Here is a 144,179-nt window from a genome sequence, read left to right on the forward strand (position 1 = left end):
TCTCTCTCTCTCTCACTCTGGTTGAGTCTCCATCTGGAGCGCGGAACCCACCATGCTTACTAATTATGCCTGGGCTTCTAAGATCCGACCGGGGAGGCCTCAGTGTCTCCTCTCCTTCGGGAGAACGGAAGGACGCCTGCGGCCTACGTAAGTGGTGCAAGCTTCTTGTCTTGAAGTTTTATTGGTCCCCCGCGTAAACCAAGCTACTCAGCCTCTTTTCTCCACTGAATTTTCCTACTGAGCTATCCTTATTCTATTCCTTAATTAACGTTTAATTAAGCAGTTGTTTCCTGACCCTCGCCTATGCCGTCTCTCCTTCGAATACCCTGGATCAGCTGGGGCTGGACCCCGGCAGAGCAGGAATAAAAAACGTTATACCAGACAAAAAGAAAGTTGATTATTTCAAGATAACTTTCTTTTAGAAGATAGCAGGAATCTTTCAGCAAATGACCTATCTAGTGCTGATCAGGCAATTCCTGATTGACTGGTTTAAAATTTCTTTCCTGAAAAGCCAAAATAGTAATTGTTAGGTCTTGGTTTGGTGATGTGGAGTTTAGTGACTCCATTTCAGGCTTGTTCTCATTTTCAACAACATCCATTCATTGCTCCAGTTAAATCTTCCTAAAAGATTTTCTTGATCATGACACTTACTGTTAAAAAAAATTAAAACAAGAAAAACAAACAAAATCTCCCCACTATGCACTAAACAAAACTTAAAACCCAGACTTTCACTTTGGCTTTACGAAATCCTCATGAATCATCACCTGTCATCACTTCCTGCAACATCAGAATTCTAGCCTGACAGCTCCCTGCCAATCAACAAGCACAGCTGAGCTCTACTTCTGTGTTTTTGACATGCAACATCCCTTCCACTCAGAGTGCCTCTCTTCTCCTTTTCTTTTTCCATTTTTCTGCCTATAATAGCTCACATTTATTGAGTGCTAACTTATACTAGCAAACACAGTAAAACTTTTACTGCATAGTCTCATTTTTGATTCTCACAATGACTCTCTCAAACTGGCCCATTTTACTAATAAGTAAACAGATGTAGAGAGGTTAAATAAGTTTTCCAAGGTCAAGCAGACAATATACTTGTAAAATGGAGAAACAAGAACAAAACCTGTGTTATAATTTGAATGAGTACATAAACTTCAACAGGAGACCAAAATAAAAGTCATCAGGTTGGCTTCCAGGATAATAGTAATAAGATCTACTTTAAAAATAATTTAAATTTTACAAAGAAATTTTATAAATTCTATCCTTTTTTTTTTTTAATTCATTGTCAACAGAAGCTTGGTTTGAGGGGGAAATTTGTAATGGACTTAAAAGAACACCATTTGAAAACTTAATAATTATTTTTCAATTTGAACACAAAGCTTAAAAATGAAATGATTATTTCATATTATATTTTGGTAGCAATAAAAATATTAAAGCATATTTTTAAAAGACTGTAAAGAATTTTATTAGAACATTGCTTTCCTTAAAGAAAATATGGAAATCTTGATGTTTAAAATTTTTAAACAAAATCATAAGTTTAGTTGAATGTAATAAATCCCTTCTCCTCAACCCAAGGCCTGCCTAATTGAAGGGTGAGTTTGGTGTTATTAAGCTTATACATTTATATGTTTTGTTGTTTTTAAATTTTTTGCCTTCAACCAATTGACTAGAGTAGGCTTTCAAAAGACTTAAGAGGCCTTTGTTTGTTGAACAAATACTTTATATTCACCACTGGAAAATAGGTTAAGCCTGCTGTGTCAATTAGCTTAATTGATGAGAACTTCAATTGGTCCTGGGGTGTGTTAATTTCCTGAGGTGAACCTGTTGAGAGAACTACTTAGAGAGACTTTCACAGTTGGGAAAGCTTTCAAATACACTTGACTTAATCTAAGATCTAGGTACCATAATTTCACATATATCAAATGCCTCCAAATCCTCCTTGCTTCAACATCTTTGATGTCAAGACAATCTTTGCCTCCCTCTTCCTACAGTTTCTTTATCAGCATCCCACTTAGACAAGAAGGACAGGATTTGTCTGGATCCCTCCAAGGGGTAAAATTAAGACCAATAGCTTGACTAGTACTATGTAAGAACATTCTCAAGGTTGTCTGTACAATAGCGCGTGTAGTTTAGGGCTGGGTTATGAATATATATATATATATATATATATATATATATATATATATATGCTTGGGTGGGGGTGCATCCACACAACTGTGTACATCTTTTTCGGATATAATGTCACACTATCCTAGCAGACCTATAAAATACTTATCCATCTTATAAATGGAATAAGTTTATCCAAGATTGCATAGCAGATCCAGGATTTAATTCCAACATCAGAAACTGATCTCTTTTCTTTATATTGCACTATCTTATGAAAGGTGTGGCTTCCCTGATGGCTCTATGGGTTAAGAATCTGCCTGCAATGTGGGAGACACAGGATAGGTGGGTTCAATCCCTGGGTTGGGAAGATCCCCCAGAGGAGGAAATGGGCACCTACTCCAGTATTCTTGCCTGAGAAATCCCATGGACAGAAGAGCCTGGTGGGCTACAGTCCAAAGGGTCTCAAAGAGTCAGACATGACTAAGTAAGCATGCATGCAAGGTAGACAGGCAATATATACTAAAAAATATTCAAGCATTTGTTAGAGAGATGTTGGGCTAATGTCTTGAACATATCTTAGAGTGATTTGACAGCTCAGTCTTTTTCTGAAGCGTCTGAAAATTATGAGATCTCTAAATATTTTTAGAGGCTCTTCTCTTCTTTTCTCTTCCTCTTTCCTCTTCTCTCTCTCTCTCCCTCTCTCTCTCTCTCTTAGCATGAGGGTCCATGCACACAAAGTGATGAAGACAATAACAAGCAAAATGTAGGCCCCTGTAACCTAATCCTTTTTGGCTTTGCAGATGATTGCCAGGTTTCCTCCCAGCCACCCTTACCCTCCCTGAATCATGAAACTGTAGATTCATCTAACACCTCAAAAACATTCACTTCTACTGAACTTTTACATTAATTTCACTTAAACAATCACACCTTATTACACTCTCTTTTTGTCTCTTCAAGTGCCTGAAATTCTATGACTTTCAAATTTCTGTCTTTATTGTGGACCGGCGTCTTTTTGAATATATCTATTTCCTCAATGGATCCCACTAGCTGGATTTATACTTCTTCCAATCTAAGATTGCCAAAGTATACAGCATAATCTTTATGTTTATGCCACTTTCTTCTTTGATTCTACTAAATCATAGCCCCTGGTGTCTTTGAATTTATCTTTGCCTTCTACTCTTTTCTAATCAAAGATCCAGTTGGTCACAATCAGGTTAATTTAATGGGACTTTTACCACTTAATCAATATTGTCTCATCACCCTTTCTCCTTTTGTTCTGAGACATGGCTCTCTACCCTTTCTGGCCTGATTGAGAGTAGTCACCCTTCTTCAAGAATTACGATTATAGAATAGATCTGATAATGTCTCTTCCAAGCTAAATTAATGTAAAATAAATGTTTATATGCATTATTTTTCCTTTTTTAACTTGCAGAAAATATGCGTGTCTTATCAAAGTTCACACAGCCAATTAGTTGCAGAATTGAATATCAATCTTTCCTTACTATAGCCTCTTTATATTACCCCAGCTAGGCCATCATAATCAACAAAAGAATCCAAAATGCAGTACTTGGATGCAATCTCAAAAACAGCAGAATGGTCTCTGTTTGTTTCCAAGGCAAACCATTCAACATCACGGTAATCCAAGTCTATTCCCTGACCAGTAATGCTGAAGAAGCTGAAGTTGAATGTTTCTATGAAGACCTACAAGGCCTTTTAGAACTAACACCAAAAAAAAAAAAAAAAAAAAAAGATGTCCTTTTCATTATAGGGGAGTGGAATGCAAAAGTCAAGAAACACCTGGAGTACTCCAAGGCAAATTTGACCTTGGAGTACAGAATGAAGCAGGGCAAAGGCAAGAGAACGCACTGGTCATAGAAAACACCCTCTTCCAACAACACAAGAGACGACTCTACACAAGGACATCACCAGATGGCCAACACAGAAATCAGATTGTTTATATTCTTTGCAGCCAAAGATGGAGAAGCTCTATACAGTCAGCAAAAGCAAGACCAAGAGCTGACTGTGGCTCAGATAATGAACTCCTTATTGCCAAATTTGCTGGATCATCAAAAAAGCAAGAGAGTTCCAGAAAAATATCTATTTCTGCTTTATTGACTATGCCAAAGACTTTGCCTGTGTGGATCACAATAAACTGTGGAAAATTCTTCAAGAGATGGGAATACCAGACCAGCTGATCTGCCTCTTGAGAAACCTGTAAGCAGGTCAGGAAGGAACAGTTAGAACGGCATGGAACAAGACATGGGTTCCAAATAGGGAAAGGAGTTCATCAAGGCTGTATATTGTCACCCTGATTATTTAACTTATATGCAGAGGACATCATGAGAAACTCTGGGCTGGAGGAAGCACAAGCTGGAATCAAGATTGCTGGGAGAAATATCAATAACCTCAGATATGCAGATGACACCACCCTTATGGCAGAAAGTGAAGAACTGAAGAGCCTTTTGATGAAAGTGAAAGAGGAAAGTTAAAAAGTTGGCTTAAAGCTCAATGTTCAAAAAATGAAGATCATGGCATCTGGTCCCATGACTGTGGCAGATAGATGGGGAAACAGTGGAAACAGTGGCTGACTTTATTTATTTGACTCCAAAATCACTGCAGATGATGACTGCAGCCATGAAATTAAAAGAGGCTTACTCCTTGGAAGGAAAGTTATGACCAACCTAGATAGCATATTAAAAAGCAGAGACATTACTTTGCAAACAAAGGTCCATCTAGTCAAGGTTATGGTCTTTCTAGTAGTCATGTATAGATGTGAGAGTTGGACGATAAAGAAAGCTGAGTGCAGAAGACTTGATGCTTTTGAACTGTGATGTTAGAGAAGACTCTTGAGTCCCTTGGTCTGCAAGGAGATCCAACCAGTCCATCCTAAATGAGATCAGTCCTGAGTGTTCATTGGAAACCCTGATGCTAAAGCTGAAACTCCAATACTTTGGCCACCTGAGCAAACAGTTGACTCATTTGAAAAGACCCTGATGCTGGGAAAGATTGAGAAGAGGAGAAGGGGACGACAGAGGATGAGATGGTTGGATGGCATCACCCACTCAATGGACATGGGTTTGGGTAAACTCCCGTAGTTGGTAATGGACAAAGAGGCCTGGTGTGTCCATGGGGTCACAAAAGGTCAGACACAACTGAGCGACTGAACTGAACTGAGGTCCATAAAAGACTCCTCTTTATGTAAAAAATAAACTTATGGTTACCTTAGGGATAAGGAGTAGTGGGATAAATTGGAAGAACAGGATTGATATATGCACACTCTGTTCATGGGACTCTCCAGGCAGGGATATTGGAGTGGGTTGTCATATCCTCCCTACAGGGGATCTTCCCCACCCAGGGATCGAATCCACGTCTCCTAAGTCTCCTGCATTGGCGGGTAGGTTCTTTACCGTTACTGCCACCTGGGAAGCCCATATACACACAACAATACATAAAATAGATAACTAATAAGGACCTGTTGTATAGCTCAGGGAACTCTACTCAATACTCTCTAATAGCCTATATGGGAAAAGAAGCTTAAAAAGAGTAGATATATGTACATGGAAAACAAATTTACTTTATTGTACACCTGAAACTAATTCAAGATTGTAAATTATACCTCCAACAAAATTTTTTAAAAAGACTCCTTTTTATATGTAGGCTGAAGCTCAAATCCCTTTAAAGTTGTCCACCTTTAAAATTTCACCTTTTTTACTCCCACACACTTAGCTTATGCTTGTTTTCAAATTACTTGTCATTTCTCTGAATAAGCAGATCTTCATAAATTCATACATGCTCCACTGATTGTCATTAGAGAGGTTGTGCATGTCCAGTCATTAATGATCAAACTTCCCTGTAGGACTTGGATTTTCCATGAGCAGGTTTCCAGGGGTACCCCAGAATTATGCAACCCCAAAACTTGAGATTATCAAGAATGATCACACTATCATGCTCTTTATTTATTCCTTTTCATGTTGTTACTATAGAAACCCTAGTCTTCTACATTAATACTCATCACTTAGAACTTTGATTCCTTTACATTCTGTAATTACCTTCTGACCTCAACTCCCACTCCTCTTCTGCTAAAGGGAAATTTAGATTCCCTATATCTCTGAATCTTTTATCACTAATCTGTCAACACCTCTCTCTCTTGGAGTCAATTATCACTTCCTAGAATCAATATTCTTCCTCTTTTGATGTCAGGGCTGGATTCCCTATAGTATTCTCCAGCAATACTGCTCTCATAACTCTCAGATTTTGCCATCCACGAAGATCCTTCCAATATTCAGATCGCTCAGTAGGTTGATCTCTTTTACATTATCATAGCCACACATTCTCATGGTTATATCCTAGTGCTTATGACCATAACAACCTCCTGTCCAAAATTTCAACATCAAACCTCCCACTTTTTCTATTTCTGGCTCTCTCCCTCTAGTACTCCAACTCTAACAGTTCTCCAAACATAAGAACATATTTGATTTTCTGACTTCTCAAAAATCTGTTAGCTCCTTAAATTCTCACTTCCCTCCTTGTTTAGATTAAATTTCCTAGTCAGTTATTATAATGGTTCTGCTCCCTTTCATACACACTCAACCTCCTTGCCCTCCATGCAAATGAATATGTCTGAGGGAAACAGTCATGCTGACTGTACACTCTTTATAATTATGATCATTAACCTCAAGTGGTTTCTTAATGCTACCCAGTAATCATATTTCATTGTACTATTACTATTCACACTTCCACTCAGCCGTAACATCTCTTTCTGCAAACTTCCAAAATCTCCTCTCTCATCATCATTCTTAGCTGATCATGTGCTTGCTGTTTCAGAGCCAGCCACATAATTTGCAGGAGGGAATATGAAATAAAAAATGCAGAGCCTCTTATTTAAAAAATAGGAAACAAAATGACAGTAAAAGTACTGAGATATAAAATTTTTTTCTTTCATCATCTCTCTCTCTCACAATATCATGGCAGTTTTTTTACTTTGTATTTAATCTTGTCGTAAGTAAAGAAAAATTTTAAAAGTTTAATTTATTATCATGGATTTTACCATTAATCTTTATATTATACAATGTCAGTTTTCAATGCAAATATAAGAAAACTTGTATGCAGAACCAGCAAAATTACAAAACTTACATTTTGTGTTTCATATATGCATATGTATTTTGTTTTTGGCAGAATAGAGGAAATGTACAAAACTAACCAAACATTTTCTTTTTCCTTCTTTATTCATGAACATTCTATTTAAACTCTCTACCTCAGCTTACTGCTGAGTGAGGAAAAACTGAAATAAAAAGAAGTCTAGGTTGCCCTGTGTTTCCCTTTCATGTCATCATTTTCAGTATAAGAAGTGAGCTACTACAGGGAAGTATTATAACTTGAATAAGAAAAGATATAACAAATTCTGGAGCTTTTTTGTGCTTCTTGGATCACTATTGCCTTTTTTTCTGAGTTGCAAGCAAGTTCTTGTACAACTGATAGTGTGGCTTCTTAGGCTGTCAGCGTCCCAGGCATTCGTAGTTATAGGCTTGTCTACCTTGTGCTTGCTCTGAGTCTTGCTGAATTCCCATGCCTAGCATATCCATTGGAGTTCTGTGTTCACAGGGCATCATTAATGTCATATGTGAAAGTGATAGTAAGAAAGAGAAGATACATCAATTGTGTATATCTCCTCTGCTCACACTCATGTTACTTTGTCTCATTGGACTTTACAGAAGTTCAAACATAAATCTTTTAAGAATTATATAACATCAACAACAGAGATTCAAAATTTATGGGACCCTTCTGAGTACTGGGTCCTGTGCAGTTGTATGGGTTGTACACCATAAAGCTTGCCCTGTCCTTTTTCATTAGAAATAGAAAGAGAACTTTCATAAGCACCTATTACTAAACTCTCATCATAACTTACCTCTCTGCCCATACCTTCAACTTCCCATCTGTATGATTAACAGTCCACACTCCTGTTTAAATTCAACCCCTCCATGTCTCTGTGGGAGCTTTACCATTCCAACTATTCAAAATGTTGCATTTCTCTTTTTTCTTCTTCATTCTCTCGGCTAGATTACTATCTTTAGCAAATATATTGCTACTTATCCCATATTTAAAAAGTAAAATCTTCTCTTGACTCCATCACAGAAGCTACCATGTCATTTTTCTCCCCATCTGTAAAGTAAAAATTTCCTCAAACAATTGTTTATTCTTACTGCATCCAATATCTCTCTTCACATTCTCATTTGGATTTGCTCCAATCAGGTACCACCATCCAAACCATATGTAATAATTGAATTCAGTTCAGTTCAGTTGCTCAGTTGTGTCTGACTCTTTGCAACCCCATGAAGTGAAGCATGCCAGGCCTCCCAGTCCATCACCAATTCCCAGAGTTTACCCAAACTCATGTCCACTGAGTCGGTGATGCCATCCAACCATCTCATCCTCTGTTGTCCCCTTCTCCTCCTACCCTCAATCTTTCCCAGCATCAGAGTTGACAAAGTAATGTCTCTGCTTTTTAATATGCTGTTTAGATTGGTCATAACTTTCCTTCCAAGGAGTAAGCATCTTTTAATTTCATGGCTGCAATCACCATCTGCAGTGATTCTGTAATCATTAGTGGCATTGTTTGCTAATTCCGATGGTCAATTTATAGCCAAATTCTTATCTTTTTTTTTTCTATTTCCGCATTCTCTTGGCTTTGATATCCTCTTTTTTAGTTAGCTTTAGTGATGGATAGTTTTGTGTCAATTTGGCTGTACTATGATCTCTAATTATTTGGTTAAACACCAGTTTCGATGTCACCATAAAGATATAATTTTAGGTAAGACTACCTAAACTAATGGACTTGAAGTAAACTATGTTACCCTTCATAGTATGGGTGGGCCTCATCCAAATAGTTAAAGGCCTTCGAGAAAAAATGATTAATGTTCCCCTAAAAAGAGAGAATTCTGCCTCTAGGCTGCCTTTGGACTCAAGCTGCTGTTCTCTGGGTCTCCAATCTGCTGTCCTATCCTGCAAGTTTTGGATTCGCCAGCCTCCATAATTTTGTGAGCAATTGCATGGATAGATATAAATATAGAAATAGATATAGGTATTTCTTATTGGTTCTGTTTCTCTGAAAATTCTAATAAGCTGTTAAGATTTCAAAGTTTTCCATCTAATTTTGATCTTACCTCTCAACCTAGTTCAGCTGAGCCTTTTTTTTTTTTTTTTTTTCATTCCCCCCCCCCCCCCTCCATTTTCCCTTATCTCTAAACTTTGGGATACTGGAACACTTTTCCTTAGCATTATTCTCTTTGCTATTTACACTCATTCTCTTGGTAATCTCATCCAAATATATATTTTCCCATATTGACTTTATCATTTCCTCTATGTTTATATTGGGGGGGAGGAGTATATTTAATTTTTTGTACTATTTTACAGTAATTCACATACCTTATTCCCACTTTCTCAAAACACTTCAGTGTGTATTTCCTAAAATCAAGGTTTTCTCTTATATAACAATAATATAATTATAAAAATTAAGATTGATATATAATAATACCATTATTTAATGTAATAACTTCTTTAACATTTCATCAAATGTCCTCCAAATGTCCTTTACCACAACAGGATCACATATCATATTTACTTTTCAAGTCTTTTGAGTTACTTTTAATATAGAACAATTCCTCAGTCCTTCTTTGTCTTTTGTGATATTGATATTTGAAAAGTACAGGGAATTAGTTCAATAAAATGTCTCTCAATTTGGGTTTGTCCAATGTGTCCACATGATTATACTCAGATTATATATTTTCAGCAGGAGCACCATGAAGGACTACTTTCTGATTTTTAGCCTAAGCTTTTTTCTTTTCAGGAAAGTCATTTTGTTCTGTGAGAATGATATCATATTGGAGTAGTGTGGACCCTAATCCAATATGAGTGGTGTCCTTATAAGAAGGTGGATTTTGGACACAGAGGAGAATGCCATGTGAAGATGAAAGCAGATATCAGGGTGATGCTGCTACAAGCCAAAGATGGCCAGAAATCCACCAGAAGCCATGACAGAAACATAGAACAGATTCTAATTCTTAACTCTCAGAAGAAACCAATCCTGTTGACAAAATTAGTTGACGTCATTGATCTCCAACTTCTAGAACAGTAAGGCATACATTTTGTATTTAAGACATGCACTTTGTGTTACTTTATTATAGCAGCCCTAGAAAAATAACAATCAACCCATTCATTCCACTCTTAGGTATTTACCCAGGAGAAATGAAAGTTTATATCCAGCAAAGAATTCTACATGGATGTTCACCATAGGTTTATTTATAATTGCCCCAAACCAGAAGTAACTTAAATATTCATCAGGTTAATAGGTAAATAAAATAAATTTTAGCATATTTTTATAATGAAATATGTAGTAGTTAAAAGAACAAACTACTGATAGACTCTACATGAATAAAATACATAATTAAAAAAAACTGCTGGATGAAAGAAGTCAGGAACAAAAAATACATCCTATTATGATTCTTGTTGAATGAAATTCTAGGAAATGCAAAACTAATTTATATAGTCATAAATCTCATAATTTGGGAGGACAGAGCTTGAGGGATTGGTTGGGAAAAGGGACCAAGGGACTTTTTGTGGTGATGAGACTATACTTTAATTGTACTGGTGCTTATATTTGTGAAAACTTACTGAATACTACACTTAAAAATGGCAATTTTTATTTTGGAAATTATACCTCAGTAAATTTGATTTTTAAAACTGTATGGTTAGTAAAAATATGGTTAAAAATACTTAGGATGGAAATAATACATATAGAAACAACACCAATTCCTTCTTTGATTTTAATTCTTAACATTATGGTGTTCATTTTCATAAACAGTGTAATAAAACATCTAGCTATAGAGTCATTATTTTTTAATGGACATACTCAGGATTTTTGGCATTGTCTCAAAGCTGTCACTGAGAAGGTTGTTGGGTGTTTTGATAGTAAGCTAGAAAACTGGAAATTAGGTTGGAAATGAACTCAAGTATAATTGAAAAACACATTGCAGGGATTTGGATTATTGATAAGGGTTGCTTTTCACATGGAATTTAACAACAATGCACAGTATTTGCTATTTTTATGAAGTATTTTACCTATCTAGATTTATGCTTAAAATGGTAAGTTTAGGTGTGGCCTCTTACTTTCAAATTTCCATCCCCTTGGCTCTGTATATTTTTAGGAAAGTTGGATGAGGTAGATTATCTAAGAGCAACAGGGAAATTAACAGGGTTGAAAACCATTAAAAACTTAATTAGGATTATATTCAGGTGCTGTCTGTTAAAACGCTTTAGTATTCCCCAACTTGGTTACACATGCAATCACCTTAAAAATACCTACACCTGAATCTCATACTTACTTGTTTTTAATTGTCCATGAAGTAAAATTTTAAAAATAGTTCCAGTTGATTCACATGTGAAACCAATGTCCCTAAATGATTGGGTAACTTTCCATGCTTGCCATATGACTATATATGTATGTATGTATGAATGTGTGTGTGATCAGTTGTGCCCAACTCATGTGACCCCATGGACTATAGCTCATCAGGCTCCTCTGCCCAGGTTCGAACCTGAGTCTCCTGCATTGGCAGGCAGATTCCTTACCACTAGCACCACCTGGGAAGCCTGACCTATAATTGATAATCTGTAATAAATTGGGAAATCATGGTTTCATGGCTCTGGTTGACTCTAGCCTTTACCTATGAATCAATTGGTTTCTGTGGATGGACACCTTGGGTTTTTTACTATTCTAATTACCATCTTTACAACACTTTATCTGAAGTTTCTACTTTGAAGTTATAGAGATGTGGAAATGGTTACTTTAGAGATAAAGCATTATCAGTTAAAAATGTTTAAAAAGAAAAAGTATTCCAGTACTGTGAATTTCTAAACTACATTCTTGTTTAGTATAAAAGCCTCCAGTTCAATTTATCATAAAGGATTTAGAAGTATGTAATAGAATTCATAGTTTCAAAAGTTTTAGTTGTATGTTATCCTTAACTAATCACTTTCTAGATTAGTTTTGTTATGGACTGGATTGTGTCCTTGCCAAATTCACATATTGACATCTTAAAAACCCAGTACCTTAGAACATAACTCTATTTGGAGGTAGACCCTTCTTCTTAATTGGCTATGTGGAGTCTTATTTGCAGCTCCCGGGGTCTTTCTTGTGTGAGTTCTTTTGTTGTGTCACATGGGCTCCAGAACACGCAGGCTCAGTAGTTACTGAGCAGGTTTAGTTGCTCTGCATCTTGTGGGATCTTAGTTCCCCAACTAGGGATGGAACTTGAGTTTTATGCATTATAAGGTGATTTCTTTACCACTGGACATCAGGGAAGGTCCTGAAGTGAGGTTGCTAGCATGGGCCCTGATCTAGCATGAGTGATCTTCTTATAAGAAGAGATAAGGACAGAGATGCACAAAGAGAAGACCAGGTGAGGGTATGGGGAGAAGATGATTAGCTACAAGCCAAGGAGAGAAACCTCGGAAAAAACCGATCTGCTGACACCTTGATCTCAGACTTCTAAGGGTAAGTATTTTGAGAACACACATTTTTGTTAAAGACATCTAGTCTGTGGTACTTTTTTATGGGAGCCCTAGGAAACTAACACAGTCCTTTTCAACATCCAGCTGATCAGCAGGACCACCTGTAGCTACAGGAAAAATTAAAAAATGATGTGCATACCAATTAACTTATAGTTAGAGGGGGAAAAATGTAGGGTGAATGAACATAGATTTTTTTTCTTTTTTTTTTTTTTCAGTAAGGCCTCCATGTGATTTTTTTGGTCATTGAGGACAGGTTTACATTTAATTAAGTTCTTTCAATAACAATCTGCTGCAAAGCTGCTTAGTAAGACTAACTTGAAACCTGATAAACAAGTCATACATTTTTTACAATCTACCCAGGTTCTATTTGTTATTTTGACAAGTATGTTCCTTAAATTATTTAGTATTTGTTCCTTGTGAGATATAAAACAAAAGTAAATGGGTTTAAATTTTTGTTATCTGTTATTAAAATTCCTTCTTGTGTGGCTTATGCAGAAAGATGTTATTTATTCTATTGTAATATTTCCCTTAAGATTCAGATCTCAATATGTTCTTGTTTTCTCTATGTGATATCATAGCCCCATAGAAAATATAAATGCCAAGATTTTAAGCCATTGCATGAGTATTTCGAGGATTAATTATTAAATTACAGCTTCCAGAATTCTTTGGTTTTATTTCTTCAGAGAGAATATGCTTTATCACGGGTAAAGAAAGGGAGAAAAATTTCTGAAACTGAAAAGAATACAAATAAGAAAACTGCAGGAAATAACCATTGAAGAAACTGTTCAGAAATGCCAATTTAAATTTAGTTCTTTCCAGACTCTTTCCAAACAAGTTCTGTTGCTTACTAAGCTAAAAATAGTTACCACATAATAATTACCTGCACATGGGAATTTTCCAGGACCTGACCTCTATAATTTGGGATAAAAATCACCTGGAGACCTCTGGTTGCTTCTGATAATCAGTTCTGACACAAAGTCAGAATTTAAGATTAAAAAAGTAAATGCTAGAATACATGGTCTGTACTCAAATCCTAGCTTTTCTCTTTCTTGGCTTTGTAACCTTGGGTAATTTTTTTTTTTAATCTCTGTTTGGCTTATTTTACCACAGAGATTTTTTGTATGTGTGTGTCCATTTATTTAAGGCAGTAGTTAACAATGTTAATTTATATCAGAAATCTATTACAATTATGTACAAATCCTTGCATCCTTCTCTATCTTCCTTTATACTTCAGTAGTTGATGAATATTTTTCTTTTCTGTCTTATTTCTCTCTTCTCACTGTCTTTTACACTGGTAATTTATGTTCTATTTGTTGCTATTCTGTATCAACCACACAGCAGTATGATTCTATCTTAGTCTTCATGAGAAATTACTTCATTGGTAATATCTTGAAAAGAAGCTCTTGCTATTGTCAATCACACTTATCTTACTTGTCATCCCCAAGATCACCTTACAAGGAAAAGATAACTCTGAGATGATTGGTTGTTAAGGTAAAAGAGGAAAATTGAAGATGGTAGTGTCAAAATATCTCAATAAATCAGAGCAAAAAGTCTCCGCTTATTAAAGAAACTTCCTCTTTACCAACTTTACCCACTCAGGAAGTTCACCCTAATAAGCCTTCGGTTTTTTCCATTAGGTCATCACCTGATTCATCATCTTATGAAGCAGGGACACTAAAACCCTACCCTAGACCAACACCAATGTCAGCTGCTTAATTGCTATAAATCATAATCTCTCTTAGTTTTTAGCTCCTTTTACTATCTTGTTATTCGTACTTGCTTCTGAACTTTAATATTCCTGACTTTCAAATATCCTTTTTAAAATCTGTAACATGCTTAACACTTGAGTATCTTACATGTGGAACATAATGTTATATAATCATTTGTCTTGCACACAGCTGTTGCAGTTATGTCTTTTATTTCTCAGTTTGTGTACCCATGAGGAAGAGACTGTATTTTTTTATATATCATTAAAAGTCTTTTAGGAATATTAAAACCATTAGTTGAAAGACACTAGAGAGCAGAGCATCCCTATAGTGTTCATAAAACAATTGACCCTTGAATAATGTGGGGGTTAGGGGGCACCACTGTCCCTTCAGCAGAAAGTCCTCACATAACTTGACAGTCAGCCCTCCACATAAGCAGTTCCTCCATGAATGTGGTTTCAATTCTGTGGATTCAATCAACCACATATCATGTAGTATTGTAACAGTACCTATTTAATGACAAAAGTCTCTGTGTAAGTTGATCTGAACTGTTCAACCCCTGTTGTTCAAGGATCCATTCTAATTGAATGGGCAAAAAAAACACATACTTTTACCATTAACAATTTTGGGAGGTTTCCACCTTAAATGATCAAAATCAACATTTGAAATAATGGAGCAATATGATATTGGGACGTCATTTTGTACCACCTGATTTGATCCAGAATGAAGTGTACAGCATCACATAGTATTACTGGAAAGAAATGTATGAATTTCTTCAAGGAGATAGGTGTAATTTCCAATTTACAGGAAATGTATGAGCTAGAGGAAATCATTAAATGATGCCACAAGGAAACATTCAACCAAGTGCAGAGTGTGACATTTTATAAAAAATACTGACCTAATCTTTTCAAAAATCCAGTATCATGGGAGAAAATAAGGTAGGAGGATTGTCCTACACTAAGACTACAGACACATATTTAAAAGTAAGGCATACATTTAGGCTACTTTATGATTTTGAAAGTAACAAGTATTTAAGCAGAATTGGAAAAATCTGATTATAATCTGGATGATATATTAAGAAATTGTTAATTTTATTTGAGGTGTGTGTTATTATTGCAATATACATAAATGTCCTTATTCTAAGGATCTGTCCTCTAAAGGATTTAGGAATAAAGCATCATGTTGTCTGTAACTTTAATTGTTTATTAAATATTATTTTTATTTCTGTGTTTATATATATAATAAGGAGAGAATGCATATTTGAAAAATGCTAACATTTATACAATTTTTGAATATGTCTTCACTGTATTATACTTTCAAACTTTTGTTATAATTTTTATAATAAAATTTGGAGAAATGTATAGTTTTGTGAAAAGGCAATTGCAGCTGTAAAGATGGTACAGTTTTTTATTTCAATCAATCTTTATTCATTAAACACTTATAAGCATCAGACAGATTCCAGCATTCAAAATATAGTCAGCTATTGTACACTGTTAGTGGTAATGTAAATTGGTGCACCACTGTGGGAAAACAGTATGATGGTTTGTTGAAAAACTAAAAACAGAATTCCAATATAACCCAGCAATTCCGTTTCTGGGTTTTCATCTGAAAGAAAAAAAATAAAACCTAAAAACACTAAATTGAAAAGATGCGTGCACCCAAATAGTCATAGCAGCAGTATTTACAATTGCCAAGATATTGAATAAACCCTAAGTGTCCATCAACAAATGAATGGATAAAGAAAATGTGGTACATGCATACACAATGGAATATTACTCAGCCATAAAAAGGAACAATATTTTGCCATTTACAGCAAAATGTATGTACTTGGAGGGTATTGTGCTTATGGAGTAAGTCAGACAGAAAAAAAACAAATATAGTATGATTTCACTTGTACATGGAATGTGAAAAATATAGCAAACTCATGGATATAACAAAAAAGAAGCAGACTCACAGATAGAACACATTAGTGGTTATTACCAGTGATGGGTATGTAGTACAGGAATGGAGACATGGAAGGCCCAAACTACTGGGTGTAAGATAGGATCATGGAGGTATTATACAATATGGGGAATCTAACCAAAATTTTCTAATATCTGCAAGTGGAAAGCAACCTTTAAAATTGTATAAAAATATTTTTGAAAGTTTTTGCAATCAATTTTTTTAAGTTTGGTTAAATCCATGAAAACTGCATTAAAACAAATTACATCTCAGAGGAATAAAGAAAGTAATAAAATATACATCTATAAAATAATACAGATTTCAAAGGAATACAAGATTATTTACCTTTAAGATGCAAATTTAAGGAAATCTTTCTATAGCAAGTAAGATCAATCTAAACACAGGAAAAATTAAAAGTCTTTCAAGGTCACTAGAAATTCTATTTAAATAATAAAGAATATTTGACAATTAAGCAACTCCTAGAAGTGCTTCCTGTTTAGATATTGTTTTAGGCAGCCAGTACACTCTATAGTTTTTGTACAGCATAAAATTTATGGTCTTGTTAAAGGGAAAAGAGGTGACATAAGAGCAGTAACTTGTAGTCAAAGGGATCTAGGCCATTTAACTTTTAGTAGTGGCAATTCCTTTCATTTTTATAGTGCTTTAGTTTTTTTCAAAAGGGCTTTGCCCTGCATTGTCTCAATTTTTGTTTCACAATACTCCTGTGGGTTAAAGTTGTGAATATCATGATTCTCTATACTATGCAAAGGGCTTCTCAGATGGCAGTAGTGGTAAACAACCTGCCTGCCAATGCAGGAGATAGAAGTTTGATCCCTGGCTCAGGAAGATTCCCTGGAGGAGGGCCTGGCAATCGACTCCAACATTCTTGCCTGGAGAATCCCATTGACAGAGGAGCCTGGCAGGTTACAGTGCATAGGGTCACAAAGAGTCGGACAAGACCGAAGCTACTTAGCACACAGACACATACTAGCAAAAATCAAACAACTGAGAGATCTTTAGGTTGTGCCTTGCAGAAATATTGACTTCCTTTATGTAATGGGAATACTAAGAATAGTGCCTATCACATGGTAGATAATCAATAGATTTCTAAATAAATGAATCAATAGGAAAATGAATAAGTAAATTCTTGAACATTTGAGTTAGTTGGGGAAAAATGTAGGAACTCTGTTCCACAAATCTCTCCACTTGTCTGCCCTTAAGTAGTGGTTTATTTTCTATGTAGGTCAAGAGGGTTTTATGAATGAGTGAAATATTTATGCTCTGGAAAGACAAGTGGCCATGTAATTGTTTTTATTTAATTGTACATAGAAGGAAAGATTCAAATTTAAGTAAAAATTTCCCAACAATGCTTTCAGACCATAGGCCAGTAGTCTAAAATAGTGCTGAAATATTTTAAAATTTAAATTGAGTAGCGACATTATCTAAAGACTAAAGAAGAAGTAAAAACTGGTAAGCTTCTGTTTATGCAGGAAATCCTTCCAGTGTAATCACCTTAGAAAATTTATTTCATCAAAAGACACCTTTACAAACACATTTTAATGCAATGGTTATATTTATTTTTGAATGGGGCTCAGAATTAATTTTAATTCTTTGCTATTTAACGGCTCATTTCCCAGCTTGCTTATAAAAATATAGTTTTTAGGTAGGTGCAAATGCAAAAGTATTGTTATAGAATCTGTCATGAATCACATCACTAAATGAAATACACATTGAAGGATTATTGCTGTGTTTTTTTAATGGTCTTTCCCATTAACAACCCACTAAAATTCTTTGGCACCTTGAATTCTGTTATCCTCAGAAATTTGTTTTCAAGAAATATAGCTACATTATTCTCAACTCAGTTATTCTGGTACCTCAGAAAAAACTAAGAAGTTCTCTTCTTCTTTTAATTTGCTTATATCCACAATATAAGCAACTATAAATTTATGAAAAGATTTTTAATTAAAGGAAGAAATGAAGCATATATAGTGGAAAGTTCATAAATGTCCTATATACCCCCAGCTTCACACATCATAGTCTCCATCATAATCAACATCCCCCACCAGAGTGATACATGTATTTGTCTACTTCAACACATTGTTATTACCCAAAACCCATAGGCTTTGGATTTTGGAAACATAGCCTAGTATTTGCCATTATGGTACCATGCAGAATAGTTTTACTGCCCTAAAAAATTCCTCTGTGCTCTACCTATTTATCATTCTCACTTCCCGAACCCATAGCAATAACTAAGCTTTATGCTATCTTCATAGTTTTTATTTTTTCAGAATACCATATAGTTGGAATCATACAGTATGTAGCCTTTTAAGACTGGTGTCTTTCAGGCAATAATATGTATTGAAGATGCCTCCTTAGCAATCAATAATATTCAATTGTCTGGATGTATCACAGTTTGTTTGTCCATTCACCTATTGAAGGACATCTTGGTTGCTTCTAAGTTTTGGCAGTTATAAGTAAAGCTGGAGTGAAGTCACTCAGTCATGTCTGACTCCTTGCGACCCCATGGACTGTAGCCTACAAGGCTCCTCTGTCCATGGAATTTTCCAGGCAAGAGTACTGGAGTGGGTTGCCATTTCCTTCTCCAGCAGATCTTCCCCAACCAGAGATCGAACCCGGGTCTCTCGCATTGCAGGCAAACGTTTTACCATCTGAGCCACCAGGGAAGACAAGTAAACATGCTGTAATCATATATGTTCACATTTTTGTGTGGATATAATATTCAGGCATGTGTATTCAGTTGCTCAGTTGTGTTCGACTCTTTGTGATCCCATAGACTGTAGCAGGTCAAGTACCTCTGTCCATGGGATTTTCCAGGTAAGAAGCTGGAGTTACTTGCCATTTCCCTCTCCAGGGGGTCTTCCCGATCCAGGGATCGAACCCATATCTGCTGAATTGGCACGTGGATTCTTTACCACTGAGCCATCTAAGAAGCCCATAATTTTTCAACTCATGGGTAAATACCAAGGAACAAATTACAAGATCATATGATCAGAGTAAATATAGTTTTGTAAGAAAGAGTCAAGCTGTCTTTCAAAGTAGCTCTATTGTTTTGTTTCCCTGGTGGCTCAGATGGTAAAGCATCTGCCCGCGATGCGTGAGACCCGGGTTCGATTCCTGGGTCGGGAAGATCCCTTGGAGAAGGAAATGGCAATCCACTCCAGCATTCTTGCCTGGAAAATCCCATGGACGGAGGAGCCTGATGGGCTGCCATCTCTTGGGTCACACAGAGTCGGACACGACTGAAGTGACTTAGCAGCAGCAGCAGCAATGAATAGGTGTTCCTGTTACTTCACATCCTTGCTATTAATGGCACCTGGTGTTGTTTTGGATATTGAACATTCTAATAAGCATGTGGTAGTAACTCATTGTTCTAATTTGCATTTCCCTGGTGATATGTGGTGTGGAGCATCTTTTCCTATGCCTATTTGACATTTATCTTCTTTCATGAGGTATCTCTTAAGGTCTTTGGTCCATTTCTCAGTTGGTTGGTTGTTTACTTATTAATGACTTTTAAGAGTTTGTTGTATATTTTGGATAACAATACTTTCAAACACTACTTTCAAAACAATACTTTTCAAATGATTCTTCTGCAAGCATTTTCTTCCAGTCTCTGGTTTGTCTTTTTATCCCCTTGACAGTGTCTTTCCCAGAGCAGAAAATTTCATTTTTATAACATCCAGCTTATCAATTCTTCTTTTCATGGATTATGCCCTTGGTGTTCTATCTAGCAAGTCATCACAATACCCAAGATCACCTAGATTTTCTCCTATATTATCTTATAGGAGTTTTACACTCTTGCAATTTATGTTTAGGTCTGTCATTCATTTTAAGTTAATTTGTGTGAAAGGAGTAGGGTCTGTATCTGGGTTCACTTTTTTACATGTCAATATCCATTTCTCTAGCATCATTTATTAAAAACACTGTCTTTGTTCCATTGTACTGCCTTACCTCCTTTATTGAAGATCAATTGACTGTATCTATGTGGATCTATTTCTGGACTCTCTATTCTGTTCCTTTAATATATTTTCTGTTCTTTCTTCAACACAACAATGTCTTGGTTATTGTGCTTTATAGTAAGATTTAAAATTGGGGATTATAAATCCTCCAACTTTGCTCTTCAATATTCTGTTGGCTATTCTGAGTCTCTTGCCTGTCCATATGAATTTTAGAATCAGTTTGTCATTATCCATGAAATAATATTAGGATTTTGATTGTGATTGCATTGAATATATAAGCAAGTTGCAAAGAATTAACATCTTGGCAATTCTGAGCCTTCCTATGCTTTGACATGAAATATCTCTGCATTTGTTTTGTCCTTTTTTGTATTTTGTTCATTGGAGTTTTCTAGCTTTCTTCTTATAGACTATGTACACATTTTAAATTCATATCTATTTAATTTTACTGAATAAAGTATAATCAATATTGATTTTGAATTCACTTATTTATTTCTTACGCATAGAAAAGCAATTGACTTTTGTATATTAACCTTGTATCTTGCAACCTTGCTATAATCACTTAGTTTCAGGAATTTTTGTCAATTCTTTTCAGATTTTTTACATAGGTAACCATGTCATCTGTGAACAAAACCAGTTTTATTTCTTCTTAATTTGTATATCTTTCATATACTTTTCTTGTCCCATTCATTAGCTAGCACTTCTGGTACAAGTTTACAAGCATTTGTGACAGGGTTTTTTTTTTTTTTTTTCCCCCTGATATTAGCAGGAAGGCTTTGAATTTCTCATTATTAAATATGATGCTAGCTGTAGGTTTTTTGGTATTCTTTATTAATTGGATGAGGTTCCTATTTATTCCTAGTTTACTGAGTGTCTTTATGAGACACTCAGTAAACTAGGGTATTGGGTATTGGATTTTATCAAATGGGTTTTTTGCATTTATTAATATGATTATTGATTTTTTCTCTTTTGTTTGTTGATGTGATGAATTACATTGATTGTTTTTCAAATATTGAACTAGTCTTTTATACCTTGAATAAACTCTTTTTGGCCATAGTATATAATGTTTTTCACACTGTCAGATTTGATTTGCTGACATTTTGTTGATAACTTTTGCATCTGTGTTAATGAAAGATAGCGGTCTATAGTTTTCTTGTCATATTTGTATGTGCTTTGGTTTTAGGCTAATACTGGGCTCAGAGTTAGGAAGTATTCCATTTGCTTCTCTATTCTAAAAGAGACTATAAACAATTCATATAATTTCTTCCTTAAATATTTAGTAGAATTCACCAGTGAACACTTATGGCCTGCTGTTTTCTGTTGTATTCATTAATGATTCAATTTCTTTCATATATATAAGCCTATGCAGATTTTCTATTTCATTTTGTGTAATTTGGGGAAGACTGTATCTCTCAGGGACTTGATCTTTTGCATATACATTATCAAATTTGTGGGAACAAGGTTGTTAATCATATTTTTTAAATAAAACTTTAATGTTCAAGGGATCTGCTGTGATAATCTGATTTTATTTCTGATCTTAGCAATTTATGCCCTTTCTCTTTTTTTTTTCCTTAGTTAGCTTAGCTGGAGTCTTATTATTAGTTTTGCTAATCTTTTAAAAGAAACAGCTTTTGCATTCACTAATTTTCTCTATTGATTTCTGCTCTAATTCTTGTTTTTTTTCTTTTGTTTACCTTGAATTTGTTCTTTATATATATATTTTTTCCTAAGGTGGACACTTAGATGATTGATTTTAAGTCTGTTTTCTAATATATGCATTCAATGCTATAAATTCCCCTCAAAGTGCTTCCTTTTCTGCATCCCATAAATTTTAGGCTGTGCTTTTATTTCCATTGAGTTCAAAATATATTTTAACTTCTCTTAAGATTTCTTCTTTGAGTATTATTTAGAATGTGTTTAATCTCCAAATATTTTAGACTTTTCAGCTTTCTGTTATTGATTTCTAGTTTAATTCCACTGTTGTATGAGAGGAGAGTCATAAGAATTCTCATCAAACATTTGCTTGTTTGACGGTGCAGAATGTGGTGTATCTTGGGGAGTAATCTATTGCACTGTTGTTGGATGAAGTAGTTTGTAGTTATCTATTATATCCCATTGATTGATGCAATTACTGAGTCAACTATGTGCTTACTGCTTTTCTGTCAGCTGACTCTCTCAATTTCTGATAGAGGAGTGTTAAAATCTCCAGCTGCAATAGTGGATTCATTTATGTCTTTTTGTGGTCTTTCCACTTATTGTTTCTCACAGTGTATGCTGTGTTCAGCACACCACACACTGAGAATTGTCATGTCTTCTATGAGGGTTGACTCCTTTATTATTATGTAATATCCTTCATTAGTCCTGATAACTTTCCTTGCTCCAAAGTTGACTACTTTGGAAATTAATATAGCTGCTCATGTGTTCTTTGATTAGTATTAGCATGGTATATCTCAATCTATTTACTTTTAATCTATATTACATTTAGACCATTAACATTTAACCTAATTGTGGATATAATTTGTATTGATATATACTATATTTGTTGCTGTTTTCTACTTGTCTTGTTCTTTGTTCCAATTTTCATATTCCAATCGTTTCCTGCATTTTGTGTTTTTAATTGAGCATTTTATATGATTCCATTCTCTTTTTTGTAGCATATCAGTTACATTTCATTTAAAATGTGTTTTAGTTACTGCTGTGGAGATTGCAATATACCTTTACAACTAATACAAGTAGACATTCAAATAGCACTATATCATTTCATGGATACCACCTTATTATTACAAAATAATTCTGATTCCTCCCTCTAACATGTTTATTTTGCTGTTATTCATTTTACTTGTCTGTAAGTGTGTATATATATATATGTGTGTGTGTGTGTGTGTATGTATATTTAAATACACATTACTCTTTTATTTTGAAGAAAGTATTCTGTTAGATCAAATAGAATAAGAAAAATAAATTTTTATCTTCACTTATTTCTTCTTTGATGCTCTTACTTCCTGCATCTTATCTATGTTGTTTTCCTCCTCTCTAAAAATCTTCAAGCATTTATTGCAAGACAGGTCTACTGGCAATACATTTTCTCAATTTTTATTTTCCTTAGGAAGTCTTTCACTTTTGAAAGATAATTTTATAGGGTGCAGAATTCTAGTTTTTTCTCTCTCTGCACTTTAAACATTTCAGTACACTCATTGTTTTGTTTTTTGTTTTTTTTTTTTTTTTTTTTTTTTTTTGGCATGGATTCTGAGAAGTTACAAATATTTCTTAGCTTTTTTCTTGCATATGTAAGGTTTTTTTTTTTTTTTCCTTTTGGCTTCTTTCAGGACCTTTTCAGTATCTTTTATTTCCTTTAGTCTGAAAATGATATGCCCAAGTTTAATATTTTAGCATTTAACCAGCATGGTGTTCTCTTGGCTTCCTGGATTTGTAGTTCGGTGTCTGACATTAGTTTGGGAAACTTCTCAGTCTTTTGGACGGAGCTGTGTGCTTAGTCATTCAGTATTGTCTGACCCTTTGTGATCCCATGTCCAGGCTCCTCTTTTCATGGGATTTTCCCAGCAAAAATACTAGAGTGGGTTGCCATTTCCTTCTCCAGGGGATCTTCCTGACCCAGGGATCGAACCCACATCTCCTGCATTGGCAGATGGATTCTTTACCATTGAGCCGCCTGGGAATGCCAGGGGGCTTTACACTTTGTTGTAATTTTTTCCTGATATCTGTACATGAAGAATTGGGTAAAAGAAACTGCTGTAAATAGACCTTTAGTAATGTGGCAGTATGCTGTGGGGGCAGGCAGGCATTGTATAATCCTGTGTTTAGGTGTGCCTCTGCACTGTGAACTTCACAGGTACTTCTCAGTACCCCCCTTTAAAATGGGCTGGAGTTGTGTGTTTTTGTTCTTTTTCATGGAAGCTGGAGGAGACTGGTATTTCTCATTTTCTTTTCTCCATGCAGGAGGCAAGAGCCAACTGGAGTAGGCTATTTCCCTTTCCCAGGTTCAGTTCAGTTCAGTTCAGTCTCTCAGTCGTGTCTGACTCTTTGCGACCCCATGAATCGCAGCACGCCAGGCCTCCCTGTCCATCACCAACTCCCGGAGTTCACTCAGACTCAGGTCCATCGAGTCAGTGATGCCATCCAGGTTACTTAGCCTCTAATAACATCCCACCTGGTTAGGCTCTAGTTAATGAGTTTCCACTGAGAGCAGATCTTATTAAGAATCATGGATTGCTCTACTGTATTTCAAAATGGCTGTTTTCCTCTGCTCATGTGGAAAGCACAGGGTAGTTTTCTCTGGGATTCACTGTGAGAAGCTAGTTAAGCTCCTGGGGTGAAGTTCACAAAATATGGGGACCTCCCTGTGAGTTGTTCACCCTGAAGATTTTACTTCTCAGGCTTTCCACCCTGAGCCTCCAACAATTCTTCAGCTAGAATTAAGATTTTCTTACCCCACACTATTTTCCATGGAGGTTTCAGCTCATGGTTTTCTGTTCTGGTAAGTTGTGATTTCCTTTTTCTTTTTAAAAAGTCTTTGTTTATCTGTTTGTCTTCACTGGGTCTTAGTTGTGGCACATGGGATCTTCAGTCTTCCATGCAGCATGCGGGCTCCTTAGTTGTCTGCAATATATAGGTAAGAAAGTTTCCCCAGAGTACTGAAGTGAGTATACCAATCAGTACCTATCTGCAAGAATGAGAACTAGGAATTGACTGTGGAGGGAAAATACACGTAAACAAAAATGGGACAACCTAAGGGGAAGGGATTATACAGACCTGACCCAATAAGAAGAAGAGAGAGGGAGTGGGGAATCTTTTGTTGTGCTAAAATTTTGGACTAAGGTTAAAATAAATCCACATATGCAAATGTAGGTTTAAAACTAATAAAATAGAAAAAACTTAATCTCCACAGTTACTTATGATTTTTTCACAATTCCCAGGGCAAACAGGCAGTTGTGAATACAACTCACATCATATAAGAAATTAAACCATTGGGATGGGATTGGAAAGCATTGACCTCTAAACATAATCAGTATTTGTGATTTCAATTCAGTTATAACACTACATGGATCACTATAAAAATTTGTATAAAGCTGGGAAATCTATTCCCAGGAGTTTCATATATAGTTAATATAACAACTACCTTGAGCCTAAAGGATTAAAGTAATTCAAAGTATATTAATCCCTCCTGAGCCATGCAAAGCTGTGTTTGGTTTACCCCAGAATCGCCAGAGTTTTCTTGAGCTTTCAGAAAATTCATTGGTAGTTGAATTTAGTTAGTTCCTCATCTTTTTTCTTTTGGGGGGCATCCAAGATTTTATAAAACATTGAAATTAAAAGATTACCATCATATTTACTATTTATTCTATAATTCTAAAATATTATTATTTTAAAAGCTTAGCAATTCTGTTAGAAATAATTCTCCTTCCCCCACTTCTATGTCTCCCCCAAACACGGTGTGTACCACCATAGCTTCAAAATAAAAGAAATGAAGCAAAACAGAAATAAATCTCTTAACAAGTATAATAATATGCAAAATAAATCATTTTATAAACATCAGAGCCGCATGTTCTTAACTCAGATGTAAATTTTTTTTAATGAAACCTGATAGTCTTGGTACAAAAGATTTGATTAGAGAGTAATTCAAAATGGAAAATATTGATAAAATGACTTTTAAAATATATGTCTCTACATCAAAAACAAGAATATATTTGGTTTAGTACTTGAAATTCTGTAATTTTTGCTTTTTGAGCCCATGGCTATGTTCTTACACATTAAACTTTCCAGAAAAATAAAAGATCACGCTTATTGGCAATTTCTAATTCCTCTTGAACTGTTGTGTTGTATGAAAACTATCATACATATCTGCTCATACCCTGAAGAGAAAGAATATTATTGATATATCAAGCTGTTAGAAACCTTTAACTGCGGCCCTCAGGATATAAAGTTTTAATGAAATGTCAGAAAATGATACGTTAACAAAATATTTTAATAGGTGTTTTTGGGGGGGAATATCTTTTTTTTTCTTTTTTTAAACTGTTTGGGTTTGATAAGGCCAACAGGCCAGAAGATAACTGCCATTGAATAGATAGTTTGTACTCTCAGATTCAAGAGAGGGAGAACACATCACATCATGAGGGGCTACACTAGGAATCACCTGTGGTCAACTGAAGGGCAGACCATTAGCAAGAGCCTATATTGTGGTTTCCAAGGGAAAGCAGGCAAGACAGGGCAAACAGGCTTAGAACTGGCCAAGTTTGAATAATTTTAGTGGCTTTAAAGAGTAGGGTCTGTCCATGGTTGCTTAGTACCTGGCCCTGGGTTAATTAAGGTAGGTGGATATTGGTCCAGGATATAAGAGTCCGATAGGTAAGGTAGTGGTGGGTATGGACTAAATAGGCTGCTCAAGAAAGCAGCTTGAGCAGACTCTTGCCAGGGATTCAATACTGGGTCAAACAGTATTATAAAAGTGAAAGTCACTCAGTAATGTCCAACTCTTTGTGACCCTATGGTCTATACAGTCCATGGAATTCTCCAGGCCAGAATACTGGAGTGGGTAGCCTTTCCCTTCTCCAGGGGATCTTCCCAACCCAGGGTCTGAGCCCAGGTCATCTGCATCGCAGGTGGATTCTTTACCAGGTGAGCCACAAAAACTGTTACAATTGTTTCCTCGATGTCTTAACACTAGTTTGAACTTGATTTTTTGGGTGTTTCAGTGGCCTGAATAGTAGGAGACACAAAAGAGTAGGACATAGTTGGCCTAAACAGCATAGAAAACATTATGAGAGAAAAAGGAAAGAAACAAATAGAAGTATAAGGGGTCCTTATAGGCTGCTCATAACTTCAGTTTCTCATTAGGTGATATTAGCCAAGAAAACATCTGAAATTTCTGTGGTATCTGGTACTATCTCCATGGTATTATAGTGTGATAAAAGTATTGAACCTATGCCCCATAGAGTTAAAAAACATATTTTGAAACCAAACCCCAAAGGGTGAACAAAAACTGATGACTAATAGAAATCCTTGAGCTTGTCCTATTGTTTGTTAAAACCCCCTTCACCTTGGCATATCTTTACTGAGCAAGCTCACCTTAATTATTTTATTGCAAATTGCATACCCTCCAAGCTTCACATAACCCACACAGTAAGGTGTTTGCCACATGTGTTTCCCAGGAACTTGAATCAGCTGTGTCTAGTTCAAGCTTGAGCAGGCTGAGGCTGGCTGGGACCACCAACATTAAAACTGTACCTATGCAGATAATCATGATGGTGTGATCACTGACCTAGAGCCAGACATCCTGGAATGTGAAGTCAAGTGGGCCTTAGAAAGCATCACTATAAACAAAGCTAGTGGAGGTGACGGAATTCCAGTTGAGCTATTTCAAATCCTGAAAGATGATGCTGTGAAAGTGCTGCACTCAATATGCCAGCAAGTTTGGAACACTCAGCAGTGGCCACAGGACTGGAAAAGGTCAGTTTTCATTCCAATCCCAAAGAAAGGCAATGCCAAAGAATGCTCAAACTACCGCACAATTGCACTCATCTCACATGCTAGTAAGGTAATGCTCAAAATTCTCCAAGCCAGGCTTCAGCAATACGTGAACCGTGAACTTCCCAATGTTCAATCTGGTTTTAGAAAAGGCAGAGGAACCAGAGACCAAATTTCCAACATCGGCTGGAAAATCGAAAAAGCAAGAGAGTTCCAGAAAAATATCTATTTCTGCTTTATTGACTATGCCAAAGCCTTTGACTGTGTGGATCACAATAAACTGTGGAAAATTCTGAAAGAGGTGGGAATACCAAACCACCTGACCTGCCTCTTGAGAAATCTGTATGCAGGTCAGGAAGCAACCGTTAGACTGGACATGGAACAACATACTGGTTCCAAATAGGAAAAGGAGTACATCAAGACTGTATATTATCACCCTGCTTATTTAACTTATATGCAGAGTACATCAAGGGAAAGGCTGGACTGGAAGAAACACCAGCTGGAATCAAGATTGCTGGGAGGAATATCAATAACCTCAGATATGCAGATGACACCACCCTTATGGCAGAAAGTGAAGAGGAACTCAAAAGCCTCTTGATGAAAGTGAAAGTGGAGAGTGTCAAAGTTGGCTTAAAGCTCAACATTCAGAAAACAAAGATCATGGTATCCGTTCCCATCACTTCATGGCAAATAGATGGGGAAACAGTGGAAACAGTGTCAGACTTTATTTTTGGGGGCTCCAAAATCACTGCAGATGGTGACTGCAGCCATGAAATTAAAAGACGCTTATTCCTTGGAAGCAAAGTTATGACTAACCTAGATAGCATATTCAAAAGCAGAGACATTACTTTGCCAACAAAGGTCCATCTAGTCAAGGCTATGGTTTTTCCTGTGGTCATGTATGGATGTGAGAATTGGACTGTGAAGAAGGCTGAGCACCAAAGAATTGATGCTTTTGAACTGTGGTGTTGGAGAAGACTCTTGAGAGTCCCTTGGACTGCAAGGAGATCCAACCAGTCCATTCTGAAGGAGATCAGCCCTGGGATTTCTTTGGAGGGAATGATGCTGAAGCTGAAACTCCAGTACTTTGAACACCTCATGCGAAGAGTTGACTCATTGGAAAAGACTCTGATGCTGGGAGGGATTGGGGGCAGGAGAATAAGGGGATGACAGAGGATGAGATGGCTGGATGGCATCACTGACTCGATGGACGTGAGTCTGAGTGAACTCCGGGAGTTGGTGATGGACAGGGAGGCCTGGTGTGCTGCGATTCATGGGGTTACAAAGAGTCGGACACGACTGAGTGACTGAACTGAACTGAACTGATGCAGATTCCAATAAATAAACTTTTGACATTAGAGGGCCCCAAACTCTCCCCTCAGATCATGCTAAACCCCACCATTTTAGAACACACATCCCCATACAGAAGCAGTGTAACTGAGACTTCACAGAATACTGATTACTTCACCTTTTCTCTGCCTCCAATTGTCTTTCCCCATGCCTAAGACCACCTGCTTCTGTATCCCTTAAATAGCTCAAGCCCCTCACCTTCAGGGAGGAAGATCTGAGACTGGCTTTCTCATCTCCTTGCTTAGCTGCCTTGTGAATAAACCCTTTCTTTGCTGCAAATCTTGGTGTCTCTGTTTTGGCTTGCTGCTGCTGCTGCTGCTTCTGCTGCTGCTAAGTTGCTTCAGTCGTGTCCGACTCTGTGTGACCCCATAGACAGCAGCCCACCGGGCTCCTCTGTCCCTGGTATTCTCCAGGCAAGAACACTGGAGTGGGTTGCCATTGCCTTCTCCATTGTGTGAAAGTGAAAAGTGAAAGTGAAGTTGCTCAGTCATGTCTGACTCTTAGCGACACCATGGACTGCAGCCTACCAGGCTCCTCCGACCATGGGATTTTCCAGGCAAGAGTACTGGAGTGGGTTCTCCTTGGCTTGCTGCACATCAAGCAAATGAACCTGGTTCAGTAATAGTGTGCATTAGGCATTTTTTGATGATATTTTGGTGTATCCCCCTATGGAAACAGTGACTGACTTTATTTTTTTGGTCTCCATAATCACTGCAGACGGTGACTGCAGCCATGAAATTAAAAGACACTTGTTCCTTGGAAGAAAAGCTATGACCAACCTAGACAGAATATTAAAAAGCAGAGACGTTATTTTGCCAAAAAACGTCCATCTAGTCAAAGCTAGGTTTTTTCCAGTAGTCATGTACAGATGTGAGAGTTGGACTCTAGAGAAAGCTGAGTGCTGAAGAATTGATGCTTTTGATCTGTGGTGTTGGAGAAGACGCTTGAGAGTCCCTTGGACTGCAAGAAGATCCAACCAGTCCATCCTAAAGTAGATCAGTCCTGAGCGTTCATTGGAAGAACTGATGCTGAAGCTGAAACTTCAATACTTAGGCAACTTGATGCAAATAACTGACTCATTTGAAAAGACCCTGATGCTGGGAAAGATTGAAGGCTGGAGGAGAAGGGGACAACAGAGGATGAGATGGTTGGATGGCATCACTGACTCAATGGACATGAGTTTGAATAAACTCTGGGAGTTGGTGATGGACAGGGAGGCCTTGCATGCTGCAGTCCATGGGGTCGCAAAGAGTCGGACACTACTGAGCGACAGAACTGAACTGGGGTATCCCTCAGGGCAAGGTGGCAGGCACAGCAGCTATGTTTGTTGAAGGGTATGAACTGATAGATCAGTCAAGTGTACTCCCTTAGGTAGGGGTACATGAGATGGCAAGGAATATACCAGAAACATGGATTAAATGGACAGCAAACCCCCAAAATATAATAAAAGCTCTAATAACAAACTGCCCCCTGGTAGCTCAAACCGTAAAGAAACTTCTGGCAATGCAGGAGATCTGGGTTCAATCCCTGGGTCGGGAAAATCCCCTAGAGAAGAGCATGGCAATACACTCCAGTATTCCTGCCTGAAGAATTCCATGGATAGAGGAGCCTGGCAGGCTACAGTCTGTGGAATCACAAAGAGTCGGACAGGACTGAGCAACTAACATTTTAACTTTCTTTCTAATAAAAAAGGAAGAATAGAAATAAATGTTTCATGTCCAATTTATCAGCCTCTTTGGAGAGGTAGCCTCTGGTAGCTAGAGGCTAGAGGTAGCCTCTAACCATCTCATCCAACCATCTCATCTGGGTATCTGTGTTACAGAGGTTTAGTCTCTGGGCAAGTCGTTGCAGGGAACAATGTCATCTCCAGTGGTAAACTCCTGAGCCTGGTGATATTGTCTAGGATGAGGGACTGAGGATCCTATTAAGAGGATATCCACCAAAGTTGAAGTATGTCTGGTGTTTGTGACTCTGACTTATAGGCAGTCCATAACATGTATGTTAATACATTTTTAGGTGTATATTGTTTTACTGATTAAAAGACCAAACCATTTTTAGTGTAGCAGGTAAATTAGACTAGAAATTGACAAAGTTGTTGATAAACATTTCCCTAAGTGAGATTTAAAAGAAAATTTTAATGAATTGTAGACTGAATAAAAGTTTGGTTTCTGGTAGAAATTTTTTAGCCTTAGTCTTTGCCAGTTGGGGTGCCAAACGTAGACTTTTAAGAAATATAATATCACTTAGAAGATACAAAAATATTGTGAAGATACAAAAAATATTGATGAATTATTAATAAGACTTTGTTTAGAATCGTGTACCTAGATTTTCTGCCTTTAGGTACCCAAAGTGATAGAATGTATAGTTTGGGACTTCAGTGAGGTTTGCCATGTTGATGAGGGTAGGTTGAAATATCTTTATTCATGAAACTGTGATGCAAAATTTTCAGACAAAAATCAAATACATGATAGAAGGTGTGCTATGTGCTGTGCTTAGTTGCAGCCATTCTGACTCTTTGCAACCCCATGGACTGTAGCCCACCAGATAGAATGGTAGACTATTCATAATACTTAGAAAAACTTAAAGCAAAATAAAATATTACAGACAGCCCTTAAGTTGGAAAAAGCTTGATGGATATTGATATTTACCTATGGCAATCTATAAGAAGAAACAGGTAGATAGAAGATAGGTATCTTTTAATTTTTTATTGTTGTGGTGGTTTTGTTTTTATCTGATTAAAACTAAGCTTGTGCAGGGATGTAGCAGACAGAGTTCAGATACATAGAGTGAGAGACCAGCTTTATGTTCTAGGTTGCTCAGATTTCCTGTATAGCTGCTCAGAACAAAAAGAGTTTGGATCACTAATGCATCAAAGGGAGGATGAAGAAAACTATTCAGAAAGCCACTGACACTCAGGCACACATCCAGCTTGCAAATGTGAGCTTGCAGACTATTCACTGAGTGCCTGCTGGACACTTACTTACCATATGCCTAGACCTACTTTTTTAAATGGAAGTATAGTTGAATTATAGTATTATGTTAATTTCAGGTGTACAATAAAATGATTCAGAAGCATATGCATATATATTTCAGACTATTATCCATTATAGGTTATTATGAGATATTGAATAGTTCCCTGTGCTATACATAAATCCTTATTGCTTATTTATTTTATGTATAGTAGTTTATATCTGTTAATTCCTAATTTATCCATCCTCCTTCTAATGGTTACTCCTTGGTAACCATTAGTTTGTTTTCTGTGTTTATGGATTTTCTGTTTTATACACAGATTCACTTGTATTAGTTTTTAGATTCCATGTGCAAGTGAAATCATATGGTATTTGTCTTTCTCTGACATACTGTGGTGTTGGAGAAGACTCTTGAGAGTCCCTTGGACTGCAAGGAGATCCAACCAGTCCATTCTGAAGGAGATCAGTCCTGGGTGTTATTTGGAAGGAACGATGCTAAAACTGAAACTCCAGTACTTTGGCCACCTCATGCGAAGAGTTAGCTCATTGGAAAGGACTCTGATGCTGGGAGGGATTGGGGGCAGGAGGAGAAGGGGAAGACAGAGGATGAGATGGCTGGATGGCATCACTGACTCGATGGATGTGAGTTTGAGTGAGCTCTGGGAGTTGGTGATGGACAGGGAGGCCTGGCGTGCTGCAATTCATGGGGTCGCAAAGAGTTGGACACAACTGAGCGACTGAACTGACATACTTGACCATGTATAATATTCTCTGGGTTCATCTATGTGCTGCAGATGGCAGTGTTTCATTTTTTATGTCTAAGTAATATTTGATTATGTTTATATATACACCACATCTTAATTTGGTCATCTGTTGGTGGGCACTTGGGTTGTTTATATGGCTTAGCTATTATAAATAGCATTGCTATGATCATTGGAGGTGCATGTATCTTTTTGAATTAGAGTTTTAATCATTTCTGGATATATGCCCAGAAGTGGGATTGGTGGATCATCTGGTAGTACTATTTTTATTTTTTTAAGGAACCTCCATACTGTTTTCCATAGTTGCTACACCAAATTTCATTCTTACGAACAGTGTGGATTCCCTTTTCTCTCCAGTATTTATCTCTTGACTTTTTTGGTGATGGCCATTCTGATCAGTGTGAGGTGATACCTCATTGTAGTTATTATTTGTTTTTCTCTAGTAATTAGTGATGTGGAACATCTTTTGGCCATCTGCATGTCTTATTTTGGAGAAGAAAATGGCAACTCACTCCAGTACTCTTGCCTGGAGAATTCCATGGTCAGAGAGCCTGATGGGCTACAGTCCTTGCAGTCACAAAGAATTGGAGTTGACTGAGTGACGAACACACACACTATGTCTTCTTTGGAGAAATGTCTAATTTGGGTCTTCCTCTCATTTTTGATTACATTGTTTGTGTTTTCAGTATTGAGTTATATGATTTGCCACATATTTTGGAAATTAACCCCATCTCAGTTGCATTATTTGCAAATATTTTCAATCATTCTGTAGGTCTTTTCATTTTGTTGATGGTTTCTTTTGCTGTGCAAAAGCTTTTAAGTTTGATTAGATTCCTTTGTTTATTTTTGCTTTATTTTCTATTGCCTTGGGAGACTGATCTAAGAAAATATTGCTATAATTTATGTCCAAGAATGTTTTGCCTGTGTTTTCTTCTGTGAGTGTTATGGTGTCATGTCTTATATTTATGTCTATAAGTCATTTTGAGTTTATTTTTGTGTATGGTGTGAAGAAGTGCTCTAATTTCATTGGCTTATATATAGCTGTCTGGCTTTCCTAACACCAGTTTTTTATTTTCTTTTTAATTATTATTATTTGTCTTATTTTATGAGTTCAGCTATTTTGCTTTTTTAAGAGACTGTTTTTCTACATTGTATATTGCCTCCTTTGTCATAGATTAATTGATTATAGGTGTCTGGGTTTATTTCTGGGCTCTCTATTCTGTTTATTGATCTATATGTCCTATGTCAATACCACACTATTTTGATTACTATAGCTTTGTAGTATTTGTCTGAAGTCTTAAAGGTTTATGCCTCAAGTTTTGTTCTTTTTCTTTGGAATTGCTTCAGCAATTTTGGATCTTTTGTGGTTTCATATAAATTTTAGTATAATTTGTTCTAGTTCTGTGAAAAATGTTATGGATATTCAATAGGGATTACATTAAATCTGTATATTACTTTGGGTAGTATGGCCATTTGAACAATATTAATTGTTTCAACTCAAGAGCATGGGCTATCTTTCTATTTCTTTGAGCTGTCTTCAGTTTCATCAATGTTTTACAGTTTTCAACATATAGGTCTTTCACCTCCCTGGTTAAGTTTATTCCTAGGTATTTTTTAAATGCAATTTAAATGCAATTTACTTTTTTTTGCTTTATCTTTCTGATATTTCATTTCATTTTCAGTGTAAAGACATACAAAAATTTCTGTATATTTATCTTGTATTCTTTTACCTTGCTGGCTTCATTTATTCAAATAGCTTTGGTGTGGAGACTAAAGGGTTCTCTTTAGAGAGTATCTGGTCATCTACAAACAGTTTCGTCTCTTCCTTCTGATTTGGATACCTTTTATTTCTTTTTCTTGCTGCATTGCTCTGGCTAGGACTTCAAATAGTATGTTGAATAGACATGATGAGAGTGAGCATACTCATCTTCTTCCTAGTGGAAAGTCTTTTGTCTTTTCACTGTTAAATATTACGCTACTTGTAGGCTAGTAATAAGTGGCTTTTATTATGTGGAAATAATTTTCCTTCTATACCCACTTTGCCTAGAGTTTTTAACCAATAATTGATGTTGAATTTTATAAAATGCTTTTTATGCAACCATTGAGATGATTATGTGACTTTTGTCTTGTCTTTTGTTGTGGTGTATCATAATGATTGAATTGCATATGTTGATCCAGCATGACAAACTTGGAATGAATCCAACTTGACTGTGGCATATGATCCTCCTTATGTATTGTTGGATTTGGCTTCCTAATATCTTGTTGAGGATTTTTGCATCTGTATTCATGAAAGCTATTGGTCTATAATTTTCCTTTTCAGACCCACTTTTAATAATGATCTTCCACTTGAACATATTATTATCACTTAGATCCCAAGATATTGAAAATAATGTTTTATCCTAAGCCTAAACTTACCTTGAAAATAGCTATTAGGCCTAATCCAGGCTCTCTCACTTAGAGATCCTGGGCTGCTTTCCTTCTTTTCTAGCTATTTATCATCTGTGCAAATGAAAAATACAAATCAGACCAGATAGACTTAAATGATGAAATATTATTCCTTAAAGGAAACCTGAAAACATTTACATTGACTTCTTTATTTTATAACTCAAGTTACAGGCCAACTCGACTCACTCTTGGAAGTATAGGACTCTGACTGAAGTCATACCACTTGACAGTGGGGACTAAGCAGAGATTGGAACTTAATTCTCTGGATCCTAATCTAGCCTTTCTTTTCTTAATCCAAATTCTTTTAACCAGTCTCCCGGGCTGTAGTGGCTAGATATCCACCGCATGATTCTGCTTGTGCACGCACTGCTGTAAAGAAAACAATATTTTGTTTCAGATCTGAAAAGCTGTTCAAATGAGATAAATGAAAGAGAGTTAGTGAATTTACCTAAATGCAGCTGAATATAATAGAAAATGAAAAACCAATTCATAATCACAGACATGGTTTGTAAGTTGCAAAAGAAATTACCCTGAGCCTTCACTGTACCTTCACTGTACCCATGGGAGAAGTATTGTACTATACTGACTGCCGTGCTGTGCTCACTTGCTTCAGTAGTGTCTGACTCTGTGATCCCGTGGACCATTGTATGCCAGGCCCCTCTGCGCATGGGATTTTTCCCAGAAAGAATACTAGAGTGGGTTGCTATGCCCTCCTCTGGAGATCTTCCAGACTCAGGGGGTCAAACCCATGTGTACTGCAGGAGGATTCTTTACAGCTGAGCTGCCAAGGAAGCCCACAATACTGGCTGAACACATATTTTACAATGGGTACTATTCAGTCTATAAAACTAATCATTATCTCCATGTACCAACAATTTGTCTCATCTCCCTAAATTAATTACAGGTGCAGATTAAACTGCTAACCTTGTCAGGTTCCTGCAGAGCACAAATTTTTTGAACTATGTTTTCATGGTTGAACATCAAGATCCAGATAAACTTAGATCTAGACTGAATTTTGTTTATTAATAAATGAGAAACTTTCCAAGATCATCTCTGAGAGTGACAGATTCCATTAACACCTAAGAAGGAACTTATTTTCTCTAATCAACTCTTAAGCATGCATAAGCTTCCACTTGAACCATAGTAACCCAATCTAAAGTCTTTAGTTCTTCTTAAGCATACGCTTTGGGCATTAGGATCATTAATCGAATTTATCTTCCTTTTCACAAATACTGACAAATTAGAGTAAAATGAGAATAATAGTATTACTTCAATTTTGCAGTTTTTACTAAAAGCCTATATGTGAAGTAAAATTCTTATTATTCTTTGAGTAAGCCAGTCTCTGCATCTAGGCTGCCATCTGCTCACCCACTTCAATCACGACTTTATTTAGGTAGAAATACTTTTAAGCACAGTCTACTTGAAAATATCTGAGTATATACATAGGCATAAAGTTTATGAATTCAGCATGCAGCCCAGGCGTGCACATTGTAAGAAGTTGTTCTTGAATTTCTTAAAATCTATTTTCCACTTGCTTCTTAAGTATTGTAGGTCTTATCATTCTTGGCCAGATGCTAATTTTCCAGATCAGTGGACCTGAGGTCAATACCAGAAATACAAGTAGACCTAGTCTTCAATTTAGTTTTTATTATTTCTGATAGGATTTCTCTAAGAATGTCAAATATTACATTAAATGTTTCACTTTTCGTAGCAGTTAGCATGTGCTTAAGCCCTTTCCTATTATTCAGAGCCTCTTTAAAACTTGCAAAACTGGTGAGAAGGAACACAGGTTAAAAAAGTTTCTAACTCACTCTTTGTTTGAATTAAACATTAACATTGAAAGTTGAAGGTATAGTACCAACTTCTTTATTTATATCAGATATTTAAAAAGTTGCTGATGAGTCAAATGAAAGAAAAATTGAAGGTTAATCTTCTCAAAGAAATTTCTTTTTGTTTGTTTTAAAATTTTCTTTTTTTTAAATTTTATTTTATTTTTAAACTTTACAATATTGTATTAGTTTTGCCAAATATCGAAATGAATCCACCACAAAGAAATTTAATGTGGAAAAGATATACATTTCAAAGTTTGCGTCTACTTCTACATATTGAACATTGGAAGGTATGATTTTTAATGAATATTTTTACTGAATATAACTTTTATTAAGATTAACGTAGATAGCAGACAGCAAAGTTAGTAGGAAAACACATAAAATTTAGGAGCCCTGGCAGACTCATGAGTGCGGATGTGTATAATTTTCTAAAGAAAGATTTCACTCAAAGAAGAGCTTAACTTGAGTATGACCTTCAGAAAGTGTCATATCCAGTTCCTCCATTTGAAAAGCCATAGGGATTCAGACTGAGGGAAACTACATCCTGAATGATGTGAAGATAAAGCAGACTTGATAGATTCATTGTTTTCAACATAAATACTCCATGGCTTTGAAGTTGGGAATTCTTCTAAACTTTACTCATTCATTTGGTATCTAACTGAGATAAATTTAAGAACTATAGGTTTGTTTTTGTACATAATACCCTCTATGCTGCTGCTGCTGCTAAGTCACTTCAGTCGTGTCCAACTCTGTGTGACCCCATATATGGCAGCCCCCCAGGCTCCCACACACCTGGGATTCTCCAGGCAAGAACACTGGAGTGGGTTGCCATTTCCTTCTCCAATACCCTCTATAAAACATGTTTAAAATGATTTTTATTTGATCTCACTTGGTGAAGATGCATATGCATACAGATATACACATACACAGATAATACACAGATTTTAAAGAGAAGACAACTTTTTGTTATGCAGAAAATATAATAAATTCTTATACCCTACTTAATATAATGTAGGCATCATCCTAAGTTTTTTTAAAATTGTCCAACTCATTAACGATTGTGAAAATCAATTTGGAGATGTATAGTGAGTTCTTATCTTTCAAGAATCATACACATATGACATATATATTTAAAGTTTCCTTTTTGTATATTTACATATGCTAGAATAATTACTTATATAAGAAGCCAGGGAAGGACCTGGGAGAATAAGAACCATGGACTACTAACTTTTAAAATAACAAATCATAACTATTTACTTCAGTCTTACAAACAGTGACATTTCTGTTAGAGTTATGATGTATATTTTAAAAAATGTTGAAAAGCATTCCTCTTCAATAGCCATTTGCAACTTCCAAGCTTTCCACAACATAGAAACATCAGCCCTGTCTTAGACTTGAATCATCAGCAGGCTTCTCTCCTCATATTGTTCTTACTGATTTGAAAATATCTCCTTGAGCCCATTAGCTTTCTCCTTTAGAGAAAGCCTTACTATGAAGCCATTTTACAGACATTTGGAGAAGGCAATGGCCACCCACTCCAGTACTCTTGCCTGGAAAATCCCATGGACAGAGGAGCCTGGTGGGCTGTAGTCCATGGGGTCGCTAAGGGTAGGACATGACTAAGCGACTTCACTTTGACTTTTCACTTTCATGCATTGGAGAAGGAAATGGCAACCCACTGCAGTGTTCTTGCCTGGAGAATCCCAAGGACGAGGGAGCCTGGTGGGCTGCCGTCTGTGGGATCGCACAGAGTCGGACATGACTGATGCGACTTAGCAGCAGCAGCCACTCAACTCAAGAATGACTATCATCAGAATGAATACAAGTAACAAATGTTGGCAAGGATGTGGAGAAAGTGAACCCTTGTACACTATTGGTAGGAGTGTAAGTTGGTGCAGCCACTATGGAAAAGAGTATGGATGTTTCTTGAAAAATTAAAAATAGAACTATCATATGACATAGCAATTCTACTCCTGAGTACATATCTAAAAAAAAACCAACCCAAAACACTAATTTGAAAAGGTACATGCTCCAATGTTCACAGTAGCATTATTTCCCATTGCCAAGACACAAAGCTACCTAAGTGTAGGTAGGTTTATCAACAGATAAATGGATAAAGCAGCTGTGGCAGAAGAAGACAAATATTACATTATATCACTTATATTTAGAATCTAAAAATATGGCAAACTGGTGAATGTAACAAAAAAGAAACAGACTCAAGGCATAGAGAACAAACCACCAGTGGGAAGAGGGAAGGAAGGAGGGACAAGATAAAGGTAGGGGATTAATAATTAAAAACTATTATATATAAAATAATCTATAAGGATATATTATACAACATGAAATGTGAAGTGAAGTGAAAGCACTCAGTCATGTCCAACTCTAGTATTTTATAATAACTATCAGGATCAAAGGGCTTTGCTGTTGGCTCAGACAGTAAAGAATCTGCCAGCAATGTGGAATACCCAGGTTCATTCCCTGGGTTGGGAAGATCCTTGGCAAAAGTAATGGCTATCCACTCCAGTATTCTTGCCTGGAGGGTTCAATGGACAGAGGAGCCTGGCAGGCTACAGTCCATGGGGCTGCAAAGAGTTGGACACAACTGAGCGACTAACACACACACACACACACACACACACACACACACACAGATCAAACCCTGGTTTCCTGTACTGCAAGCAGATTCTTTACCATCTAAACCGCAAGGGGAGTCCTTTTATCACTTTCATCTATTTACCCATCTCTTTGAAAAGTACTAGTAGATCAGTAAATTCTGATTCGCATCTAGTATAAATCAAAGATTAGAGTTTGAAGATGATGTGTTACATAAGATACCTGGTAGTGCTTAGGATTCAAAGGATTATTTTATATATATATAAATATCTCCAGTTGCTAACAGAAGTAAAATGCTTAGAGTCAATTCAAGTTTATGAACCTCTTCAAACTACCATAGACTCTGAGTTTATATATTTTGTGATTTCATGTGGGTGGTTGATCTTTTCTAATGAGGTGAAGTCCACAGTGAAACATCTGCATTTTAAATCCAGACAGGAATTTAAAGCACTATCTGACAATAAGCCAAGTGCAGATTTTATCCTTTTTTGCATGGCATAATATCATATAATCCACATACTTGACAATGTCTCCATCTATTAGATTTCTTTAAAAATGAATCACTTAATCATGAGTAAAAGTGACTGCTTACACTGCTATTATATTATCACTTCCTAATTTTATTATTTATAAGCCACTGACCACAATTATCTTTTCAAGCATGAATTGTGTTCATTGATGTTCCTTTTCAATATTTCTCTTAATAAGTTTGTGTACACATTAAAGCAAAATCTTTTGGAAAAAGTGAAATATTTATATTTGAGAATGAATAGCAATGGCAATAATTTATTCCCAGATTTTATTTCCTTTTGCAATAATGTTTACCACTGTTCATTGGAATTCATCTGTAAAATTACAATGAATACCAGAAAAAGAACCTTACAGATTTTTGGTGTTGAAGTGTAAATAAACTGTTATTTAAAGTTTAATATGACAATGGAGAAACTTAAGGTCATCTAGAAATTACTTTCTGGAATTATCCAGAATGATTAGGTATGGTGTCACAACTTCATTGACATTATCCTCCTCTTTTCTTGGGTTAAAGAAGAGTTTCTCTGCAATGTGATATCCAATATTTATGGACTTAAAACATATACACGCACTCACACATCACTCAGTAGACTTAATAACCTCCCAACTTCATGTTTCAAGATATTCCCACATATACTGAATTCTTTTTAATTAATTGCATAATGATCATAGCCCTTTCAAATTCTAGATTTGAACTTCAAAGTAATTGTAGGCATAAACAAAATGATGAAAGTACTAGAAATATATACTGTTTCTTCAAATGGTGAAAGCTGGAATAGTTTAATTTGAAGAAAAAAAATGCTGTGATATGAAGAACTGAACAACTGAAGCAGGGGAAAGGAATGCACACATGGTGATGCCATTGGATGAAGAGACAGTTCTCATTTTAAGCTTATGCTCATTTGCCAAAATCACAATAATGAGGCCTTAGAACCCTGAGCTTTCTGTGTACTCACCTGGAGGTCTGGCAATGTACATAACTTAAAGTGATATGGAGAAATGACTAATCCCATAATGTTTTGCTTTCCATACTGTATTTGCCAATATGAATATTTTAGAGCCCACAACACCATTCTGTTGTTCCACTAGATAGTAGCTTAAAATTTGGAGACAGAGACCAGAAGGCTGATAAATTATCTCAATGGCGGCATCAAAATGACTCTTCACTTTACCCAAAATAGTCTAGGAATTTATTACTTTTTAAAATATCTTGATACTAACATAAAGATTACACTTTGATCTTATTTTGCCTCCATCAAGTTGTGTGATGTATGATATTTTTGAAAAGTTGCTGATTCACTGAAGACTAAACAAGTGGAATGAATTATAGATAAGGTAGGTAATTTTTTAAACTAAAAGGCCCAAGACAAATAGTTCAGACATATTAAATGTACAGATTTTTTAGGGTCTCTTAGACTTTCTTGTCTCCTTCTTTAACTCTCACATTAATGAAGCATATTTTTACTTCCTCTTCTAGTAAATAAATAAAAATCTAAGAGTTAATTACATCCTGCTGATTGATGGTAATACTAGAAACAACAGACAGCTGAAAAATCCCCACAACACGGAGATTAAACAACATACTTTTAAATAGTACATGGGTCAAAGAAATCTCAAGTTAAAATATATTTTGAAATCAAAGAAAATAAAAACGTAAAATCAAAAATTGTGGAATTCAGCAAAAGTCAGGCTTAGAAGAAAGTTTATAGCATTGAATGTGAGACCTAGCAAAGAAGAAAGACCTCAAACTAATTATATAAACTTCTACATTAGGAAACTATAAAAACAAGATCAAATTAATCCAAGGTAAGCAGAAGAAAATAAATATTAATCAGAGCAGAAATCAATACAATTGAAAACAGGAAATCAATAGAGAAAATCAATGAAGCCAAAGCTGGTTCTTTGAAAAGAGCAACAAATTCAGTGAGCTAAGAAAAAAAGAGGACACAAATTACTGTTAGAAATAAAAAGAGGGTTATCAGGGTAGATCCCATAAATATTAAAGGAAAACTGAACAATTCTATGCCCATTAACTTGATGAAATGGACTGATCCCTTGATTGACAATATGCCAAAATTCACACAAGAAGAAATGGACAATCTGAATAGGCTGATAACTAATAAAGAACTTGAATCAATAATTAATATTCAAAACAGCACCAGGCATACAGTGATTCACTATTGAATTCTACCAAATTTTTAAGGAATAGATTATACAATTCTCTACAATGTCTTCAAAAAGAGAGAAGCAGAGAGAATACTTTCTAACTAATTTTATGAGCCCAGTTTTACCCTTTAGGATGGACTGGTTGGATCTCCTTATAGTCCAAGGGATTCTCAAGAGTCTTCTCCAACACCACAGCTCAAAAGCATCAATTCTTCGGTGTTCAGCTTTTTTTATAGTTCAGCTCCCACATCCATACATGACTACTGGAAAAACCATAGCCTTGGCTAGACAGACCTTTGTTGGCAAAGTAATGTCTCTGCTTTTCAATATGCTGTCTTAGTTGGTCATAACTTTTCTTCCAAGGAACAGGTGTCTTTCAATTTCATGGCTGCAGTCACCATCTGCAGTGATTTGGTAGCCCCCCAAAATAAAGTCAGTCACTGTTTCCCCATCTATTTGCCATGAAGTGATGGCACCAGATGCCATGATCTTAATTTTCTTAATGTTGAGTTTTAAGCCAACTTTTTCACTCTCCTCTTTCACTTTCATCAAGAGGCTATTTAGTTCTTCGCTTTCTTTCATAAGGACGGTGTCATCTGCATATCTGAGGTTATCGATGTTTCTCCCAGCAATCTTGATTCCTGCTTGTGCTTCTTCCAGCCCGGCATTTTGCATGATGTACTCTGCATATAAGTTAAATAAGCAGGCTGACAATATACAGCCTTGACGTACTCCTTTCCCTATTTGGAACCAATCTGTTGTTTCATGTCCAGTTCTAACTGTTGCTTCCTGACCTGCATACAGATTTCTCAAGAGGTAGGTCAGGTGGTCTGGTAATTCCCATCCCAAGAATTTTCGAGTTTGTTGTGGCCCACACAGTCAAAGGCTTTGGCATAGTCAATAAGTAGATGTTTTTCTGGAACTCTCTTGCTTTGTCGATAATCCAGCTGCTGTTGGCAATTTGATCTCTGGTTCCCCTGCCTTTTCTAAATCCAGCTTGAATATCTGGAAGTTCATGGTTCACGTACTGTTGAAGACTGGCTTGGAGAATTTTGAGCATTACTTTATTAGCATGTGAGATGAGTGCAATAGTGTTAGCTTGAGCATTCTTTGGTATTGCCTTTCTTTGGGATTGGAATGAAAACTGACCTTTTCCAGTCCTGTGACTACTGCTGAGTTTTCTAAATCTTCTGGCATATTGAGTGCAGCACTTTCACAGCATCATCTTTTAGGACTTGAAATAGCTCAACTGGAATTCCATCACCTCCACTAGCTTTGTTCATAGTGATGCTTCCTAAAGCCATACCATACATTATTTAAACAACATGCTACTAAGAAAACGTTGTGATTAAAAAAAAAATCCTCTTGTACTTACATTTCAATGTGTTATTTCTGATTTTTTAAGGTTGAATACTAAAATTGGGTTTAAAAAAAAACAAGAATTATTTGAGGACTTTGAATATTACAGTTCTGTCCATGAAAGCCTTACCATGTTGCATATTTAGCTGTCCAACATTAGTATGAGACTGCCTGGTCACCATGCCAGTGGTTCACAACCTGGCAGCTCATTAGCATTGCTGGAAAGCAAAAAGGTGAAAGTTTAACTCATGACCTGAAAATCAGGGGCTGGAATTAATTGGGAAGTGTTCCTTTCTCTTCTTTTTTCTCAGTTTGTGTAGCTTTGGTATCATTTCTTCCTTCAGAGTTTGGTAAAATTCACTAGTGAAACTATCTGATCCTGGTGTTTTCTTAGTTGGAAGGTTTTAACTAAAATTTTCAGTTTCTTTAATACATATAGAACTGTTTAGATTTCTGATTATTCTTTCTTGAGATTTGATGATTTGTGTCTTTCAAGAAATTAGTCCATTTTACTGAAGTTGCTGAGTATATGGCATCACCTTGTTTACAATATTTCCATGTTATGTTTTTGATATCTACAAGTCTATACTGACACTCTATTAATTTCTAATATATATTTTAAAATTAATGTCATTTATATTTTTTCTTGATGAAAGTGAAAGTGAAGTAGCTCACTCATGTCCAACTCTTTCCAACCCCTTGGACTGTAGCCTAGCAGGCTCCTCTGTCCATGGGATTTTCCAGGCAATAGTACTGGAGTGGATTGCCATTTCCTTCTCCAGGGGATCTTCCCAACCCAGGGATTGAACCCAGGTCTCCCACATTGTAGACAGATGCTTTACCATCTGAGCCACCAGGGAAGTCCTTTTTCTTGATAAGTCTGCTTAATTTCCTCTACTTCAGTTCAGTTCAGTTCAGTCGTGTCCGACTCTTTGCAACCCCATGAATTGCAGCACGCAAGGCCTCTCTGTCCATCACCAACTCCCAGAGTTCACACAGACTTATGTCCATCGAGTCAGTGATGCCATCCAGCCATCTCATCCTCTGTCGTCCCCTTCTCCTCATGCCCCCAATCCCTCCCAGCATCAGAGTCTTTTCCAATGAGTCAACTCTTCGCATGAGGTGGCCAAAGTACTGGAGTTTCAGCTTTAGCATCATTCCTTCCAAAGAAATCCCAGGGCTGATCTCCTTCATAATGGACTGGTGGGATCTCCTTGCACTCCAAGGGACTCGCAAGAGTCTTCTCCAACACCACAGTTCAAAAGCATCAATTCTTCAGCGCTCAGCCTTCTTTACAGTCCAACTCTCACATCCATACATGACCACAGGAAAAACCATAGCCTTAACTAGATGGACCTTTGTTGGCAAAGTAATATCTCTGTTTTTGAATATGCTATCTAGGTTGGACATAACTTTCCTTCCAAGGAGTAAGCGTCTTTGAATTTCGTGGCTGCAGTCACCTTCTGCAGTGATTTTGGAGCCCCCAAAACTAAAGTCTGACACTGTTTCCACATCTATTTCCCATGAAGTGATGGGACCAGATGCCATGATCTTCGTTTTCTGAATGTTCCATGGTTATTACTCTATTTCTGTGTGGTTTTTATTCTACTTTCTAGGCTAACAATTTATCAGTTGATTTATATATTCTGTTTCCATGTTATTCTCTGATGCATCTATTATTTCCATCATTTGCTTTTTCTTTTTTAAAATTCCTTTTTGGTCTTTTATATTTAATTTTTCCTCTAAAGAACCTGCTTGTTAATTCATTATTTCTAAATGTTTTCCTTATTCACTAATACATGCTTTTACTTTCTTTTTCTCTCCAAGTTTCTCTCTTTATTAAGTCTACCCCAGACAGGGAAGGGAGACAAACCATGGTTACTGTGACGCCCTCTACCCTTGCCCCAGGATATAAGGAATCTCTTCTGTCTTTTCCCTACCTCTTCCCCCGGCCCAATAAATAAAAGCAGACAAGGAAATACTGGGTAACGGAGGTATGCTTTTCTTTGCTAATTATTTTGTTACCAAACCAAATTTGGTCAGCTCATCCAGTGGACAACAAAGCCAAATTATTGACACCAAGCTGTGGTGAAGGAAAGTATAGAGTTTATTGAAGGCACTCAGTGTCAGGACAGACAAGGTGACTGGGGCCAGTGTTGTTCAGTGTTCCATGTGAGCTTGAAAATTTTGTGTATTCTGTGGCTGTTGGGTGAAGTAATCTACAGATGTTAATTATATCCTGCTGATTGATGGTATTGTTGAGTTCAACTCTGTCCTTTCTGAATTTTTTTCCCTGCTGAATCTCTCCATTTTTGATGGAAGAGTGATGAAGTCCCAATTGTAAAGTGAGTTCATTTATTTCTCCTTGGAGTTCTACCAGTTTTTGCTTCATAGAATTTGACACTCTTTTGTATACAAAAAGTGCGTACACAATGAGAATTATGTCTTCTAGGAGAACTGACCCCTTTATCATTGTGCAAATGCCCCTCCTCATCCCTGATATTTTTTTATTCTGAAGGGTGCATGATTCAGAATCCAATATAGCTAGCTACCCTCACATTTTTTGAAAATCTGTTATACCTTTCTTCATCCTATTACCTTTAATCTATAAGTGTTCTTGATATTTAAAGTATAGGGAATATATAGTTGTGTCTTTTTGATCCATCTGACATCTGTCTTTTGGGCTATTTAAATTATTGATATTCAAAGTGATTATTAATATATTAATTAACAATATATTTAACATATAATATATTTGTGCTATTAATATAGGTAATATATTTGCAATGTGCACTTACAACTGATGCGAGTATACTTTAAAATAACCTGTACCACTTCACAGTTAGTGCAAGTACCTCACAATAACAAAATGATCTTAATTCCTCCAATTTACCTCTTGTACATTGATGTTCTTCATGTTGCTTATTCACATTAATTTTTGTTATTTTTATTTTGAACAAATTGTTATGTGTTATGTGTACAATCTAGAAAAATGAAGATTTTTATTTTATCTTCACTTATTCCTTCTCTGTACCCACTCCAGTATTCGTGGGCTTCCCTAGTGTCTCAGATGGTAAAGAATCCGCCTGCAATGCGGGAGACCTGAGTTGGGAAGATCCCCTGGAGAAGGAAATGGCAACCCACTCCAGTATTCTTGCCTGGAGAATCCCCATGGATGGAGGAGAATGGTGGACTACAGTCCATGGAGTAGCAAAGAGTCGGACATGACTGAGCGTCTAAGCACAGCACAACATCCCTTCTCTGATACTCTTCTTTTATGTAGGTCCAAGTTTCATACCTATGTAATTTCCTTCTTACTAAAGAACTTTCAACATCTCTTGCAAGGCAGTCTACTAGTAACAAATTCCCTCAATTTGTGTTTTTCTGGCAATCTTTATCTTTCATTTCTGCAAGATATTTTTGCAAGGTACAGAATTCTAAGGTGGTGGGGTATTTTTCCTCAACATTTTCAATATTTTCTCCTTGGTAATCATCTTTGCATGTTTTCTAAGAAGTGAGATATAATTACTTCTATGGAAGTATCCATTTCTCAAGCTTCTTTCCTTTCAGGATTTTTTTCCTTTGTCCTTTATTTTTCTGTAATTTAAATATAACATGTATAGGTGAACTTTTCTGGCATTTACCTTGCTTGTTGCTCTCAAAGCTTCCTGGACGTGTGGTTTGGTGTTTGGGATAATTATCAGTCATTACTGTTTCAAATATTGTTTCTAATCCTTTCTTTCTTGTTTTTCCTTCTATTATTTCTATTGCCATATGTCATATATTCTGTAGTTGTCCCGCAGCTCTTGGATATTTTGTTTTTTATTCCCCTGAGGCTTTTTGCTGTTTTCTTTTTGCAGTTTAGGAGATTACTAGTTAGATATCCTCAAGTTCAGAAATTCTTTCCTCAGCTGTGTCCTATTTGCTAATAAGCTCATCAAAGATATTCTTTTACAGAGTTTTTGATCTTAAGCATTTCTTTCTGGGTCCTTCTTACAAGTTTCATCTCTAATATCACCCATGTGTTTATGCATGCTATCTACTTTTTCTACTGGATCCCTGAGCCTACAAATCCTAGTTGTTTTAAATTCCTGGTCTGATAATTCCAACATCATTGCCATTTTGGGGTCTGGTTCTGATGCATTCTCTGTCTCATGCATGTTTTGTCTTTTATCTATGTTTTTGTCTTTGAATATGTCTTGGTTTTGTGTTTGGTAGTTGGACAAGATATACTGGATAAAAGTAACTTCTGTAAGTAGGCTTGGAGTACTGTAGTGGTGAGTTGTGGAGGGAGAGAAAGCTGTAGGATAGTGCTATGGTTAGATCTGTTTTTCAGTCTGCCCATGCCTCTGGACTGTGACCTGCACACAGTGCTTCTCATCCCCAGCCTCCCTTAGGAGGGCAGAAGAGCTAAAGTGAACTGGCGTTGGGTCTTTTTGTCTCTCCAAGGAGAAAATTAGAGCCAGCAGCGCTGCATATTTCTTTTCCCCCAGATTAATTAGGTTCTGATCATCCCCAGCAGTTCAGAATCTGGTTAACTAGTTTCCTCTGAGTGCAGGCCTTATGAAGAAAAACAAAATGCATTGGCGCATTTTAAAATGGCTCCTCTTCCTTTTTGCCTGCCTGAAGCCCAAGTGGAATTTTCTCTGGTATTCACTGTGAGAACTTGGTCAGGTTCCTGGAGGTAAATCTCACCAAATTGTGGAGGCTCCTCTCTGACTAGGTTTTTTGGAGGTTTTAACTCTCAAATTTGCCCACAGTGGGCTTCTAGAAATGCATCAATAATAGTTCAGGCTTTCCTATTTCAGCTAGTTGTTGTGGAAGTTTCAGTTTATGGTTTTCTGCTCAGGTAGGTTGTAATTCTCTGTATTTACCCGTGAATAGCTCTAATTTGGGAACAATAATTTGTCCTTTGGTGCCACCACTACCCCTGAGGGATCTTAGAAGAGTTGTTGCTGTTTTTGGTTATTCAGTGTTTTGTTCCCCCCCACCCCACCCCCATTGTTAGGATGGAGTGCTAGCTTCTAAACTTCTAACAGGCTGAACAAGAAACTGGAAGTCTTATCCATAATAATTCCTGTTTCAGTGACCCCTTGCCAGTTACAGATTCAGCAATTCAGAAATTTAAGAACCATTTTTTTTTCTTAGATTTCTGAAGTGTGTTTTCCCATTTATTTTTCCTTTTTTTGTACCAGAGCTATGTAAGCTTTTAAGTGGAACTGTAGTTAATTTACAATATTAGTTTAAGGTGTGCAGCAAAGGTATTCAGTATTTTTACAGATTATACACCATTAAAAGTTATTACAAGGTAATGACTACAATCCCCTGTGCTATACAATATATCCTTGTTTATCATTTGTTTTACACATAGTAGTTTGAATCTCCTAATCCCATATTTCTAATTTACTCCTCCCAGATTTTCTATCGCCTTGGTAATCATAAGTTTGTTTCCTATATCTGTGAATCTCCATTTTGCATATACACTGATTTGATTATTTTTAGCTTCCATATATAAGTGATATTCTACAGTGTTTGTTTTTCAGTGTCTGAGTTATTTTACTAAGCATAATATTTCTAAGGTCTATCCATGTTGCTGCAAATGCAGGAATTTCCAGGACCCTGTTTTAATAAACTACCCTCCCCTGCCCTCCCTATCCACTCCAGTGTTCTTGCCTGGAGAATTCCAGGGACAGGGGAGCCTGGTGGGCTGCCATCTATGGGGTCGCACAGAGTCGGACACGACTGAAGCAACTTAGCAGCAGCAGCAGCCCTCCCTAACCCTCTTCCTTGCTTTAGTTTTTCTATAGCATTTGCCACATTTCAATATACTGTAGGATTTAACTACTCATTTTGTTTGTCATCTATCTTCCATGAGTTAAAAAACTCAAAAGTATCCTGAGCAGGTACTCTTGAACCATTCTTATGACCCTGCTTTAAACTGGTAGTCATTAACATTCACACACACTCTAAAAGATATGCATTGTTTACTCCCCTTTTCCATTTTGTGTTATGGATGTCATATCTTATATCATCATACTTATCTCTTCATTATTTATTGTAGTTATACTTGCTTTTATACTATTTTGTCTTTTAATCTACCTTCTGGCTTATTTATCTCTAATCTTTACTATAGATTTTCCTTTCCAAGTGGAATTTTTCCTTTTCTATATATTCTATTTTCCATTTAGAGAAGACCCTACAGCATTTATCTTAGGGTAGGTATAATATTGATAAATTGCTGTATATTTTGCTTGTCTAGAAGTTCTTTATCTCTTCTTGTATACTAAACAATAATCTTGCTACCTATAATATGCTAAGTGGAGGTTTTTCCCTTTCAGCACTATTCCCTTCTGGTGTGTACTTTCTGCAGAAGTAGCAGCTAATAGTCTTAATGGTAATTCCTTTTTATATGATTCTTTGTATTTCTCTAGGTGCCTTTGGAATTTTCTCTTTAATTTCTGTTATTTTTAATTTTTATATTACTTGATGTGGATCTTTGGGAGGTTCACCTTATTATGATCTTCTGTGATTCTTATGAAAGTAAAAATCACTCAGTCATGTCCCACTCTTTGTGACCCCATGGACTGTATAGTTCATGGAATTCTCCAGGCCAGAATACTGGAGTGGATAGCCTTTCCCTTCTCCAGGGGATCTTCCCAACTCAGGGATAATATCCAGGTCTCCTGCATTGCAGGTGGAGTCTTTACCAACTGAGCTATCAGGGAAGCCAATCTATTTCCTCCTTCAAGTGTGGGGCATTTCCAGCTATAATTTCTTCATATTTGATTTTACATTTTTCACATTTTTGATTCCTTACTTGCTCTCTTGCACTTCTGTAGCACTTATAATGCAAATGTTGGAATGTTTAATCCTAGCCATCTCTTAAGTTGCTTTCATTTTTTAAATTGTTTTTCTTTCTGTCATCCTGATTGGATGATTTCCATTATTCTATCGCCTAGATGACATATGTGTTCTACATCACTTAGTGTCCTATTCATTTCTTCTAGTGTGTGTGCATTGTTGTTTTTTAAATTTCAGTTATTGAATTATTAATTTTTGACTGGGTCTTTTCTATATTTTATAGTTCCTTGTTAAAATGTTAAATATTTAGATTATTTTCCCTAATTTAATTAACAGTCTATTACCAATGTTTTTAATTCTTTATCTTGTAAGTGTTTTGTTTAAATTAGGTTTCATTATTTTGTCAGGGGTTTTCTCTTGCTCTTTCAACCGGATGTAGTTCTTCTGCCTTAAGATTTTAACTTTCTCTTCCTCTATGAATTTAGGTAAAACATTTACCTATTGTGCTTTTGAAGGTGTACGCTATTGTGGGAGTGACCCAGTGCAAACTGCATGTGCCCAAGGCTTTTGCTGGAATGGCTGGATGTGAAGTGGATGCCAGTCACATCTTTCCTCAGGTTGTGCTGGCAGTTGCCACCTTGGTAGCACACTGGGCTGGAGATGGAGGAGTTGGCACCATGATAGAGGTGGAACTTCTTCTCTTCTCAGTGGCCATCACTACCCTGTGATGCGTAGGGTCTGATTCCAATTTGCTGGAGCAGAAGCCCTGAGGTTCAGGCTGCAGCTGACTTTGTTCTCTTCTCTGTGTGTTTTTCCTCTACCTGCACCATGTTCTTTGCCCCAGAGGAGGGGCGTGATTAAATAAGTACGGCTTGTGCATATGTAGAGGTCCAGTGCACTGCTGCTGCTAAGTCACTTCAGTCGTGTCCGACTCTGTGCGACCCCATAGACGGCAGCCCACCAGACTCCCCCGTCCCTGGGATTCTCCAGGCAAGAACATTGGAGTGGGTTGCCATTTCCTTCTCCAATGGATGAAAAGTGAAAAGTGAAAGTGAAGTCGCTCAGTCATGTCCGACTCTTAGCGACCCCATGGACTGCAGCTTACCAGGCTCCTCCATCCATGGGATTTTCCAGGCAAGAGTATTGGAGTGGGGTGCCATTGCCTTCTCCCAGAGGTCATTTTACATACATGTAATTCTATGTATGCCTTCTCCGGTCCGGTGCACTGCCTGTGTGGATATCTTCATCTCCACTCAGGTGTCTCCACAGTTGAGTCTTGTCTCTGGTCTTGGCCACCCCAGACTGTCTGTGATGTGGATTGAGTGGAGCCAGAGCATTTGCTTGGTCTGGGCTGGGGCACATGGTGAGATGCTCTTAGGACACCTGGCATTCACTAGAGCAGACTTTTCTCCACTCGGCCTTGGGGCCAAGTCGCCTTTGTCTCTCTGACCTCAGCCTCTCCTACTTTCCTTCTGTGTTAAACTGCCCTGCAGGGGAGAATGAGGGCCGTGTTTTTTCTCTGCAAGTATCCAGTGTGGGCTGTATCAGAGTTGCTGCCATCAGAAATCTGGGCTGTTTCTGGGACACCACTTGAGTAAGTGCCAAGAATTGCTATCACCACCCAACCTGGGCTTCTCCTGGGACTGGGACCCCTCTGTGGGTTGAGGTCAGCTTTTTTCCCTGGCTCTGTTCGATCCAGATCCAGTGATTTACTGTGATGTGGAGTGAATGGGGCTGGAGCATTCACTCATCTTGGGCTGGGGCATGCAGCAAGAGTGTCCTGGGAAGCCCTGTAGCTGCCTTGCCTTGGGGGCAGCTTGTGTGTGTGTGTATATGTGTGTGTGTATACTTCTCATGATCAGTGTTCAGTCTTTTTTGGCCTTTCTATTTGTTATTGAGGTCCTCCAACCAGCCAACGGTGCTTGTCTCTTCCTCACAAGACCCCAGTACAGGGACTCCTAGTCCATGCCTTGATTAGCTCACTGCCCAGAATGGGTGCCACCCCTGCAAACTCCCTTTTCCTCTAATCCCCTGCCAGTCTCACAGGTCAGAACTGGATCTCTTTTCCTCTCTTCCTAACCAATTAAATGTATATCTTATAGCCTTTGTTGTACAGGAGTCCTTCAGCTAGTTTCCAGTGAGAATATATCCACGTGTATATGCATTTTTTACATTTTCATGAAGGGATGTGAGCTCCAGGTCCTTGTACTCTGCCATCTTGATGTCTTTGTCTCCGCTTATTCTGTTCTGTTCCTAAGCATCTGTTTCATATTTTATTTTTCTGTCTTCCTGGTTTCTCTATGTCTTTTGAAAAATTTTCATTTATTTTCCTTTTCTCAATATTCAGAAATACCTCCCAAATATCCTCCCAAAATAATGATTTTTTCATGAAATTTTAATCCCATAGTTTGTTTTAATGCCTTCAGTTATATGCTTTCTGACTTTAAAAATAATAGCAGGTCATTTTTCTTCTCAGGTGTAATTTTTCTCATCTTTCCTCTTGTTTTGCACTATGTTCCTTTTCCCCTTCAGATTATAAATCCTCTGGTGTCTAGCAATTATTTCAATTTTATACATTAAATCTCCTAAAGTATGTTCTTTATCTCTTATTGGTTATTTTTTTCACCCATTGAAGAATATTTACATAGCATCCATATTATTTTTTTATTTGTGTTTGAATGAATGCAAAATATTCAAGACTCCTACTTTCCCCTTTACTCCATCTGAAAACTAAGTGAAGTTTTTCCCCTACATTTTTACATCTCTGTTTGACTGGGTACTTCTACTAGAATCTTTTAAAAAATTATTTTGTTTACTCAACCTCTGAAGAGGTATTGTTGAAATAAATTAGCATCAGACATGCAGAAAGATTAAGGAAGAGGAAAAAAGAGACAAGGAGTCTTAATAGATTAACACAACTGCAGAAGTGTGCTTTTTGAATGAATTTGTTGAGCCTGCTTTCTCTTCCAAGAAAATAATATTGCTGTGCCCAATACCTTTCATGGGATATCTGCCAAAAATTGGCAGAATACACATTTCTTATTTAGGAAGGGAATCATTTTATTTTAGGGAAATTCACGTATCCTCTTTGAACCAACCACACAGTGATACAGTATGACAGAGAGTGATTTTTGCTGGATTTGCTGTATGTATGCTGAAATATCTAACTGCTATTGAGTATACATTCAATGATATGTATACCTAACTATCCTTCTAAGGCTGGCTTTTTTCTAAATTCCACAAATTTTGATAAATTATATTTTTGTTTTCATTGACTTCAAAATACAATTTAACTTCTTTTGAGTTTTTTTTTCTTTGACCCAGGTATTATATAAAAGTGTTTTGTTTAATCTCCATGTATTGGGGATTTTTCTGCTGTTATTGATTTCTAGTTTAATTCTGTTTTTGAATGAGAGCAGATGTATCAAAGTCATTCTTTTAAATTTATGTTTTTATGTCCCAGAATAGGATCTACCTTGGTCAGTGTTCCATGTGAGCTTGAAAATGACATGTATTCTACTCTTGCTGGATGAAGTAATCTATAGATGTCAATTCTATCCTGTTGATTGATGGTGTTGTTGAGTTCAAATCTGTACTTGCTGGTTTTCTGCCTGCTGGAACTCCCCATTTTTGATAGGGCAGTGATGAAGTCCCATATCTAAACGGGGTTCATTTCTCCTTGGAATTCTATTAGATTTTGCCTCGTAAATTTGACACTCTCCTGTTAGGTGCATAAGCAATGAGAATTGTTATGTCTTATAGGAGAATTGACCCCTTTATCATAGAAAATGCCCCTCTTTACTCTTGCCACTTTCTTACTCTGAATTGTGCTCTGTGCAAAGACTAATATAGCTACCCTCACGTTTTTTTGAAAGCCTGTTACAAATTTCTTCATCCTTATACTTTTAATCTGTAAATGTCTTAATATTTAAAAAAATAAGGAACATATAGTTGTCTCTCATTTTTGATCCATTCTGACATCTGTCTTTTAATTAAAGCATTTAGACTATTGATATTCAAAGTGATTATTGATATAGTTGTGTTAATATCTACCATGTGTGTTAGTACTTTCTATCTCTTGCTTTTGATCTTTGTTCCTACTTTTATCTTCCACTATTTCTGACTTTTGTGGTTTTAACTGAGCACGTTATGATTCCATTTTCCCTGCTCTCTTATTATTTCAATTTTATGTATTTTTCCACTTTTTTACATGACCGTCCTAGAGTTTGCAATGTACACCTACGTCTAGTCCAAGTATACTTTCAAATAACATTATACCCCTTCACTGGTGGAGGGAATACCTTACAATAACAAAATGATCCTCTATTTAGCCCCTTGTATCACTGTTATTTATGTTGTTTATTCATATGTGTTGTTGCTTTTACTATTTTTAATAATCTGTTATGTGTTAGCATAGTCCATAAAAATTAAAAATTTTCTTTTACCTTCAATTATCCATTTTGTGGTACTCCTTCTTTGTGTAGACCCAAGTTTTATACCTACCTAAATTTCTCCTTGCTAAAAGGACTTCTTTTAAGATCTCTTGCAAGGCAGTCAACTAATAACAAATTTCCTCAATTTTTGTTTGGGAAAGGCTTTACCTTTCACTTCTGAAAGATAATTTTGCAAGGTAACAGAATTCTGGTGTGGCAGGTTTTTTCCTCAGTAATTTCTGTATTTTACTCCACTATTGTCTTCTTTGCATGTTGTTCTAAAGAGAAATCAGTTATAATTGCTATAATTATCTCTATGATAATGGTAAGTACTTCCTTCCCAGCTTTTTTCCTTTGGGATTCTTTAAATTTTTCTGTTTTCTATAATTTGAAAATAATGTGTCTAGGTGAGGTGTTTTTTTTTTTTTTTTTTTTTCCCCGCATTTATCTTTCTTGTTGTCTCCAAGCTTCCTGGTAATGTGGTTTGGTGTTTGGAGTAATTATCAGTCATTATTGTTTCAAATATTGCTTGCACCCCTTTCTCTCTTGCTTTACCTTCTGGTATTCCTGTCATATGTCACATCTTTACAGTTTTCCCACAGCTCCCTGATAGCTCAGATGGTAAAGAATCTGCCTGCAATGCAGGACACTGGGGTTTGATCCTTGGTTCGGGAAGATCCTCAGGAGGAGAAAATGGCTACCCATTCCAGTATTCTTGCCTGGAGAATCCCCATGGACAGAGGAGCCTGGAAGGTTACATTTTATGGGGTCCCAAAGAGTTGGACATGACTGAGCAACTATCACTTAATCCATGCAACTCTTGGATATTTTTTCTGTTTTTTTTTTTTTTTTTTTCTCATAGTTTAATTGATGTTTGCCTTTTGCACTTTGAGAGATTACTATTTAGATATCCTCGAGCTCAAATATTCTTTCCCCAGCTGCATCCAGCCTGCTAATAATTAGCTTGTCAAAGGTATTCTTCATTTCTCTTATAGTGCTTTCGATCGCTAGTGTTTTTTTTGCGGGGAGAGTGTCACTCAGAATTTTCACCTCTATTCTTATACCACCCATCTGCTTATGCATGATATCTTCTTCAGTCATTAGAACTCTAAGGTAGTTATCCTCAGTTCAGTTCAGTCGCTCAGTTGTGTCCGACTCTTTGTGACCCCATGGACTGCAGCACGCCAGGCCTCCCTGTCCATCACCAATTCCCGGAGATTACCCAAACTCATGTCCATTGAGTCAGTGATGCCATCCAACCATCTCATCCTCTGTCGTCCCCTTCTCCTCCTGCCTTCAGTCTTTCCCAGAATCAGGGTCTTTTCAAATGAGTCAGTTCTTCACATCAGATGGTCAGAGTATTGGAGTTTCAGCTTCAACATCAGTCCTTCCAATGAACATTCAGGACTGATTTCCTTTAGGATGGACTGGTTGGATCTCCTTGCAGTCCAAGGGACTCTCAAGACTCCAATACTACAGCTCAAAAGCATCAATTCTTTGGCACTCAGCTTTCTTTAGAGTCCAACTCTCACATCCACACATGACTACTGGAAAAACCATAGCCTTGACTAGATAGACCTTTGTTGGCAAAGTAATGTATCTGCTTTTTAATATGCTGTCTAGGTCAGTCATAACTTTCCTTCCAAGGAGCAAGCGTCTTTTAACTTCATGGCTGAAATCACCATCTGCAGTGATTTTGGAGCCCCCAAAAATAAAGTCTGACACTGTTTCCACTGTTTCCCCATCTATTTCCCATGAAGTGATGGGGCCAGATGCCATGATCTTCATTTTCTGAATGTTGAGCTTTAAGCCAACTTTTTCACTCTCCTCTTACTTTCATCAAGAGGCTTTTTAGTTCTTCTTCACTTTCTGCCATAAGGGTGGTGTCATCTGCATATCTGAGGTTATTGATATTTCTCTGAGCAATCCAGCAATAGTTATCCTAGCTGTTTTATATTCTTGGTCTGATAATTCCAACATCCTTGCCATTTTGGGGTCTGGTACTGATCCATGCATCATGTTTGATGCATGTTTTGTCTTGATTCTTTGTTTTGCCTCTGAATATGTCTTGTTTTTGTTTGGTAGCTGAATACAATGTACTGGATAAAAGAAACATCTGTAAGTAGGCTTGGAATATAGTAGTGGTAAGTTATGGAGGGAGAGGAAGCTCTAAGACAGTGTTATAGTTAGATCTCAGTATTTCAGTCTGCCTATGCCTTTGGACTATGAGCTGCACAGTGCTTCTCATCCTCACCCTCTTTTAGGTGAGACAGAATACCTAAAGTGGGCATTGAGTATTTTCTTCTCTTCAAGTAAAAAGAAAAATACAGACAGTGGGTTTCATGTTTCTATTTTCCCAGGTCAATTAGACTCTTAATAAAACTTAGCAACTTAGACTCTGGTTAACTAGTTTCCCCTGAGGGCAGGCCTTGTTAAGAACACATGCTCTGGTGCATTTTAAAATGGCTTCAATTTCTATTTCCTTTCTGGAAGGCTGAGTGGGGTCTTTTCTGGTATTTACTGTGAACACTCACTCAAGATCCTGGAGTAAATCTAACCAAATTGTGGAAGCTCATCTCTGACTGGGTTTCCTAGAGTATTAATGCAAAAGGTTGTCCACAGTGGACTTTCAGTAATGCAACAAAGTCAATTCAGGCTTTATTACTGCATGGCTAGTTCTTATGGAAGTTTCATCTTGTGGTTTTCTGCTCTGGTAAGTTGTGAAGTGAAGTGAAAGTTATTCAGTCGTGTCTGACTCTTTGTGACCCCAAGAATTCTCCAGGCCAGAATACTGGAGTGGGTAGCCTTTCCCTTCTCCAGGGAATCTTCCTAACCCAGGGATCAAACCCTGGTCTCCTACATTGCAGGAGGGTTCTTTACCAGCTGAGCCACCAGGGAAGCCCTGGTAAGCTGTAATTCTCTGTATTTACTTGTTAATATCTACAGTGCAAGAACACATGGTTTCTCCGGTACTCCTGCTCCCAGCCCTCCTTTCAGAGATCTAAGCTTTGCTTTTTCAGGTTGTTCATCATTTTGATTGTTGTAAGGATGGAGTGGCAGCTTCTAAGAGGCTGAAAAGCAAAGTGGATGTCCTGTTTTAACTTTTTCATAAGAATCCCTGCCTTAGTGAGCTCCTACCAATTAGAGATTCAGGGTTTAGTCATCTTTTTTTTCTTAGATTTTTGAAATATGTTTTTTCCACTTAATCTTTTTTTTTAGTATCAAAGATTTTTTTTTTTCTGTTAAGGTACAGTTAATTTACAATATTATATTAGTTTCAGGTGTTTAGCATACTGATTTTTGTATTTTTACAGATTACACTTCATTAAAAATTATTATAAGGTAATGACTATAATTCCCTGTGCTGTATAATATAACCTTGCTGATCATCTGTTGTATACATAGTACTTTGTATCTCTTAATTCCTCCATACCCCTAGTTTGTACTCCACCACTTCCCTTCCCTTTGGTAACACTAATTTTGTTTCCTATATATTTGAGTCTGTTTTTGTATATACACTCATCTGTATTACTTTTTAGGTTCCACATATAAGTGATGTTCTACAGTATTTGTCTTTCTCTGTCTGGTTTATTTCACTAAGCATAATATTCCCTAGGTCTATCCATGTTGCTGCAAATGCAGAAATTTCCAGGCCCTTGTTTTAATAAATTGCCATCCCCTGCCCTCCCAACCTGCTTCCCTATTTTATTTTTCCTATAGTATTTGTCACATCTCAGTATGCTGTTGGACAAAGCAATGGCAACCCACTCCAGTACTCTTGCCTGAAAAATCCCATGGACAGAGGAGCCTGGTAGGCTACAGTCCATGGGGTCGCGAAGAGTCAGACACGACTGAGCGACTTCACTTCCAGTTTTCACTTTCATGCATTGGAGAAGGAAATGGCAACCACTCCAGTATTCTTGCCTGGAGAATCCCAGGGACGGAGGAGCCTGGTGGGCTGCCTTTTATCGGGTCACACAGAGTCGGACACGACTAATGCGATTTAGCAGCAGCAGCAGCAGTGTCCTGTAGGATTTAACTATGCATTTTGTTTGTTATCTGTCTTCCCTGAGTTAAAAAGTAAACATGCTGAGCACATATTTCTTTGGTTGAACCAGCCTGTGACCCTTTTTTAAAACTAGTAGTCATTTATGTTCAAACACATTCTAAAAGATCTGTATTTTTTTTTTTAAACTCCCATTCCTCACAGTTTGTGTTTTGGATTACACCTTCCTACTTATCCCTCAACTGTTTGTTGTAGTCATAGATGATTTTTACATTACTTTGTCTTTTAATCTACCTACTGGCTTATTTAAGTGATCTTTAATCTTTATACAGATTTGTCTTTCCTAGTGGTATTTTTCATTTTTTATATATTTATATAAAATACATGTATAAATGTATATAAAGTATTTATATACAATATTAAAATATATTTTATATATTTTGTACATTTCTTTTTTTCTTTTCCATTTAGAGAGGATCCTGCAATATTTCTCTGAGGGTATGTTTAATATTGATTAATTCTTTAGTTTTTTCTTGTCTGTGAGGTTCTTTATCTCTCCTCTATACTAAAAAATAATCTTGCTGGAAAGAGAATTCTAGGTGCAGGTTTTCCACTTTCAGCCTTCTGAGTATATCATGGTATTCCCTTCTTCTTCAGGGGTTTTACAGAAATATCAGGTGATAATCTTATGGTAATTCCTTTGTATATTACTCTTTGTATTTCTCACTACTTTTAGAATTATCTTTTTTTTTTCTTTCAATTTTGATACATCTTGATGTGGATTTTTTTTTTTTTTAGTGGAGGGAGGAGTTCATCTAAATCTCAGGTTGCCTTGACCTGCAGCAGCTGAAGCAGTATTTAGGTTCCCATTCAGAGACTGAGGTAGGGTCTTGGTAGTGAGAGCTGAATCCTAGCCACTAGACTACTGATCAGTGACAAGGCCCTAACCCTTTGGCTTTGCAGAAAAATTTCCCACCAAGATGGAAGGCAGTCAAACGAGTAAAGTGTTCATTAGCAGGAAAAAAAAGAAAAAAAAAGAGTACAGTGCTTATGAATAGACACAAGGGTGGGCTCTGAGATAGAGCTGCACCCGTGTGGTAGCCTGAATCACTTTTATGGGGCATTTATTCCAGGTTTCCTTTGGCCAGTCATCTTGCTTTGCCTGGTTCTGAATCTGTATTTGGTAAATCTCAGTGTCCTCTCATGTTTGAGCATGCATTCTTAGCCAAGATGGATTCTAGCAAAAAGGCCTATGGTATGTTGATATCATTTACTATGAGGTGACACTCCCTCTCTTTTGACCTCCAAGGAGCCTTTATGCACATGTGGCAGAGAGGAGCTACCCCACATCTGAGGTCAGGGGCAGAAGCGAGGAGGAACCCCATGACCGAAGGGTGGCAGCCAAGAGGAGTTAACCCTCGTCCGAGGTCAGGGGCAGCGGCTGAGAGTGCCAGGCTGCGACAGCGCAGGAACGGCTGAGAGGAGATACCCCGCGTCTGAGGTCGGGGTGGGGGGCAGCCGAGAGGAGCTACCCCAAGTCTGAGGTCAGGGGCAGCGATGAGAGGAGTTACCCAGCATCCGAGGTCAGGGGTGGTGGCTGGGAAGAGCAACCCCCACATCCAAGGAGCCGTGGCTGCATGGGTACAGGAGGGCCTAGAGGAGTTATCCCACGTTGAAGGTCAGGAAGGGCAGTGGTGAGGAGATACCCCTCATCCAAGGTAAGGAGCAGTGGCTGCGCTTTGCTGGAGTAGACGTGAAGAGATACCCCATGCCCAAGGTAAGAGAAACCCAAGTAAGACGGTAGGTGCTGCAAGAGGGCATCAGAGGGCAGACACACTGAAACCATACTCATAGAAAACTAGTCAATCTAATCACACTAGGACCACAGCCTTGTCTAACTCAATGAAACTAAGCCATGCCCGTGAGGCAACCCAAGACGGGCGGGTCACAGTGGAGAGATCTGACAGAATGTGGTCCACTGGAGAAGGAAATGGCAAACCACTTCAGTATTCCTGCCTTGGGAACCCGATGAACAGTAGGAAAAGGCAAAATGATAGGATACTGAAAGAGGAACTCCCCAGGTGCCCAATATGCTACTGGAGATCAGTAGGTGCCCAATATGCTACTGAGGATCAGTGGAGAAATAACTCCAGAAAGAATGAAGGGATGGAGCTAAAGCAAAACCAATACCCAGCTGTGGATGTGACTGGTGATAGAAGCAAGGTCCGATGCTGTAAAGAGCAATATTGCATAGGAACCTGGAATGTCAGGTCCATGAATCAAGGCAAATTGGAAGTGGCAAGAGTGAATGTCAACATTCTAGGAATTAGCGAACTCAAGTGGACTGGAATGGGTGAATTTAACTCAGATGACCATTATATCCACTACTGTGGGCAGGAATCCCTCTGAAGAAATGGAGTAGCCATTTTGTTGGCCATCATGACCAACAAAAGAGTCCGAAATGCAGTAGTTGGATGAAATCTCAAAAATGACAGAATGATCTCTGTTTGTTTCCAAGGCAAACCATTCAATATCACAGTAATCCAAGTCTGTGCCCCAACCAGTAACGCTGAAGAAGCTGAACAGTTCTATGAAGACCTACAAAACCTTTTAGAACTAACACCCAAAAAAGATGTCCTTTTCATTATAGGGGACTGGAATGCAAAAGTAGGAAGTCAAGAAACACCTCGGGTAAGAGGCAAATTTGGCCTTGGAATACGGAATGAAGCAGGGCAAAGACTAATAGAGTTTTGCCAAGAAAATGCACTGATCATAACAAATACCCTCTTCCAACAACACAAGAGAAGACTCTACACATGGACATCACCAGATGGTCAACACCAAAATCAGACTGATTATATTCTTTGCGGCCAAAGATGGACAAGATCTATACAGTCAGCAAAAACAAGACCGGGAGCTGACTGTGGCTCAGATCGTGAACTCCTTATTGCCAAATTCAGACTTAAATTGAAGAAAGTAGGGAAAACCACTAGACCATTCAGGTATGACCTAAATCAAATCCCTTATGATTATACAGTGGAAGTGAGAAATAGATTTAAGGACCTAGATATGATAGATAGGGTGCCTGATGAACTATGGAATGAGGTTCATGACATTGTACAGGAGACAGGGATCAAGACCATCCCCGTGGAAAAGAAATGCAAAAAAGAAAAATGGCTGTCTGGGGAGGCCTTACAAATAGCTATGAAAAGAAGAGAAGCTAAAAGCAAAGGAGCAAAGGCAAGATATAAGCATCTGTTATGTAAAGTTTAAAAATAAAATTAAAAAAATAAAATAAAATAAAAAAAAGAGGAGATAAGAAAGCCTTCCTCAGTGATCAATGCAAAGAAATAGAGGAAAACTATAGAATAGGAAAGACTAGAGATCTCTTCAAGAAAATTAGAGATACCAAGGGAATATTTCACGCAAAGATGGGCTCAATAAAGGACAGAAATGGTATGGACCTAACAGAAGCAGAAGATATTAAGATGAGATGGCAAGAATACACAGAACTGTACAAAAAAGATCTTCACGACCCAGATAATCACGATGGTGTGATCACTGACATAGAGCCAGACATCCTGGAATGTGAAGTCAAGTGGGCCTTAGAAAGCATCACTACCAACAAAGCTAGTGGAGGTGATGGAATTTCAGTGGAGCTCTTTCAAATCCTGAAAGACGATGCTGTGAAAGTGCTGCACTCAATATGCCAGCAAATTTGGAAAACTCAGCAGTGGCCACAGGACTGCAAAAGGTCAGTTTTCATTCCAATCCCAAAGAAAGGCAATGCCAAAGAATGCTCAAACTACCACACAATTGCACTCATCTCACACGCTAGTAAGGTAATGCTCAAAATTCTCCAAGCCAGGCTTCAGCAATATGTGAACCGTGAACTTCCTGATGTTCAAGCTGGTTTTAGAAAAGGCAGAGGAACCAGAGACCAAATTGCCAACATCCGCTGGATCATGGAAAAAGCAAGAGAGTTCCAGAAAAACATCTATTTCTGCTTTATTGACTATGCCAAAGCCTTTGACTTTGTGGATCACAATAAACTGTGGAAAATTCTGAAAGAGATGGCAATACCAGACCACCTGATCTGCCTCTTGAGAAATTTGTATGCAGGTCAGAAAGCAACAGTTCGAACTGGACATGGAACAACAGACTGGTTCCAAATAGGAAAAGGAGTTCGTCAAGGCTGTATATTGTCACCCTGTTTATTTAACTTATATGCAGAGTACATCATGAGAAATGCTGGACTGGAAGAAGCACAAGCTGGAATCAACATTGCCGGGAGAAATATCAATAACCTCAGATATGCAGATGACACCACCCTCATGGCAGAAAGTGAAGAGGAACTGAAAAGCCTCTTGATGAAAGTGAAAGTGGAGAGTGAAAAAGTTGGCTTAAAGCTCAACATTCAGAAAATGAAGATCATGGCATCTGGTCCCATCACTTCGTGGGAAATAGATGGGGAAACAGTGGAAACAGTGTCAGACTTTATTTTTTTGGGCTCCAAAATCACTGCAGATGGTGACTGCAGCCATGAAATTAAAAGATGCTTACTCCTTGGAAGGAAAGTTATGACCAACCTAGATAGCATATTCAAAAGCAGAGACATTACTTTGCCAACAAAGTTTCGTCTAGTCAAGGCTATGGTTTTTCCTGTGGTTATGTATGGATGTGAGAGTTGGACTGTAAAGAAGGCTGAGCGCCGAAGAATTGATGCTTTTGAACTTTGGTGTTGGAGGAGACTCTTGAGAGTCCCTTGGACTGCAAGGAGATCCAACCAGTCCATTCTGAAGGAGATCAGCCGTGGGATTTCTTTGGAAGGAATGATGCTAAAGCTGGAACTCCAGTACTTTGGCCACCTTATGTGAAGAGTTGACTCCTTGGAAAAGACTCTGATGCTGGGAGGGATTGGGGGCATGAGGAGAAGGGGACGACAGAGGATGAGATGGCTGGATGGCATCACTGACTTGGTGGATGTGAGTCTGAGTGAACTCCGGGAGTTGGTGATGGACAGGGAGGCCTGGCGTGCTGCGATTCACGGGGTCGCAAAGAGTCGGACACGACTGAGAGACTGGACTGAACTGATAAAGTTGAAAGGTTTTCTTGATTTTAAGAATGAAAAATATGTGGGTTCTGTGTTTTATCTGGGCAGGGCTCAGCTCATCTCTCCTGCTATTTTGGAGTATCTGTCCCCAGCAGAGAATCAGCTGTACACTCTGAGGTCCATCTAGCTCCTGCTTCAATCTTATTTTGAAGTTCTGTGATTCCTGTACCGAGATATATTTCCTTCTTCAGGTGTGGGACATTTTCAACTATAATTTCTTCAAATACATTTTTGATCCCCTTCTTTCTCTTTTCCCCTCTGGAACATTTATTAAGTAAATGTTAGAATACTTTAAGTTATCCTAGCCATCTCTTAAGTTGCTTCATTTTTTTAATTGTTCTTTTTTCTGCTTCTGCTGATTGGGTGATTTCCATTATTCTATCTTCCAGATCACATATTGTATTCTTCTGTGTCACTTAGTGTGCTGTCCATTTGTTCTAGTGTATGTGTATTTTTGTCTTTTAAATTTCAGGTTTTGAATTATTTATTTTTATTGGGACTTTTTATATTTTCTAGTTCCTTGTTAAAACGTTAAGTATTCTCTTCCTCTATGAATTTAGGTAAAAGAGTTACCTGTTGTGCTCTTCAAGGTGTGCTTTAATGTGGGAGTGTCTCAATGCAAACCACATATGCCCACTTCCTTTGATGGGATGGCTGGATTTGAGGTGGTTGCCAGTCATGTCTTTCCTCAGGTTGTGCTGACAATTGTCACATTGGTTGGGCATTGGACTGGAGATGGAGGAGCTAGCGCCATGACTGAGGGGGAACTTCCTCTCTATTCAGTGGCCATCACTGCCCTGTCATGCATAGCGTCTGATCCCAATTTGCTGAGGCAGAAGCCCTGAAAACAGGCTGGAGATGGCTCTGTTCCCTTTATGTGTGGGTTTTCCCTCTCCTCACAGCAGGTTCTTTGCCTTAGAGGGAAGGTGTGCTTGAGCAAATGGGGCCTGTGCACATGCAGAGGTCCAGTGTGCTGCCTGTGTAGGCATCTTCAGCTTCACTCAGACATAGCCCATGGTTGAGTCTTGTCTCTGGTCCTGGACACCTCAGGCTGACTATGATGTGGACTGAGTGGAGCCGGATCATTTGCTTGGCCTGGGCTGGGGTACATGGTGAGGTGCTGGCATTCTGAATAACACCTGGCATTCAGTAGAGCAGACCTTTTCCAGTCTGCCTCAGGGCCAAGGCACCTTTGTCTCTCATAGCTCATTGATGACCCCAGCCTCTGTGGCTCTCACTCTGTGTGAAACTGCCCTGTGGGGGAGTGTGAGACCCATGTGATTTCTCTGCAAGTATCCAGGGTGGGCTGTGATAGAGCTTGTGCCATCAGAAATCTGGGCTGTTTCTGGGACACCACTTGAGTAAGTGCCAAGAATTGCTGTCACTGTTCTCCCTGGGCTGCCCCGGGACTGGGTCCCTTCTGTGTCCCTAGGTCGACTCTTTTCCCTGCCCTGTTTGACCCAGGCCCAGTGATTTACTGTGTTGTGGGGTGAGTGGGCTTGGAGCATTCACTCATCTTGGGCTGGACCATGCAGCAAAAGGGTCCTGGGAAGCCTTGTTGCTGCTACACTTGACCTTCTCTGCCTTGCCTTGGGGGCAGCTCGTGTCTGTGTGTTCTTCTGTGAACAGAGTTCAGTGTTTCTTAGATTTTCTATCTGTTCCGGAGGCCCTGGGTGCTTCTCTCCTCCACATAGGATCCTTGGCTCACTCCCTTAGGGTGGGTTTTCATGAAGCCCTATGACCTCCCTTTACCTTTGTGTCTCCTCCAAGATGCACAATTCCTGACTAAGTATCTTTTCTTCATTTTCTAACTAATACTTCTGTATCTTTCTTACAGTCTTCACTGTACAGGAGTCCTTCTGCTAGATTCAAGTAAGAATTGTTCCATATATAGATGTATTTTGATATTTTCTTGAAGGGATGTGAGCTCCATGTCCTCCTAGTTGGCAATCTTGATCTCCTCTCTACTTATTCTCTTCTTTTCTGAGGTATGTGTGTTTTAATCTTCCTGTTGTCTTCCTTAAGTCTCTCAGTTTCTTGAACAATTCATTTTCCTTTTTTTAATATTCAGAAATAGCCTCTCAAATATTTCATCAAAATGATTTATTTTTGAAATTTTAATTTCATTGTTTTGTTTGTTTCTAATAGCTTCAATTATATGGCTTCTGACTTTAACAAATAACGTCAGCTCATTTTTCATCTCAGATATAATTTTATCTCATCTTTTCTCTTTTTTGTTCTGTTTAATTTTCCTTCATATTTTAAACAACCTGGTACCTAACAACTGTTTCTATTTTATATAGTAAATCTTCTTTTATTTTATTTTTTAACTTTACAATATTGTGTTGGTTTTGCCATATATCAAAATGAATCCACCACAGGTATACATGTGTTCCCCATCCTGACCCCTCCTCCCTCCTCCCTCCCCATACCATCCCTCTGGGTTGTCCCAGTGTACCAGCCCCAAACATCCAGTATTGTGCATCAAACCTGGACTGGCAACTCGTTTCATACATGATATTATACATGTTTCAATGCCATTCTCCCAAATCATCCCATCCTCTCCCTCTCCCACAGAGTCCAAAAGACTGTTCTATACATCAGTGTCTCTTTTGCTGTCTCGTATACAGGGTTATTGTTACCATCTTTCTAAATTCCATATATATGCATTAGTATACTGTATTGGTGTTTTTCTTTCTGGCTTCACTCTGTATAATAGGCTCCAGTTTCATCCACCTCATTAGAACTGATTCAAATGTATTCTTTTTAATTGCTGAGTAATACTCCATTGTGTATATGTACCACAGCTGTCTTATCCATTCATCTGCTGATGGACATCTAGGTTGCTTCCATGTCCTGGCTATTATAAACAGTGATGCGATGAACATTGGGGTACACGTGTCTCTTTCAATTCTGGTTTCTTCAGTGTGTATGCCCAGCAGTGGGATTGCTGGATCATAAGGCAGTTCTATTTCCAGTTTTTAAAGGAATCTCCACACTGTTCTCCATAGTGGCTATACTAGTTTGCATTCCCACCAACAGTGTAAGAGGGTTCCCTTTTCTCCACACCCTCTCCAGCATTTATTGCTTGTAGACTTTTGGATGGCAGCCATTCTGACTGGCATGAAATGGTACCTCATCGTGGTTTTGATTTGCATTTCTCTGATAATGAGTGATGTTGAACCAAAGAACTAAATAGACATTTCTCCAAAGAAGACATACAGATGGCTAACACACACAGTAAATCTTCTAAAGTGTGTTCCTTATTTATCTCTTATGGTTTTCTTCTTATACGTTACAGAATATTTACATAGCATCCATATTTTTTTTTTTCTATTTGTGTTTGAATGGATGTTCTCCACCTAAAAATAAGTGGATTTTCCCTTTCCTTTTTGCACCTCCCTTTGATTGGGCACTTCTATCAGAATTTTTTTTTAATTATTTTTAATACTAAACCTGGAAGAGATATTGTTGATGTGATTTAGCATCATATATATCCAGAAAGATTAAAATAAAAGAGAAAGAGCTGAGACTAGAAGAAGTCTTAATAGATTAATACCTGTAAGAATGTGCTTTTTGAATGAATTTATTGAGCATACTTTCTTTTCAAAGAAAATAATTTTTCTGTGCTCAATACCTTTCATGTGACATCTGAATGAAAAATTGGCAGAATACATCTTTCTCACTTAGGCAGAGAATCATTTTATTTTAAGGAAATTCTTTTATCCTCCTTGAGCCAGCCACACAGCAATAAGTTGTGTCAGAGATTGATTTTTGCTGGATTTGCTGTGTGTATGCTGAAATATGTAATTACTATTGGTTTCACAGTACAAGTAGCTTAAAGCAGTCATCTCTTTTATAGAAAGCTTTCATATCTTCTCTCATTTCTCTAAATTTAGGTACAGTTATTCTCCTATCTTTGAAAATGTTCTCCACATTGGAAATGACTCATGATTCTTTGGAAATCTACACAAACCCTGATGTATCCAAGTGGTGAGTTTTTCCAAATTTACTCGAATACTATTTGCTGAAGATGCCAAATGGCATTTCTAAATCATTGAGCCTACTTAATCTCATATTGTGGTCCCTTGTAAACTTTGATAAGAGGATGTTGCAATTTACTGCATTTATTTCTTTTAAAAATGAAACTTTCTTTAGAGCTGTGATTTAATTATTGATGACTATAAAATCCATTTCCTTTGTAATATTCTAGCAGTTATGGTATTTGTTTGCTATTGCATGATATTTGGTTTAACATCCGACAATGTAAAATAGTCAGGGTTCAGTTTCAGAGAAGGTAGACTCTTACATTGTAGAAAGCATCACATTTAACTGGGAACCATTTTTAAGTGTATACTTCAGTATGTTAAGTATATTTACATCGTTGGGCAACAGATCTCTAGAGCTTTTTCTTCTTGAAAAAGTGAAATTCTGTACCCACTAGAGACCAATTCTCCCTTCCCCTCCCACTGCCCCTTCACAATTACTTTTCTATCTTGTTTTTATAATTTTGATCAATCAGATATACTTTCTATGAGTAGAATCATATAGTGTTTGTTTTTTTGTGACTGACTTACCTTGCTCAGAATATTGACCTTGAGGTGTATCCATGTTTTAACATTGACAAGATTTCATTTTAAGACTATGTAATTTTCCATTATATGTATATGTTACATTTTATTTATTCATATGTTGATGGATATTTGGGTAGCTTTTACCTTTTGGCTCTTACGAATGATGCTGCAATGAATAGGAGAGTTCACATATCTCTTTGAGATACTGCTTTGATCTGTTAGATATACACCCAGAAGTAAAATTGCCAGATCATATGGCAGTTCTATTTTTAATTATTTGAGGAACCTCTGTATAATTTTGCATAAGGGTTACACCATTATATTTCCACCAACAATCCACAAGATTCCAATTCCTCTACATCCTTGTGAGTACTCATTTCCTATTCTTTTGATAGTGGCCATCCTAATAGATTCACAATGCTATTTCATTGTGATTTTGATTTGCATTTCTCTTATTATTAGTGATGTTGAGCACCTTTTCCTATTCTTGTTGGCCATTCATATATCTTCTTTCTAAAATTATCTATGTGCATCATTTGTCCATTTTTTAGAACAAAGTATCTGGTTTGTCTTGTTTAGTGGGAGTTTATTTTGGATGAATAGGATATTTAGATATTTTAAGCACAGGAAGATATGTTGCCGTGTATTTAATGGCTTTAAAAGTCATTGATTACGCTTAAGAAATATATTTTAGGTTAAGCTTTCAAAAGGACTTCAGTGAAGAACAGAGTCACAATGGGAAGTAATATTCTTTGACTAAGAAAATTAGAAAGCTGTCACTGCATATCCCAGCTCTAGAGTCATGCTGTGCCATATAACCAAATAAGGAGGCCACAGCAAGACTGGAAAATTTAGTCAAAAAGCCATTCTCAGAAAATCCTCATGATCAGGGAGGCACTGTTACAACTGCAGCTTCCAAAACACCTGCAAAAAGTCACCAGGAAATTGAATACCCTACACAACTCTTATAATTAATACTCATGGATCAAGTGACCACACATTAATATTTTTGTTAATGCTGCAAAAGAAAACCAGACACCCTGTGATGGTCTTTGCAAGTAGAAATGGGGAAAAAAAAAAAGCATAAGTAGCCTCTACATCACATTAATCATGCTAATGTCATGACAATGTATCTGATTGGCAGAGCCAAAATCATATACAGAACTGTAGTTGCAAGAATTTGTAGAAAAATGCAGAATTGTAGCCTCTGAAATATGAAACCATTCCAGAAATATATTAAGATGGCTATCGGGCTCCAATCCATCATATCTACCTCTAATTAAAGTAATGGAATTTACTTCTCTTTGTTTTCCTCTTATTATGGTAAGAGTGAAAGAGGTTGGGTTTAGAAGTTTTCATTTATTAAAATCATCCTGGTATGATTTTCCTAAAATTCAAGTCTGATTATGTCATTCTTTTGCTTAGACCATGACATGTTAGTACAAAATATTAATTATTTATTATAATTGTGTTTGTTTGTTCTTTTTTGATACTTCAAAAAGATATACTCACTTACTGGCTTCCATACTGGCTCTTTTGGCAGTGAAAGATGGTTGACCTTTGTGACTATATTCTAAATTAGATTAGCATGTGTGTATGCCAACTGTAGGCAACTCTACTTTTATTTATGAGCCATGATAAAGTTAATCCCAGTCACAGGTGTTATTCTGGATAATGGATGAGAATAAACTGATAGAAATGAGAATTATTTATAATATATAAGAAAGAAGAAATGAAAGTTAGAAGTCATCTGGCTTCTAAGAATATTGAACTGTCCAATAAAATTAAAGCTGCTATATACATGAAGAGGTAGAATAGCTTTTTAATTGTCCAGAAATCAAATATGCAAAACCTGTTTTAGCCTGTATTTAATATGTAGACATTTGTTAGAAAAATGATCTTTTTCAGAAGGAAATATAATGGAATTTATATGTTTCTTATAAGTCAAAATGTTACACATTATTGAAAATGTCATTCCAACTTAATCCTAAAATTACTACTCTATTTTGTTCCAAGTAATTTACAATCAGATTTAAAGACAGAAATATTAATGGAGTAAGTTTAGGAACCAAGTTTTCATTTTCAATAAAATGACAATTTCTAAGGAATTATAATCCTTGAACAGAAATGTTAGAGATAATGTCTTCTAAAATAGCTCATGATAGGAATATTGAGATTATTACATTTTGATTATAAAGCTGATATGGGATGCTATTATAGATTAAAATCTAAGAGAAAAAGTTTTCAAGAGGAATTTTGGTATGTTCCAATGTCCTTAGGAATTATAAAACTATATCCACATAAGAAGCATATCACAATTTTCTTCTTATAGAACTATGGGATTTTCATCAACCCCCAGTTATCAGTGAAGGTTATTCATTCACTGATTCAAATATATTTACTTAATGCCTACTGTGTTTCAGGCATATAGCTAAGAGGTCATAAAAAGGAATAGAGAAAACATCTTTCCAGTGATGCTTGTATTCTAGTACAGATAGACAATAAACAAAATAAATAAGCATAATAAAGTAATAAATCAGGTATTAACAAATGCCATGGAGAAAAATGAAGCAACAAATAAGGAGATGAAAGTCTTATGAAATTGAAAACTGGGTCAAGACCCAAAGTTGGTGAAATACAGCATTGTTTATAAGAAGAGTACTCAAGGTAAAATCAGGGTTTTGTGCAAAATCTTTAGGTCAAAGCTTGCCCAGAATGTTTGAGGAATAGTAAAGGAGGTCACTGTGCATGGAGGAAATAATGGGGAGATGTGATTGGAGAGAAAAGGAAAAATAAAATCAGTAGAGCCTCATAGGCTATCATAATGATTTGGTTATTCTTTTAAGTCATTGGACGGCTTAAAGAAAAAAAAGTAATTGGTCAAGGAGATTATAAGGAATAAATATGGAGCAGAGGGACAAATTTAGAGACGGCTAAAATAATCTAAGCAAGAAATTGTTATGGCTTGTGGATTATGGTACCAGAGCATGGAGGTGCAAAGAAGTAAAGGAATGATAAAAGCCATATTTTAAAAATATTCACTAGGGGAAAAGAATTAATGCACTTGATTTTAGCTAGAGGTGTAGATATTTTGTCTCTAGTAAAAAAAGAGATGGAATATATATTATTAAGTGATACGGAGACTTACTGATGTTCTATTCCTAGAATTTTTTTCTCAGTTTGTAGCAGACTCACCAACTATGAGGGAATAAAGTGAACATATCTGGCAAATACAGCATGATTGCCATGGAACTCTATAGACTGTGTACTTTACATTGATAGTAATATGCATAAAGTGTAAACAGCATGATGGTATATAAATTTCTAGCCATATTTAGTTACTCATGTATAGGATCAGAGGAGACAGAGAGTTAGATTTAACTAGGGTTTTTAACTAGGGTTAGGATTTTGCTAAAATGAATACAAAATATAAAGGTGATGAGATTTAAAAATATATGGAAAGGAGTAATTTTATTGATGGGATATAGAATCAAAACTAAGGTTGAAAATGATGTGAGTATGGTGAGGCATGGTAGAATGGTAGTCAGATTCATAGACTATAGGTTCTAGTGGGTATGAAAGAATTAATGGAGTTGCAGTACTAAGGGAGTGAATTAAAGTAACTAGAGAGTGGTATGGAGAAGGCAATGGCACCCCACTCCAGTGCTCTTGCCTGAAAAATCTCATGGACAGAGGAGCCTGGAAGGCTGCAGTCCATGGGGTCGCTGAAGGTCTTACATGACTGAGCGACTTCACTTTTAGTTTTCACTTTCATGCATTGGAGAAGGAAATGGCAACCCACTCCAGTGTTCTTGCCTGGAGAATCCCAGGGACGGGGGAGCCTGGTGGGCTGCTGTCTATGGGGTCGCACAGAGTCGGACACGACTGAAGCGACTTAGCAGCAGCAGCAGCAGCAGAGAGTGGTATGCATGAAACTGAGATTAGGAAGAATTTGTATTTGTTTATAATGACAGGATCCAGTGCCTGAATATAGAAGTGAAAGATTGATAAAGGGTGGAAGAAAAGTTCGTAGAAAGAGAATCAGAGAAACCTAGAGAATAGGTAATAGAAGGATCGTATTTACAGATAATGAAATGACTAGAAATATAAGAAAAGTGTTGAAATAAATGGCAGTATAGAGTAACTTAAATTTTCAAAGCATAGACATCATCTATGTGCCCAATGACTGCAATTTTTCAATTGCCTGTGATTCAAAGGTAAATGATTTTAGGGATAGAATTGGGAAAATGCCTGAAAGAATAAAGGAGAGAAAAGAGAACTCCAAAAATGGCACTGGAAGTGTCAGGGGGAAAAGAATTGCCACTGAGTATCCCTCTAGGTAAGCTGTTGCTCCACATACTTTTCTGAAGATGGACATACCTATAGGGATTGGCTACCTCTACACTAATGACTTTGTTGAAAATAATTCTGTGCAATGTCTCCTTTGCCTGTGTGGTTAAAGGAATGGGCTGGGCAGGATTGTATACTGGTGAAATTTTAACATTCAGGATGTAATTCATATCCTTCAAATTAACTCTATAAATTTTGAACCACCTGGTTATTATCTAAAATTAAACATGTGGAGAATTATATTAAAGGTTCCTCCTTAGAAATGGCTTTCCTCAATGTGCTAAGACTATAATATAACTTAATTAGAGAGCTTTGCTACCATCAGCAACTTTGTGTGTTGGAAACCAGCTATTTTAAATTACAAATTTTCTCATTAGCCATTGAATAGTCCTAGAGATAAGAAAGCTTGCATTGCTACATATTTCTCCCAAGCTGTCTTTGGAGATGGGATTGTTGTTCTCTTGGATGAATTTTAGACTTCAGCTTTGCTAATTACCAGGAAAGGGGAATATTACATATGAGCAATCAATTTTCATAGAAGAAGTACATAAGTTAAAGGAGATTAGAGGTCATAAGAATGTCTGTTCATAAGTGCTTTATAATTTTTATACACTTTTAAAATCTTATTTGTAGTAAGATGATCTTTGCTATGCTTAGAGTAAATTACCCTAACCATCTTTTTCTTAGTTATTTTTTATGTAGCAGGAGCAGAAAAATACTCTTTTTTGAGGGGTAACATAGCAAAAATAAGAATTCACCCCATCAAAAACAAATTGGTGAAACTCCTCAGTTGCATTGCTTATGTAATTTTTATTTTATTTTTCCACAAGAGAAAGGTCTTAGTATTTTTATCACCTTGTTAGTTGCTCAGTCGTGTCCAACTCTTTGCGATCCCATGAGTATAGCTTGCCCTCCTCCTCTGTCCATGAAATTCTCCAGGCAAGAATACTAGAATGGGTTCCCATTTCCTTCTGCAGGGGAATCTTCCCAACCCAGGAATCGAACCTAGGTCTCCCAAATTGCAGGCAGATTCTTTACCATCTGAGCCATAGGGAAGTCCATTTCATCACCTTAGTTACCATAATATTTTTTCTAAAGACTTGTATTTCATAATCAAGAAAGATGCTAAAGGTTTTTGAGGGCTTAGAATTTAAATTTCTGGAGCTACATTAAAATTACCTTTACAATCCTATATATTCATTTTGATGAGTAAATATATTTTCAAGTATGCCTCTTCAAGTATTCAGTTCAGTTCATACCTCAGTTGTGTTCTGACTCTTTGCGACCCCATGAACCGCAGCATGCCAGGCCTCCCTGTCCATCACCAACTCCCAGAGCCTACCCAAACTCCTGTCTATTGAGTCAGTGATGCCATCCAACCATCTCATGCTCTGTCCCCTTCTCCTCCTGCCCTCAATCTTTCCCAGCATCAGAGTCTTTTCAAATGAGTCAGCTCTTCGCATCAGGTGGCCAAAGTATTGGTGTTTCAGCTTCAACATCAGTCCTTCCAATGAACACCCAGGACTTATCTCCTTTAGAATGGACTGGTTGGATCTCCTTGCAGTCCAAGGGACTCTCAAAAGTCTTCTCCAACACCACAGTTCAAAAGCATCAATTCTTCTGCAATCAGCTTTCTTCACAGTCCAACTCTCACATCCATACATGACCACTGGAAAAACCATAGCCTTGACTAGATGGACCTTTGTTGACAAAGTAATGTCTCTGATTTTTAATATGCTGTCTAGGTTGATCATAACTTTGCTTCCAAGGAGTAAGCGTCTTTTAATTTCATGGCTGCAGTCATCATCTGCAGTGATTTTGGAGCCCCCCAAAATAAAGTCAGCCACTGTTTCCACTCTTTCCCCATCTATTTGCCATGAAGTGATGGGACCCATGCCATGATCTTAGTTTTCTGAATGTTGAGCTTTTAAGCCAACTTTTTCACTCTCCACTTTCACTTTCATCAAGAGGCTCTTTAGTTCTTCAAGTATTAATGTGTGCTAAAAAATACAACAAAGTCTTGAAAATAACCACTACAAATATATGCAACTTCTCATCAAAAGCCACAATTAAATGTCATGAAGGTCCATTTCATCCCTTTATTTGTTTAGAGGTAAAAATAAGAGGAGTAAAATGCACAGTCTGTAGCAGTTCAAACTCCAGATATTCAATTACCTGGTGGCAGATGATCATTAGATTAGATACATCCTAGCACATCACAGAGGGGGAAAAGGTTCCTCTAGAGACAAAGGTGCTTTAAAGCAATTTCACTTCTCATTATGTTTCCTGTAAGATTTTATTTGTGTCTGATTTAAAATAGGATATAATCTAGAGAAAGAAATCAAAAGATTAACATCATCTTATTATCTTGTATGAAATGGGCCTGGGCTCAGGCTTATGTGATGAAAACTATAGAAATTCTCTTTTATTTAAAATGAGGGGATTGTGACTGAATAGAAAATATGAGCAGACATATTAGTTTCGTGTTCTGGCATAGCATAAGTTAATGTCTATGATTAAAATGTTTAGCTTTCTTGTTATACACCTAAATAACATTTTTGTGTTTTTTTCATTCCTGGATTGTGACCTTTGTAAAATTTTTATTAAATGAAATATTAGGGCTTGCAATAAATATTAGTCAAATTTAATTGAATTATGAAAAAAAATGTTTCTTTTACTTATTTCATCCTCAGCATTAGAAAGCAGTAAACTTGTAAAAGCATTTTTCACACACAATGAAGCTAATTCAGGTTGTGTCCTGTTGACTTAGTTTTAGACATTGTAAATTTGAAAAACATATATTCTGACCTTTTATGTGCTAATTACTTTATGTGGAATTTATGTTGGGAAGTGTTAGGAAATAAGATTTAGGATACTCTTGCATGTGCTATTGATGTTTATAATTTTGAGTGGAAAGGGGTCTTACTACCCTGAAGCTGTTTAAAAACTAGAAAAAATAGACAAAATTTGTGGTACTCAAAAATATGCATCTTGATTCTTATTTTCCATTTTTCCCTTAACATAGTTGGTGGAAAAGTATTTTTCTCTTTCTCTTGAAAACAATCTCTGTCTTTGATTTCAAAGTTTTAAAAATAGCTTTTAGATAGTAAATTGTTCTGTAGTCATATAGATTAATAGAATCTTAATTAAGAAATTAGAAAAGACAATCCTTTATACTAATCAAGTTGTTTGAAATAGCAAGTTTTTCAGTGCATTGAAAATATCTTCAGAATGTCAGTGGCTGTCAGGGAAAGTGTTTATTTCTTACTCTGAGATCTGAGAACCCAACTCCCCTGGGTTCATCTAGTTTAAGCTGTATATGAGGCTTCAGTTTAGTTTATACTTTTCTCATTTGTCTTCATCATGCTTCAACCAGCTACTACTCAGGGTATTTGCTCCTAATGGTAAATAGCAGAAGTACAAGAGATCAAAACAAATCCTGCAAGATTTGAAACCTCTGCTTTTATTATACTCACTACAATTCCATTGGCCATGGAAACTCACATGGCCAAGCTTAACATCAATGAGGTGAGAAATTATCTCTTACAGTGAGGTAGGTGAAGAGACAATGGCATAGAGGGAACAAAGAAGTGTTGGAAAACTGTAATTTACCACAGTGTCAAATGTGATTAAATAGCAGTTCCTCTCCCATCCTCCAGAAAAACCATAGTAAACTGTCAATTAGCAGTGGGGATGGCCATTATGGTCATTCAATTCTAATATTTCTCCCACTCAACTCCATGCCTCTCTAATAAACAAACTAACCCATTCATAGCTAGAGAAGAGAGAGATGTTATGGGAAGGTGAACTATAAAGAAAAGAAATCAATTAAATTTCTTGGGCTTCCCAGATGACTCGGATGGTAATACAGGAAACCTGGGTTTGATCCTTGGGTTGGAAAATGCCCTGGAGAAGATGAAAGGGAAGTCACTTCTTGCTCTGTATGACTGGCTGACATTTAAATAGAGGCAATATTGTGGGATCTGTCCTTGGTGCTGAACACATTCTCCTGATGGCACTTTTCAGGGGCAACATTCAGAACATAAGCAATACTTTTCTCTCAGTCGATGGCTTCACTATTCCTTTCTGTTGTGTGTGTGTGTAGTTCACTCCTCATAGTCTCTAGAGTCTTGGCACACTTTTTAAACATTTCTCTTTAGTAGGACTTAAAAGAGCTCTAGGCCCACTCTCCTATATTGCTTATTTCTGTTTCAAGGAAGCACTCATGCATATTTTGATATATCAGTGAAAAGTAGTCCAGTTATTCCCTAGAAGCACTCAGTTACCTGTTTTTTCCCTGGTTAAGCAGCTCTCTAAGCAACTTCTTTCACTTGCTTTCCATTTTTTTCCCAAACTGAGAAGGACATGCTCCAAAATTTGCTTAGAAAATGCTTAGAAAATTTGCCTGTCTATAAGTGATGTGAAAGAAGTGTTTTCACTCTCCCATCCTTTTCCACAAGATGAAGGGGGTGGGAATTATGGAGGGTAGCAATTTTCTTTCAAAAAGCCAAATGAAAAATAACTTATTTTTATTTTGTAGCATATTTTAATTGAAATATTATTGGCATATAATATTATGTTAGTTTCAAGTGTACCACATAATGATTTGACATTTGCATATGAAATGATCACCACACTAAGTCTAGTAACCATCTGACCCATATAAAGTTACCAAGTTCCTTATGCTGTATATTATATCCTCATGACATTAATTACACAACCATAGGTTTACATCTCTTAATCCCCTTCACCTACTTCACTCATCCCCTACCCGCTCCCTTCTGGCAACCACTCATTTGCTCTCTATATTTATGAGTCTGTTTTCATTGTATTTTGTTTGGTTGGTTTTTGAGACTGCACGTAAAAGTGAGATCATGTGGTACTTGTCTTTCTCTGTTTGACTTATTCAACTTTACGTAGTTGCTCTAGATCCATTCATATTATTGCAAAAGGCAAGATTTCATTTTTGAAGGCTAATATTCCATTATATATATGCATATATATATATATAATATCCTTTTTATGCATTCATCTATCAATAGACACTTAGGTTGCTTCTATATGTTGGCTATTGTAAATAAAGCTACAATGTACATAGGGTGTACATATTTTTTTCAAATTAGTGTTTTTGCTTTAAATAATTACACATGAGTAAAATTGTTGAATCAAAGGGCAATTTTATTTTTAATTTTTGAGAAACCTCTATACTATTTTCCATAATGGCTGCACCAATTTACAATCCTACCTACAGCACACAAGGGTTTCTTTTCTCCACATCTCTCTTGTTGCATTTTTGATAGCCATGCTGAAAGATGTGAGTTGATATCTTATTATGGTTTTGATTTGCATTTCCCTGATGATTAGTTATGTTGAGCATTTTCTTCATGTGCTTTTTGGCCATTTGTATGTCTTCTTTGGAAAAAATGTCTATTCAGTTCCTATGCTTTTTTAAAAATGAGGCTGTTGGAGTTTTTGATGCTGTGCAAGTTCTATGTATATTTTGGATATTGACCTTTTATTAGGTTTATCAGAAATATCTTCATCCTTTATATAGGTGGACTTTTCATTTATTGATAGCTTCCTTTCTTTGAAAAAGCTCTTTAATTTAGTGTAACCTCATTTGTTTCTTTTTGCTTTTGTTTCCCTTGCCTGAAAAGATATAGCTAAAGAATTTAGAAAAGACCAGTGTCAAAGGGCGTACTGACTATGTTCTTTTCTGGGAGTAGATTCAAATTTTATATTTAAATCTTTAATCCATGTTGAATTAATTTTTATATGATATGAGAAAGTAGTCCAATTAGATTTTATTTCATGTAGCTGTCCAGTTTTCCCAATACCATTTATTAAAGAGGTTGGTTTTTCCCATGATTAGCTCTTACCTCCTTTGTTGCAGTTTAATTGACTATATAAATGCATGGGTTTATTTCTGAACTCTCTATTCTGTTGATCTATGTGTTTTTTGTGCCAGTACCATGCTATTTTGATTATTGTATCTTTATTATATTAATAATATTAATTTTCCTACTCTAATTAACATATATATATTTATTATCTTCAGTGTTCTTTGTCACTGTCTTATAGTTTCCAAATACAGATGTTTTACCTCCTAAGTTAGAGTTTTTTTCCCCTAGATATTTTATTATTTTTGATGTGATTATAAATGAGATTGTTTTCTTAATTTTCTTTCCTGATAGTTTTTTGTTAATGTGCAGAAACCCAACAGATTTCTATATGTTAATATTGTATCCTGAAGTATTAGTGAATTTATTTCTTAGTTCTAATAGTTTTTGATGGTATTATATAGTATCATGTCATCTGCAAATATTGACAGTGTTCCTTCTTCCTTTCAAATTTAGGTTTCTTTTATTTCTTTCCCGTTTTATTTCTGCAGCTAGAACTTTCAATACTATGTTGGACAAAAGTGGCACAAGTGCACATTCTTGTCTTGTTTCTAATCTTAGAAACAATGCTTTTAACTTTTCAGTGTTGATTATGATATTGGCTGAGTTGGTCATGTTTAGCATTTATTATATTGAGGTATATTTCCTCCATACCCACTTTGTTGAGAATTAACATAAATATGTTGAATTTGTGCAAAGCTTTTCCTGCATCTGTTGAGATGGTATTATAATTTTTCTTCAATTTATTAATGAGATTTGGCATATTAGCTAATATGCAGATATTGAAATATCCCTGCATCACTGGGATAAGTCCCACTTGGCCATGGTATATGATATGTTAATAAACTGTTGAATTATTTGCTAATATTTTATTGAGGATTTGCATCCATGTTGTCAGTGATACTGACCTTTAATTTTCTTTGTCTTTGGTTTTTGATATCAAGGTGATGTTGGCCTCATAATTTGATCTCAGAAGTGTTCCATCTTCTTCAACTTTTTGTAGAAGGATAGGTGTTAAATCTATGTTAAATGTTCAGTAGAATTCACTTGTGAAGCTATCTGCCCCTAGACTTTTTAATTGTTGACAGCTTCTTTTTAAAATTACTGATTCAATTTTATTACTTGTAATTGGTCTGTTCATATTTTATATTTCTTCCTGATTTTTTTGTTGTCCAATATTTTGTCATATAATTGTTGGTAGTAATTGCTTATGACCCTTTGTATTTCTGTGGTGTCAGATCCTCTTCTAGTTCTGATTTTATGTTTAGGTTCCCTCTTTTTCCTTATGAGTCTGTCTAAGGATTTGCCAGTTTTGTTTATCTTTTCAAAGAATCAGCTCTTCCTTTTATTGATCTTTTGGTCTATATTTTATTTATTTACTTTTAAATTTTTGGTCTGATCTTTATTTTTTTCTTTCCTTCTACAGGCTTCAGATTTTTCTTCTTCTAGTTTGGATCTAAGTTTGCTATTTATTTTAGATTTTTCTTATTTCCTGAGGTGGTCTTTTATCATTATAAACTATCCTCTTAGAATATATATCTGCATCTATAATAAATATATCTGCATATAATTATTTCTGTTTGTTTCTCCACCCAACATAGGTAAATTCTAGACTTTGTGGTTTTAATCCAAACAATGCAATAACATGAATGTTTCTGCAAAACCTAACCATGAATCTAACTTCCCTATAGTATATTATGACCTTTAAGAGACTTAAAGATCTTGTGAAAGCTTAAAAACTCTTTCAGAAATTTAAGCAGTTCCATTTCTACTATAAAGCTTTTTGATTGAATATTTATTTTTTCTCTAGCCCCCTCTTAAATATGTTAATTGTTAGTAGGTAAATGGCTAAAAGCATTTATAACAAAGAATGCAGAGATTATGAAATAAATAGTAAAATGTTTAATCTCACAATTTAAAAATGCAAATAAAGATAAAAGAGACTTTTTGTCAAATAATATTAAATTTTTTTATATATCAGTTCAGTTTAGTTCAGTCGCGCAGTCCTATCCGACTCTTTGTGACCCCATGAATTGCAGCACGCCAGGCCTCCCTGTCCATCACCAACTCCCGGAGTTCACTCAAACTCACGTCCATTGAGTTGGTGATGCCATCCAGTCATCTCATCCTCTGTCATCCCCTTTTCCTCCTGCCCCCAATCCCTCCCAGCATCAGAGTCTTTTCCAATGAGTCAACTCTGCATGAGGTAGCCAAAGTACTGGAGTTTCAGCTTTAGTATCATTCCTTCCAAAGAATACCCAGGGCTGATCTCCTTTAGAATGGACTGGTTGGATCTCCTTGCAGTCCAAGGGACTCTCAAGAGTCTTCTCCAGCACCAGCAAAATAAATGATCAGATATTATTGAGAGAAACTATTACACAATTGCTCCTTCATTGTATAACTGACTCGTTTCTTTCTTATTTGCATGCCTAATGGCTAAAAACACTGTGGTTTCAATCTGGTGGTTTTTATAGTATTTTTACCTCACCATGACACTTTGGCCTACATCAAACTTGAAAATTTTTATTAAGGCTATGAGAGAGTCAATTCTTAGGCAGGTTGATAAGTCCGCAGACCCCAAGGAGGAAAAAGGGGTCTGGGACTCTGGAGAAGATATTGTCCAGAGTTTTCAAGGAGGAGAAAATGATAAATGTTTTTTTTTTCTTTAAGCCCAGAGCTGATGATTGCACAACAAAACAACTCATCACATGAAAAGATGCTCAACATCACTTGTTTTCAGAGAAATGCAAATTAAAACCACAATGAGGTACCATCTCACACTAGTCCGCAGACCCCAAGGAGGAAAAAGGGGTCTGGGACTCTGGAGAAGATATTGTCCAGAGTTTTCAAGGAGGAGAAAATGATAAATGTTTTTTTTTTCTTTAAGCCCAGAGCTGATGATTGCACAACAAAACAACTCATCACATGAAAAGATGCTCAACATCACTTGTTTTCAGAGAAATGCAAATTAAAACCACAATGAGGTACCATCTCACACTGGTCAGAATGGCTGCTATCAAAAAGTCTACAAAGAATAAATGCTGGAGATGGTGCAGAGAAAAGGGCTAACCCTCTTACACTGTTGGTGGAAATGCAAAGTAGTATAGCTACTATGGAGAACAATGTGGAGATTCCTTTAAAAACTGGAATCTTTTAAGAGATTCCATACCACCAGGAATCCCACTGCTAGGCATAAACACTGAGGAAACCAGAATTGAAAGAGACATGCGTACCCCAGTGTTCATTGCAGCACTGTTTATAATAGCGAGGACGTGGAAGCAACCTAGATGTCCATCAGCAGATGAATGGATAAGAAAGCTGTAGTGCATATACACAATGGAATATTACTGCTGCTAAGTCACTTCATTCGTGTCCTACTCTGTGTGACCCCATAGACGGCAGCCCACGAGGCTCCCCCGTCCCTGGGATTCTCCAGGCAAGAACACTGGAGTGGGTTGCCATTTCCTTCTCCAATGCAGGAAAGTGAAAAGTGAGAGTGAAGTCACTCAGTCGTGTCCGACTCTTAGCGACCCCATGGACTTCAGCCCACCATGCTCCTCCATCCAGGGGATTTTCCAGGCAGGAGTACTGGAGTGGGTTGCCATTGCCTTCTCCCAATGGAATATTACTCAGTCATTAAAAAGTCATAAAAAAGACTTTGAATCAGTTCTAATGAGGTGGATGAAACTGGAGCCTATTATACAGATGAAGTAAGCCAGAAAGAAAAACACCAATACAGTATACTAATGCACTTATATGGAATTTAGAAATATAGTAATGATAACCTTATATGAGAGACAGCAAAAGAGACACAGATGTATAGAACAGTCTTTCAGACTCGGTGGGAGAAGGTGAGGGTGGGATGATCTGAGAGAATAGCATTGAAACATGTATATTATCATATGTGAAATACATCACCAGTCAAGGTTTGATGCATGAGACAGGGTGCTCAGGGCTGGTGAACTGGGATGACCCTGAAGGATGGAATGGGAAGGGAGTGGGAGGGGGTTCAGGATGGGGAACACATGTACACCCATGGCTGATTCATGTCAATGTATGGCAAAAACCACTATAATATTGTAAAGTAATTAGCCTCCAATTAAAATAAATAAACTAAAAAAATAAAAAAACTCATCTGGCTCAAGGATATGTTTTTCCTTAAACTCTGTACCCATGATTATATAACAACAATGTATCGTGTTGGAGGACATGTTTCTCCTTCATGAGAACCTTCTGACTAATGCTGTCATGTTAAAATGTAAATTTTGGGAATGGGTCTGGTAAGACCTTTCTATTGTTAGTTCTAATCCCATTATCTTAAAATGTAAATTGTAGGAGTGGGTTTGGTAAGACCTTTACAATCTTAAAAATAAAATAAAATTTAAAAAAAAAAAAGAAAAAAAAAATACAATCTTGAACTTCCCTGGTGGCTCAGACAGTAAAGTGTCCGTCTACAATGCAGGAAACCCGGGCTTGAGCCCTGGGTTGGGAAGATCCTTTGGAGAAGGAAATAGCAATCCACTCCAGTACTATTGCCTGGAAAATCCCATGGACAGAGGAACTGGTAGGCTACAGTCTATGGGGTCACAAAGAGTCAGACATGACTGAGCGACTTCACTTTCACTTTACAATCTTGAGATATTCTTTTGATTTACTGTAATAACCAATTGAAAAAGCATATAGCTCCCCAGCTAAGACTAGCAAGGGGGGCACTCTCCATCCACCTTCTAATGTCTATGTCAGAAGCTTTCTCTGTCCCTTTTTCACTTTAATAAAATTCTGCTACACAAAAGCTCTTGAGTGATCAAGCCTGGTCCCTGGTCCCAAAGCTAAATCTTCTTCAGAGATCATGAATCCAACCCCATTCACTGTAAGCTATCAGCTAGCCCAGCTACATCTACATGTATTTTATAAAAGGCAAAACAACAACCAATCAGCAAGCCAACAACAATAACAATAAAAACAAAAAAACTCCCTTTTCATTTGCAGTTTTTCCATTAACCATATGATACTCTTAAGTAACTGGACTCAGAAACGTGTTTATAGTTACTGAGAAAGAATAAGATCATAGCTTGTGTATATAAGGGTTTGGCATGAGATGAAATAAGATAGAATTACCTGATATCTTACTGGAAAAAAATGTGTCCCAAGTCATAACTGTTGAAATGACTATTGTGCCCCAAGTCATGACTGCTGGTAATGTAGGGGTCCACTCTTCCTTCTGGCTTCTTTTAATTTTCCCCTCAGATTTAGCTTGTCTTGCAGCCTCCCATTGATACTGCATTATTTTTCTAATAAATTCTTTTTTTTTCTTTTCTTTTTTTATGGCAGCCAGAGTCAGCTCTGTGCTTTCATAGGGGTATTGTAAAAGATTTGCAGATGATCAAACTGAAACTCAGAAAATCATGTGATATTATTCATACAGTTAAAAAACTAGTAAAGTTAGAAAACTGGGATTCCAGTCTCAAACTGAAACCATATATCTCAGATTTGGACTTGAGCCCATTGGCTGGGATTCAGACCCAGTCAAAACCCTGCTTGGGACCTAAACCCACATGGCTGGGGCTCAAACCCAGCCAAAACCCAGCTTGGGACTTGAACCAACGTGTCTGGGACTCAAATCCAGCCAAAATCCATGGTATCTGGTTTCTGGATCTAATGAAGATCAGGTTCTTGATGTCTCATCATTGAAAGAATTCAGTGAGAGACAAAGTAATAGGTAAGAAGTGGATTTATTCAGATACAGAGAAAAGCATACCCCACAGAGCCTGGGGCATCACAGAGGTGAGCATGGCTGTGAAATGTGGCATGGTTAGTTTTTATAGGCTGGGCAAGTTCATATGTTAATGAGTGGGAGGATTATTCCAACTATATTTGGGAAGGGGCAGAGATTTCCAGGATTTGGGCCACTGCTCACTCCTTGGTCTTTTAATAGTGCCTTGGAACTGTCATGGCACCTCTGGGTGTGTTATTTCACTTGCTGATTGAAGCTCAAGGTCTAGTCTTGTCTGCCATCTTGGTCCCATTTGATTCTAATTGGTTTGTATTGTGTCCTTGGGCTATGTCACGGAGTGGTGCGCTGGAGCTAGCAGTGGCCGCGCGGTGCTGGAGCGGCCATGAGGAGATACCCTATGTCCAATGTTAGGAGCAATGGCTATGCTTCACTGGAGTGGCCATGAGGAGATACACCAAGTCCAAGGTCAGAGAACCCAGTAAGATGGTAGGCGCTGGAGCGGTGGCTGCACAGTGCTAGAGCAGCTGTGGGGAGATACCCCACAGATCAAATCAGATCAGATCAATCGCTCAGTCGTGTCCAACTCTTTGCGACCCCATGAATCACAGCACGCCAGGCCTCCCTTTCCATCACCAACTCCCGGAGTTCACTCAGACTCACATCCACCGAGTCAGTGATGCCATCCAGCCATCTCATCCTCTGTCGTCCCCTTCTCCTCCTGCCCCCAATCCCTCCCAGCATCAGAGTCTTTTCCAATGAGTCAACTCTTCGCATGAGGTGGCCAAAGTACTGGAGTTTCAGCTTTAGCATCATTCCTTCCAAAGAAATCCCAGGGCTGATCTCCTTCAGAATGGACTGGTTGGATCTCCTTGCAGTCCAAGGGACTCTCAACAGTCTTCTCCAACACCACAGTTCAGAAGCATCAATTCTTTGGCGCTCAGCCTTCTTCACAGTCCAACTCTCACATCCATACATGACCACAGGAAAAACCATAGCCTTAACTAGACGGACCTTTGTTGGCAACGTAGTGTCTCTGCTTTTCAATATGCTATCTAGGTTGGTCATAACTTTCCTTCCAAGGAGTAAGCGTCTTTTAATTTCATGGCTGCAGTCACCATCTGCAGTGATTTTGGAGCCCCCCAAAATAAAGTCTGACACTGTTTCCCCATCTATTTCCCATGAAGTGATGGGACCAGATGCCATGATCTTCGTTTTCTGAATGTTGAGCTTTAAGCCAACTTTTTCACGCTCCACTGTCCTAGAAAAACGGAAGGAGGGGCGAATTCACGTTTAGAATCAAACTCCATTCCCGCAAAGATACTCAGAGGGCTCTAACAAACTCTGTGCACCAGGACCCAGAGACCCCACAGAGACTGAGACAGATCTGTGTTTGAGCATCTCCTGTGGAGGTATGGGTCAGCAGTGGACTGCCAAAGTGACAGGATGCAGTGCAGCGGACCTGGGTATGGCATAAGCTCTCTTGGAGCAGGTTGCTATTAACTCCACCATAGAGCTGCCAGAACTTACACAGGACTGGGAAATAGACTCTTGGAAGGCACGAAGAGAAACTTGTGTGCACCAGGATACTGGAGAAAGGAACAGTGACCCCATAAAAGACTGACCCAGACTTGCCTGGGAGTGACCAGGAGTCACCAGCAGAGGTGTGGGTTGGTGGTGGCCTGATGCAGGGTTGGGGGTATTGAGTGTAGTGCCCCCAACTACATGCATTGGATTTTTTTGAAGGAAATCACCATTATCTTCATTACCCCCACCATAGTTTGGCCCCAGGTAAATAGCAGGGAGGAATCAGAGCTCCACCTGTCAACAGAAAATTGGATTAAAGATTTACTGAGCATGCCCCCCTCTCCCATCAGAAAAAGGCCCAGTTTCGCCCTCAGTCAGTCTCTCCAAACAGGAAGCTTCCATAAGCCTCTCATCCTTCTCCATCAGAGGGCAGACAGAGTGAAAACCACAATCACAGAAAGCTAACCAATCTGATCACAAAGACCACAGCCTTGTCTAATTCAACAAAACTATGAGCCATGCCATGTATGGCCACCTAAGATGAATGAGTCATGTTGGAGAGTTCTGACAAAATGTGGTCAACTGGAGGAGGGAATAGCAAACTACTTCAGTATTCTTGCCTTGAGAACCCCATGAACAGTATGAAAAGGCAAAAACACGAAACACTGAAAGATGAACTCCACAGGTCAGTAGGTGCCAAATATGCTACTGGAGATCAGTGGAGAAATAACTCCAGAAAGAATGAAGAGGCTGAGGCAAAGTAAAAACAACACCCAGTTTTGGATGTGACTGGTGATGGAAGCAAGGTCCAGTGCTGTAAACAGCAATATTGCATAGGAACCTAGAATGTTAGGTCCATTAATCAAGGCAGATTGGAAGTGGTCAAAAAGGAGATGGCAAGAGTGAACATTGACATTTTAGGAATCAGCGAACTGAAATGGACTGGAATGGGTGAATTTAACTCAGATGACCATTATAGCTACTATCTTGGATAAGAATTCCTTAGAAGAAATGGAGTAGCCAATATAGTCAACAAGAGTAAAAAATGCAGTACTTAGGTGCAATCTCAACAAACAGAATGATCTCTGTTCGTTTTCAAAGCAAACCACTCAATATCATGGTGATTCATGTCTATGCCCTGAGCAGTAATGCTAAAGAAGCTGAAGTTGAACGTTTCTATGAAGACTTACAGGATCTTCTAGATCAGATCAGATCAGTCGCTCAGTCGTGTCCAACTCTTTGCGACCCCATGAATCGCAGCACGCCAGGCCTCCCTGTCCATCACCAACTCCCGAAGTTCACCCAGACTCACGTCCATCGAGTCAGTGATGCCATCCAGCCATCTCATCCTCTTTTGTCCCCTTCTCCTCCTGCCTCCAATCCCTCTCAGCATCAGGATCTTTTCCAATGAATCAACTCTTAGCATGAGGTGGCCAAATACTGGAGTTTCAGCTTTAGCATCATTCCTTCCAAAGAAATCCCAGGGCCGATCTCCTTCAGAATGGACTGGTTGGATCTCCTTGCAGTCCAGGGGACTCTCAAGAGTCTTCTCCAACACCACGGTTCAAAAGCATCAATTCTTCAGCGCTCAGCTTTCTTCACAGTACAACTCTCACATCTATACCTAACCACAGGAAAAACCATAGCCTTGACCAGACAGACCTTTGTTGGCAAAGTAATGTCTCTCCTTTTCAATATGCTATCTAGGTTTCTGGTATGACCTAAATCAAAGCCCTTACGATTATACAGTGGAAGTGAGAAATAGATTCAAAGGATTAGATCTAATAGAGTGCCTTATGAACTATGGACAGAGGTTCATAACATTGTATGGGAGACAGGGATCAAGACCATCCCCAACAATAAGAGATGTAAAAAGCCAAAATGGCTGTCTGAGGAGGCCTTACAAATAGCTGTGAAAAGAAGAGAAATGAAAAGCAAAGAAGAAAAGAACAGATATACCCATTTGAATGCAGAGTTCCAAAGAATAGCAAGGAGAGATAAGAAAGCCTTCCTCAGTGATCAATGCAAAGAAATAGAGGAGAACGATAGAAAGGGAAAGACTGAAGATCTCTTCAAGAAAATTAGAGGGAATTTTTTATGCAAAGATGGGATCAATAAAGGACAGAAATGGTATGGACCTAACAGAAGCAGAGATATTAAGAAAAGGTAGAGAGAATACACAGAACTATACAAAAAAGATCTTCACAACCCAGATGATCATGATGGTGTGATCACTCACCTAGAATCAGACATCCTGGAATGTGAAGTCAAGTGGGCCTTAGGAAGCATCACTACGAACAAAGCTAGTGGAGCTGACGGAATTCCAGTTGAGGTATTTCAAATCCTGAAAGATGATGCTGTGAAAGTGCTGCATGCAATATGCCAGCAAATTTGGAAAACTCAGCAGTGGCCACAGGACTGGAAAATGTCCGTTTTTATTCCAATCCCAAAGAAAGGCAAGGCCAAAGAATGTTCAGATTACCACACAATTGCACGCATCTCACATGCTAGCAAAATAATACTCAAAATTCTCCAAGCCAGGCTCCAACAGTATGTGAACTGTGAATCTCCAAATGTTCAAATTGGTTTTAGTAAAGGCAGAGGAACCAGAGATCAAATTCCCAGCATCCACTGGATCATCAAAAAAGCAAGAGAGTTCCAGAAAAACATCTACTTTGTTGACTATGCCAAAGCCTTTGACTCTGTGGACCCCAAGAAACTGTGGAAAATTCTTCAAGAGATGGGAATACCAGACCACCTGACCTACCTCTTGAGAAATCTGTATGCAGGTCAGGTAGCAACAGTTAGAACTGGACATGGAACAACAGACTGGGTCCAAATTTGGAAAGCAGTTCGTCAAGACTGTGTATTATCACTCTGCTTATTTAACTTATATGCAGAGTACATAATGAGAAACTCTGGGCCAGATGATGCACAGGCTAGAATCAAGATTGCCAGGAGATATATCAATAACCTCAGATATGCAGATGACACTACTTTTATGACAGAAAGGGAAGAATCACTAAAGAGCCTCTTGATAAAAGTGAAAGAGGACAGCAAAAAAGTTGGTTTCCAGCTCAACATTCAGAAAACTAAGATCATGGCATCCAGTCCCATCACTTCATGGCAAATAGATGGGGAAACACTGGAAATAGTGACAGACTTTATTTTCTTGTGCTCCCAAATCACTGCTGATGGTAACCACAGCCAGGAAATTAAAAGACACTTGCTGCTTGGAAGAAAAGTTATGACCAAACTAGACAGCATTTTAAAAAGAAGAGACATTAGTTTGCCAACCAAGCTTTGTTTAGTGAAGGCTATGGTTTTTCCTGTGGTCATGTATGGATGTGAGAGTTGAAGTATAAAGAAAGCTGAGCACCGAAGAATTGATGCTTTTGAACTGTGGTGTTGGAGAAGACTCTTGAGAGTCGCTTGGACTGCAAGGAGATCCAACCAGTCCATCCTAAAGGAGATCAGTCCTGAGTATTCATTGGAAGAACTGATGTTGATGCTGAAACACCAATACTTTGTCCACCTGATGTGAAGAACTGACTCATTTGAGAAGACCCTGATGCTTGTAAGATTGAAGGTGGGAGGAGAAGGGGACAACAGAGGATGAGATGGTTGGATGGCATCACCGACTCAATGGACATGAGTTTGGGTGGACTCCTGGAGTTGGTGATGGATTGAGAGGCCTGGAATGCTGCAGTCCATGGGGTCACAAAGAGTTGAACATGACAGAGCAATTAAACCGAACAGAATTGAGCTATGTCACTGTTTCAAAAGCTGTGCCCTGCTCCTTTCCACCTGTTACAAAGGCACTTTCTACTTTTGATAAAGATTTAATCCTCAACCATACAATAGAGTTGAACTCTTAGGTGAAGTATTTTCTGCTTCTAAGACTATATGATTTTCTCAATGTATATATACTTAATAGACAAAACTCAGTTTAAATAAAGCATACTATGGTTATATAATAATCTTTAATTTTTCAGGTATTTATTTTAAATTAGTGATAAGCTCAACGAATTTTTAATATATGTCTATAAATCTCTGTATCTATATTTATATGTAATACTTGTGTATTCTCCTGAAAAACATGTTTTAGTTACATTATTTAAAAACATTTTTTTCTGTTTGATTTTTTCTTTTCCAACCTTATCAAAACTTCATTTTCATACTTTGAAAAGTAGTTCATGTGTTATGTAATTGCATTGCAGAACATTATTCACCATCACATGATATAATCTATGGAGTGATTTTATGAGGCCAGCTCTCTGCTTGGTTGCCATATAATGAAAAATGCTTTTTTTCCTCTTGAATTTTCAAGTCACATCTTCTCTCTGAACAATAATTCCTGCATATATTAAAAAGAAATACTCACACCTACAAAGTAGAATAGGTTAGGGTGCTTTGAATGCATGATTGAATTGAAGATTCTGTGCTCTAAGTAATGTTCTGTATACATTGATATTAAGATTTGAGTTTTGGAGTAATTTGCAAACTCAGCGCAACTCAGTATCCTAGTATTGATTTTGCAAATGTTTCTGATAAAAACTGGTGGGATTTATGAAGAATGCTTTCTTGGTAAAGTTCTATATACCTTCTTACATATAAAAAGAAAATATTTTTAAAAGAAACAAGCAAATCATTTGAGGCAAAATGATTTTTTTCTGAGTTTCAGTTCAGTCACTCACTCGTGTCTGACTCTTTGTGATCCCATGGATTGCAACAGGCCAGGCCTACATCACCAACTCCGAGAGCCTACTCAAACTCATGTCCATCGAGTCAGTGATGCCATCCATCTATATCATCCTCTATCATCCCCTTCTACTCCTGCCTTCAATCTTTCCCAGCATCAGGGTCTTTTCCTAAGAGTCAGTTCTTTGCATCAGGTGGCCAAAGTATTGGAGTTTCAGCTTCAGCATCACTACTTCCAGTGAATATTCTGGACTAATTTCCTTTAGGAGGGACTGGTTGAATCTCCTTGCAGTCCAAGGGACTCTCAAGAGTCTTCTCCAACACCACCGTTCAAAAGCATCAGTTCTTTGGTGCTCAGCTTTCTTTAGAGTCCAACTCTCCTGTCCATACATGACTGCTGGAAAAACCATGGCTTTGAATAGATGGACCTTTGTTGGCAAAGTAGTCTCTGCTTTTTAATATGCTGTCTAGGTTGGCCATAGCTTTTCTTCCAAGGAGCAAGTGTCTTTTAATTTCATGGCTGCAGTCACCATCTGCAGTGATTTTGGAGCCCCCAAAATAAAGTCTCTCACTGTTTCCATTGGTTCCCCCACCCCCCCCCCTTTTTTTTTTTTTGCCATTAAGTGATAGGACTGGATGCCATGATCTTAGTTTTCTGAATGTTGAGTTTTAAGCCAACATTTTCACTCTCCTCCTTCACTGTCATCAAGAGGCTCTTGAGTTCTTCTTCACTTTCTGCCATAAGGGTGGTGTCTTCTGTGTATCTGAGGTTATTTATATTTCCATGGCAGTCTTGATTCCAGCTTGTGCTTCTTCCAGTATGGCATTTCACATGATGTACTTTGCATTTAAGTTAAATAAGCAGGGTGACAATATACAACCCTGACTGTATATATCCTCCTTTCCCAATTTAGAATCAACTGTTGTTCCATGTGCAGTTCTAACTGTTGCTTTCTGACCTGCATACAGATTTCTCAGGCAGGTCAGGTGGCCTGGTATTCCCATCTTTTGAAGAATTTTCCACAGTTTGTTGGGGTACACATAGTCAAAGGCTTTCGCACAGTCAATAAAGCAGAAGTAGATGTTTTTCTAGAACTCTCTTGTTTTGATGATCCAGCAGATGTTGGCAACTTGATCTCTGGTTCCTCTGCCTTTTCTAAATCTGGCTTCAACACCTGGAAGTTCACAGTTCATGTACTCTTGAAGCCTGGCTTGGAGAATTTAGAGCATTATTTGGCCAGTGTGTGAGATGAGTAGAATTGTGCGATAGTCTGAACATTCTTTGGCATTGCCTTTCTTTGGGATTGGAATGAAAACTGACCTTTTCCAGTCCTGTGGCCACTGCTGAGTTTTCCAAATTTGCTGGCAAATTTGAGTACAGCGCTTTCACAGAATCATCTTTCAGGATTTGAAATAGCTCAACTGGAATTCCATCACCTCCACTAGCTTTGTTCTTATTGATGCTTTCTAAGGCCCACTTGACTTCACATTCCAGGATGTCTGGCTCTAGGTTTGTGATCACACCATCGTGGTTATCTGTGTCATGAAGATCTTTTTTATATAATTTTTCTGTGTATTCTTGCCATCTCTTCTTAATATCTTCTGCTTCTGTTAGGTCCATACCATTTCTTTTCTTTATTGCACTCATCTTTGCATGAAAAATTCCCTTGGTATTTCTAATTTTCTTGATGAGATCTCTAGTTTCCAATTTTGTTTCCCTCTGTTTCTTTGCATTGATCACTGAGGAAGGCTCTCTTATATCTCCTTGCTATTCTTTGGAAAGCTGCATTCAAATGGGAATATCTTTCCTTTTTTCTTTTGCCTTTAGCTTCTCTTCTTTTCTCAGCTATTTGTAAGGTCTCCTCAGACAACCATTTCACCTTTTTGTATTTCTTTTTCTTGGGGATAGTCTTGACTACTGCCTGCTCTATTACATCACAAACCTCCATCCATAGTTCTTCAGGCACTCTGTCTATCAGATATAATCCCTTGAATCTACTTGTCACTTCCATTGTATAATCATAAGGGATTTGATTTAGGTCATACCTGAATGGTATAGTGGTTTTTCCTACTTCCTTCAATTTAAGTCTGAATTTGACAATAAGGAGTTAATTTTATAATAGGAAATTATATAGTTCAGTAAACAACATATTTTGCAGAGCTCTTGAAAATGATAGTTTGGTTTAAGGATGTTGAAATGGTAATGTACATTGCCCTAAAAAAGCAATGGAATTCAAGGATTTCACATCCTAATGTGCTGAATTAGTAAGTAGAAGAGGTATTTAGAGTATAAAATTTGTTATATTGCTTAAGGTTAAGTTTGACTGCACTATCATCCCATTGTTGGTAAGGTTTTACTTTTTTGCATTGGAATCACGGTACCAAATTATTATATCTTTTGTGTTAGATCAAATATCCTCATGTTTGAATATTCATAATTCAGTTTATATATTTGTGGAAGTAGAGATCACAGAGAAAGACAACTAAGTTCTGTCCATTGGCAGTCTGATGAATAAACACAAGCACACACACATGTGTGCACATATCACAGACTCCAAATTCAAATAAAGAAAGACCTATACACGACTTCATTGTATTTCTTTTAAAAATCACATGAAACAAAGAAATAAAGCAGACAGTTGTACATACACACATATATATACATATATACTGATTATTAGTATACGTATATACTCATGATGGGACTAGATCTGATAGACAGAGTACCTGATGAACTATGGATGGAGGTTCGTGACATTGTACAGGAGACAGGAATTAAGGCTATCCCCAGGAAAAATAAATGCAAAAAAAGCAAAATGGCTGTCTGAGGAGGCTTTACAAATAGCTGTGAAAAGAAGAGAAGTGAAAAGCAAAGGAGAAAAGGAAAGATATACCCATTTGAATGCAGAGTTCCTAAGAATAGCAAGGAGAGATAAGAAAGCCTTCCTCAGGAATCAATGTAAAGAAATAGAGGAGAACAATAGAAAGGGAAAGACTAGAGATCTCTTCAAGAAAATTAGAGATATCAAGGGAACATTGCATGCAAAAATGGGCTCAATAAAGGACAGAAATGGTATGGACCTAATAGAAGCAGAAGTTATTAAGAAAAGGTGGCAAGAATACATAGAAAACCTATATAAAAAGATCTTCATAACCCAGATAATCGTGATGGTGTGACCACTCACTCACCTAGAGCCAGACATTCTGGAATGTGAAGTCAAGTGGGCCTTAGGAAGCATCACTACAAACAAAGCTAGTGGAGGTGATGGAGTTCCAGTTGAGCTATTTCAAATCCTGAAAGATGATGCTGTGAAAGTGTTGCACTCAATATGCCAGCAAATTTGGAACACTCAGCAGTGGCCACAGGACTGGAAAGGTCAGTTTTCATTCCAATCCCAAAGAAAGGCAATGCCAAAGAATGCTCAAACTACCGCACAATTGCACTCATCTCACACGCTAGTACAAGTAATGCTCTAAATTCTCCAAGCCAGGCTTCAACAGTACATGAACTGTGAACTTCCAGACGTTCAAGCTGGTTTTAGAAAAGGCAGAAGAATCAGAGATCCTAAATTGCCAACATCCGCTGGATCATCAAAAAAGCAAGAGAGTTCCAGAAAAACATCTATTTCTGCTTTATTACTATGCCAAAGCCTTTGACTGTGTGGATCACAATAAACTGTGGAAAATTCTGAAAGAGATAGGAAAACCAGACCACCTGACCTGCCTCTTGAGAAACCTGTATGCAGGTCAGGAAACAACAGTTAGAACTGGACATGGAACAACAGACTGGTTCCAAATAGGAAAAGCAGTATGTCAAGGGTATTTTGTCACCCTGCTTTTTTTACTTCTATGCAGAGTACATCATGAGAAACGCTGGGTGGAGGAAGCACAAGCTGGATCAAGACTGCTGGGAGAAATATCAGTAACCACAGATATGCAGATGATACCACCCTTATGGCAGAAAGTGAGGAAGAACTAAAAAGCCTCTTGATGAAAGCAAAAGAGGAGAGTGAAAAAGTTGGCTTAAAGCTCAACACTCAGAAAATGAATATCATGGCATCCGGTCCCATCACTTCATGGCAAGTAGATTGGGAAACAGTGGCTGACTGTATTTTTTGGGGGGCTCCAAAATCACTGCAGATGGTGCTTGTAGCCATGAAATTAAAAGACGCTTACTCCTTGGAAGGAAAGATATGAGCAAACTAGATAGCATATTAAAAGGCAGAGACAATACTTTGCCATCAAAGGTCTGTCTAGTCAAGGCTATTGTTTTTCCAGTAGTCATGTATGGTTGTGAGAGTTGGACTATAAAGAAAGCTGAGTGCCAAAGAATTGATGCTTTTGAACTGTGGTGTTGGAGAAGACTCTTGAGAGTCCCTTGGACTGTAAGGAGATCCAGCCAGTCCATCCTAAAGGAAATCAGTCCTGGGTGTTCATTGGCAGGGCTGATGTTGAAGCTGAAACTCCAATACTATGGCTACCTAATGCAAAGAGCTGACTCATTTGAAAAGTGCCTGATGTTGGGAAAGATTGAGGGCAGGAGGAGAAGGGGACAACAGAGGATGAGATGGTTGGATGGCATCACCTACTCAATGGATATGGATTTAGGTGGACTCCGGCAGTTGGTGATGGTTAGGGAGGCCTGGCGTGCTCCGGTTCATGGGGTCATGAAGAGTTGGACACAGCTGAGTGACTGAGCTGACTGATACTGATGATAGTAACACTTGAGATAAATAAGGAGGTCCATCAAATATCAGACTTAATGCATCATTCAGAAACCAAAAGAGGAACTAAATGAAGAATGAGCTTTAAACAGACATTCCAGGTACCCAGTGCTAAAATACCATATGTTAAATGTTGTGTTAAGTTTTCATAATTAATGTCTGGTAGTTGCATTAAACTGATATTACCAGGTAGCCAGTGCTAAAATACCATATGTTAAATGATGTGTTAAATTTTCATAATTAGTGCCTAGTATTACTACGAACAAAGCTAGTGGAGGTGATGGAATTCCAGTGGAACTCTTTCAAATCCTGAAAGATGATGCTGTGAAAGTGCTGCACTCAATATGCCAGCAAATTTGGAAAACTCAGCAGTGCACAGGACTGCAAAAGGTCAGTTTTCATTCCAATCCCAAAGAAAGGCAATGCCAAAGAATGCTCAAACTATTGCACCATTGCACTCATCTCACACGCTAGTAAAGTAATGCTCAAAATTCTCCAAGCCAGGCTTCAGCAATATGTGAACTGTGAACTTCCTGATGTTCAAGCTGGTTTTAGAAAAGGCAGAGGAACCAGAGACCAAATTGCCAACGTCCGCTGGAAAATCGAAAAAGCAAGAGAGTTCCAGAAAAACAGCTATTTCTGCTTTATTGATTATGCCAAAGCCTTTGACTGTGTGGATCACAATAACCTGTGGAAAATTCTGAAAGAGATGGGAATACCAGACCACTTGATCTGCCTCTTGAGAAATTTGTATGCAGGTCAGGAAGCAACAGTTAGAACTGGACATGGAACAACAGACTGGTTCCAAATAGGAAAAGGAGTTCGTCAAGGCTGTATATTATAACCCTGCTTATTTAACTTATAAGCAGAGTACATCATGAGAAATGCTGGACTGGAAGAAACACAAGCTGGAATCAAGATTGCTGGGAGAAATATCAATAACCTCAGATATGCAGATGATACTACCCTCATGGCAAAAAGTGAAGAGGAACTCAAAAGCCTCTTGATGAAAGTGAAAGTGGAGAGTGAAAAAGTTGGCTTAAAGCTTAACATTCAGAAAATGAAGATCATGGCATCTGGCTCCATCACTTCATGGGAAATAGATGGGAAAACAGTGGAAACAGTGTCAGACTTTATTTTTTGGGGCTCCAAAATCACTGCAGATGGTGAGTGCAGCCATGAAATTAAAAGACACTTACTCCTTGGGAGGAAAGTTATGACCAACCAAGATAGCATATTCAAAAGCAGAGACATTACTTTGCCAACAAAGGTTCGTCTAGTCAAGGCTATGGTTTTTCCAGTGGTCATGTATGGATGTGAGAGTTGGACTGTGAAGAAGGCTGAGTACTGAAGAATTGATGCTTTTGAACTATAGTGTTGGAGAAGACTGTTGAGAGTCCCTTGGACTGCAAGGAGATCCAACCAGTCCATTCTGAAGGAGATCAGCCCTGGGTGTTCTTTGGAAGGAATGATGCTAAAGCTGAAACTCCAGTACTTTGGCCACCTTATGCAAAGAGTTGACTCATTGGAAAAGACTCTGATGCTGGGAGGGATTGGGGGCAGGAGGAGAAGGGGACGACAGAGGATGAGATGGCTGGATGGCATCACTGACTCGATGGATGTGAGTCTGTGTGATCTCCGGGAGTTAGTGATGGACAGGGAGTCCTGGCGTGCTGTGATTCATGGGGTCGCAAAGAGTCGGACAGGACTCAGGGACTGAACTGAACTGAGTTGCAGATTAGAGTGACTATGGGATCTAGAGTAATATAGATTGAAACTTGTTCTTGAACTGCAGACCACTAGCCATGTCATTGTTGAAAAGTCACATAACTTGTATGAACCTCAGATTCCTCTTCTGGAAAATGTGATAAAGTAAGTGGATGATGTCTTAAATCCTTTTACTCCTAAATTGTAAAAATTATTCTATAGCTAGGTTGTGTACTGTTATCTCCTATCCCTAGAATACAATTTTTCTCATGTTCATTGTTGAATCTTCTTGATTCTTAAGTAGGCATGTGCTTGAGCATGTTCATTAAAAATGTATTCATTTTAAGGAATAATTGAGAAGAAATTAAGTAGCCATAAAACAGCTAAATTTTGTTTAAAACACTCTGGAATTTTATTCAGATATTAAACTGAAAACTATAAATAAAATTTTTAAAAGTTTATGGGTATTAAAAAGTAAAAGAAAGAATTGAATGTATATCCTAATTGTAACTGTACAAATAGTATCAATATAAAAAGAGATTAGAAGGAAAAGGAGCCAAATATTTAATTTTTTTTCTTTTCTAAAAATCTGTTTTTAATCAAAGGATAATTTTTTTTCAATATTGTGTTGGTTTGTGCCATATATCAACCTGAGTTAGCTAAAGGTATACGTATGTCCCTCCCTGTTAAACCTCCCACCCATCCCACCCCTCTAGGTTGTCACAGATCTTAATATTTTGAAGCACTAGAATTATAGGCCATTTTTACATTTATGTAGATATTCATAAATATGATTCAACATTGCTTATGCAAAAATGCTGGTGATGATAGTTTTAAAATGTTATTCATATTTTAAGACTAAGCTTAAATACCTCTGCCAGAATAAAAATGAATTTCCCTCAAGTATTTATATTGCACAATTTTATACCATTTATTAGTTTAAACTTCAATACATTATATATGTATTGAAGGATATTATATACGTATACACATATACACATTGTATATGTATATTCTTAATAGACTGTAAACTCTTTGAGGGAACAAATGTATTGTCAATCTCTATATTTATCCATAATATATAACTCTGTGCCTTATCAACATTACGTGCTCAGTAAGTTTGTTCAATTCAGTTAGACTGTACATCATAGAATAAAGCAGAGTTGAAATTAATCTACTCAATATATACGTTTATTGAGAGTCAGGTTCTTTCTGAACTGAGGATACCACAGTAAAAATATAAATGAAATTTATGCAAAACTGTATAAAATACAGCATTTCACTCGGTTATATTAGAAGGCTTTGTAGCTGTATAGGAGTAAAGAACAGAGAGATAGTACATAAGGTTTGAAGAGACAAGCAAGGTATACAGGTGTTTGAGCATACAGGCTTTTGTGGTACTTGGTAAGGAGTCTGGGTTCTTATTATAAATAACATGGGAGGCCACTGGAAGATTTTGAGCAGGGAGGTGACAGGAACTTATGGGATTTTTAAAAAGTTAATTTGTTTGCTGCTTTGAGCTATGCTTAAAGGAGACATTTGGAAAAAGGAAGACAGTTAAGGTTATGAAGAGTTTTAACTGAAGTTGGTGGCAAAAATTTTGATGGCAAGTATATCAGAGATGGTAGGATAAGTCAAGTCTTTTAAAATTTTAGGTTGTATACATTGCTTATCTTGGTCACCCATATCCAGTTAAGGTACGTCATATCCAGTTAAGGTACTAAACTAGACTGTCAATTGTGTCTGTTTATTAAACTAATTTTGACAGTTACTAGATTTACGCTACATGCTTATATAAAAGAAATCTTAATATGTCCAGTTGGCTTGTTTCTTCCACTTTTTAATTTCTTTTCCAGGTAAGACATATATTTACCACTTTTAATTTTGTATTTACTAGTTCTTAGGGTAACCAAATATATAGTACATTAATGGGTTCAATTTGCAAAAGAGAACCTGAATCAATGAAAATAATCACTAAATAACTCAAAAAGAGAAGGCAGAGAGAAATGAAATGAAATGAATAAATACTTATTTTACATCTACAATAAGATAGTTATATATTTGCCATCTCATTTAATCTCCACAGAAAACCTATGAGGCAGTAATTATTTTCCTCAGTTCATAGATGAAAAATAATAGTTTGGCTGATATTTTCAGTAATGCTCAGCTATCATATTTTACACTCAGCTTAATTTTTCAGAGCTACTTCCATCAGAGCTACTTATTACAAATTCTTTGCCAAAATTTGGAGTTATTTTTTTAAAAAAATTTATAGCTTAAGATTCAGTCTTTTGCCCCTTTTACAAACAAAATTCATCTTCTTGGTGAGGGTATAGGTAGTGATTCTTTGGGTTCCTATGAAAGTGTAGGGTGCAAATATTTCAGTATCCAAGCCCAAACCATTCCACATTACAGAAGTAAATCAGGAATGCAAATCATCACTTATGTTTTTATGCATGTTTGTGTGGTTTGTGTGTAAATGCGTATAGAAAAGTATATTCGATTATATCCTACATTACCTATTGAAATTTTAAACCTTAGTTTAGTTGATGATTTAGTTTATTTTAGTGGTTGCATTCTGAGTCACCATAAATGTAAAAATTGATATATGGAATTTGCTTCTCAACTGTTCTGTTTGGTTCATCATAAATTACACGTGATGGCTATTAGCGAACCTGTTTGTTAATAAAGTTTACAAAGAGCGAATATTTGGAGGCTTTCAGATTAGATGTCCTCTTTGAATCCATAAGGATTGAATAACACGTAGGAGTTCATGTTCAGGTTTATTTATTCCAAAATGTATTTGGAAGTACACAGGTTAGAGAAAATCTATTTATTAAATATACCTTAATTCTCCATTTCCCAGCTGTATTGACTAGTTTTTTCTCTCAGGCTTTTTGTCATTGATTATTTCCTAAAACTTAGGTACTGTTAATATGTTTCTAATTTTCCAATTTTCCAACATCCACAGAATCAAATTAGAAGACCCATAAAAACTCTCTAAGCTATAATTGAACATTTGGAATTCATGAAATGAAAATTTGATGTCTCAATAAATCTAGTGTACATGCAGGCTGCCTTTTAATGATTTTTGAAGTGAATCTGGGCATGTTCACATGATACAATATTGTTAATAGGGCAACAGAGTTTCCAGACAAACAGACTATCAAATCAAATATTATCTTGTGTTTGTCCTCTATGTAGAACGTTCATTCAGGAATAATAAAATACTATTCTCATTAAAATGTTATAAATTTACTTATAATCAAACAAATATTTCCTTCTTTAAAAGATTGAAAGCCCCAGAAATATGTAAAATGACAATTTTTTCAATAATATGTGGCCTTTTAATTCTATTTTATGTGAATGGTCTGATATATTTTTCTCTTGGAGTTGTTGATGAAAATGATATTTGTGTGATTATGTTTGAGGTAACAATTACTATAGTATCTCACATGGGAAAACCTGGCCAGTGAGGCCCCAAAATTACAAAATTAAAGTCACTCAGTCATGTCTGACTCTCTGCGACCCTTTGGACTATATGGTCCATGGACTTCTCCAGGTCAGAATACTGGAGTGGGTAGCCTTTCCCTTCTCCTGGGGATCTTCCCAACCCAGGGATCAAACCCATGTCTCCCACATTGCAGGTGGATTCTTTACCAGCAGAACCACAAGGGAAGCCCATGAATTACAAAACCAGTCTTAATAAGATGCACCAAGAATTTTAGTGACTAAAATCATTGGCTCAATGATCTTTTTTACCTGCTAACCAAAACTCCATAATATTCCAAGGAAGTTTTTCATGGAAGACAAATAAGCACTTCAGTTCAGTTCAGTTTCTCAGTCGTGTCCAACTCTCTGCAACCCCATAAATCGCAGCATGCCAGGCCTCCCTGTCCATCACCAACTCCCGGAGTTCACTCAGACTCATGTCCGTCGAGTGAGTGATGCCATCCAGCCATCTCATCCTCTGTTGTCCCCTTCTCCTCCTGCCCCCAATCCCTCCCGCCATCAGAGTCTTTTCCAATGAGTCAACTCTTCGCATGAGGTGGCCAAAGTACTGAAGGTTCAGCTTTAGCATCATTCCTTCCAAAGAAATCCCAGGGTTGATCTCCTTTAGAATGGACTGGTTGGATCTCCTTGCAGTCCAAGGGACTCTCAAGAGTCTTCTCCAACACCACAGTTTAAAAGCATCAATTCCCCGGCGCTCAGCTTTCTTCACAGTCCAACTCTCACATCCATACATGACCACTGGAAAAGCCATAGCCTTGACTAGACGAACCTTTGTTGGCAAAGTAATGTCTCTGCTTTTCAATATGCTATCTAGGTTGGGCATAACTTTCCATCCAAGGAGTAAGCGTCTTTTAATTTCATGGCTGCACTCACCATCTGTAGTGATTTTGGAGCCCAGAAAAATAAAGTCAGCCACTGTTTCCCCATCTATTTTCCACGAAGTGATGGGACCAGATGCCATGATCTTCATTTTCTGAATGTTGAGCTTTAAGCCAACTTTTTCACTCTCCACTTTCACTTTCATCAAGAGGCTTTTGAGTTCCTCTTCCCTGTCTGCCATAAGGGTGGTGTCATCTACATATCTGATGTTATTGATATTTCTCCCGGTAATTTTGATTCCAGCTTGTGCTTCTTAAGATAACCTATATCTTATTATTGTATATCTGAAACTTAATCCTTAGGTTGATTCAAGGATGAACTGCCGTGGAATCACCAGGAGATGTGGTAGAAAAGCAGAATCTCAGGCCCCATCCCAGACACACTGAATTAGAATTTTCATATTTATGAGTTCCCAAGTGATTCAAATGCATATTAAAGATGGAGAAACATTTTTTCTAATGCATTCTTTCTCATTATCTTCCTACTAACTCTGAAAAATATATCCGTTGGTTACCTTTGTCCAAAACATATTAAACACTTGTCCCTTTTTGATATCTGCTTCACAGTGATTAGGAACAGAGCCTGTCATATTTTTGTTGTCATGCAGTGTCCTAGCTACCATGCACTTTGTTCCCTATAATGACTTTTGAGGCCTTTCTGAAAAATTTTCCTGGAAAAATGAAAAATACCCCTATCTGAATACTTTTTCTTCTTAGGAAAAAAATACATTATCACCTTTCAAGACTGAGCTCAGGGTCAACAATTATATTTGCTGAATGCTTTACTTGAATGACAGAAATTAAATATAACACTAGAAATAGGTTTTCATTATCATCCCCATTTTGCAGGTCAGTAAACAGATTCAGTAATGTGACCACAGTCAGACAAAGAGTAAACAATGAACTGGAATTTAAACTCAGACCAAGAGAAGTTAATCTTAGTCATAAAGTCATGATACACTAGAAATCCATGCTTAAAAATGGCCTTTGTGGTTCTGAAAGCACAGATCAGTTCAGTTCAATTGCTCAGTTGTGTCTGACTCTTTGCGACCCCATAGACTACAGCACACCAGGCTTCCCTATCCATCACCAATCCCAGAGCTTGCTCAAGTTCATCAGGTCAATGATGCCATCCAACCATCTCATCCTGTCATCCCCTTTTCCTCCTGCCTTCAATCTTTCCCAACAAATCAGTTCTTCTCATCAGGTGGCCAAAGGATTGGAGCTTCAGCATCAATCCTTCCAATGAATATTCAGGATTGATTTCCTTTAGGATTGACTGGTTTGATCTCCTTATAGTCCAAGGGACTCTCAAGAGTCTTCTCCAATCCCACAGCTCAAAAGCATCAATTCTTCAGCACTCAGTTTTCCTTATTGTCCAACTCTCACATCCATACATGACTACTGGAAAAACCATAGCTTTGACTATATGGACCATTGTCAGACCTGTGATTCATGTGAAATCACAGATATTTATTTCCAAAGTGTTTTCTTAAGTTATTACTTTATATGCCTATGATCTTATAATTCCTCATCCATAGGTTCATTTTTCTAAGTTTCTTTTCTTATTTTTATAGCATTATTTTTCTTATTTGATTATCAGTCACATACCTCATATACAATAATTGTAAAAAGCCATCCTTTCTTAAACAGTTATAAGATTTCATACACTGAGGACTTCCCTGATGGTCCAATGGTTAAGACTCTTTGTTTCCAAGCAGTGAAGGTGAGTTTGCACCTTGGTTGGGAACTAAGATCACATGCCACCATGCAGCCAAAAAAAAATTTTTTTTTTTACACCAAATGATGGTATTATTTCTTTTCCCATGGCATAGAAATATTCAGTCATTTCCTCAAAAAAAAATTACAGAATATTAATTTTGTTCCAGACACTGTGAAAGGCACTAGGGTCATAATATAATGGGGAAAGAATTAGAGTCTTTGTATTTATATAGGTTCCAGCCTATTAAAGGAGGAAGGCATTAATCAAATCACTGCCATACTGATGAATCTATAAGTACATTGACCAGAGCTTCGTAAGCCAACATATAAAGACAGTATACAGAACGGGACTGAACCAAATTTAAATACACAGAAATAAAGGGGGAAAATGCTGAGAAAATGTTGAGAAGACATCTTGAGCAAAGGTTCTATGGGAGAAAGAAAAAAGGCAAGAAAAGAGATTTGAGAGAAAGTTTGATAATGGCACTCAATGCCTTAGCCTAGTCAAAATACCAAGACCTGCTTCCACACTTCTAAATATGGTTGGGCACTGTTAGGGCTGAATTGTACCCTCCTGCCAAATACAATGGCAACCCACTCCAGTACTCTTGCCTGGAAAATCCCATGGACGGAGGAGCCTGGTGGGCTGCAGTCCATGGGGTTGCGAAGGGTCGGACATGACTGAGCGACTTCACTTTCACTTTTCACTTTCACGCATTGGAGAAGGAAATGGCAACCCACTCCAGTGTTCTTGCCTGGAGAATCCCAGGGACGGGGGAGCCTGATGGGCTGCCGTCTATGGGGTCGCACAGAGTCGGGCACGACTGAAGCGACTTAGCAGCAGCAGCAGCCAAATAAACACACATACATATAGAATTCCTAACCACCAGTACTTCAGAATGAAACCTTATCTGGGAAGAGTTATTACAGATGTAATTCAATAAGTAAGATACTCTCATTCTAGAGTGCTGAGGGCTCCTTATCCATTACCACTGTTGCCCTTATAAGAAGACAGCCATGTGAAGACACAGAGATACAGGGAGAATATCATGTGATAACAAATGTTATGCAACAGAGGTTGGAGTTGTGCTGTAAGTCAAAGATCATGTTAAGACTGTCAGCAAACAATTAGAAGCGTGGAAGAGGCAAAGAAGTATTTCCCTCCAGTTTCAGAAGGAGCATGGCCCTACCAACGTCATTTTTTTTTAGTAAATTTACTTTTTAATTGGAGAAAATTGTTTTACAATGTTGCCTTGGTTTCTGCCATACAACCATTTAAATCACTCAATTACATATATATATATATATATATATATATCCCTTCCGTCCTGAGCCTCCCTCCCCTCCACCCATTCCACCCTTCTAGGTCATCACAGAACACCAGGCTGGACTTTCTGTGTTTTATAACAACTTCACACTAGTTATCTTTTTCAAGTGTATATATGTCAAGGCTACTTAGTCTGTTCCACCATCCCCTTCCCCAACTCTGTCCACAAGTCTGTTCTCTACATCTGCATCTCCATTCCTTCCCTGCAGAAAGGTTCATCAGTACCATTTTTTTTTAAAGATTCCATTTGTTGCTGTTGTTCAGTCACTAGGTTGTGTTCAACTCTTTGCAACCCCAGTTACTACAGCACACCAGACTTCCCTATCCTTCACTATCGCCCTGAGTTTGCCCAGTATCATGTCCATTGAATTGGTGATCCTGTCTAACCATCTCATCCTCTGATGCCCTCTTCTCCTTCTGCCTTCAATCTTTGCCAGCATCAGGGTCTATCCAATAAGTCAGATCTTCACATCAGGTGGCCAAAGTATTAGAGCTTCAGCTTCAGCATCAGTCTTTCCAATGAATATTCAGTGTTGATTTCCTTTATAATTGAATGTTTGATCTGCTTGCAGTCCAGTGACTCCTGAGAGTCTTCTCGGGCACCACAAATTGAAGGCATCATTTTTTCAGCATTCAGTCTTCTTTATGGTCCAATTCTCACATCTATACATGACTACTGGAAAAACCATAGCATTGACGACACACAGATCTTTGTTGGCAAAGTGGTCTTTGCTTTTTAATTTGCTGTCTAGGTTTGTCGCAGCTTTTCTTCCAAGGAGCAAGCATCTTTTAATTTCATGGTTGCAGTCACCATCCACAGTGATTTTGGAGCTCAGGAAAATACAGTCTGTCACTGCTTATAATTTTCTCCATCTATTTGCCATGAAATGATAGGACTCAAGGCCATGATCTTAGTTTTTTGATGTTGAATTTTAACCCAGCTTTTTTACTCTATGTTAATGCATCTAGATTCCAGATATATGCATTAATATACGATGTTTGTTTTTCTTCTTCTGACTTACTTCACTCGGTATAACAAGCTCTAGGTTCATCCATCTCACTACAGCTAATTCAAATTCATCCCTTTTTATGGCTGAGTAATATTCTATTGTATTTATATACCACACCTTCTTTATTCATCTGTTGATGGACATCTAGGTAGCTTCCATGTTCTGGCTATTGTAAATAAAGGTGGAATGAACACTGGGGTACGTGTGTATTTTAGAATTGTAGCTTTCTCAGAGTATATGCCCAGTAGTGGGATTGCTGCATCATAGTAGAGTTATTTCTAGATTTTAAGGAACCTCCATAGTGTTCTGAATATTCATTAGAAGGACTGATGCTGAAGGTGAAGATCTAATACTTTGGTCATCTAATGTGAAGAGCAGACTCATTAGAAAAGATGCTGATGCTGGGAAAGATTGAAGGCAGTAGTAGAAGGGGATGACAGAGGATGAGATGGTTGGATAGCATTACCGACTCAATAGATGTAAGTTTGAGCAAGCTCCAGGAAATGGTGAAGGACAGGGAAACCTGGTGTTCTGCAGTCCATGGGGTCACAAAGAGTCAGACACGACTGAGTGGCTGAACAAAACTGTTCTCCATAGTGGCTGTATCAATTTATAGTCCCACCAATAATACAGAAGGGTTTTCTTTTCTCCACATCCTCTCCAGCATTTGTTTGTTTGTAAATATTTTGATGATGGCCATTCTGACTGATATGAGGTGATACCTCATTGTAGTTTTGATTTGCATTTCTCTAATAGAAGAGAAAAACAAAGGAGAAAATGAAAGATATACCCATCTGAATGCAGAGTTCCAAAAAATAGCAAGGAGAGAAAATAAAGCTTTCCTCAATGATCAGTGCAAAGAAATAGAGGAAAACAATAGAATGGGAAAGACTAGAGATCTCTTCAAGAAAATTAGAGATACCAAGGGAACATTTCATGCAAAGATGGGCACAATAAAGGACAGAAATCGTATGGACCTAACAGAAGCAGAAGATATTAAGAGGTGGCAAGAATACACAGAAGAACTGTACAAAAAAGATATTCATGACCCAGATGATCATGACGGTGTGATCACTCACCTAGAACCAGACATCCTGGAATGTGAAGTCAAGTGGGCCTTAGGAAGCATCACTACGAACAAAGCTAGTGGAGCTGATGGCATTCCAGTTGAGCTATTTCAAATCCTGAAAGATGATGCTGTGAAAGTGCTGCACTCAATATGCCAGCAAATTTGGAAAACTCAGCAGTGGCCACAGGACTGGAAAAGGTCAGTTTTCATTCCAATCCCAAAGAAAGGCAATGCCAAAGAATGCTCAACTGCTACTGCTGCTAAGTCACTTCAGTCGTGTCCGACTCTGTGTGACCCCATAGACGGCAGCCCACCAGGCTCCCCTGTCCCTGGGATTCTCAAGGCAAGAATACTGGAGTGGGTTGCCATTGCCTTCTCTGAAGAATGCTCAAACTACCACACAATTGCAGTCATCTCACACACTAGTAAAAGTAATGCTCTAAATTCTCCAAGCCAGGCTTCAGCAATACGTGAACCGTGAACTTCAAGATGTTCAAGCTGGTTTTAGAAAAGGCAGAGGAACCAGAGATCAAATTGCCAACATCCACTGGATCATCAAAAAAGCAAGAGTTCCATAAAAACATCTATTTCTGCTTTATTGACTATACCAAAGCCTTTGACTGTGTGGATCACAATAAACTGTGGAAAATTCTGAAAGAGATGGGAATACCAAACCACCTGACCTGCCTCTTGAGATATCTGTATGCAGTCAGGAAGCAACAGTTAGAACTGGATATGGAACAACAGACTGGTTTCAAACAGGAAAACAAGTATGTCAAGGCTGTATATTGCCGCCCTGTTTATTTAACTTATATACAGAGTACATCATGAGAAATGCTGGGTTGGATGAAGCACAAGCAGGAATCAAGATTGCCAGGAGAAATATCTATAACCTCAGATATGCAGATGACACTACCCTTCTGGCAGAAAGCGAAGAAGAACCAAAGAGCCTCTTGATGAAAGTGAAAGAGGAGAGTGAAAAAGTTGGCTTAAAACTCAACATTCAGAAAACAAAGATCATGGCATCCAGTTCCATCACTTCATGGGTAATAGTTGGGGAAATAGTGGCAGACTTTATTCTTTTGGGCTCCAAAATCACTGCAGATGGTGACTACAGCCATGAAATTAAAAGACACGTACTCCTTGGAAGGAAAGTCATGACCAACCTAGACAGCATATTAAAAAGAAGAGACATTGACAGCAAAGGTCCATTTAGTCAAGGCTATGGTTTTTCCTGTGGTCATGTATGGATGGGAGAGTTGGACTGTAAGGAAATCTGAGTGCCGAAGAACTGATGCTTTTGAACTGTGTTGTTGGAGAAGACTCTTGAAAGTTCCTTGGACTGCAAGGAGATCCAACCAGTCCATCCTAAAGGGGATCAGTCCTGAGTGTTCATTGGAAAGACTGGTGTTGAAGCTTAAACTCCAATAATTTCGCCACCTGATGTGAAGAACTGACTCAATGGAAAAGACCCGAATACTGGGAAAGACTGAAGGCAAGAAGAGAAGGAGACAACAGAGGATGAGATCATTGGATGGCATCACAAATTCAATGGACATCGGTTTGGGTGAACTCCGGGAGTTGGTGATGGACAGGGAGGACTGGCGTGCTGCAGTCCATGGGGTTGCAAAGAGTCGGACATGACTGAGCAACTGAGCTGAACTGAATAATGAGAAATGTTGTGCATCTTTTCATGTGTTTATTGGTCATCTGTATGTCTTTTTTTGGAGAAAAGTCTGTTTAGGTCTTCTTCTCATTTTTTGATTGGGTTGTTTGTTCTGATACTAAGCTATATGAGCTGCTTATATATTTTGGAGATTAAACTTTTATCTGTTGCTTCATTTATAATAACTGTGTCCCATTCTGAGGGTTGTCTTTTTATCTTATTGTATCTTATTTTTTTCTTTCCTGTGCAAAGGCTTTTAAGTTTAATTACATCCCATTTGCTTAGTTTTATTTTTGTTTCCTTTATTCTAGGAGGTGGGTCAGAAGGAAACTTGCTGTGATTTATGTCAAAGAGTCTATTAGCTGTGTTTTGCTCTAAGAGCTCTATAGTTTCTGGCCTTACATTTAAGTCTTTAATCCATTTTGAGTTCATTTTTGTGTATGGTGTTAGGAAATGTTATAATTTCATTCTTTTGAACATACGTAGTTGTCCAGTTTTCCCAGTACCACATATTGAACAGTCTATCTTTCTCCATTGTATGTTCTTGCCTCTTTTGTCAAAGATAAGGTGCCCATAGGTATGTGGGTTTGTCTCTGGGCTCTCTATCTTGTTCCATTGTTCTATATTTCTTTTTTATGCCAGCACCATATTGTCTTGATGACTGTAGATGGGTAGTATAGTCTAAAGACAGGAAGGATGATTCCTCCAGCTCCATCTTTCTTTTTTAAGATTGCTTTGGCTGTTCAAGGTCTTTTGTATTTCCATAAAAATTGTAAAAATTTTGTTCTAGTTCTGTGAAAAATGCCACTGGTAATTTGATAGCCATAGCTATAGAGTCTATGAACCTGTAGATTGCTTTGGGTAATATAGTCATTTTGACTATATTGATTCTTCCAGCCTAAGAACATGGGATATCTCTCCATCTGTTTGTGTCATCTTTGATTTCTTTCATCAGTGTCTTATAGCTTTCTGAATACAGATCTTTTGTCTTTTTAAGTAGATTTATTCCTAAGTGTTTTATTCTTTTTGTTGCAATGGTGAATGGGAATATTTCCTTAATTTCTCTTCCTGTTTTTTTCATTGTTAGTGTGTAGTAATACAAGAGGTTTCTGTGTATTAATTTTATGTCCTGTGACTTTACTAAATTCATTGATTAGCTCTAATGATTTTTTGGTGACCTTTTTAGGGTTTTCTATACATAGTATAATGTCATCTGTAAAAAGTGAGAGTTTTACTTTTTTTCCAATCTGGATTCCTTTTATTTCTTTTTCTTCTCTTATTGCTGTGCCTAGGACTTCCAAAAACATGTTGAATCATAGTGGTGAGCGTGGGCACCCTTGTCTTTTTCCTGATCTTAGAGGAAATACTTTCAGTTTTTTACCTTTGATAATGTTTGCTATGGGTTTGTCATAAATGGCCTTTATTATGTTGAATTAGGTTCCTATACACTTTCACTTTTCACTTTCATACATTGGAGAAGGAAATGGTAACCCACTCCAGTGTTCTTGCCTGGAGAATCCCAGGGAAGGGGGAGCCTGGTGGGCTGCCGTCTATGGGGTTGCACAGAGTCGGACACAACTGAAGCAACTTAGCAGCAGCAGTAGCATGCTGATTTTATGTAGAGTTTTTATCATAAATGGAAGTTGAATTTTGTCAAAAGATTTCTCTGCTTCTACTTCCCAACATGTTGCTTTCAGACTCCTAGTTCCAGAACTGTAAAACAATAAATTTCTGTTTTAAGTAATTCAGTGTTTGATACTTTGTTACAGCAGCCATAGGAAACCAATACAGCCCTTTTAACTACAACCTAAAAAACCTGTTTCTATTTTTTCTAATAATGTGTTATTAAATGTAAATCCTACAATAAAGTGCAATTTATGAAAATTCTCTTAGAATTTAGTATCAAAGAAAAAAGGATAATTCCCTTTCTTAAAAATGAGAATTTTTCAAAGGTGGAAATGGTGAATCAGAGCAACAGTGTAAATTTTGAAATTAGCATTTTTGCTTCTGAGTATGCTAATGTGTACGTTCTGTGAAATATTAAAGAGAAATATATAAATTCATTCAGTGTATTGCTAGCACATCAAATTTCACTGCATAATAAACACTGTCAAAATACTTTTCATTTATCAAGTAAAACCCAGTGATTACAGAATCAATCATTTGAAAAACAGCATAAGCAAGAATAAGGAAATAAAGGAACCAGCCACGAAAGTCATTTTAAATTGTTGTCCTTCAAAACCACATGTCCTTTTCAAAACATTGCTCTTGTTTCTGAGAAACTAATTACAAAGTGTACCAAAGGACATCTAACTGCAAGTCCCATGCTTCCTACCAGAATGTTGCTGGTATAATTTGGGACATCAGATAGTGGGGAAGAAAATATTTGCTTGCACGAGTGGTATAGTTCTTTATTATAGCCAAAGATAAGAATGAAATTGTGTGCTTAGTCGTATCTGACTCTTTGCAACCCCATGGACTGTAGCCTGCCAGGCTCCTCTGTCCACTGGCTTTTTCAGGTAAGAATGCTGGAATGGGTTGCCATTTCCTTCTTTAGGAAATCTTCCAGACCTAGAGATTGAACCTGCATCTCCTAGATTGTCAGGTGGATTCTTTACCACTGAGCCACCTGGGAAGATCAATAACAAAACTACAGGATAGGTAATTTCTAATGAACATGTTGCATGCAGTGTACAAGTGGCCACATTACTTATACAATTATATACAAATACACCTCTTTGTTTTCTTTCTCTCTTAAGCACATGGATCTTAACAAGAGAATGAGGCAGATCAATATTGCCATATTTCTTTAAACAGTTAAGAGTCATAACTTTTGGTAATTAAAACAATTTAGTGATAACACTGTTAAATCAATTACTCAAAAATTATAGATCACAACTTCCTCATAACAAGAAAATTTCATATTGATAAATTATATAATCAAAAGTTAAATTATTTATGGAAACAGATTAAAAGTGAATATGTCATCTTACATTTAAAATTATAATCTTAATATTCTGGGTTACATGTCAATATTTTGAACAGGTTTTACAAAAAACTTTAAAAATAAAAGATAAATTTATTATTCATTCAGTTCCAAGTCCTGAAGGTAGATTTTATATTATCACACTTTAATGACATCTGGAGTTCAATGTTACTTGTTTTAAACATTTCTTTTTAAAATTTATTTCAAAAATATGACTATATTTTGCTAAAATGGTATCTATTTTTAAGGCCCATGCAATCAGATCAAGTTTTTCTCTAAAATATCTGTAGACAGAATAAAGAACACAACAACAACAACAAAAATGCATATTACTGAAAACTAAGACCACCAGTTAACCATATATCTTATTGAAAATATTCCTCCACTCATATGTCAATGATGCCACATTAAAAGAATAAAACAAGAAAACAACTACCTGCTTCAGTTTACATAATTTAGTTCCCAGTCATGAAATGGCTATAACCTGTTAAAAATACATTCTTTCCTTTAAAAGTTGGAAAATCCTAAGGTTAGTCATACTCTAAAAGTCTTCCAATGATGATTAACTAAGGGAATGTGTTTAGGGAACAGGAAAAACCAAATACATTAAAAGAATAATATAGGGGTGATTAAAAATTTTCTAACAGTATGTGAACATCAGCACTTTTTCTGGCATCTGTCTTTTCTCTTTCCAATATTTTATACAAAATAATTCACAATGCAAACATGGGGCAAAGGGACATTATATGTTAAAAGTTAATCAGATCAGGTCAGTCGCTCAGTTGTGTCCGACTCTTTGCGACCCCATGAATCGCAGCACGCCAGGCCTCCCTGTCCATCACCAACTCCCGGAGTTCCCTCAGGCTCATGTCCATCGAGTCAGTGATGCCATCCAGCCATCTCATCCTCTGTCGTCCACTTCTCCTCCTGCCCCCAATCCCTCCCAGCAGCAGAGTCTTTTCCAATGACTCAACTCTTCCCATGAGGTGGCCAAAGTACTGGAGTTTCAGCTTTAGCATCATTCCTTCCAAAGAAATCCCAGGGCTGATCTCCTTCAGAATGGACTGGTTGGATCTCCTTGCAGTCCAAGGGACTCTCAAGAGTCTTCTCCAACACCACAGTTCAAAAGCATCAATTCTTCGGCGCTCAGCCTTCTTCACAGTCCAACTCTCACATCCATACATGACCACAGGAAAAACCATAGCCTTGAGTAGACGGACCTTTGTTGGCAAAGTAATGTCTTCACTTTTCAATATGCTATCTAGTTTGGTCATAACTTTCCTTCCAAGGAGTAAGCGTCTTTTAATTTCATGGCTGCAGTCACTATCTGTAGTGATTTTGGAGCCCAGAAAAACAAAGTCTGACACTGTTTCCACTTTTTCCCCATCTATTTCCCATGAAGTGGTGGGACTGGATGCCATGATCTTCGTTTTCTGAATGTTGAGCTTTAAGCCAACTTTTTCACTCTCCACTTTCACTTTCATCAAGAGGCTTTTCAGTTCCTCTTCACTTTCTGCCATGAGGGTGGTGTCATCTGCATATCTGAGGTTATTAATATTTCTCCCGGCAATCTTGATTCCAGCTTGTGTTTCTTCCAGTCCAGCGTTTCTCATGATGTACTCTGCATATAAGTTAAGTAAACAGGGTGACAATATACAGCCTTGGCGAACTCCTTTTCTATTTGCAACCAGTCTGTTGTTCCATGTCTAGTTCTAACTGTTGCTTCCTGACCTGCATACAAATTTCTCAAGAGGCAGATCAGGTGGTCTGGTATTCCCATCTCTTTCAGAATTTTCCGCAGTTTATTGTGATCCACACAGTCAAAGGCTTTGGCATAGTCAAGAAAGCAGAAATAGATGTTTTTCTGGAACTCTCTTGCTTTTTCCATGATCCAGCGGATGTTGGCAATTTGATCTCTGGTTCCTCTGCCTTTTCTAAAACCAGCTTGAACATCAGGAAGTTCACGGTTCACGTATTGCTGAAGCCTGGCTTGGATAATTTTGAGCATTACTTTACTAGAAAAATATAATTAAAATTCAGAATTAAGTAGAAAAATTTCTCTGCCTAGGAGAGAAAATTTATCTTATTTTTGAACAAAATTGTCTATATTTTAGGTATTCAACATGGTCGTTTCATATACACATGGTGAAATGGTTACTACAATCAAGATAATTAACATCTCCTTAGGAAGTTTCCATTTTAGTTGTGAGATGCATACACCTGAAATCTACTCTTAGCATATTGAGACCATTGATAAAGATCGTTCTATTCTGTATTACTATGAATTTCAGTTTTTTCTTCTTTTTTTTTTTTTTTAAGATTCCACATATTAGTGATATTATGCAGTATTTGCCTTCCTCTTAATGGCTTATTTCTCTTGCACAGTGTCCTTTGGGTTTATCAATGTTGCAAGTGGCAGGATTTCATGGCAGAATATTATTTATGGAAGAATAATATTTTACTGTTTACATATGTGTACATATATATCACATTTAATATATCATATTTTCTTTATCCATTCATTGGCCAGTTGACACTTGAGTTGTTTCCATAATGTGGCTGTGGAAGATAGACTGAAGTGAACATGGGAGTGCTAATATCTTTTCAAGGTATGGTTTTATTTCATCTGGATAAATACAAAGAAGTAGAGTTGCTGAATCATATAGCAACTCTATTTTTAATTTCTTGAGGAACTTACATATGTTTTTCATAGTGGCTATAAACTGTGGAAAATTCTGAAAGAGATGGGAATACCAAACCACCTGACCTGCCTCTTGAGAAACTTATATGCAGGTCAGGAAGCAACAGTTAGAACTGGACATGGAACAACAGACTATCTCCAAATAGGAAAAGGAGTACGTCAAGGCTGTATATTGTCACCCTGCTTATTTAACTTCTATGCAGAGTACATCATGAGAAACGCTGAGCTGGCAGAAGTACAAGCTGTAATCAAGAATGCCAGGAGAAATATCAATAACCTCAGATATGCAGATGACACCACCCTTATGACAGAAAGGGAAGAGGAACTAAAGAGCCTCTTGATGAAAGTGAAAATGGAGAGTGAAAAGTTGGCTTAAAGCTCAACATTCAGAAAACGAAGATCATTGCATCTGGTCCCATCACTTCATGGGAAATAGATGGGGAAACAGCGTCAGACTTTATTTTTTTTGGCTCCAAAATCATTGCAAGTGGTGACTGCAGCCATGAAATTAAAAGACACTTACTCCTTGGAAGGAAAGTTATGACCAACCTAGATAGCATATTGAAAACCAGAGACATTACTTTGCCAACAAAGGTCTGTCTAGTCAAGGCTACGGCTTTTCCAGTGATGTATGGATGTGAGAGTTGGACTGTGAAGAAAGCTGAGCGCTGAAGAATTGATGTTTTTGAACTGTGGTGTTGGAGAAGACTCTTGAGAGTCCCTTGGACTGCAAGGAGATCCAATCAGTTCATTCTAAAGGAGATCAGCCCTGGGTGTTCTTTGGAAGGAATGATGCTAAAGCTGAAGCTCTAGTACTCTGGCCACCTCATGCAAAGAGTTGACTCATTGGAAAAGACTCTGCTGCTGGGAGGGATTGGGGGCAGGAGGAGAAGGGGACGACAGAGGATGAGATGGCTGGATGGCATCACCGACTCGATGGGCATGAGTTTGAGTGAACTCCAGGGGTTGGTGATAGACAGGGAGGCCTGATGTGCTGCGATTCATGGGGTCACAAAGAGTCAGACACGACCGAGCAACAGAACTGAACTGAACTGATACCAGTTTATATTCCCACCAAAATATACAAATGTTTTGATTAATATGGCTTTCTAGAGTATTTCGAAATCAAATAGTCTACTCTGTCCAACTTTGTGTGTTTGTGTTTCCTTTTCAAGATTTCTTTGGTTATTTATGGTCTTTCAAGCCAACAAAGGTCCGTCTAGTCAAGGCTATGGTTTCTCCAGTGGTCACGTATGGATGTGAGAGTTTGGCTGTGAAGAAAGCTGAGCACTGAAGAATTGATGCTTTTGAACTGTGGTGACTCTTGAGAGTCCCTAGGACTGCAAGGAGATCCAACCAGTCCATCCTAAAGGAGACCAGTCCTGGGTATTCACTGGAAGGACTGATGCTGAGGCTGAAACTCCAACTTTGGCCACCTCATGGGAAGAATGACTCATTGGAAAAGCCCCTGATGCTGGGAGGGATTGAGGCAGGAGGAGAAGGGGACAACAGAGGATGAGATGGCTGAATGGCATCACTGACTAGATGGACGTGAGTCTCAGTGAACTCCGGGAGTTGGTGATGGACAGGGAGGCCTGGCATGCTGCGATTCATGGGGTCGCAAAGAGTCGGAGACGACTGAGCAACTGAACTGAAGATTCCATGAAAATTTTGCGTTGTTTTATTCTATTTCTGTGAAAATACCATTGGAATTTTGATAAGGATTGCATTGAATCTGTATATGGCTTTGGGCAATTGGTCATTTTAATATTAGTACAATCCATGAGCACAGAATATCTTTCCATTTATTTGTATCTTTTTCCTTTTCTTTCATTAATGTTTTATGGCTTTCAGTACATAAGTAGTAGGTCTTTCACTTTTTGGTTAAATTTATTTCTAGGTATTTTATTATTTTTGATGCAATTATAAATGAGATTGTTTTCTTCATTTTTCTTTCTGATAGCATAGAAATACATTCAATTTTTGTGTATTGATTTTGTAACCTGCAACTTTATGGAGTATATTTATTAGTACTAAAAGTCTATTGATGGAGTCTTTAGGGTTCTCTTTATATAACATTATGTCATCAGCAAGTTGTGACAGTTTCACTTCTTCCTTCCCAATTTGGATGCCTTTTATTTGTTTTTCTTGCTTGTATCATCTGGCAAGAACTGTAAACAATATGAATACTAACATAGAATACCAGGTTGAATAAAAGTTGTAAGAGTGGGCATCCTTGTCTTCTTGTGATCTTAGAGTAAAATTTTTCAAGTTTTCAATATTGAATATGATGTTAGTTCTAGGCTTGTCACATATAGCCTTTCTTATGTTGAGGTACATTCCCTCTATGCCCACTTTATTGATGGTCTTTAATCATAAATGGATATTGAATTTTGTCAATGCTTTCGTTTGCATCTGTTGAGATGATTACATAATTTTTATCCTTTTTTAAAGTAGTGTATCACATTGATTCATTTCCAGATGTTGAATGATCCTTGAATCCTTAGAATAAATCCCTCTTGATTGTGATATATAAACATTTTAATGTACTGTAAAATTCAACTTGCTGATATTTTGTTGAGGTTTTCTGTATCTATGTTCAGTTGGTCTGTCATTTTCTTGTCTTCATATCTGGATCTGGTTTTGGTATCAGGTTCATACTGGCCTTGTAATGTGAGTTCAGAAGTTTTCTTTTCTATTTTTTGGAAAAGTTTGAGAAGCACTGATGTTAATTTTTTAATTCTCAGTGGAGTTCACAAATGAAGTCATCTGGTCCTGGACTTTGGTTTGTTGGAGGTTTTGGATTGCTTATTCAATCTTATTAACAGTAATCAATCTGTTCAGATTTAGTATTTCTTCATAACTCAGTCTGAAGGTTGTGTGTTTCTGTGATCCATCCATTTATCCAAGTTGTCCAATTTTTTGGTGCTCAGTTATTCATAGCAGTTTTTTATAGTGGTTCTCTATATTTCTGTGGTATCAGTTGTGACATCATCTCTTTTACTTCTAATTTTATGAGTACTCTTTCATTTTTTTTCTCATGAGTCTAGCTAAAGTTTGTAAAATTTATTTATCAGGAGCCAGCTCTTAGTTTCACTGATCTTTTCTAATACCTTAAGTTTCTATCTCATTTACTTCTGCTCTTATCTTTGTTATTTCCTTCCTTGTATTAGTTTTGAGTTTCATTTTTCCTTCTTTTTTCTTTTTTTTTTTGAGGCATAAAGTTTTTATTTTAGAATTTTCTGAGTTCCTGTGGTAGGCCATTTTTTGCTATGAACTTCCCTCTTAGAATAGTTTTTGCTGCATCCCATAAATTTTGCTATATTACATCTCCATTTTCATTTGTCTTACTGTGTGTTTTTATATTTTCCTTTGATTACTCCTGTGACAAATTGATATTAAATAACATCCTGTTTAATCTCCACCTATTTATTACTTTTCAAGTTTTCCTCATGTAATTAATTTCTAGTTTCATACCACTCTGGTTGGAAATAATACTTGATATGATTTCAATCCTCTTAAATTTGTTGACTTGTTTTGTGACATAACACATGAACATAACAAGAACATAACGCATATGATCTGTCTTGAAAAATGCTCCATGTGTGCTGGAGGAGAATGTGTATTTGGTTGCTCTGGGATGGAATGTTCTACAAATATGTCATAAGTCCATCTGGTCTGATATGTCATTTCAGGTCAATATTTCCTTATTGACTTTCTATCTGAATGATCTATCCATCATTGTAAGTAGGATGTGAAATTCCACTATTATTTTATTGCTTTTTCTCCCTTCAGAATTGTTAATATTTGCTTTTTTATTTCGGTGCTCCTACTTAGGGTGTGTAAATATTTACAAATGTTATATCTTCTTGTTAGATTGACCCCTTCATCATTATGTAATGCTCTCCTTTGTCTTTTAATAAAGTCTTTGTTTCATTCTGTTTGATATAAGTAGCACTAGTCTAGATTTCTTTTGGTTTATATTGACATGGAATATCTTTTTTGATTCTTTCAATTTCAGTCCAGGTGAGTCCTTAATTCTAAAGTGAGTCTCTTGTAGATAGCATATATATTGGTCATGTTTATTTTTGTTCTTTATTTTCATCCATGCAGCCACTCTGTTTCTTTTGATTGGAGAATTTTATCCATTTTCATTTAAAGCAATCACTAATAGGAATATACTTATTGCCATTTTATTAATTGTTTTCTGCCTCTTTTTTGTAGTTGGTCTTTTTTTCCTTTGTTTCTCTCTTGCTCTCTTCCTTTGTGTTTGATAACTTTAATAATATGCTTGTATTACTTTTTCCTGTTTTCTATTTACTGTGAGACTTTCCCTTGTGATTACTATGAGGCTTACATATAACCATTTATATATGTGCCAGTATATTTTAAGTTGATAACAAATTGAATTTGATCCCATTTAAAGCCCAGCATCATTACTGTCCCTGTGTTTTATATTCTTGATCCCATAATTTACATCTTTTATTAGCTCAGCTGGTAAAGAATCTGCCTGCAATGTGGGAGACTGTGTTCTATTCCTGCATTGAGAAGATCCCCTAGAGAAGGGATAGGGTACCAGCGCCAGTATTCTTGGGCTTCTCTGTTGCCTCAGATGGTAAAGAATCCACCTGCAATGTGGGAGACCTGGATTTGATCCCTGTGTTGGGAAGATCCCCTGCAGGAGGACATGGCAATCCACTCCAGTATTTTTGCCTGGAGAATCCCCATGGACAGAGGAGCCTGGTGGGTTACAATCCATGGGGTCACAAGAGTCAAACACGACTGAGCAAGTAAGCAGGGCACAGCACACATTTAACACATTATTGTAGCTATGGTTATTAAATATTTGCCTTTTAAGTTTTATATCAGAGCTAAAAGCGATTTACAAAGCACCAACCTAGATAGCATATTCAAAAGCAGAGACATTACTTTGCCAACAAAGGTTCATCTAGTCAAGGCTATGATTTTTCCTGTGGTCATGTATGGATGTGAGAGTTGGACTGTGAAGAAGGCTGAGCACTGAAGAATTGATGCTTTTGAACTGTGGTGTTGGAGAAGACTCTTGAGAGTCCCTTGGACTGCAAGGAGATCCAACCAGTCCATTCTGAAGGAGATCAGCCCTGGGTGTTCTTTGGAAGGAATGATGCTAAAGCTGAAACTCCAGTACTTTGGCCACCTCATGCCAAGAGTTGACTCATTGGAAAAGACTCTGCTGCTGGGAGGGATTGGGGGCAGGAGGAGAAGGGGACAACAGAGGATGAGATGGCTGGATGGCATCACTTACTAGATGGACGTGAGTCTCAATGAACTCCGGGAGTTGGTGATGGACAGGGAGGCCTGGCGTGCTGCGATTCATGGGGTCGCAAAGAGTCGGACATGACTGACCGACTGATCTGATCTGATCTGATTAGAATATTCTGATTTTGTCTGTATTCTTAGCTTTATAGTGAATTTTATACTTTCATGGGCTTTCATATTGTTAGCCTTCTTTCATTTTAACTTGAAGAAGTCCTTTTAGCACTTTTTGTAAGGCAAGACTAGCAGAGATAAAGTCCCAAATCTTTCTCACTCTCTTTTTCTGGTTTGAGAAAATCTTTATCTCGCCATCATTTCTGAAGGACAATTTTTCTGGGTTAGGGTTAGTACCCTTGGTTGGAAATTTTTTTTACTGTACTTTGAATATATCATTCCATTTTCTCCTGGTTTTCCAGGTTTTTGCTGAGAATCATGCCAATACTCTCATGTAGTTGCACTTGTATATGAGAATTTATTTTCTCTTACTGCTTTTAAAATTTTATCTTTGATTAGACCATTATATTACAATGTGTTGTAGAAATCCTTTTGAGTTAAAACATTTTGGAGACATCTGAGCTCCATGAACTTGATTGTGTAAATATCTCCCTCAACTTACGAAGTTCTCATTCATTATTTCCTTAAATACATTTTCTGCCCCTTTTTCCCCTCTCTTCTTCTGGAACTTCAGTAATACATAATTGTGTCTCTTAATGGTATCTCATAGTTCATATAGGCTTTTCTTTCATTCTGTGAGTTATCTTTTCATTTTGTTGATGCTTTCCTTGGTTGAAAAGAAGCTTTATTTTTAATTTGGTGTAGTTTTGCTTTGTTTATTTTTTGTTTTGTTGTCTTTGTTTTTTGTGCCAAATCCAGAGAAACTGTTGACAAGACTGATGTCCAGAAGCTTACTATCTGAGATTTTTTTTAGGAGTTTTACAGTTTCAAGTCTTAAATATAAGACTTAGTACTAAATACATTTTAGTTTAATACATGTCAATTTTTGTCTGCATTAGTTGATTTCAGTTTCATTCTAGATATTCAGTTTTACCAACATCATTTATTAGAAAAATTCTCCTTTCCCTATCATATATTCTTGGCTCCTTTCTTTATACATAAACATTATTAGACCTGGCCCTCTTTAACCAAAGAAAAAAATCTATACTAAATGTTAATACCTGGTTACATTATAGAACTAGTATAGAAATCCCCAGGGTGTATGTGAATGCAGATTTACTCATTAAGGAAAAGTACTTTACATTCTAAGATCTCATGGTGAATTTTTTTTTTTTTTTTTTTTTGTAATTCACAAGTCCTCTGGTTTGGTATACTGTATAGTTATTTTAATCTTTCAATTATCTTGTATAGTAGGGTCTAGAAATTATGGTCTAATATCAATTTTCTTTTATATACCCCACGTAGTGATCAGCTAAAGAGGAGTTTTCCATTTATCTGTACCCATTGGAAATATCTCTTTTATTCCATTTATTATAATTAAAAAAAAACCTTTTAATTGGCATAAATCTAGTGCTAAATGTCAGGAGTAAGTCAACGGTGGGACTCAATCTCACCTGCACATTGCAATTAGGATTTCCCAGTAAGTCTGTTAGGATAACTTTCATGTGGCTGCATGCCATTTTATGTGTCCCTTCATTTTTAATTATACTATAAATAAGTTGCTTCCAATTATCTTTAAGCACTTGCTGATAGAAAACACCGAGATTATTCATTTTTTTAAAAATACTTTATTGAAAAAAAATTTTTGCTTGATATTTCATAGGAGTTTGATTACTGGTCTTTACCTGGATAATATATTATATTTAAAAGTCTTTCAGGGAGTTATGTTGTTATATCTTATTGCTGGTTTATCCAAGGTCCAGGAAAGATGGGTACAGTTGTTTGTAATTTTTGGTGCTTCAAACTTGACAAGTACTTTCTTTACAATAGGAGATAATTTATCTACAATATTAATTTAAAAAATCCCATAAAATTCATATTTAAAATATAATCTAAGTTACACTTTGTAATTTATTCAGACTTAAGTTGAAGAAAGTAGGGAAAACCACTAGACCATTCAGGTATGACCTAAATCAAATCCCTTATGATTATACAGTGGAAGTGAGAAATAGATTTAAGGACCTAGATATGATAGATAGGGTGCCTGATGAACTATGGACTGAGGTTCGTGACATTGTACAGGAGACAGGGATCAAGACCATCCCCATGGAAAAGAAATGCAAAAAAGCAAAATGGCTGTCTGGGGAGGCCTTACAAACAGCTGTGAAAAGAAGGGAAGCAAAAAGCAAAGGAGAAAAGGAAAGGTATAAACATCTGAATGCAGAGTTCCATAGAATAGCAAGAAGAGATAAGAAAGCCTTCTTCAGCAATCAATGCAAAGAAATAGAGGAAAACAACAGAATGGGAAAGACTACAGATCTCTTCAAGAAAATTAGAGATACCAATTTCATGCAAAGATGTACTCAATAAAGGACAGAAATGGTATGGACCTAACAGAAACAGAAGATATTAAGAAGAGATGGCAAGAATACACAGAACTGTACAAAAAGGGTCTTCATGACCCAGATAATCACGATGGTGTGATCACTGACCTAGAGCCAGAGAACCTGGAATGTGAAATCAAGTGGGCCTTAGAAAGCATCACTATGAAAAAAGCTAGTGGAAGTGATGGAATTCCAGTTGAGCTCTTTCAAATCCTGAAAGATGATGCTGTGAAAGTGCTGCACTCAATATGCCAGCAAATTTGGAAAACTCAGCAGTGGCCACAGGACTGGAAAAGGTGTTTTCATTCCAATCCCAAAGAAAGGCAGTGCCAAAGAATGCTCAAACTACCACACAATTGCACTCATCTCACACGCTAGTAAAGTAATGCTCAAAATTATCCAAGCCAGGCTTCAGCAAAATGTGAACCGTGAACTTCCTGATGTTCAAGCTGGTTTTAGAAAAGGCAGAGGAACCAGAGACCAAATTGCCAACATCTGCTGGATCATGGAAAAAGCAAGAGAGTTCCAGAAAAACATCTATTTCTGCTTTATTGACTATGCCAAAGCCTTTGACTGTGTGGATCACAATAACCTGTGGAAAATTCTGAAAGAGATGGGAATACCAGACCACCTGACCTGCCTCTTGAGAAATCTGTATGCAGGTCAGGAAGCAACAGTTAGAACTGGACATGGAACAACAGACTGGTTCCAAATAGGAAAAGGAGTACATCAAGGCTGTATATTGTAACCCTGCTTATTTAACTTATATGCAGAGTACATCATGAGAAATGCTGGACTGGAAGAAACACAAGCTGGAATCAAGATTGCCGGGAGAAATATAAATAACCTCAGATATGCAGATGACACCACCCTTATGGCAGAAAGGGGAACTCAAAAGCCTCTTGATGAAAGTGAAAGAGGAGAGTGAAAAAGTTGGCTTCAAGCTCAACATTCAGAAAACGAAGATCATGGCATCCTGTCCCATCTCTTCATGGGAAATAGATGGGGAAACAGTGGAAACAGTGTCAGACTTTATTTTTAGGGCTCCAAAATCACTGCAGATGGTGACTGCAGCCATGAAATTAAAAGATACTTACTCCTTGGAAGGAAAGTTATGACCAACCTAGATAGCATATTGAAAAGCAGAGACATTACTTTGCCAACAAATGTTCATCTAGTCAAGGGTATGGTTTTTCCTGTGGTCATGTATGGATGTGAGAGTTGGACTGTGAAGAAGGCTGAGCACTGAAGAATTGATGCTTTTGAACTGTGGTGTTGGAGAAGACTCTTGAGAGTCCCTTGGACTGCAAGGAGATCCAACCAGTCCATTCTGAAGGAGATCAGCCCTGGGTGTTCTTTGGAAGGAATGATGCTAAAGCTGAAACTCCAGTACTTTGGCCACCTCATGGGAAGAGTTGAGTCATTGGAAAAGACTCTGCTGCTGGGAGGGATTGGGAGCAGGAGGAGAAGGGGATGACAGAGAATGAGATGGCTGGATGGCATCACTGACTCGATGGACGTGAGTCTGAGTGAACTCCGGGAGATGGTGATGGACAGGGAGGCCTGGCGTGCTGCATTTCATGGGGTCGCAAGGGGTCGGACATGACTGAGCAACTGAACTGAACTGAAAATCACTGCAGATGATGACTACAGCCATGAAATCAAAAGACGCTTTCTTCTTGGAAGAAAAGTTATGACCAACCTAGACAGCGTATTAAAAAGCAAAGCATTACTTTGACAACAAAGGTCCATCTAGCCAAGGCTATCGGAGAAGGCATTGACATCCCACTCCAGTACTTTTGCCTGGAAAATCCCTTGGACGGAGGAGCCTGGTAGTCCATGGGGTCACAAAGAGTCGAATGCGACTAAGCAACTTCATTTTCACTTTTCACTTTCATGCATTGGAGAAGAAAATGGCAACCCACCCCAATGTTCTTGCCTGGAGAATCCCAGGGATGGAGGAGCCTGTTAGGCTGCCGTCTATGGGGTCTCATATAGTCAGACACAACTTAAGTGACTTAGCAGCAGCAGCAGCAGCAGCAGTCAACGTTATGGTTTTTCCAGTAGTTGTGTATGGATGTGAGAGTTGGACTCTAAAGAAAGCTGAGTGCTGAAGAATTGATGCTTTTGAGCTGTGGTGTTGGAGAAGACTCTTGAGAGTCCCTTGGACTGCAAGGAGATCCAACCAGTCCATCGTAAAGGAGACCAGCCCTGAGTGTTCATTGGAAGGACTGATGTTGAAGCTGAAACTCCAATACTTTGGCCACCTGATGTGAAGAACTAACTCATTTGAAAAGACCCTAGTGCTAGGAAAGACTGAAGGCGGGAGGAGAAGGGGATGACAGAGGATGAAATGGTTGGATGGCATCACCGACTCAATGAGCATGAGTTTGAGTAAACTCTGGGAGTTGGTGATGGACAGGGAGGCCTGGCATGCCTCAGTCCACGGTGTTGCAAAGAGCTGGATGTGACCGAGCAACTGAACTGAACTGATAGTTTGTAAAGATCTATGAGAGAGATAAGCTTATGCATGGTTTTTATTCTTTTCTGCTTCTGTATCTTGAAAATTTTATATTACTATTAAAATTGCATTTTATATTTATACATGTTCTACATTATGTAGTATATGTACCGTGAAGTATGCTTAGTAATTCTAGATAGTTTCTCCCTTCGAGTTGTGGGAAATAGTCTTAAATTTTAATTAACAGGTTTTACATGAAAGGTTATGTGTATGAGATAGCCTAAGATAACTGCATAAACCAGAACTGTTATAGGCTAGACAATAAAAATTGTCATTCTCTTGGTATTTAAATACACACCCCTACATTCAAGTGTAATGTTCAAAGTGCAGAACAGACCCTGACTGTTGGGCTGGTACAGGATGTGAGAACAGCCCTGCCCTCTGATCTTCTATGAATTTCCATTTATTTTTTTACTCAGGGGACACCTGGTGGAAGGTCCTAAGAAATGTTCCACTGGCCTAGAATAGCAGAAATGCTTTTTATTGGGTTGGCTAAAAAGTCCATTCGGATTTTTCATAAGATATTATGGAAAAACCCGAACAGACTTTTTGACCAACCGAATATCTCATTCTTTCTTCCACTAGAAAGGATAACATCTCCTAGGATCCTTCACCTTCATGTGAAGTAAAGAGTATGTTTCTTAATTTGTTCAAGACAGGGAACAGAGCTAGACACTCTGTGCATAAGAGTGGTTGACCTTTTGGCATTTTAAACCTATAAACTGCAAACAGCTATAACTCATCATGAGCAGTTCTTCAGCAGAGTTGTGCAGATACTCCAGTGCTCAGGAAGAGCCTCTAACCATGACAAGAGATTTCTTGGGGCTTCTTGGGGAAAATGCCACCTAAGCCTAGTCTTAAAGATGAGCTGGATTGAATCAGGAAATGAAGTGAGAGTTAAGAGCATGGCAGGAGGTGGTAGTTAAGGCAAGTACAAAGTCACAAAGTTGAAAACAGCAGTGGAATGGTACAGTCTGTGAACAAGATGATCAGTAAGAAGGAGCATAGAAGGAAATGAAAGGCGCTCTATGTGAGTGTAACTAGAAAGATACATAGGGTAGAGATCATGAAAGACTTTAAAATAATTTGGAGTTTATCTAAAAAGAAATTGGAAGCATTTGGAGGCAGGAAAACAAGCAATCACATTTATATTTTAGGAAGAGCATGCTGGTTTCAGTGCTAAAGCTGGATTGGAGGGAGAAAAGCTGGAGGCACAAGGACACTTTAGGAGGCTGTAGGAGCAATTGTAGTAAGAGATATCAAGTGATAGAAAGGTTTTTCTGGGTAAATTTGTCTTCCTCAAGTGATTTGAAGACAGAACTGATGAACCTTGATATGTAGTGGTAGGTGAAGATGAATGAGCAAAGATGACTTTTAAATTTCAGGCCCAGGTAACCACGTGGAAGCTAAATATTGTCAGTCTGAATCATAGCTGTTTCCAAGGCCAAATATCAGAGAGAACACAGGTTTATTGGGGCATTCAAAATATGCTACTGTGTATGTGAGGACTATTGGCCAACCACTGTGTTTATCTCAATGCAAATCAGGTATCTCATAGAAATGATCAAACCCCTGTGTTCACTCCCTAAAGACTTCTGTATTTAGCTGTTGAAATAATTCCTTGAAGATCAAGGTCGGGTTACTTCTCCACATCCCAACAGAGTGTTCAATGCACAGATAAGAGTAACTGAATGCAAGTGAAAAATAAATATTTTTTGTGTTTAACAACTTATCCAAGACTTCACAGTTTTTTCTTTCCCACTGAAAACCATAGAAGGCTTTCAAGACAGAAATTATGAAAAGAAAATATCTTATACTTGCCTCTGAAAATGGGGGAAAAAACATGAAAGACCAAAAAAGAGAATGCAGTAATTTTCAGTTGTGTTTCAAAGGGCTTTATTTGTTGTGTTAAATTATATTTTGTCTTGTTTTACTTTGCTTTTTCCCCTAAGCATCTTGATGTGCTGTCAGATCTCAAAATAACAAACACTAGTAAGATACTACTCCATGATTTAGTATTACGGTACGGCAAACATCCCTTCAGGACACACATACACTCTCAACATACTTTTTAACCTTCCAGAAAGAAATAATTTCACCCATCCTATCTTCTCTGATAACTTTTTCTTACTTTGGGCAACATAGAATATTCTTATGGGAAAGAAGATACTGTAGAGACTTTACAAAACTATTTCTACATATTGGGAGCTGTAAGAATACATGATACAATGATAATTACACAGCAAAATAAAAGCCACAACTAATTAGGCCCAATGAATTTCCAGTGCTCTTCTTTTTCCTTAGAAAGTTCTTCTCAAGATAATCCAATTAAATAACACTATGAGAAACGCTGGGCTGGAAGAAGTACAAGCTGGAATCAAGATTGCCGGGAGAAATATCAATAACCTCAGATATGCAGATGACACCACCCTTATGGCAGAAAGTGAAGAGGAACTCAAAAGCCTCTTGATGAAAGTGGAAGTGGAGAGTAAAAAAGTTGGCTTAAAGCTCAACATTCAGAAAAGGAAGATCATGGCATCTGGTCCCATCACTTCATGGGAAATAGATGGGGAAACAGTGGAAACAGTGTCAGATTTTATTTTTGGGGGCTCCAAAATCACTGCAGATGGTGATTGCAGCCATGAAATTAAAAGACACTTACTCCTCGGAAGGAGAGTTATGACCAACCTAGACAGCATATTCAAAAGCAGAGACATTACTTTGCCAACAAAGGTCCGTCTAGTCAAGGCTATGGTTTTTCCAGTGGTCATGTATGGATGTGAGAGTTGGACTGTGAAGAAGGCTGAGCACTGAAGAATTGATGCTTTTGAACTGTGGTGTTGGAGAAGACTCTTGAGAGTCCCTTGGACTGCAAGGAGATCCAACCAGTCCATTCTGAAGGAGATCAGCCCTGGGATTTCTTTGGAAGGAATGATGCTAAAGCTGAAATTCCAGTACTTTGGCCACCTCATGCGAAGAGTTGAGTCATTGGAAAAGACTCTGATGGCGGGAGGGATTGGGGGCAGGAGGAGAAGGGGACGACAGAGGATGAGATGGCTGGATGGCATCACTGACTCGATGAACATGAGTCTGAGTGAACTCCGGGATTTGGTGATGGACAGGGAGGCCTGGCGTGCTGCGATTCATGGGGTCGCAAGGAGTCGGACACGACTGAGCGACTTGAACTGAACTGAACTGATGATGGCTCTATTTTTAGTTTTTTGAGGGACCTCCATAGTGGCTGCACCAATTTACACTCCTACTAACATGTTGGAGGTTTCCCTTTTCTCCTTACCCTCTCCAGCTTTATTGTTTGCATACTTTATGGTGACGGCCATTCTGACTGGTGTGAGGTGATACTGCATTTTTATTTTATTTGCATTTCTCTAATAATTAGTCATGATGGGCATCATTTCATGTTCCTTTTGGCTATCTGTCTTTGGAGAAATGTTTACTTAGGCCTTCTGCCCATTTTTTGATTTTTTTTTTTTTTTTTTTGGCATTGAGTTGCATAAGTTGCTTGCATATTTTGGAAGTTACCCTTTGTCAGTTACATCATTCATAAATATTTTCTCCCAGTCTTTAGGTTCATTTGTTTATGGTTCCCTTCACAAAATCTTTTAAGCTTGATAAGATCTCACTTATTTTTGCTTTAAGTTCTTTTGCCTTGGGAGACTGACTAAAGATAATATTGTTACAATTTATGTCTGAGAATATTTTGTTTATGTTCTCTTTTAGGAGTTTTATGGTGTCATATCTTATATTTAGGTCTTTAAACTATTTTGAGTTTATTTTTGTATATGGCATTAGAGAGTATTCTAATTTCTTTTATTTACATAAGCCTGTCCAGCTTTCCCAGCACTACTTACTGAAAGTGTATGTTTTTTCCATGGTATCAGTTCAGTTCAGTTCAGTCGCTCAGTCGTGTCCGACTCTTTGCGACCCCATGAATTGCAACACGCCAGGCCTCCCTGTCCATCACCAAATCCCAGAGTTCACCCAGATTCACGTCCATCGAGTCAGTGATGCCATCCAGCCATCTCATCCTCTGTCGTCCTCTTCTCCTCCTGCCCCCTATCCCTCTCAGCATCAGAGTCTTTTCCAATGAGTCAACTCTTTGCATGAGGTGGCCAAAGTACTGGAGTTTCAGCTTTAGCATCATTCCTTCCAAAGAAATCCCAGGGCTGATCTCCTTCAGAATGAACTGGTTGGATCTCCTTGCAGTCCAAGGGACTCTCAAGAGTCTTCTCCAACACCACAGTTCAAAAACATCAGTTCTTCAGCGCTCAGTCTTCTTCACAGTCCAACTCTCACATCCATACATGACCACAGGAAAAACCATAGCCTTGAGTAGACGGACCTTTGTTGGCAAAGTAATGTCTCCGCTTTTCAATATGCTATCTAGGTTGGTAATTCCTGCCTTATTGTCCATAGGTGTGTGGGATTTTTTGGAGGTTCTCTATCAGTTTCATTGATCCATATGTCTATTTTTGTGCCAGTACCACACTCTTTTTATTAATGTAGTTTTGTAGTATTATTTGAAGTCTGGGAGGTTTATGCCTCCAGCTTTGTTATTTTTCATCAGGATTGCTTGGCCATTCTGGATCTTGATCAAGGTCCATCCTGGTGAATATTCCATGTGAGATTGAGAAGAGTATATATTTTGATGATGTTGAATGAAGTAGTTATAGATATAAGGTATAGCCAGTTTATTAATGGTGTTGGTGAGTTCAGTGATAGCCTTCCTGACTTGCTCCCTGTAGGACCTGTCCATTTCTGATCAATGGGTGTTGAAAACTCCACATGTAATTGTGGATTCTTCTGTTTATCTTTGTAATTCTATTAGTTTTGCCTCACATAGTTTATCTATTTTTGGTCAGGTGCATACATGTTAAGTATTGTAATATCTTTTTTAAAAATGGATCCCTTTTTCTTTAGGTAGTGCCCTCTTCTATTCCTGCTACTGTCTGCTCTGTCCCAAATTACTATATCTAACCCTACTTTTTTTGGATTAGTATTAGCATAGTATCTTTTTCTACATACATCTACTTTAAATCTTTATGTGTTTATGATTAGTTTTTTGCAGACATACTGTATTTGTTTTTTTTTTTTATTAATCCATTCTTAAAATTTTTGTCTTTTAATAGATACATTTAGGTCATCGACATTCAAAGTGATTATTGATATAGTTAGATTAATATCTACCACATGTTTTACTCTTTGTGGCCTTCATTCTTTTTTCCTAATTTTGTCTTCTCCTTTTTTCTACATTTTGTGATTTTAATCAAACATTTATAAAACTCCATTTTTCTCCTCTCTTAGCATATCAGTTATCCTTTTTTTTTTTTACTTTTTAAATGATTATATCAGATTTGCCATATACATTTATAGCTAATCTGAATCTTCTTTCAAATAATGCTATACCTCTCACAGGTAGTGTGAGTTCCTTATAAATAATCCTAACTCCTTCCTCCAGTCCCTTTTATCATTGCTATAATTTATTTCACTTATGTGTAAGCATGCATTAAAGTATGTGTATGTAGAAATCAAAATATATTATTATTATAATTATTCTTAACAAACTGCTATCTGGTCAATTAGAATGAGAAAAATAAAAGTTTTAATCTTTACTTATCCCTTCTTTAATGCTCTTTCTTACTTCATGTAGATCTGAGTTTTTGACCTATATTATTTTCCTTTCCTCTAAAGAAATAGCTTTGATATTTCTTGCAAGGTAGATCTGCAGACAAATTTCCTCATTTTTGGCAGGGATGGGGGGAGCTGAGAAAGTCTTTATTTCTCCTTCACTTTTGAGGGATAATTTTAGTAGATATAAATTCTAGATTGGTAGAGTTTTTTTCCTCTCAATACTTTAAATATTTCACTCCATGCTCTTCTTGCTTGTGTACTTTCTTAGGAGAAATTGATTGAAATTCTTATATTTATGTCTCTATCAGTAAGATATTTTTAATCTCTGAGTTTTCCTATTTTTTCTTTATCTTTGATTTTCTGTAGTTTGGAAACATAAGCTTAGGTGTAGCATTTTAGACATTTATCCTGGTTGGTATTCTTTCACCATCCTGGATCTATTGACATTAATTTGGGGAAATTTTCAGTCATTATTGTTTAAGCTATTTTTCTCTTACTTTTTCTTCTCTTTCCTTTTTATTCTCAGTATGTATATGTTACACTTTTTGCCGTTATTCCACAATATTTGGATATTCTGTTTTTTCCCTCTATTTTTCAGTTTTTGGAGATTTTATTGGTGTATCTTATAGTTCAGGGATCCATTTGCTATGGCTGGTCTACTAATAAACTCATTAAAGGTATTTTCATTTCTGTTAAATTGTTTTTATTGCTAACATTTATTTTTTGGATATTTCCTAGGATTTCCAACTCTCTGTTTTAATTTGCCATTTATTCTTGCCTGCTGTCTACTTTATCCAGTAGTGCCCTTAGCATTTTAGACATAGGTGTTTTAAATTATGATCTGATTATTCCAACACCACTGCTATGTCTGGTTCTGCCTCCTCAAAGTTTTGTTTTGTTTTTTTTTCCCCTCTTTTTGATATGCTTTGCAGTTCTTCTGTCATAGACAGGCATGATGTACAGAGTAAAATGAACTGTAAACAGGCCTTTTGTAATGTAGTGGTGAGGTGTAGGAAGATGGGAAATATTCTATATTCTAATGATTAGTTCTCAGTCTTAAGCTCACTAGCCTGTGCTTCTGGACTGTGAACTTAACAAGTGTTTCTCAGGCTTTTTCTTCCCTCCCAGTCTTAGGTAGAACAGTATGCTAGAGCTGTCTGGAGTTGGGTATTACCTTTGTATATGTGTATGTGTGTGAGCACACACGTGCATGCACACACGTGCTCAGTCAAGTCTGATTCTTTGTGACCCCCATGGACTATAGACCACCAGGCTCCTCTGTCCATGGGATTTTCCAGGCAACAATACTGGAGTGGTTGCCATTTCCTTTTCCAAGGGATCTTCTGGACCCAGGGATCAAACCTGCATCTCTTGCATCAGCAGGCAGATTCTTTACCACTGCACCACCTGGGAAGCCCCAGATATTACCTTTGTTGATGTTCAGTTGCCCAGTCATGTTTAACTCTTTATGACCCCATGGACTGCAGCATGCCAGGCCTCCCTGTCTCTCACCATCTCCTGAAGTTTGCCAAAGTTCATGTCCATTGCATCGATGATGCCATCCAGCCATCTCATCCTCTGACACTGTCTTCTCCTTTTCCCCTCAGTCTTTCCCTGCATCAGGGTCCAATGAGTTGTTTTTCCAATGAGTTGACTATTCACATCAGATGACCAAAATATTGGAGCATCAGCATCAATCCTTCCAATGAGTTTTCAGGGTTGATTTTCATAAAGATTGATTGCTTTGATCTCCTTGCTGTCCAAGGGACTTTCAGGAGTTTCCTGTAATACCACAGTTTGAAAGCATCAATTCTTTGGCACTCTACCTATCTGGATCTACAGTTCAGATCGTACAGCCATACATGACCACTGGGAAGACCATAGGCTGACTATACAGATCTTTGTTGGCAGAGTAATGTCTATGCTTTTCCACACACTGTCCAGGTTTGTCACCATTTTATTGCCAAGAAGCAATCGCCAATTTCATGGCTGAAGTCACCATCCACAGTGATTTTAGATTAGAGCTCAAGAAAACGAATTCTGTCACTACTTCCACCTTTCCCCTGCCATGAAGTAATGGGACCAGATGCCATGATCTTAGTGTTTTTTTTTTTTTTTTAAATATTTAGTTTTAAGCTGGCTCTTTCACTCTCTTCCACCCTCATCAAGAGGCTGTTTAGTTCCTCTTCACTTTCTGCCATTAGACTGGTATCATCCATATATCTGAGGTTGTTGATGATTCTCCCGCCTATCTTGATTCTGGTTTGTAACTCATCCAGCTCAGCATTTCTCATGATGTGCTCAGAGTATAGGTTAAACAAACAGGATGAGAGCAGACAGCCCTCTCATACTCCATTCTCAATCCTGAACCAATCAGTTGTTCCATACAGGGTTCTAACTGTTGCTTCTTGACCAGCATATAGGTTTCTCAGGAGACAGGTAAGGTGATCTAATATTCCCATATTTTTAAGAATTTTCTGCAGTGTGTTATTATCCACACAGTCAAAGGCTTTAGTGTAGTCAATGAAACAGAGGTAGATGATTTTCTGGAATTTCCTTGCTTTCTGTATGATCCAGCAAATGTTGGAAATTTGATTTCTTGTCCCTCTTCCTTTTCTAAACCCAGCTTGGGCATCTGGAAGTTCTTGGTTCACATAATGCTGAAGACTAGCATACAAGATTTTAAGCATGATGTGACTAGCATGGGAGATGAGTGCAGTTGTCCAATGGTTTGATCATTCTTTAGTGATACCCTTCTTGGGAATTGGGATGAGGATTGGTCTTTTTTGAGTCCTGTGGTCACTTCTGGGTCTTTTAGATTTACTGACATGTTAAGTGCAACACCTTGATGGCATCATCCTTTAGGGTTTTGAATACTCTACTGGAACTCCATCACAACCATTAGCTTTATTAACAGCAGTGCTTCCTAAGGCCCACTTGACTTCACACTCCAGAATGTCTGGCTCTGGGTGACTGACCACACCATCATAGTTATCTGGTTCATTAATATCTTTTTTGTACAGTTCTTCTATGTATTCTTTCCATCTCTTCTTGATCTCTTCAGCATCTATTAGGTCTCTACTATTTCTGTCCTTTATTGTGTCCATCTTTGGGCAAAATGTTCCTTTGATATCTCCAATTTTCCTGAAGAGACCTCAAGTCTTTTGCCTTCTGTTGTTTTCCTCTAGTTTTATGCACTGTTCATTGAAGAAGGCCTTCTTGTCTTTCCTTGCTATTCTTTGGAACTCTGCGCTTAGTTAGATATACCTTTCCCTTGCTCCCTTGCTTGTGGCTTCTCTTCTTTCTTCAGCTATATGTAAAGCCTCAGATAACAACTTTGCCTCCTTGCTTTTCTTTTTCTTGGGGATGTTTTTATTCCCTGCCTCCTGTACAATATTGTGGACCTCTGTCCATAGTTCTTCAGGCATGCTGTTTATTAGATCTAATCCCTTGAATCTATTTATTACCTCCCCTGCATATTCATAGGGGATTTAAGTTGTACTTGGCTGGTCTAGTGGTTGTCCCTGGTTACTTTAGTTTAAGCCTGAATTTTGCTATGAGAAGCTGATGATCTGAGCCACAGTCAGCTCCAGGTCTTATTGTTGCTGACTCTATACAGCTTCTTCATTTTTAACTACAAAGAATGAAATCAATTTGATTTTAGTATTGACCATTTGGTGATGTCCATGTGTAAAGTCATCTCTTGTGTTATTGAAAGAGGGTATTTGCTATGACCAGTGCATTCTCTTGGCAGACTTCAGTTAGCCTTTGCTCTGCTTCATTTTGTTCTCCAAGACCAAACTTGTCTGTTACTCCAGGTATCTCTTGACTTCCTACTTTGGCATTCCAATCCCCAATGATGAATAGAGCATCTTTTTTTGGTGTTAGTTCTAGGTCTTCATAGAACTGATCAACTTCAGCTTCTTTGGCATTAGTGGTAGGGACATATATTTGAATTACTGTGACATCCAATGGTTCACCTTGGAAATGAACCATGATCATTCTGTCATTTTTGAGGCTGCATCCAAGTACTGCATTTCAGACTCTTTTGTTGACTATGAGGGTTACTCCGTTTCTTCTATGGGATTCTTGCCCACAGTAGTAGATATAATGGCAATCTGAATTAAATTCACCCATTCTTATCCATTTGAGTTCACTGATTGCTAAGATGTTGATGTTTATTGTTACCATCGCCTGCTTGACCATGTCCATTTTACCTTGATTAATGGACCTAATATTCCAGGTTTCTATGCAATACTGTTCTTTACAGCATCAGATTCTACTTTCATCACCAGACACATAGACAACTGAGCATCACTTCTGCTTTGGCCCAGCCACATCATTCTTTCTGGGGCTATTAGTAGTTCTCCTCTGTTCTTACCCAGTAGCATATTGAACACTTTCTGACCTGGGGGACTCATTTTTCAGTGTCGTATTTTTTTCTCCTTTTATACACTTCATGAGGTTCTCATGGCAAGTATACAAGGGTGGTTTGCCATTTCCTCCTCCAGTGGATCACATTTTGTCAGAACTCTCTGCTATGATCCATCCTTCTTGGGTGGCTCTACATGACATGGCTCATAGCTTCATTGAGTTATGCAAGCCCCTTCACCACAACAAGGTAGTGATCTGTGAAGGGATTACCTCTACCTCAGGTTAATTTACTTCTGATAAGACCCCAGCAGGTTAGGCTCTAGTTATCTCATTTCCTCTGAGTGCAGGTCTTGTTAAGAAAAGGAGTATGCTGGTGTGTTTCAAAATAGTCCTTTTTCCACTGCCTCTGCTGGAAACATGAGTGGATTTTTGTCCAATATTTTCCAGAAATCAGGTTGGGCTCCTGAAAATAAATCTCACTCAGAATTGTTGTGGTTCCACTTAAAGTGAGTTTACTGGAAACTTTTGGTTCTCAGAGTGGTCCTCACTGAGCCTTCAGCAATTTGTCAATTACAGCTCAGATTTTCCTACCTGGCTCTGTTTTCCACAGTGGTCTCAGATCTGGTAAACTGTGATTCCCCAGATTTGTCTATCTCTTAAATTTGGAGGTTGCAGTGTGCCCTGGATCTTCCCTTTTCTAATGGATCCAAGAAAAGCTGTTGATTTTTTAGTCTGTTCAGTTTTTTACCTATTGTTCAGATAGACTGGAAGCTTCCAAGCTTCTTATATGCAGAACTAGAAACTAGAAGTCTCCTGAACGTTTATTTTAATGTTTGCTGGCCATCTGCAGTTCTACTTTTACAAATAGTTATTTATGAATAGAATACCTTTATTTTTATTATTTATATGTAAGAGTTTTTGAGAATTCTGGGTATCAGTGATTTTATAGCTACATTAAGAACATTTTCACCAATATGCTGTTAATTTTTGACCATTATTTTTACCATAGAAATGTGTTTAATTTTTTATGCTTTAAACTTTATCAGTATCAATATATATTTTCTGACTCTGGAACATACTCCATAAAGGCTATTCTCCTTTGAATTTTAATACGTTTTTTTAATTCATGCTCTACTTTTAAAAACATAAATATAAAAAATATCTGTAATAAGTGTGATGGTCTGGGGTTATTTAAGTGCTTTTCTATTTAACTTTTGAAACTTTTCTTTATCTGACATCCTTTTTGCCCAACTCTGTCCTGCCTGGAGAAAATTAGGACTTTTTTACAGAAGAAATCAAAGCACAATAGTTAGGACACTATTAACTTGAAACTCTGAGGAGCCTAGGATCAATGATCTGGCAACACACATATTAAAGTAACTTGGTGGTACTGCACCATCCAGCAGAGAAAAACAATTGTGTCTTATTTCTCCAGAGGAACACTTTTGTTTCCTTTATTACAGAAGTAAAAACAACTGAAAGGCTTGCTAGAATCTCTTAAGGTAGTACAAGGAGCAATCAGAGGAGACTGCTCTAAGATCAGTGTTCGCCACATGCAAATCTCTGATTAACAAATCTTTAGGTAGATCAGGCTCATCAAAGACTCCCTCTAGGACTGTTTCTAGATCTGAGAGTAGAACAAAGGTTAATGGGCATGGCAAGTGCATATAAAGACAAAAGACCTAGAATTTACCTCACAATCAGCAGATACCAGCCAATGCCCAGCTCATGACTGGCATGAGGTCAGGGGCCTTGTCCTCACAAATGCAAAGCCCACCCCCGACTAGGATAAGTGGAGAAGTTACCTGAAAGTTTATCTGAAGGATGATTTAATAGTATGATTAGTTCAGGTTTTAAACTGGATGGGAGATACACTTAATTTTTAAAAAACCAATCAGTAGGTGGTTTCTAATGAAAGAGACCAGAGCAACCAATGAAAAATAAAGGGGATAAAAATATTACTTTCCTTGTATCTAAGTTATAGAAAGGTAGCTTGTAATCAACTGAACTCATTATAAAACTCAAATTATTAGAAGGTCATGAAACTGCATAAAGAAGTTTTGAGAAAAAGACCTTGGCCTGCTGAAGGCCAAAATCACCATGAGCTATGAGGGAGGAAAAAAGAAAAAAAATTCTGTGTATTCCTTTCCATACAGAATGTATTTATTTTAAAGGGAATTTTCTTTTACATTAATATTTCTCTGTAACTTCAGTCTTCCAATAAAAAAATGGATTCAATTTATGAGTAGAAAATATAAAACATATATTTTAACACGTAGGATCTAAGTTGTATGCAACTATTTTGTATCTACGTACGAATCATTACAATTTGAAATGATTCTGGTATTGCTCTCATTTATCTATTTTTTTTTTTTGCTCTCATCCTTAAATTTCAAAAAAGTCAGTATTTAATTTTCATCACTGGACCATAAAAAACGGAATGACTGGAATCCAGAAAAAAAGCCTATGAGTAGATGACCTATAATCTTTGGTTCATCTTGCTAAGTCCCTTCAGTCGTGTCCAACTCTATGTGACCCCATAGACGGCAGCACACCAGGCTCCCCCGTCCCTGGGATTCTCCAGGCAAGAACACTGGAGTGGGTTGCCATTTCCTTCTCCAATGCATGAAAGAGAAAAGTGAAAGTGTAGTCGCTCAGTCGTGTCCGACTCTTAGAGACCCCATGGACTGCAGCCTACCAGGCTCCTCCACCCATGGGATTTTCCAGGCAAGAGTCCTGGAGTGGGGTGCCATTGCCTTCTCCTTGATATACATCTTACAATTCCATAAAGAAAAAGTGGTGCCTGCGAAATTGGAAAAAGCATATTAAGTAATATGGGTCAAGAGCTTGTCATTAAATATTTATTGAATAATGCAAATAGTCTCATCAGTTGTTTTAGGGATATACTTCTGATCATTTTTGCAGCATTTGCCATCATTCCTGACCATTTTAAGTGACTCACAGAGTGAGATTCTTTGATTTCTGCCAACACAAGCCTCATACTGGGACTCAAAGCACATAGGAGCAATAATGTGAGGGTTTAACTTACTCCAAATTGTTCCAAGATTATTTTTATGACTAGGAGTAATAGCTTCACCTTTTTATTCAATTTAATGGTAGTAATTTTATATCGTTTGCTTCATGCTAGGAAGTCCTAAAAAATAGCATTGTCTTGCAGTCCTGAATAGCTTGTTAGGACACAAAGGGCAGTAGCTGAACTTACCAACACTTGGGCAATGATACAACCTCCATGGAGATTTATTGACTGAAATGATGATTTACCAGCCCTCTCATATAAAAGATTCTCTCAACAGCTAGGACAGAAGTTTCAAAGGTCCATAGCTAACATTTTAAGCTGCCAAACTGTAATATAACATTTTGACTTTGTCAGACTTTTTCCTTTAATTGTACCTTTTACTATTGAAGAAATTGTAGTAAAAATGGAAAAAAAAAACATTAAAAATAAAAAGGCCCTATATAAATGAATAATCTTTTTTCAAATATGGTAGAATTGAAATAAACTCAAATTTTGTGATCAATACTTGCTCAATTCAAATATTAGAACTAAATTTTCTGCCCTTAATTTGTTTCCATAGCCTACTGTATTGTATTTATATAAGGAAGTATTGGATTTTCTTCTTTAGCTGTTCTGAAGCTTGAATTCAGTAGATTGTTTTCATCTCAAGCTTATCTAATTTAGGCAGTATAGTGACAATAATTCTGAATTACTACTCTAGGAAGGTAAAGTAGTATTCAATTTAAAACTAATAAAAGGCAAACTATTTATATATTTAGGCATAAGTAGATACTTAAGTAGTCAATGAAGTATTATTCAGCATAACTAGTCTCAAGAAATTGCAATTTTCACACAATATGCATGCCAGTCACACACACATTTGATCAGCCATTGAAATGTTCATTTATTAACTAACTTACATTCTTTAAAAAAAACCAATGCTAATAACAGTATATCAAAGTATAGTTCCCTACTCTTAAATGCAAAATTAATCACTTTATTTTAGATTTTGAAATTTTATATTGGTTAATTATATTGTTTCCATTACCACTAAAAGACAATTAGCACTTTGTTTTCCCCACAAACTATTATTATTAAAAATCAGCATAACTTTATTATATACAGAGGGAATTTATAGACAGCTTTACATAGATTGGAACTTTCCAGGTGGCACAGCACTAAAGAATCTGCCTGCCAATGCAGGAGACAAAAAAGACTCAGATTTGATGCTCTGGAATCGGAAATGGCAACCCGTTCCAGTATTCTTGCCTGGAAAATTCCATGGACAAAGGAGACTGGTGGGCTACAGTCAATGGGGTCACAAAGAGTCGGACATGACTGAGCACACACATTTAACTTTATTGTATTATTAAAAATGACAAAGTATAAACTAATGGATAACATTAGTTCTTTAAAAAGATACAATTTTAATTTTATTGTAATGTGATAAAGTTCTTTTGGTTTTGCTGTTTTTAAGAAGCTAAGACAATGATTTTATTGAGAGAATAGTTTTTGTTTTGAGAACTATTTTGATAAGCCTCTTATAGGGGAGGGAGGAAAGAAGACCCTGAGAAGCAAGGGAGGACATACATTAGCTCAAAGCAAGAAACAAAAGAGATGTAGGACTTCCCTTCACAAGAGAAAAATAGGGGTTTGGGGAAACGAAAGAGAAAGAAGAGAAAGCAACGAAGCAAGATGGTGAAAAGCTGGAACCCTGTGTAAGTTCCCATCTTCCAAAAACTTTATGTGAAGTTTTGAATATGCATATATGCATGTAAATATAGCTTATTTGATAGGACTTGAGAAGGACCAAAGCTCTGGACAGCATTAGCCCTGTGTAGGAAAACCATGCGACTAACTGATCCCTAAACTAAGCTAACTCTGTTTAGTTCTGTGCAGGATCTCCAAATCAGATGGAGCTAAAATCTCATTGACTTTACACACACATAAACATATACACAACAACAGAGAGAGAGGTGCAGGCAGGCAAACATACACAAAAGAGTCTTTCTTAAAATGCCTTTTTATATGTATGATTCCTGCTTGAGAAAAAAAAAATCCTGCCTTCTTATTGTCAGCTAGGGAAATAACATTACAAACTAGTAGGACCAAAGACCATGTAATAACTTATTGTTATATTTCATGTTTTTATCATGTCAACCAGGGCAAACAAATTTGAATATGCATATTATATATATATATATATATATATATATATATAGTATTGATTATATGTGTACAATAAAAGTCAAACAAAAATTTAGATAATATATAAACTTTTCATTCTATAGATGGATTTTTTTGTTGAAGAAATTCCTAGACCCTTGTCTATTTCCAAAACTCTCCAGATCCTTTCTTGCAGATATGTGTATAAGTAATGTAAACTCTCTTTAATCTTTACATAAGCACATCATAGTTAGGAGCATGAATTTTTTGATCTCTATAAAATGTCATTCTATTGATCCTAAACCCAGGTAGAAATAATTTTGTATTTGGAGAAACCCCAAGATGTCCCTTTTACCTTAGCTATTTTCTATTGAGGCTAAATTAAAAGAAAACATGAAAGATTTCTTTGAATTTTATTTTTTAGCAAGAATTCATAAGAAATATGCAGAGGCCTTTTTAATTCCTTCACTTCTCTCAAATAAGTATTCCCAATACACTGAAAGGCAAAAATCATAAGTTCAAAATAAACAGCTTTTTATGATTAAAAAAAAATCCAAAGCTACTTACTGAATTTTCTCAATTTTAATTGCCTTGAAGCCTTGAAGAACTACATCTGACTGGAATCCATTCTCCATCTCCTATTTCTCCCAACCCTACCTTCAATTCTTTCCCTACACACCACTCTGCAGACACTAAACATACATGGGTATATAGTCAGCATGTAGGGCAGCCTTGTATTACAGACAAAAGAAAAATATACATTAACTCAACGGGAAAAAAACCACTTTGTACTTTCATGTATTCTTCTGTTCTTCCAATGGATGATAATTGCCTATCTGTACCAAGCACTGTGCTAAATATTGGAGACAAAATAAAGGAAAAGAAAGGAATAATCATAAATAAATGATACAATGGGAATGCACCAGAAGTGAGGACAGCAAAGCATCTGAGTGTGTGGAGAGAATGAAGGAGCCACAGTAATGGTTTCTTAGAGAAAATGACTTTTAAATCAGCTACATAAAGAGAAGAGTAGGAAGGGAAACAGAGGAAGATCAGAAGTCCAGAGAGAATATGGCCTATTTAACAAATTTTAAAGCTGTCAACATGATTGGAACATGAAACAAAGGGAGGCAGTGAAGAGTCAGGAGAAAGGCTGGAGAAACAGTCAAGGGTCAGAACTGGCAGGTGTGATTTTCATCCTAATGGTGACTTAGAAAAAAAAAAAACACTCAGAACTTACATGAGAATCATTATAATAAAATATGCTTTAAAACTATGATGACTTCTTTGTGAAGAATAGGTGAGGGGAGGTAGTGCTGGGTAGCAATGAAAACAGAGCTGTTGCAGCAATTCAGATAAGAGCTGATGGTGGCTCCTCTGAGTTTGTGATTGAAAGTGAGAGAAGGGAAAATGGCCATAGAATAGAGTGGGTAAGAAAGAGTGAGTTTCTGTATGGAAGTATCAGGGGAAAATGGGGTTAAGGAAAGCTGCCAGAAGTTTGGTGAGGATAACCATGATGTTGGTTTTATTCTTTGAAAGTAAACATAAAGGTGGTAATAAAGAAGGTTGTGTGTGTGTGGGGGGTGCGGGGTAAGGCAATAGGTTCAATTTTGGATATGTGGATTAGAGAATCCAGCAAGATACTTGGGTAGAAATGTTGAAAAGGTCGTTGGACATTTGGAATAAGAGTTTTGGAAAATGGTAGGAGTAGGTCCGGAGAAGGAAATGGCACCCCACTCCAGTACTCTTGCCTGGAAAATCCCATGGGCGGAGGAGCCTGGTAGGCTGCAGACCATGGGGTCACGAAGAGTCAGACATGACTGACCAACTTCACTTTTACTTTTCACTTTCATGCATTGGAGAAGGAAATGGCAACCCACTCCAGTGTTCTTGCCTGGAAAATCCCAGGGACGGGGGAGCCTGGTAGGCTGCCGTCTATGGTGTCACACAGAGTCGGACACGACTGAAGTGACTTAGCAGCAGCAGCAGGAGTAGGTCATTAGTACATGAGGGATAATTGAATATTTGATGGTAGACAAAACCACTTTGGCAAATGTAGAAGAAAACCTAGTACAGAAACACTAACCTTCAAGGATATGTGCAGCAGTAGAAGAAAAGAATAGTATGGTATGGTGTCACAGGGCCAAAGTAAGAGAGTGCTTACTGAAGAAAAGAAGTTAAACAAGATTTAGTAATGAGAAGGTCACTAGTGCTTAATAAAATGTTTGTAACTCTAATAAGGAAATGCTCATCAACAGAGATAGTGTGAGTTTAGAAACAGCAAGAATGAGAAAAGTAACATCATCAATAGTTAAGATTTATAAAAATAGACTCACCTCCTAAGAAGTATCAGCAATACCCAAAGCATCAGTAGGCAGAGAAAAGTGTAAAAAGAAGTGTTTATAGAGATCTTTCAATAACTGGCAAGTAATACAGTTAGGGAGGGCCTTTGAATACCTAGTTTGCAGTGACATTCATGGTTGTTACTGCTTTTGGTGGCCTTACTTTCTCCCATTTGTTTGCTTTCAGGGTCTAGACAGTTCGAAACTCAGAAAGAGATTGGGCATGATAAGTAAAATAGCATGGTGGAGTATTCCAAGGTTTATCTTAGAACTACCTGTTAGGATTTCATATTAGGACAACCTCCTACCCTAAGTGAAGTGAAAAGCAATTGCAAATAAAATATGAGATGAGTTGCAAATCTCAACTAGGCACAGAATTTCACATTGCAGAGGTTTTTTTGAGGGATATCATATTCTACTAGCAGAGACAAAGGTCAGAAGTCTTGAATGTCAATAAAAATGTTATCAATGTATATCAGAGATGGATAAGAGGGCATAAGTGCAGTTTAAAATTCTGATACTATGTTCATCACAGAGAATGCCTCCATTTACAATAAGGGTCCCCCAGAAAAATAGGAAAGCATCTAAGGCCATTTTGGAGTAATTAAGTACAGCAGTATATCCCCTATTCACTTTAGTGGGTGTAGCAGCTGAATAAGGAGCTTTTTTTTTTTTTTTAAATATGTAGGGACTGTAGATAGAGGGGATCTTCTAAATATGCAATTATTCACACCATGCAACTTATATTAACTCATACCATAAAAGGCATTCCCATCTTTCTTTGTCTGCTCCTGTTTGATCATTTTATATAGACCCCAACTTGAAGCTGACTCTTAATTCTTATCTAGTATTCCTGTATCCACAGGGTGAACTGTATTTAATTTTCTTTGGATAGTTTTTATTCTTTTGGTTGACAATTACTCTATGTCATATTATACTACTTCAAATTTTTGGAGAAAAATTTAACTAGGGACACAGCAATCAAAGCTCTTGCTTTAATTTTTAAAAACATATATGGAGTATTATTTTAAGAACAGCAAAATAGTTACAAAAATTTAAATCTGTTTCTCCTGGTGATATGAATTTTTCAACTTCAGCTGTCATAAACAGGATGTTCTGAAAGCTGCCTTTTTGAGCTGTTATGTTTTTGAAATGGTTGTAGAGCTTTCAAAACTTCCTCTAGGCAACTGTAAAGCTCTGAAACACACGGTAAGATGATTTCGCCAGAAGGGAGAGGAATTTGTAACAGCTATTTTTAGCACTGGACCCTCAGCACCACGGACAGCACACTCAAGCGTACTAGGACAACCCAAACTTCCACAGAGGAAAGTCATCATATCTGGAAGGACCTTGGTTGGGATGCCCCTAATAGCCCCTTCAGGACCTGACCCTTCTTATAGGAATGTGACATTCTTTAGCAAGAATGAAAAAGACACAAAACTTGGTTTATCGACAGCACTATGTTATTACTAGCATCTCAGGTCTCGTCTCCCTTCTTGCTTAGCTTTTATATGACAGTACCCATCAACACCTGAGAAGAACTAATAGTCACAAACGCAAGTCAGATTTAGAGGATGAGATCTGTTCTGGGTCATTCCCACTGTGCCGCCTCAGATGAGCTTTTCTGTACTCTACGTAAGTTCAAGGCCAGTGGTTTAGAAGATGATTGCAGAAGAACAAAGAAATACAGGAACATGGAAAATTTTTGCTAAGACTTTAAGAAGTATTAAAGCTTTTGGATATGATAGAAAAGGGACTGGACTCAGGGTCAGTATGCTTAGTAACTAAGAGCGTTCTCTTAGTGTAGTCTTTGTGTAGTCTTTAGAAAGTCATCTTATCTCCCAGAGTTGATTCCTTCATGAGTGAAAATAAAAGGTCTAGATTAAATGATGACACTATTATATAGTTTTCAAAAGGATTTTTTCCATATATGCTATGATTCCATATGCACATAATTTTAGTGTATTGTTTGTAGTATATTTGTTGGATTCTATTCTCCCTCAAGTGAGAGGTTGCAGAGAAGGAAAAAAATATTCATATTAAGACAAAAACTGAGATGACAAGCAATTATACAACTGTAGCAATTA

The 144,179-nt window shown here is 37.4% G+C and overlaps 1 long non-coding RNA gene across 2 annotated transcripts; it reads left to right on the forward strand.

Annotated features, from left to right (window-relative positions):
* Positions 1-11,808: 11,808 nt before the first annotated feature.
* LOC129619935 (uncharacterized) lies at positions 11,809-118,182 on the forward strand. Of its 2 annotated transcripts, none has more exons than XR_008698295.1 (4): positions 11,809-12,649; positions 68,045-68,138; positions 114,061-114,139; positions 115,407-118,182. It is a non-coding gene; the product is annotated as an uncharacterized LOC129619935 (long non-coding RNA). The 2 variants fall into 2 exon arrangements; XR_008698294.1 differs by lacking the exon at positions 11,809-12,649 and adding an exon at positions 23,531-24,782.
* Positions 118,183-144,179: the final 25,997 nt, after the last annotated feature.

Source organism: Bubalus kerabau, chromosome 9 (assembly GCF_029407905.1).
Source record: "Bubalus kerabau isolate K-KA32 ecotype Philippines breed swamp buffalo chromosome 9, PCC_UOA_SB_1v2, whole genome shotgun sequence".
Classification (NCBI taxonomy): Eukaryota; Metazoa; Chordata; class Mammalia; order Artiodactyla; family Bovidae; genus Bubalus; species Bubalus kerabau.